The sequence below is a fragment of the Eptesicus fuscus genome, chromosome 6 (genome assembly GCF_027574615.1).
Source record: "Eptesicus fuscus isolate TK198812 chromosome 6, DD_ASM_mEF_20220401, whole genome shotgun sequence".
NCBI lineage: Eukaryota > Metazoa > Chordata > Mammalia > Chiroptera > Vespertilionidae > Eptesicus > Eptesicus fuscus.
This window is the reverse complement of record NC_072478.1, coordinates 3,648,662-3,789,755: the sequence shown is the minus strand read 5'-3', so window position 1 is coordinate 3,789,755 and position 141,094 is coordinate 3,648,662. Positions and strand designations below refer to the sequence as shown.

General features: G+C 53.8%; 1 protein-coding gene and 1 pseudogene across 1 annotated transcript; one reads left to right on the top strand and one right to left on the bottom strand.

Moving 5' to 3' along the window:
* Nucleotides 1–20,625: 20,625 nt before the first annotated feature.
* On the top strand, nt 20,626–140,303 carry PRDM5 (PR/SET domain 5). The gene is made up of 16 exons (XM_054716765.1): nt 20,626–20,813; nt 39,190–39,273; nt 59,299–59,421; nt 75,989–76,163; nt 78,080–78,254; nt 79,619–79,711; nt 79,912–80,033; nt 83,073–83,152; nt 85,712–85,796; nt 86,969–87,126; nt 94,821–94,914; nt 99,444–99,604; nt 99,887–99,980; nt 109,094–109,179; nt 139,206–139,310; nt 139,976–140,303. Exons 1-16 carry the CDS (start codon nt 20,721–20,723, stop codon nt 140,138–140,140), a joined length of 1,893 nt encoding a protein of 630 aa, XP_054572740.1. The 5' UTR covers nt 20,626–20,720; the 3' UTR covers nt 140,141–140,303.
* On the bottom strand, nt 93,164–93,264 carry LOC114227581 (U6 spliceosomal RNA; annotated as a pseudogene).
* Nucleotides 140,304–141,094: the final 791 nt, after the last annotated feature.

Genomic DNA, 141,094 nt, shown 5'->3' with positions numbered 1-141,094 from the left:
GACTCAGCCTCCATCTCTTTATATTGGTTATAGAGGTAAGGAGATCTTATAAGTTTCATTTAAACATTTTAGTCTTGAGACAGGTACAATAAAAGAAAACTCACTAGTTTATAAATAAAGAATAATTGAATCCAAATTGTGTTCCTGGCATATGGAGTAATTATGATTACCTGCTTAGAAGGTGAGAGCTTTTTAATAATATATGTGTGGACTTTTTTATTTTTCAAACAGCTCCCTTTTCCCTCTCTTCTGATGAGAATCATCTCCCTAAAGTCTGCATTTCCAAGAGCCATCTCTCAGGTCCTACAGAAGAAATGGTAGAAAATGTATCTCAAAGGCACAGAGAAAGAGTACATTTTTTCCATGAAGAATTTTGGGGCATAGTTTCCTATTATCAGAAGTCTAGGATAATTACTATGTACACTTTCCTTCTCTTTCTTAAGTTTATGACAGCTGCTTTCTTTTTTTTTTTTTTTTTTTTTTTTTTTTTAATATTTTTTATTGAGGTATTATATGTGTACATATCTTACCATTACCCACCCCACCCTACACCCACATATGCCCTCCCCCCCCAGAGTTTTGCATCCATTGTTTATGCTTATATGCATGCATACAAGTCCTTCGTTTGATTTCATAGCTGCTTTCAATGTCTTGATATTTTACAATGTATGAAGTTTGCATGCCACCAAGGGACTGACTTGTATACCCCCTACATTTGCTTCAGTTTGCTTCATCATATCATGGAGAAGATTTCCAAATAAGATGGCAATCAAAAGGTTCCTATGTCCTATATTTAGAGCTGTGTGTCTTTGGAATGTTTTAAGGAATCACTCTACAAAGGATTCAGAATGTTTTCTTTCCTTCTGGCTACGTGGCTCCACTGTAGCTCTGGAGAGAAGTCCCTTCCTCCCCACGCTTCTGTAAGGTTCTGAATATCAACATCTAATCAGGCCCACTTCTGACCATAGGGCTCCTTATTAAAAAAATCCTTTCAACTATCTATTACCAGGTTTCAGCCAGGACAAACAGTAAATATTCCTGGCAGTTCTGAACATTTAAAAAATTAAATGGTCTTTTTCCTTTTTCTTTTGAACCAAAGGTATACTTATCAAGTGACTTGAAGCCAAACCAACAATCCTTTTATTACAACCGTGGATGCAAGAGGCGTCCCCAAAGAAGGTGTAAGAATGCAGTCCTCTCGGAACCCATCGATCTATTCCCAAGGCTACAAAGAAGAGACAGACAATTCCATGGAGAGCTGTAACAGCCGGTGAGATGCTGCCTCAAATAGGGTGCAATTCATATTTCTGTCCAGCTATATTTTCAGGCCCCCAACCTGAATGTTGAGTTACCTGCAAAAACCGACAACCTGCGTGCCCTGGGCAGGCGGAAAACCAAGCCAAGTGCCCAGGACATAATCTAGACCAGTGGTCTTCAAACTCATTAGTCAACAGAGCCAAATATCAACAGTACGATTGAAATTTCTTTTGAGAGCCAAATTTTTTAAACTTAAACTTCTTCTAACGCCACTTCTTCAAAATAGACTCGCCCAGGCCGTGGTATTTTGTGGAAGAGCCACACTCAAGGGGCCAAAGAGCCACATGTGGCTCGCGAGCCGCAGTTTGCCGACCACAGATCTAGACAAACAGGAGGCAAAGGCTGTCCTGGAAGGGAAAGGATCAATAACCAATGGGCCCCCCAAATCCAAACTCACAAGAGTCACAATTCAATGAACGGATTCTTACATTTCCCAGCTCACCTGAACTTGGAAACGTCAAAGTGTAACCTTACCTTCCTGCCCCAGCTGGGCACCAGCCAGTGAGCCAGGAGAGCTGGCTTTGGGAAGAGCTCTTACCTCCACTGGCTGCTGCTGGTGTCCCAGGGTCTCGAGGTTTAATTAATTAAACAAGGAACCATTAGACTGAGCTGGCTCTGATGCTGGCAGCTCGTAAGAAGACCCAAGTCTAAGCCTGTAAATGCCTCCAGGTTATGAAACCAAAACGCCAAGGACAAGTAATCACAAAAGCCAAGTAGCTCTAACGGAAGCCCTCGCTGATGCCCTTACTCTGCTGCTGCAGCTTCCATCCAAGTCCCCTTGGCTCCTATCAGGGCGCGCTCCTAACCACGCGCGGTGTGCTGCTGCCCAAGGGGAATCCGTTTTTGCTCAAACTATTTTAAGAAAAGTTTAATATGCCCCACGTTATCTTCTAGCACCACCTGCAGGCTCCAGAGCAAGAAAAGATCACTTCCTTGTCCCCAAAACTAGAGGGAAGGAAAAATAATGTCCTCTCTCCCCTCTGAGTTCTTGACTGGTGGAGGGAATGGGCCTCTGTGATCCATCTCCAGCATGGTCAGCTTCTGATGGAATTTGCTGAATTTCCCCAGGGCGAACAGAATGTGGGGAGGAGGGAAGAGGATGTAGGAGCAAGGAGCTGTGCACAGGGGCCAGCATCATGGTGGAAACACCCGAGGTGCCTGCCTGAACTAGACGGGGGAGGTGGAGGCAACTAAAAAGGTGTCAGTCCAATTTTTTAAATGGACCAATGGGAGACAGCAAGACCTAGGCGACGTATGAGGACCCGGGTGACCCCATGGTGCTCAGCCAATGAGGAACCAGAGGAGGGACTGGATAAATAGGCTGTGTTCATTACCCCAGGTGTGCCTGTTCCATGGGGTGGGTGCCCTCTCTCAAGAGCGTATTAAAAGTCTCGTTTTCGCCATGTTTCTGTCTCCGAGTTCGTTATTTGAATTCGGGCAGGTGATCATTTTCTCACAATTTGGGGGTGCGTCCGGGACTTTTGTGTATGTGGAGAGGGAGGGGCGGGTTTAATGGGAGATGCATCCCACCTGATTTGGGGTGGTCTCTTTGCCTGAGCCCCATCTCTTCGCAGATGCCATAGAATAGGCCCGAGACTGTTTTTCTTTGGAAGATGACAAAAATGACACAAGAGGAGTGCACGTGCTGCAACCAGGCAAGCCTCATGCATGGGCCACGGTGGAAACTGGACTATCAGCACTAACTTGGGGGTTGCGTATCCTCAGAGGTCAGGTGTATGTGGCTGGGATGTGTCTGGGACAAAAAGTGAGTGTGAAGTTCTGATTTGTGGTTCCGTTCTCCTGCGAGGAAAATGTCCAGAGAGGGATGAAGCAGATCTTGGGGAGAGGGAGAAATCTCCAGTATGGGGGGTTGAGCACATAGTCACAAGGGACTTTCTGAGGATGGGAAACAAAAATCCTAGGCCTGGGGAATACATTCCCCTGAACGTCCATTGGGGGGAACGTTGAGGTTCTGGGTGGGGACAGCCCCCAAGCCAGGGACAGGAGACACTGCTCTGCTTTGGTGTTTTTTTATGCCGGGCATTCGGTGGTGTCTGCGGGACAGACAAGGAGCATGGCGCGAAGCTTTCATCTGTGGGTTGTGCGCGCCTGTAAATATTGTCTGTAAGCGTGTTCCTGTTGATGTTTTGTGTCACTTTGTTGTTTGGTCTACTTTGTTTAAAGATGGTGCGCATCCCACTTTGGGGGGCCAGCTATTTGTGGCGAGGCTGAACACATGGCAGGGATTGCCGGAGCTTCCCAGCAGCTGCCGAGAATTCGTACTCTTGGGGACGCTTCCTGCTCTCCCTCTCAGGGTGTCAGCCGCCAGAAACTCTTAGCCAGTGAGAGCTCTTGTCTGTGTGTCTGCAATGTAGCTTTGATTACTCCTGTACTTTGCTTGCCTCCTATCTATTGGGGAATTAGTTTGCTCTTCGCTGCTTTATGGACATGGAGAATCCTCTGTCTCTGCTGTTTGGGCATGGCACCACTCAGAACCAAAGGCCATTTGCTGTGCTGGGTTAGTGTGAGATAAGATCCATTGTTTGGGGGGCAAGGTTAATGGGTTCATGCTGCCTGTCACTACTTGAGCCAGTTAAGCAGAAACAGGTTGAACCAATATGAACATTTATTCCAATACTGCTAGCATTATGGGAGAGCAACAGTCATCCACAGAAATCTGCTCTGCAGCCTCCCCTCAATCAGGCTGGCAGGGGAGTGGTTAGGGGGTGATCAGGCTGGCAGGCAGAAGCAGTTAGGGGCAATCAGGAAGGCAGGCAGGTGAGCAGTTGGGAGTCAGCAGTCCTGGATTGTGAGGGGGATGTCCGACTGCCCGTTTAGGCCAGATCCCGGATCTGGCCTAAATGGGCAGTCGGACATCACTCGAAGGTTCCCAGATTGGAGAGGGTGCAGACTGGGCTGAGGGACACTGCCCCCCCCCGTGCACAAATTTCATGCACCGGGCCTCTAGTTTATATATATAAAAGGCTAATATGCAAAGTGTCCCTGCGGGAGTTCGACCGGGAGACTGAGTTCTATTGCTTGCTATGATGTGCACTGACCACCAGGGGGTGGCACGAAACGAAGAAAGGCCCCAGCCAGCAGCCAGAAGACCCCAATCGGCCCTGATCGCCAGCCAGACCTAAGGACCCTACCTGTGCATGAATTTCATGCACCGGGCCTCTAGTTTTGAAATAACAGTATATTGAAATATTAATCTGAGTTTGCCTTGTGTGGAGAATCTAGGGGATGAATTTGAATCTGTTAATAAATAAGTCTTGTATTTTATCTTAAACTAGAGGCCCGGTGCACAGGGAGGGGTGTCCCTCAGCCCAGCCTGCACCCTCTCCAATCTGGGACCCCTCAGGGGATGTCCGACTGCCCGTTTAGACCCGATCCAGTGGGATCGGGTCTAAACGGGCAGTCGGACATCCCCCTTACAATCCAGGACTGCTGGCTCCCAACTGCTCACCTGCCTGCCTTCCTGATTGCCCCTAACTGCTTCTGCCTGCCAGCCTGATCACCCCCTAACCACTCCTCTGCCAGCCTGATTGATGCCTAACTGCTCCCCTGCCAGCTTGTTTGCCCCCAACTTCCCTCCTCTGCTGGCCTGGTCACCCCTAACTGCCCTCCCTTGCAGGCCTGGTCCCTCCCAACTGCCCTCCCCTGCTGGCCATCTTGTGGTGGCCGTCTTGTGTCCACATGAAGGCAGGATCTTTGACCACATGGGGGCAGCCATCTTGTGTGTTGGAGTGATGGTCAATCTGCATATTACTCTTTTATTAGATAGGATAGAGGCCTGGTGCATGGGTGAGGGTCAGCTGGTTTGCCCTGAAGGGTGTCCCAGATCAGGGTGGGGGTTCCCTTGGGGCATGGGGCAGCCTGGGAGAGAGGCCTGTGGTGGTTTGCAGGCCAGCCATGCCCCCCGGTGACCCAAGCGGAGGCCCTGGTATCTGGGGTTTATTTATCTTCTACAATTGAAACTTTGTAGCCTGGAGTGGAGCCAAGCCTTCTGCTCGCTCTGTGGCGGCAGCCACTTCTGTTGGGATTTATTTATCTTCTATAATTGAAACTTTGTAGCCTTAAGCAGAGGCCAAAGCAGGCCAGGGCTGCAGAAGCTTGGCTTCCAGCATTGCCAGGGGCAACCCTAGCCTCCTGCTCTCTCCAGCTCCGTGGCTGCTGCCATTTCTGTTGGGATTTATTTATCTTCTATAATTGAAACTTTGTAGCCTTAAGCCGAGGCCTGGGCTGGCCAGGGTGTGTGAAAAGCTTGGCTTCCTCCATTGCCTGGGAATCCCAAGCCTCCCTCCTGCTTTCTCTGTGGCTGCAGCCATCTTGGTTGTGTTAATTTGCATACCCACTCCTGATTGGCTTGTGGGCATGGCTTGTGGATGTAGTGGAGTGATGGTTAATTTGCATAATACTCTTTTATTAGATAGGATATCTTTTAAAAATGTAAATATATTGCTAATCTGAGAAATGTTACTTACATATCACCTAAAATCTAAGGTTTCTAAAGATTAAGAATTCTAACTAATTGGAAAGAAATCATGGTTTTGGTGTAATAGAAGTCATGAGGCATAGAAAGGTTTGTGAAAGTTATAGAATGTTTGTAAATAATGTTAAAAGGAAGTTATAGGGCAGGAGTCAGGAAACTAAGATGGGTAAACAGCAATTTGGAGCCATCTAGTAAATCCTATCTTCCTTAAATTTTAAGAATAATTTGCATTTTCTCAGAAGGAAGTGGCTTATGGAAGCCTACTCAGGGAGAAGTACTGGCAGGGAAAATCAGGAGAAGGTCTTAAAGCAATTTATTTTTCTCCCCACTTTATCCCTCCAGAATTTGGCAATTCTTAATGTGTGAATCATGGCAATACATTTCTTTGCATAAATTCAATAAGACCAGTTTTCAATGGTGGTTTTATTAACTGAAGACTTCAATTGGAATGTCATGTTTAACAGAGTCATCTCTGACTCTGGAGACTTGAAACCAATAAGAGTGCCTTGGAGAAAACCTGGTATCTTGCTTGATCATGTGATAGCCCTGAAAATGGATGGCTCTGGAGCATTGGGCCCATACTGGGCCATTACTGGCAGTTGGTTAATCAGAGTGGGAGGGGAGCAGCGGGGGTACCTCTGTGTCCCCTCTCAACCCCACCTCCCACCCCCGCACATGACACTGTGATGAGTAGGAGGGCTGCTGCAGTGGGCCTTGAAGCCTAGGGCGCAGCCTCAGTGGAGTTGTGGCAGGTACAAATCTTGGTCAGGAATTCACCTAACCCAGCAGATATTGCTGGCAGGCCTGAAGGCAGCTGGATGGCTTGGCTTCTCTGCCCTAAGGGGCACATTGAGATTCAATCATGAAATTCCAGCAAAGGCAGTCCATTGCTATTCTTATTGTATTTATGCAAATGATCAGGCCAAATTGAAACTAGACTTAATGCAATAGATAAATTGGTCTTAATTTAGCTCTTTAATAAAAATAAGAGTGATTTTATAGAGAGAAATTATATTTCAATAGGGTATTATTAGAATTGAAATGTGTGTTTTTTTTCCTTCCACTGGACCATTTGCCATAATTCTTTGCTGTTCTAACTTTTGAAATTTTATAACATAATTTGTCTACACCAGGTTACAAGTCCTACTCATACTCAGGGAATACCACCTCTAGACATCTCCTTCCATGTCCAGGCATCGTCCCTCTGACAGAGAACCTCCCGGCTCCTCAGCATGGAAGTAGCTTCAGAAGTGACATTACAGGCCTTTTCCCTGAAAGAATTCAGAGTCAAGATCCTTGAGGGGATGAGGTAGGCAGTTAGACATTCATGAGCAGAGCAAAGACAATGGGACAACTGGAGGAGAAATGGAAGAGAGCCTGAGACATGCTTCCCACCACTCCAAAGTCTCTGAAGCTGGCAATGGAGGAACCTGTGTAGACTCTCTCTCCCTCTCCCTTCCTCTAAGAAAGCCAACAGGTTTAGAACAGCTAATGGAGATAGGATCAATTTGTATAAAAAGAAGAGGGGGAATTTGTAAGGAATGGACCTCTGTGGTCAGTTTCTGATGGAATTTGCTGAATTTCCCCAGGGCAAACAGATGTAGGGAGGAGGGAAGAGGATAGAGGAACAAAGAACTGTGCAGGGGGGAGGGGTGGGGGAAACCCCCCAGGTGCCTGCCTCAGTCAGACACGGGGAGGTAAAGACAGCTAGAAAGGTGTCAGCCCAATTGTTTAAATGGACCAATGGGAGACAGCAAGACCTAGGCGATGTATGAGGACACAGGTGACCCCATGGTACTCAGCCAATGAGGAACCGGGGGAGGGACTAAATAATTAGGCTGTGTTTGCTACCCCAGGTGCCCCTGTTCAATGGGTGGGCACCCTCTCTTGAGAGTGTATTAAAAGTCTCCTTTTGACCATACTTCTGTCTCCGAGTCCATTATTTGAATCCGGGCAGGTGAGTATTTCTCACAACTGAGACATTAACAAGAGAAAAACAAACAGAAGTTTATTAATGTGTCTGCCTCATGCACACAGGGGAGATGCCCAGGAAGACTGAATAACTCCCCCCATGGCCCAAGCCTCCACCTTAAACACTCTCTTCAGTTGAATACCAAAGGGAGAAGGGGGGCAGCCAGTTATGGGAGGTGACCCGGAACAGCATGGTAAAGAGTAGGTTTGTTATGCAGATTCGAGTTTCTGCCTTCTCCCTAAGAAGTGTCTTGGGATTAAGAGTCCCCCTTCTCTTCCTGGCACCAAGAGGGAGGCCCCTTACAAAAGAAGATCTCCTTTGTAAATGTAAATTTCCCTACAGAGGGTCACTTCTGCTACATTTTCAGAGCTTCTCCTGTGTTGTGGTTTCTCAGAAGAATCAGCTCAGAATCATCCTTTATGCTCAAAAGGCATATTTTGGGGTGGTATATTCTGCTACCCTTCACTGGTCAAAAGTCAGAGGCGGCTGTGAACTATTGAGAGACATTGTTGTTATAAAACATTAGAGAAATGGCACCAGAAAGGTAGAAATCATGCTTTAGTGGTAAATCCATGCTGTGTGCAAGCAGGTGGCCATTGGAGCATTGCACAGCTCCATGGGGAGCCGCTCACTACAGTGACCGGGACAGGACTGGGGTCCCTGGAGCTGAGCCGGGCATGACTTGCTTCGCTCTGAACTGTGCCACTATCTTTAAAGTGGGTTCTACATAAATAAGGATATAAAATCAAGACAGAGCATCTGCCTTCAAAGACCTTAAAATATAATTAGATAGAGACGAGAACTACCCCCCCTCCCCCCCCACACACACACCCCTAGCCATGTAAGCTAGTGGTTAACTGCTAACTGAACAGAAAACAGAATCGGGGAAGCAGGAGAAGTTGCTTCCAATTGTGGTGATCAGAGATGGTCTTGCGGAAAAGATGACCCATGGGTTGGACTGTGAAGGATGGTCAAAGTTAAATAAGGATAAATATGGAGAGGACATTTCAAGCATTGGGGGAACACGTATGTACAACATTGAGCCAGGTGTGATAAAGTGTGAGGGAAGAGAGAGTAAGTGGATTTGATTGAATGGGGGATTGATTCTAAGAGAATGGTGGAAGGTAAGGTTGAAGGGTAGGATTGAACCAGATCGGGACAGCTTTTGACTTTAGGATAAGGATTTTGGAATATCCACCTGGTCTGTGGATTTGTTCAAGTTCTTGGAGAAAGGGTGTGTCAGATAATATTTAAGGATCATATCTACCTGTATTGCCTGCAATGAATTCAAGTAGAGAGAAAGTAGAGTAAGGACAGTATATACATACTACACAAAATTCTTGCATGGGTGGGGTCCGTGGGCCTGGCCAGTGATCAGGGGCCGATCAGGTTCCCCGCCTCCCTGCCTCTCTACCTCCCCGCCTCTCCGCCTCCCCCCACCTCCTTCCCTTGCCACTCACATCTGCCACCACCCACCCCTGGTTCCCAGTCCCAGCCTGGGGGCCCAGCCCCAATTGGGGGATCGGGACCTGCCGGCTGGGGGGAGGGACCAGGAGGTTGGCAGTGGGTAGGCGACAGGCCAATTGGGGCCTGCCAGCTGGGGGGAAGGATGGGGGGAGGGACCCACGAGGTTGGCCACCAGCCCAGGAGGGAGCCAGCCCTTGGCCCCTCTGGGAGAGGGGCTGCGTCTGCTGCCACCCACCCCCAGTTCTCCATCCCAGCCTGGGGGCCTGGCCATGATCATGCAATTGGGGTATTCTGTGTTGAGCGTCTGCCCCCTGGTGGTCAGTGCGTCATAGCGACCAGTCGTTCTGGTTGTTCAGGTCATTCCATCATAATGGTCACTTAGGCTTCCTATATAATAAAAAGCTAATATGCAAATTGTCCCCTTAATAGTTTGACCGACTGGGAGTTCAACCACTTGCTATGATGTGTGCTGACCACCAGGGGGTGGTGCAAAAGGAAGGAAGGCCCTGGCCAGCAGCCAGAAGGCCCTGATTGGCCCTGATCGCGGGCCAGGCCTAGGGACCCTACCCATGCATTAATTTTGTGCACTGGGCCTCTAGTTTATATATATATATATATATATATATATATATATATATATATATATACACACATATACACACACATACATACAGACTAGAGGCCCGGTGCACGAAATTCGTTCATGGGGGGGGGGGTGTCCCTCAGCGCAGCCTGTACCCTCTCCAATCTGGGACTCCTCAGGGGATGTCCGACTGCCCGTTGGCCTAAATGGGCAGTCGGACATCCCCCTCAAAATCCAGGACTGCTGGCTCCCAACTGCTCGCCTGCCTGCCTTTCTGATTGCCCCTAACCGCTTCTGCCTGCCAGGCTGATCACCCCCTAACCACTCCCCTGCAAGCCTGATTGATTTCTAACTGCTCCCCTGCCAGCCTGTTTGCCCTTAACTGCCCTCCCCTGCAGGCCTGGTTCCCCCCCCCAACTGCTCTCCCCTGCAGGCCTGGGTTCCCCCAACTGCGCTTCCCTGCAGGCCTGGTCACCCCCAACTTCCCTCCTCTGCCAGCCTGGTCACCCCTAACTGCCCTCCCCTGCAGGCTTGATTGCCCCCAACTGCCCTCCCTTGCAGGCCTGGTCCCTCCCAACTGCCCTCTCCTGCTGGCCATCTTGTGGTGGCCATCTTGTGTCCACATGGGGGCAGGATCTTTGACCACATGGGGGCAGCCATCTTGTGTGTTGGAGTGATGGGCAATCTGCATATTACTCTTTTATTAGATAGGATAGAGGCCTGGTGCATGGGTGGGGGCCAGCTGGTTTGCCCTGAAGGGTGTCCTGGATCAGGGTGGGGGTCCCCTTGGGGTGTGGGGCAGCCTGGGTGAGGGGCCTGTGGTGGTTTGCAGGCCGGCCACACACCCCCACGACCCAAAAAGAGGCCCTGGTATCTGGGGTTTATTTATCTTCTACAATTGAAACTTTGTAGCCTAGAATGGAGCCAAGCCTCCTGCTTGCTCCATGGTGGCAGTCATTTCTGTTGGGATTTATTTATCTTCTATAATTGAAACTTTGTAACCTTAAGCAGAGGCCAAGGCAGGCCAGGGCTGTGGAAAGCTTGGCTTCCTCCATCGCCGAGGGCAACCCTAGCCTCCTGCTCGCTCCAGCTCTGTGGCTGCCACCATTTTTGTTGGGATTTATTTATCTTCTGTAATTGAAACTTTGTAGCAATGAGTGGAGGCCTGGGCTGGCCAGGGTGTGAGGAAAGCTTGGCTTCCTCCATTGCCTGGGAAACCCAAGCCTCCCTCCTGCTCTCTCTGTGGCTGCATCCATCTTGGTTGGGGTTAATTTGCATACTTGTTCCTGATTGGCTTATGGGCGTGGCTTGTTGGTATAGTGGAGGTACGGTAATTTGCATATTACTCTTTTATTAGATAAGATTGTAATAGTCCGTGGGGCTTTGAGGGTCTAAACTCTGGGTAGTGCCAGTGATATGGGATGGAGCAAGACCAGAATGAAAGAAATCTCAATCTAAGCCACCTGGGAGGAAGGGAGGCGAGTGTTGGCAGAAGTGCTTCTAGAGTTGGAAAACCAAAGTGATTGAGCAGAGTGGGGTTGTGTGACTAAAGGTCTAAAACAAACTTTGGGCTCATGAATTCAGGGGAAAAAAATAATTAAAGTCAGTTTTTATTTTACTTGTTTCATTTAGTTATTTACTATTTGTCTCTGTCTATTCTTCTTAGAACCAGTCGTAGAACTCATCTGATTGCAACTAAATATATTAGGCAGATCAAAATGCTTCAGATTCCACATATGGCCGGGTGTTGGAGGGAGCATTACGGGGCTAGGAAACATTTGTCCTTTGAAAAAAGCGATGTTGGTATGAATAAATATTTTTGAATGAATAAAGCACTCTTTATTAGATGTGTTCTTTAAAAACAAGTTAAAGCTCTTCAAAGGCAGTTAAATTAGCGACTTCTTTTTAATTGAATTTTGCTATGTTATGGGGTTTTAATGTCTTCCTTTTGAAAGTTCTACAGCTGCTATATAGTCAAAAGTGTAAGAAATATTTTACTTACCCTGCAGTAATTTTAAATTTCATGGGCTAAATTTTCTCCCTCAGATGTACTTTGCATAACTCCCACTGAAGGGAGTGGAAATGTGGTTAAACTATCTGAGGGCAAAAATTGGAATTGCATTTGCAAAGAGATTGACTTTTCCTGATTGATGTTTATTGAGAAATTGGACATTTAAATTGGCTGGGATCATCTGTAATAAAGTATTTGAACATGATGCCATTTAGACATACTGGGAAAAGAAGAAAAATAATGTTGTACTGCAAGTTGCTACTTTTCAGATTTTGACTTTCATTTCCCATGAAAAAATGTAAAACCGGAGAATTAAACACCTCCACATCTCCCCCCACTGAGCTGGAAAGTTAAAAGCATTGCACTTGCATGAGTAAAATATTTTTTATGGTATATAATAACACGGAGCGGCAGGAGACTGGCAGGAAAAGGGGACGGAGACAGAGGTGAATGTGTGTGAAATATGGGGCCCGGGAATCCAAAATAAATGAACCAAATAGTTTTAAGATTAACTCAGATTTTTTCGTTTCTACATTCTCATTGTGTGAAAACTATTACGAAGATTTCAAGCACTTCTCTTTCTTCGGCGTTGACTCTGACTATCTTTTCTAAATATTAGCGCAATGGAGTGTGTGTACCCAGGCCAGACGCAGCCCTGGCAGACGGAGCTCTGCAAGGGGGACGCTTGGCGGGCGCTGTCCCCTCCGGGCACCAGGCGTTTGATGACCAAGCCCAGGTGGAGGCCATCCAGTTCTGCGGCTGACATTGAATTGATTTTGGAGGAATTTTTTGTACCTAATGAAGGATTTGTTCACGGCGATGGTGCCCATCCCCTCATGAGAAAATCTTCAGTTTACCCCTCATACCAATTGGCCATGTGTCCGATGGCTAGTTATCCTCTCCGTGTTGGGTCCCCGTGCTTGTCCCTGTCTCCTGTGCTGACCTTCTGTGTTGGGAACACGTGCATCTCCCGTGTCGGTCAGGTCTCCTGTGTCCTCACAGCTGGCCTCCCCGCACCTTGCCGCCCAGCCTCGCCTTCCCTGTGCCCTTGGCTGACACTGTTCGCGCGGGTGTTCGAGCTGACGCGTAGCAGAGGCTCCGGGCCTTCCCGGGAGCCCCCAAGCCGTCTATGTGTCTGCGAGGCCGCTGTGCGGTCACTGATGTGCCTGCTGTGTCTGTGTCCCCTGCCTATCAGTGAACAATGGCTCCAGGGACAGAGGCCGGGAGAGCTTCCTCCATCAGGAAGGCCTTTCCCCACAGACCCACTCTGCCTCCAAGCTAATTCCCCGCGCTTGACACATTGCGAGTTCTCTGCGTACTGTTGCAGGAATAGATGATATATTTTAAAAATATATATATTTTCTTCATTTCAGAGAGGAAGGGGAGAGAGAGAGAGAGATAGAAATGATGAGAATCATTGATCAGCTGCATCCTGCACGCCCCACACTGGGGATCGAGCCTGCAACCTGAGCATGTGCCCTGACTGGGAATAGAACCGTGATCTCCCGGTTCATAGGTTGACGTTCAACCTCTGAGTCACGCTGGCCGGGCAGGTATATGAGGCCTTAAAGATTGAGGGCCTGAAAGGCTTATTTTCTAAGTGGACACCACATACTTCTTTGAGTTAAAAATTGAAGAACTCCCTACAAAGTGTTAAATTAGTTGCTAGTATCGTCATGGACTGCCCTGGGACAAAACAGTTCAGTGCCACTTCAGGGCTGTCGGTGTGTTCCCTCCTGTGGGAGACACAGGTGACGGGGAGGCCGCAACCCAGCGCCTCAGCTCTCAGGGCGCTGTCAGGACCCGCTGTCTCTGGGGCAGCCTCCCCGTCTCACATCAGCACTGGGCAGATGTTCAAAGGCACGCTTGGCGGGGAGGACGGCGGGGGGCCTCGGGCCACAGCGCGAGTTCACAGACACGCTTCTGACGGCAGAACCAGACGGCCGGGAGGGCACGGAAGTGTGGCTGTGAAGCAGTCCGGCCCCTGGTCAGAGCAACAACACCTGCGTTTCCTGGAAGCTGTCTGTGCCTGGCTCTGCCACGTGGGCATTGCGATCCCCTATATACAGACACGAGCGTCACCCTTTCTAAGCTCTCACGCCAATACCTCTCAGGTCTGTGGTTCCAACGCCAGGTTCCTGGCCTCCCAGATCCTGGCTGTCTCATGGCTCCTTCCCCGCACCGCCCCTCCCCCCCCCCCCCCCCCCGCCCCCAGCAGCAGCCAGGGAGCACCGACCGATGGCTCCCCCGGCAGGAACGGGGAGTGGCTGTTCTGGCAGTGGTGCCTGGAGGAAGAGGTTTCCAGAAGTTTTTTGCGGGTAGCCTGTATAATTTAGCACAGACTCTGGCATGGTCTGTGTGCTTTTTATAAAAGTCTTTTGCTTCCTTCTGGTCTAAGGTTCTTTTTTTTTAATTTTCTTTTTTTATCCTCACCCAAGGATATTTTTTCTATTGATTTTTAGAGAGAGTGGAAGGGAGGGAGAGACAGAGAGAAACACCGATGTGAGAGACACATCGATTGGTTGCCTCCTGTATGCCCTCGACCAGGGCCAGAAGCCTGTGACCGAGATACGAGCTCTTGACCGGAATCGAACCTGGGACCCTTCAGTCCGCAGGCCGACGCTCTATCCACTGAGCCACACCGGCCAGGGCTGGTCTAAGGTTCTTTATGGTAAACTTCTGCAGAAAGTTCAGAATTGATGACGCAGGGAACCAGCATGATGCCGACGTTTTCCTCACAGCTGCCCAGTGGGCTTCACGAAGAGAGACTCACAGGAACCGACCTCCTGGAAGGGGGCAGCGAGCCAAGGCCGGCTGGCGGGACTGCGATCCGCGGAGGGACCCCCTGGCCCACGCCAGGACAGAGGCTGCTGTTTCTGCCATATTTGATCAGTTAATTTTTTTTGGTGTCTTTATCCAGAGAATCCACCCATCACACAGCCCACGTCTCCCACTTCGGCTTTCCGTGCGTGAGCTGACTAGTCTCCTGTAACGAAGGACCGAAGTTACCTGCAGGGCGCACAGTTCAGTCCCTGTCAGCGTAATTCACTACTTCTTATTGGGGTCACGTATGTGATTTAAATGCTACGGTTCACAGGGTAGGTGTGGATATAAACACTTAAGGTCTACAGGCCTATTTCAGTGACAGGAAATTTTGCTGGTGTGTTAGAAATAAATGGCTCGCATACACTGCTACCTAATTACAAAGACTTTACAACAGAGTAAACTGATGTTCACGCACAGAATGTTCTTGGACTCACCTAAGTGGCCAAGTAAAAAAGAATATTCTTCATTCATATGTAAAAATATGTTAATATAGTACTTGCTTACAATGGGAAAAACTGAGACAAATTCTAAAATTAATGATCGTCCCACGATGTTACTTTGCTGATTGCACACTCAGCAGAATAGGACGGAGTTAGAAGCTTCTCTGTCTGAGGAGGAAATACTATGTGAAACTCCGAACTGCCAGACGTAAGAAGAGAGCAACGGCTGATAGAGAGGAAGCCTTAGGGAGACCCCAGTTCAATGGGGAATGACGTCATTGGTTGTGCACGTGCCCTTTTTATTGGGAGATCATAACGACATCAACACTCCATGTCATATTTATTTGAAATAACATCTTCTATGGAGAAAATTGGTCTTTGTTTCTGTGCTAAATAATTTGTAAGACTGCTATAATCCTACCTAATAAAACAGTAATATGCTAATTGACCGTACCTTCGCTATGCCCACAGCCAATCAGGGCGCTATGCAAATTAACCCAGGAAAGATGGCGGCCCCCAGGCGCTGCCCCGCCCCCCATCGCGATGGGAACTGGGGCCTGCGGGAGGTGCGGGGCCTCCGCCTCCCGCCGCTCCCATCGCTGCTGGCCCGGGGCGGAAAACTGGTGCAGGCAGCCAGGTGAATGAAGGTCTATTGCACAAATCTTCGTGCAATGGGCTTCTAGTAATAATAATAATAATAATAATAATTTTTACTCTCTACATAGCTTCAGAGTTTATAGAAAATGATCACTAAACTAAGATTCTTCCTTACTCATTTGAAAGGGTGTGTTATGAAGGTGACTTTTTAAAACAAATACTAGTTGAGCTCTGTAGTCACCATTTTATTTTAATAAGGGAAAAGAGAAACTAGTAAAATAAATTGTGAGGTTTGGCAAACATCAGACCATCGTATTGCTTTTTTGATTAATTACTGATTCTTTTTAATATTATTTCTGTAGATTAAAGTGTGTGGATGAGCTGCACTGTGGTTATACATAGGCCAAGCCACAGAGTATCGGCCAGATTCAGAGAAACCTCTGCAAAGACAGGGGCCTATCTACAACCCCTCTCTGCAGAGGAGCTAGAGGTGGTAGAGGAGACAGCCTTGAAGGATCACATGACTCAGTCCTTTCTTAGACACTGCTGATTGGACCAAACTGGAGCATGTGACCATGACCTTGGCCAATCATATTGTCTTTTCCGTTTTAGGGAGGAGTTGTAGGAAAGTTGGTTGATGAAAGAAATGGGGGCAGGCACGGGGGGCGGGTAGGGTGGGGGGGAGGAGAGAGAGAGAGAGAGAACGAACTGGAGAATTCCGTCTGCCTGGAGCCTCTGCTAAGCCTGGAGGGTGGCTATTGAAGCATAGTAACCTCCATCTTGGGTAAAAACTGCTGTTTAAAATTTAACCCTGCTATTCTGGCTTCTGTAAACGCTTGCTTGCTTAAATAATAGGGAAAATAAGACTACTCCCATTCCAGAGAGGCCATAAACTATGCCCCAGACAGAGTTGTCAGTGCTGGCACCAGGCCAGGCCTTGAGATATGGTCTCACGGCCCTGTCCCAGCACACAGGACTTTCTCAGAAGGTCCGGAAGTCTCGTTCCAAATTTGGAAAACAAAGAGCTGAAAAACATATAAATAAGGGAGACTTCCACCATATTGGGCCCCAGAATTTGAGAAGCAATATTTCCTCTGGGCCCACTAGTGCTAGCGAAATGAAAAGGACTCCAAATAAAGTTGGCTTATTGATTACGGCGTCTTCTGATTTACAATGTAACACTATGTGTCCGTTGGATCTAGAATCAGGGACACTACAATCAGCCAGTCCTCAGTCTGAGGCACCCCACCACATCATGGATGTATGAAACCGCCTAAGACCAATCGCTTCTCTGGGGTTGTTTCCTCGTGTATAAAATGGGGCTGGGAAAATTTCCTTTGCGGGGCTGTTATGGGAGGGTCATTAAGGCTTTAAGATAATGGATCCAAAGAACCCTGACCAGTTTCTGAAATATACGAGGCTCAGTACATGGAAACTATTATCCTTGTTGGTTTCCTCCCTCACTTCCCTCCAGTTACCTGCACCCTCACCCTGACCCTCCACACTCTCTCCAGGATCAGTGTTGGCATTTGAGGTGGGATGGCCCCCGATTTATTCTTCGGCTTCTCTTTTTATAACATTACTCACTCTGGTCCCAACAACTTCTACGTTTCCTCTAGTGAAAGGAAGCTATGCTTCTCGCCTGGTTCTGCGTCCGAGCCACTGGTGTCATCTCCTAAACCAAGAGGTCAGGAGGCACTGTGCGGGCTGGAGCAGGTGTGGGGCCCCGGCGCTCGCTCGGGCATCTTCGCTCGCTGCTCAGGCTGCTGTGGAATCCGCAAGGCGGAGACCCAGCAACCAACTTGGGGTTCTCCTTTCAAGGATTTTTCTTCTTCCTGTGAGTCACACCAAATAAATCTTTATTCTCTTCTGCTCAGGGAAGTTGGTTTTATATTCTTTCACTACAAAACCCTTCTCACTCTCAGGACTCTAAAGACAGTAAGTTTCTTTCTCCCAGGCTTTTATTCTCCCAGGGCATTGGAAAGAGTCATTGATAACCGAGACACAATCAAAACAATGGGGCAGTCTGTGGGGTGAAGTAATTAATTAATATAGAATTTTAAGTCTTTCCTGCAAAGACAAGGCACAGGCTTGAATTCATCAGTAGAGCCTGCGTTAGGCGGACCCATAAAAACATTTCTGCCACAAGCAAACCTAAAAGGCAGGAGAAATGTGCTTGGGGTCATTTCTCGTGAGCCTGGGTAGTGCAGTAGTTTCTAGAATAAATAAATCAGGAGCATGGTAGAAATTTAATATCAATATTTTGATTTCCTTATTTTTTTAAGCCTGGATTTAAACGCTTGCTATAAAGCAGACTTTTAATTTCCCATTTTTCAAAGACAATATTGAAAGGTCACTTTTGAGCTTTTAAAGTTCTAAGAGATGACTCATGGCACCACCACTGTCTCCCAGGCTTCAAAATCAAATTTCCGGCCACGGTTGTGCCTTTTGGTTTGGCAAACACGTACCCTTTCTGTGTGTTGTAATAGAGATTATTTTTATTGCTGGTTTCCACGTTTGAGGTAGGAGATCTTCAGAACATTCCGCCAAATACAGAAAAAGAACATCGCATGCTTTAATGAAATACACTGTTTGCTTCGTAACAAAATGCCTGATGCAGATTCATGAAGGATCTGGAAGGGTTCTCAGCTTCGCACTCTCAGATTTACCTTTACCAAGGTATTCTTTATCTTTTTACCGTGTCCTTATTAGTAAAGATGACTGCATTCAGCGTTCTCGAGCTGGTAGCTTTGTTCCCAGAAACAGCCCATAACCAACAGGGAGCCAGGCCAAGGCCAGGGCCACCAGTGACTGAGGCCTGTCAGACTAGACCTTGCTCTCTCCTGATCCAAAGCTGCGGCCACGTCTGTGCCAAGGACATGGCTGAGCACTGGGCTGAGGAGCCAGTGTGGTGTCAGGGCCGGAGCTGAAAGACGGCCCCTGACAGAGGACGCTTCCCGGGGAAATGCCAGGGCTGCCCTTCGGTCTGGTTCCAGCTGGCCCAGCGGACCTGGCCTGGCCTGGGTTTAGCGCTGGGGTAAAGGGTCCGGGGATGAGCTACTTAGTCCAGAATCTTTGAGGCATGACAGTGAATTCTACGTTTAGCATCAACTAGTCTGAAAATCTCAGCTTAGTCTCAGAATTCACTTTTAATGACTAAATATTTAGTGAAACTCATGTGTTTCAGGGCCATCTAACTTCAAATTTACCCCAAACAAACACTGTGCTTACGCACGCACTCATTTCCTCGGGCAGAAAGGTAAATGTCTTCAATGGTGGGTCAAAAAGTCAAAACTCAGAAGGAGGACGAAGGCGTTGCTCCTCTCACCCCTGGCAAAGCTTCCCTGAACACCCCACCCCCCACCCCACGGGTCATTTGTTCTATTCTTTAAAATCTCCAAATATTGCCACTATTGGTTTTCTTCATAATGCTTCAAAAAAACCTACTTTTCCTAAACTGTAATAAAATTCTTCTACTTAGGAAATTAGGGACTATTTGTGTTCCATGGCTTTCCTTAGTCCTGAAGAAAGGAATAATTTCCAGGGTGTGTGCTGTGAACACATGAGGACACGCCCACAATGGATGGAGTCACTTAGGCCAAGCCCTGCAACCAAGCTGAGACCTTAGGGCCGGGTCTCCTAGAACTGGATTTACACCAGGGAATCGCGACTCCTCTGACCAGCGCTAGTGACGTCATCTGCCTGCGGGAGCTCTGCGCTTCCCTAGAGGAAAGCGACCTTGCAGTGGCCAAGCTGCCTTGTTGCCTGACCGTCCTGGTCCCAGCTCCCTTCTGCCTAGGCAAGCCTTTCATTTTGTAAAGATCCGCTGAGGTCCTACCTGTCAAAGGGGTGCTGCCCGATCCATGGATTGTTAAATAAAGTCCGTGAGATCTGGAAGATGTATTCAGTTGAATTTTGTTTTTTAAGAGTGTGGTCATTAATTTTGCCTAAGTTATTATTTTATTGGTTTATAAGGAACACCACTGTTTATGGGAACATCAATGGTTTCCAAGAAAAGACCCCGGATAGAAAATTATCAAGAACATCAGGAGAAAAGACTAGAAAGCTCCTGGCTTGCCCTACGACACCTACTAACTTGACTAAAAACACCGAAACCAGACTTGTGGCTGAGTGCACTGCTGTGACTGAGGGTCTCATTGTTTGGGCCTCCGGGCTGCAGCCCCCACCGCCAGGGAGGTCGGGAAGAAAAGCCATGAGATCAGGTGATTTGGAAGCAAGAGCCTCAGGAACAGTGTATCCTGGGAAGTGGAAGAACTAACCAGGGACTGGAACCATCTAAAAAAGTAGTTTCTACTCCATTTAAATATTACTTAAATAGTTCGTGATCAAGTGTGAATGAACTTGAAATGGATTGATTGCAGGGGGTGCACACTCTTGTCCTCTGCACATTAAACAACATACTCATTGGACCCCACGACTTCAACCCCTCAGACAAGCAGGAGCAAACAAAGCTGCATCCCTGGGCTGCGGGAGGACCGTGTGTCCCGGACCCAGGAGCCTGGAACTGGTGGAGCTGGTTTGGGGGATGCCTGGCTGTGGCTGTGGCTGTGGCTGTGGCTGTGGCTGTGGCTGTGGCTGTGGCAGCCCCACTTGGTTCTGCATCCAGGAGTAAAACCCCGCCTGGCATTTGGTGTTTCCGGAGGGGCAGACCCCGGGCTGGACTGGGCGGCGGCGCTGGGCGGCCGGCGGGGGTGGAGGCCCCGGTCAGCCCTGCAGTGGGCAGCGCGCCCGGGCGCGGGTCCGAGCCGCCGCCTCGGGGCCAATCAGCGCGCGGCGCCCCTGCCCTGGCCCGCGCCCCCGCCCCCGCCCCGCCGGGCAGCAGAGCCGCGGAGGCTGGGGCCGCGCCAGCCGGCGAGGAGGGGCCGAGCCGCGGGGGATCCTGGAATCGGCGGGGAGGTGGGGATTCTGGGAGGAAGGCTCCATTTCCTCCTTCCCGCCGCGCCCCTCGCCGGCACCCCAAGTTCCCATGCGCCGCCCCCCGCGGAGGGAGGATGCTGGGCATGTACGTGCCGGACAGGTTCTCCCTGAAGTCGTCCCGCGTGCAGGACGGGATGGGGCTCTACACGGCCCGCAGGGTCGCCAAGGTGGGTGCCCGGCCCGCGCCCCGCCTCCCCGCGCCCTCCGCGGGCCGAGCGCGCCGGCTTCTCGCCCGGGGTCGCCGGGGCCGGGGTCCCGGGACGGAGGCCAGGTTCCGCGGGGCGGCCCGGCCCGCCGGCCTGGGCTGCAGCGCCACGTCAGTGCCGGCCGCGCCCGCTGCCCGGTCGGGGGGCGGCACTGCCCGGCCCGCGGCAGGATGTCTGGCCTCCCCCGCAGGAAGTGTCCGGTGCAGCCTCCTCTCCGGCTCCGCGTCTCCGCGCTGGCTTCGCCCGCGGGCGGGGGTCCCCACGCGCGCACGCGGCCCGCCCCCCTCCTCGCTTCCGTTCGGAGGAACCCGCCCCGCGCGCAGCCCACGCGGCTCGGTCTCGCTCAGACCCCAGGAGCGAGGGGCCGGAGGTGCCCACTGCAGGAGCTGTTTTCTCCGCCTCCGGGTGTCCCTCGGGCTAGGTCTCTCCTTGCGGAGCAGAGGCAAGTGCGCAGGGAGCACATTGCGCTGTGCCCAGGGGACCAGCCTGGGGGCGCCGATGCTGAAAGCGAAGGCCTAGGAGAGAGGACTGGAAAATTCCAAACCTTTGCATTTGCCACAGTTGGGTCCTAGCGGTTTCTCGGGATCTGTAAAGTCTGGGACCACAGAGGCAGCAGGGGTGAGGTGCCCGGGGTAATGCGGGCCGCCGGGTACGGAGCAGGCACTTTGTGCAGGTACCTGGTACCCACCCACGGGAGAAACTTCCCCCGCGCCACTCCGTGAGAGCAGCCTTCATCCCGGAGTGAGAAGTGCAGGAGCAGCACTGCAGGGCCTGCCTCCTGCCTCCTGCCGGCTACTCAGGCTTCCAACCCATGGCTGCCGAGTCCAGAGCTCTGGGTCCTTCCAGATGGTTCCCTGCCAGCTTCCTAGCACCCCCACTCCACCCTCGACCCCCAATCCCTCCCCCTTAACAGACATGTTTAAAAATGGTGGTGTGGGCAGGAGCAGGCTTGTGCGGGTAAGGGATGCTATCAAGGAGGTCACAGGACTCGGCAGACACCAGGAGGCTTTCTCAGGGCATAGATCTCCCCTCCCTCACCGAGGAGCAGGTGAAGGAGGGTGACCCGCCCCCAGAAGGCGCCCCTGACGTGCCCTGTGCTGCCTCCAGGGCATGGTTGGATCGGAGGAGCCGTGTTCACTCCCTCAGATGGGAGTTTGAGGACTGCTCAGAGGCGCCCCGGGAGCAGAGCCTAACCTGGGTGGGAGGGCTGCTGCATGGATGCTTTTGCCCAATGGATGAATGTGAAATCAGCATTCTCTCAAAGCAGAGGTTGAAATTCTGCCTTAATTCTTTCTCACAAGACATAAAAATTCCCATATGGATTTTTGTTGAAGATCTCAGGCCCAAATGTGAATATTCATACATTATTTTGTTTAATGTTACTAAAAGTGATATACTAAAAAGTTGCACAAATATTAGAATTATTACATAATTCCTTTTTTTTGGCCTTATATTATTTAGGTTTTTAGAAATAGCTGGCCCTGGCCGCTTTGGCTCAGTGGATAGAGCATCAGGCCTGTGGACTGAAGGGTCCCGGGTCAAGGGCGTGTACCTCCCTTGCAAGCTTCATTCCCAGGGCGTGTGGGAGGCAACCCAACACATCACTGTTTCTCTCTGTCTTTCTCTCTGTGCCGCCCGCTCCCTTCTACTCTCTGAAAATCAATGGAAAATATCCTGGGAGAGGATTAACAACAACAAAAGAAATAGCTGGTAAAAAAAAAAAAAAGAAAGAAAGAAATAGCTGGTCAATGTATTTTATTTTGATATGTTTAATAATTCCAACTTATTTTTCCACGTAGTTGATTATTTGGATGTTTTTATTGTTTGGGGTGATAGCATGGAAAGCTTCCAAAATCATCAGGTCACCGCATTTGACTCTTGCAGTACTAACGACACACTTCTGTTTTCCTGGTTCCTGTAACTTCAACATGTGAAACAGATCCCCATCCAGTCACACCTAGAATGCTTACCTGTATTTCAGGTGAATGTGCAGGTGTTTTCAGTAAATCCAAACGACATCCTGGGAGTGGCATAGATTCATAACGATCATGAGATACTGAACCATGAGGCTGCTGAGCATAGACAGGGTCATGATGCCAGGGGTGACGGAGGAGCGGCCCCCGCCCCCTTGCCTTCCGCAGGCTGAGGAGGGCATTGAAGCTGGCATCAGATTTGAGGTGAGCAGTAAGGCCCACGCTGAGTGCCCACGCATCTTCTCCCTGTTTGCATGTAGGTTCTGGATTCCCCGGTGTTTCCCAAGTACAGGCCTAACTCTGGCTATAAAACCAGGGGTCTGAGAAGAGAGTATCCCAGCAGTTAAATTAAGGGCCTTAATTTAAAGTTTTCCTATTCTCTAACCAGGTTTTGGAATAGCTCACTTTGATATGTATGTTTCGTAGAATACCTCTGTTGTAGGAAATGATCGCAGTCAAGCCATCTGCTGATTTCACACTCAGAGAATCTAACCCAGTCCTGTTCTGAGATTCTGAGGTTCGGGGATCTTGCTGGAGACTTGGGATTCCCTTACCAAGGGGACCCCGGAATCCTGCTCTACACCCACCTTTCTGTGCAGCGTGTCCTAGAATGGGGTTCCTGCAGAGAATCCAAATGCAAGGCTCCCCCCCAGTCCGAGGTGTTTCCTTGGTGATGATCTATTTTGCAGGCCTGCCGCCTCTCCTTGGGGTGTAGGAGGGATGAAATTTACACAGTGAGGAGGAGGGCTCTCTTTCCTTTTGTTGCCTTACTGGGAATTGCATGAGGAGGGTCTTCTGTAGCCATTTCCCTGTAAGCCATGGTTGTTCTTGGAGAAGCAAACAGTGGGTGAGAGGCTGTTGGGAAGCCCTTGGTTGGAGCCAGGCGGAGTCTGCACACTGCAGTTTGCTGGGGCTAACAGTGACAGAATGGCGCTTTCCACGCCCTGTGCCCCGGTGCCGAGTGTCATCTCAGGAGCACAGTTGAGGGCTTCGATGAGGATAAGGTATTCTAGGTCACAAAGTGTTATTACGCAGATGAAAACGAATGTTAGTTATGCAAAGCTAATGCATTAAGTGTACATGCAATCAAGTTAAGCAACACACCCCACCTTACATTTTTTTAATATCATGACCATTTTTCCCCTTGCTGGCTTATGCAGTAGTCCCCCCTTATCTTTGGGGGACACGGCCCAAGACCCCGAGTGGAACCGGGGATAGTACGGAGCCCTATATACACTATGTCTTTTCCTACACATCCACACCTGTGATAAAGTGCAGTGGTAAATTAGGCACAGGGAGAGATGAACAAGGACTACTAATAAAATCGAGCAATTCTAACAATGTACTTAATAAACTTATGCGAATGTGCTGGCCGCCCCCCCCCCCCCCCCCCCCCCCCCCCCCCCCCCGTGATGCCCACTGGGAGAGGAAGGCCTGGGCCCTGTGACCCTGCGTCAGGCTCTTTGACCGCCATGTCTGTAACGAGCACTCACGGCTTCTCTGTGGTCTCCGAATCCCAGATCACTGCTCTTAGGATGGGGGAGTCACTGCTCAGTAAAGTCGGGGTGACTTGGACACAAGCACTGATACCTCACAGTCCACCAGAGAGCCACGATGGCTGCTGAGTGACCTCCGGGAGGGTGGTGGGGCGTCTACAGGCGGAGGCGCTGGACGAAGGGATGAACCTGTCTCACCCACGGAGCAGGACTCGTGAGATCTCATCACACCCCTCAGAAGGGCCCCCGATTTAGAACGAGGGAATTGTTTATTTCTGGAATTTTCCATCGCATTATTTGGGACAGAGGTTGGCCTCAGGTAACCCAAACCGAGGAGGGTGAACCCGAGGGAAGGGAGCCATGTGTCGTTAGTCAGTGCGCAGTGCTGTTGACATTATGCTTGAACCCAGAAAGTGGAAAACCGTAGGTTCCTTCGAGCTCCCGGAGCTGTGACTCTGTGGAAAGGTTGAAGGTGGGGAATCCGCCACTGCGGGCCTCGCTGCCCTCCCTGCCCTCCCTGCCCTCCCTCCCCTCCCTTCCCTCCCTCCCCTCCCTGCCCTCCCTGCCCTCCCTCCCCTCCCTGCCCTCGCTGCCCTCGCTGCCCTCCCTGCCCTCCCTCCCCTCCCTGCCCTCCCTGCCCTCCCTGCCCTCCCTCCCCTCCCTGCCCTCCCTGCCCTCCCTGCCCTCCCTGCCCTCCCTGCCCTCCCTGCCCTCCCTGCCCTCCCTGACCTCCCTGCCCTCCCTGCCCTCCCTTCCCTCCCTCCCCTCCTGCCCTCTCTGCCCTCCCTGCCCTCTCTGCCCTCCCTGCCCTCCCTCCCCTCCCTGCCCTCCCTCCCCTCCCTCCCCTCCCTGCCCTCCCTGCCCTCCCTCCCCTCCCTGCCCTCCCTGCCCTCCCTCCCCTCCCTGCCCTCCCTCCCCTCCCTGCCCTCCCTGCCCTCCCTGCCCTCGCTGCCCTCCCTGCCCTCCCTGCCCTCCCTCCCCTCTCTGTCCTCCCTGCCCTCCCTGCCCTCCCTGCCCTCCCTGCCCTCCCTGCCCTCGCTGCCCTCCCTGCCCTCCCTCCCCTCCCTGCCCTCCCTGCCCTCCCTGCCCTCGCTGCCCTCCCTCCCCTCCCTGCCCTCCCTGCCCTCCCTGCCCTCCCTCCCCTCCCTGTCCTCCCTGACCTCCCTGCCCTCCCTGCCCTCCCTTCCCTCCCTGCCCTCCCTGCCCTCCCTCCCCTCCCTGCCCTCCCTGTCCTCCCTGCCCTCCCTGCCCTCCCTCCCCTCCCTGCCCTCCCTGCCCTCCCTGTCCTCCCTGCCCTCCCTGCCCTCCCTCCCCTCCCTGCCCTCCCTGCCCTCCCTCCCTCCCCTCCCTGCCCTCGCTGCCCTCCCTCCCCTCCCTGCCCTCCCTGCCCTCCCTGCCCTCCCTGCCCTCGCTGCCCTCCCTCCCCTCCCTGCCCTCCCTACCCTCCCTGCCCTCCCTGCCCTCCCTCCCCTCCCTGCCCTCCCTGCCCTCCCTGCCCTCCCTGCCCTCCCTCCCCTCCCTGCCCTCCCTGCCCTCCCTGCCCTCCCTCCCCTCCCTGCCCTCCCTGCCCTCCCTGCCCTCCCTGTCCTCCCTGCCCTCCCTGCCCTCCCTCCCCTCCCTGCCCTCCCTGCCCTCCCTCCCCTCCCTCCCCTCCCTGCCCTCCCTGCCCTCTCTGCCCTCCCTGCCCTCCCTGCCCTCCCTCCCCTCCCTGCCCTCCCTGCCCTCTCTGCCCTCTCTGCCCTCCCTGCCCTCCCTCCCCTCCCTCCCCTCCCTGCCCTCCCTGCCCTCTCTGCCCTCCCTGCCCTCCCTGCCCTCCCTCCCCTCCCTGCCCTCCCTGCCCTCTCTGCCCTCTCTGCCCTCCCTGCCCTCCCTCCCTCCCTCCCCTCCTGCCCTCTCTGCCCTCCCTGCCCTCTCTGCCCTCCCTCCCCTCCCTGCCCTCCCTGCCCTCCCTGCCCTCCCTGCCCTCCCTGCCCTCGGGGCCATTGCCGGCCGCTGGTTGTCCTCCCTCTGACTGTCAGCCACGCGGGCCCTGTGCCAGGCTCTGGGACGCAGGTGAGCAGAGACCAGGTCTGTCCACAGGAGCTTGTTGTCCTGTGTGTGGGGAGATAAACAAGTAAGCAAGTAGCAGAGGGAAGCTCACAGAGGATGGATGTGTCCGTGTGGGTGACTTTGCCGGGCACCGTGAGGCTTTGCTGCGCAGGGAGATGCGATGGAAGCAGTTCCCATACAGTCCGACTAGTACGGCGACGGAACCGGGTTGTGAGGGTGTGTGAGGTGAGAAGGCCATAGGACGTCACCAGAAAATGCTGGGGGCTCCTGGAGGCTCTCTGGGGGAGCGGAATTTCATGGGGTCACATTATTATTATTAACACTGCCTTCATTCTTATTATTCTTTATTTTTACATTTATTATTTAAAAAATGATTTTAGAGAGAGAGGAAGGGAGAAGGGAGAGTGATAGAGAGAAACATCAATTAGAGAGAAGCATTGATTGGCCGCCTTCTGCACGCCCCCTACTGGGGATAGAGCCTGCAACCCAGGCCTGTGCCCTGACAGGCAATCAAACCTGTGACCTCTGGGTTCATGAGTTGATGCTCAACCACTGAGCCACACTGTCCAGGCAGTACTTGCCGTGTTGAGCACTTGAACTTGACTCTTCCATTAACACTGTGAAGTAGGTACTATTATTATATCCCTTCTCAGTTGAGGAAATGGAGGCAGAGAGCTTGGCAGGGTGACACATTCAGTGTGGCCTCGGCGGCACGGTAAGGGTGGCCTGTGATGCTGATTTCAGGGAGTCGCCTGGCTTCTGTGCTCTCAGTCAGTTTGGATGGAGTTGCACGGTTTGCAGGTACAATTGTTGGGAATCGTGGGCAGCCTGAGGCTGTCACGCAGTCGCGTGTTTGGGAGTATGGGCTCTCTGCCTGCCATGCCCTTGCACAGATGACCTCATTTTATTGCCCGGCAGCCCCTGAGGCTGGTTACTGCCCTCAGTGTGCAGGTTACACACTTGCTCCATCACTAGTTCTTGTCAAAGAATTTGCAACGGTCCCGGGTTCACCTTTACTTTTGTTTCTGCTTTCCAGTTCGTTCTTCGTTCTTCACCCCTTTCCGGGGCTTCAGATGCCCAGTTACTTCCCTGGGTGTTTAGAAGCCCTTTAGGCCGTCCTCCCAGGTTGCTGGTGGCTTACTCTGCTGGAGGCCGGAGAGGGCATTGCTGAGGCCCGGGGCCTTAGCCGCTGAGTGCACAGCAGGTGCAGGGCCTGCCGGCTGGGGTCCCTCGGCTCCGCTCCCTTCCCTCGCACCCCCTGCTTTTCTGCCTCGGGGGCTGCTGTGCCCATGAACCCCCCGCTGTCTCCCGCCACCCTGGGCCCTTCTCAGGGGCAGATGCAGGTTCCGCGTTCAAACTTGAGACAGCCCCTGGTGTCTCAAGGGCAAAACATATTGACAGCACCGCGTGTTGTTTTCCTGTTATCGCCGTAACAGATTCTTACACGCTTAGGGGCTTAACACAACCCGGTTTATCGTGTTATGGTTCCCGAGAACATACATGTAAAACGGGTGGGCAGGCTGATTCCTTCTCCATGTTCTGAAGAGAGCCCGCCCCCCCCCCCCCCCCCCCCCCCTTACCATTGTCAGTTTCCTGGAGGCTGCCCCCTCCTTTGCTGGGTCCCACATCCTCCAGCCTCTAGTATGGCTTCTGACCCCCCTGCCTCCTCTGTGAGGATCCCTGTGATTGGGTTGGGCCACACAGACAGACTGGGTAGTCTCCCGTCTCAGGACCCTAACTAGTCACATTCCACGGGAGGTAACACTCTCCCAGGCTCTCAGGATTAGGATGTGGACATTCCGGGGCTGTTAGGCATCCTGCCACAGCTCCCAAGCACAGCGCTTCCTTGCCTAGGTTACGGGGAACATTTTACCATGACTAGCTGGGGTGAGTCCCCACGTGCCGGTCCCGATCAAATGTACCCACCACAGGCCTGCCGAATGCAGGAGTATCCCGCCTTATCTTCAGAATGGTCCTGGCTGAGGGGGGCCGCGTTGGGGTTCACGCAGTGAAGCCTGGGTGCGCGGGCCTCTTGTAAAGAGGGAGACAGGTCTGGACTGAGGAGAAGGAGGAGGAGATGCTGATGGTGTTCTCAGCCATGGTGAGCAGAATACCTTCCGGAGCAAACTCAAGTGCACGATCTCATGTTACAGATGAAGACACAGGAGCCAGAGCAGCCCTGCGCGGTCTGGCTGAGGACAGCTGCCCCTCCGCACCCACAGTCCCCCAATACCTGCGCCCTGTCCTTCAAACCAAGGCCACGCCTCCCACAATGCATCCTGTCTTTCAAACAAAGGCCACGCCTCCCACAATACCTGTGCTCTGTCTTTCAAACTTCATATTTTGTTTGTTTGTGATAAATAACAGTTACAGTTAATTCTATCAACAAATTCTTTTTTTTTATATATATATATTTTTTATTGATTTTTTACAGAGAGGAAGAGAGAGGGATAGAGAGCTAGAAACATCGATGAGAGAGAAACATCGATCAGCTGCCTCCTGCACACCCCCTACTGGGGATGGGCCCGCAACCAAGGTACATGCCCTTGACCGGAATCGAACCCGGGACCCTTGAGTCCGTAGGCCGATGCTCTATCCACTGAGCCAAACCGGTTTCGGCTCAACAAATTCTTATGGAGCCACTGGACTTGCTAGGCACTGGGCTGGTTGCCAGTGACTGGGCTCCCCCAATACCTGCGCCCTGTCTTTCAAACCAAGGCCACGCCTCCCGCAATACTGCGCCCTGTCTTTCAAACTTGATAAGGCCTTTGTGGTAGGGACCTGTGGTGGGGTAACATCTCAAGTAACATACCTGACATAAAGGTTTACATTTGCGTCTTGGAAGAGACAATAAGCTAAAAAGGCAAGTTGGATAGGGTTTGAAACATGGGAAGGAGGAAACCTAAAGGAAAAGTGAGTGGAAGCACAGAGGGAAAAGCCACCATATGCATACATGTTGACACAGGAAGAGGAGGTGAGCTGTGAAGGTGACTGCAGAGACGGTGGATTGCAGGCGCCCTTCCCCGCCCCCGCCCCCCCGAAGTGTTTGTTGTACTAACTGGGGCTGATGGCCAGTGTGGACACAGCGGGAGCGCGGTCACCGCCCACGCCCGCACACGTGTGTCTCTTCTGTGCTCACAGGTGGCGGCTCCATCCAGCTTTGCATGTCCTGGGTTATTACAGCTTGAAAAAAAGTGTAACCCACTTATACGAATGTTCCCTGAGAAACTTCATATTTTACTTGTGATAACAGCTACAGTTAACTCAACAAATTCTTATGGAGCCACTGGACTTGCTAGGCACTGGGCTGGTTGCTAGTGACGAGGGTGAGTGACAGATGACATCACTGTTACTCAGCTTGTGTCTGAGCCCTGCAGCCAGCCTGCAAGGGGCTGGCCCTTATCCTGGTTTTATAGATGAGGGAGCGGATCTTGAGGAAGGTTATGTCAGTAATAAGTGAGTTAGTCAGAATTGGAACTCAGATCATCCCCTATATCCTCCTCACTAAAACAAAACCCAACACTCTTCTCTACGCTGATAAAGTGCTGTTTCTGTGCTCATATACCAAATACCTGCTCCAACACTTAAAACATGACTTTCCCCAAATGAGACAAGAGTAAACCCATCACATCGTCTGGCATTTCTCACTTCACAGTATCTGGTGGCAATCCCTCAAGTAATCTTTTTTGTCCTGCAGTCACATTCTGAATATATGGCTGTGGCTGTGGCTGTGCCACACTTTGCATTTGCTCAGGCCTTGTACACCTTTGCCCCCAGGATCTGCACCGACCGCTGGGAACACGCCAGTGAACAGATAGAAATGGGCGGCGGGGAGCCTGCGTTCCGGGGAGGCAGACAGAGGCAGCCTCAGGTGGATTCGTGCTGCATCAGGATGTGATCGGTGCCACGGGGGAAAGGCACAGCGGAGCTGGGTGTGGGTGACTTGGCAGAGGGTGTGGGTGTCTAGGGTGGGTGTCCTATAAACGGGGTCCAGCCAGTGCTCCCCAAGGAGGTGAGACCTGAGCAGTGACTCCACGGACGGAGCAGCCAGACCTGTTTCTAGGGGCGGCGCCCTCTAGGCAGCAGCCAGAGCGAGGGCCCTGGGACGGGGTTTGCCTGTTGTGTCCAGACAAGGAGGCCGGTGAGGCCGTGATGGGTGAGCCCGGGGCCGCGTCCGGGGCAGGAGGCCAGAGGGTCAGTGAGGGGAGGTGTGTGAGCCCAGGAGCCACATCTCAGCCCTGCCAGGCCCTGGGACAGACACTGGCTTTGCTGGGAGTGACATGGGGGCGGCTGCAGGCTCTGAGCGAGGAGTGACTGACAGGCTCTGGGTTTATCAAGGGTCACTCGTCTGCTGTTGGGAATACTGGGGCCGGGCAAGCGTGTCGCCGGGGAGACTGGCCAGGGTTCCTGCAGCCGTCCACGTGAGAGGCGGTGGCTGAGACGGTGGCTGAGACGGCGGCCATGCTGGAGACGGCGGAGACGGAATATGCTGCTGGGATATGGGTGAAGGAAAGGGAAGGTCATGGGCATCCAAGGACTTTAGCTGGAGAAATGGGAAGGGATGGAGTTTCCAGTGCATTACTCGGGCCCCGGGAGAGAGAGCCTCGCACCAGTTCTGGGCCGGAACCGAGGCTTCCCCTCCCCCAGCTGCCCGTCTGTGACAGGCGCGGTTGTCTCAGGAGAAGCAGGTGGTTTGGGTTGGGTTAGGGAAACGGAGCTGCATGCGGGTCCCCATATTCGCAGAATCTCTCCTTCCTCACGTCTCCTGCGCCGCCCATGTCATACTCATTTCATACGTGTTGCATTTCTTGAACAATTCTGCTGCGTCCTGGGCACGCTGCTGCTGTGCTCTGACTCCCGCCGGATCCGCGCAGAGTGATGGAGACCACTGCAGGGCCTCCGCCTTGCGGATCTTCTCCCCATAACGAGAAGGCGGCAGGGCCTTTGCTGTCGCTCAGTGGCTCAGAATGCCGGGGTGGGAGACTGCGACTCTCCTGGCCCCGGGCGCTGCTGCAGCCCAGCTCCAGGCCTCTGCCAGGTGCAGGGAACGCAGGGCCCGGCTTCCCCTCTGGCCCAGCTCTCGCTGAAGGGCTTCCGTGGTTTCGCTTGCAGGTTGTTAGCTCTCCTCCTTGGAAACGGGAAGCTAGTAGGGGTAGTTTTTCTACCTGAATGCATCGGTGCCCTGCACCCGCTCAGCGTCCGGCACCAAGGACAATGGGTGGGTGCAGGGCGGCAGTCACAGCAGGGGAGGGAGATGGCTATTTCAGAATTGCGCTTTTCAGAACCGCACTGAGGGGAAGGCTGATGGTGTTGCCAGGGAGAGGTGGGCCCAGGACCTTAACGTTGGAATACACTTACGTCCCAAGGGGCGACTCGGCTCCTCTGAGAGCATCATCTCACACACAGGTGGTTCAGCTGCAGGCGGTCCACCGATGCGTTTCAGCTGCACGGACGTGTTTCTTATCTGCCGAGCCATTTCAGAGCAAATCACAGGCTTGGTGACAGTTTACTCCTCAGTATTTCAGCACCAGGGCATTCTTCTGAATAGCCCTAATAGCCCAACAAAAAAAATAGCAATTTCTTCGTGTTCTCTAACTCCAGCCCCTACGCAGATGACTCCAATTACGTCCAGACTGTTTACACCAGGACCCCTCACGGACCTCCCAGCCCACGTGGCTATGTCTGTCACTCTCTTCACAGCCTCCCCGTCGCCCCTCTGTGCTCGGTCGCAGGGACTTAGCCAGGAGACCGGCTTGCTCACTGTCTGGTTCTCGCCCCGGGCTTCCTTTACACGCTCTCCATCTCCGCATTTCTCCTCACTGGGGGCCAGACGGACGTCTCACCTTGCTGCTTGTTCACACACTGACGTCGTGTATCGAATGCCTCTCCCAGCCGGAGGTCGCTTTCTTTCCTTTTCTTTCGTCCTTTTTTGTTAATCCTCACCCGATGGTATTTCCCCAGTGATTTTTAGAGCGAGTGGCAGAGAGAGGGAAAGGCAGAGAGAAACCACTGGTTGCCTCCTACATGAGCCCTGACCAGGGCCAGGGCCGGGGAGGAGCCTGCAACCGAGGTACGTGTCCTTGACCGAATAGAACCCGAGACCCTTCAGTCCGCAGGTCGATGCTCTATCCACTGAGCCAAATTGACGAGAGCCAGAGGTGGCTTCCTTCATTGCAATAAGTGGTGCAGCGTTAGCAGTGGGACGGGAGAGACGGAGGAAGCAAACGCCCCCCTCTCACGTGTTTTATCCACGCGTGTTATTCACGTGCTCATTCTAGGCAGCGTGGTCCCCGGGTGCGGGGTGAGAGACAGGTACGGGATGAGGGCTGCGCATGCTTGCTCGCCCTTCGCCCCTGGAGGAGCCTGGAGAGTCAGCCAGCACCCAGCACGGGCGTGGCAGACCGGGGGCGAGGAGGGCAGGAAGGGCTGGCGTCCAACTCCCCTGCAGCAGGGGTGCGTCCTCTCGTCCTCTCGCACGGCTAGTACCGCAGCGCCGCGTCACGTGACTTTCCTATTATAAAGGCACTTCGTGCTTAGCCAGTCGTCTGTGAGCTGACACTACGGGTGGATATCTGTTCCACGGTCCACCTTTGCCCAGTGGTTGTAGCATCCATTGAAAATCCTCCCTCGGTTGTATGATTAGGAATTTCAAAATGGTGATTTCACTCCAGTGCCCCCCGCACCCCGTCCTGTAAGCTGGCGTCCTCCATAGCGAAGAGCTCCCCTTTGTCATTGCTGCCGGCTGGTCCCCTGCCCTGGGGTTATTACGGAGAAACTAGGACAAACGCCTCGTTCTTTCATCATGTTCGTAAGTTGCTATCCTTAATGATGTCAAAGGAGGTTCTTTTAAAAACAAAATTTTCTTCTTTCTCTGACAATCATTATGGACGTAGGAGCTTGCTAATGTGTTTCAACCCATTACCCTCTTGGTCTCTGATTCCCAAACTGCTGTCCATTTGGCCTGCGGGAGCTCGTTCTAGTGGGATTTAAGAGCTAGAAGAGATCTTAGGTCCCCAAGTGTGACAGCTGAGGAAACGGAAGCTCAGAAGTGTGTGATGTGTCACAGCTGGTTAATGCAGACGGGTTGGGGTTCGGGCCTCCTGAAGCCTCGGCTGGTGGGGCCCCACCAGGCTAAGAGAGTAAATCTGCAGTAAGGCTTGCTTTCAACTTCTTACTAATTGTATTAAGCTAATTAACAGAAGATGGCCCACATGTTTGCAATCATACGTTTCTTGTTTATTAAAAGTTATTGTCCAGCCCGGTGGGTGGCGAATGGAATGGATTCCTGATTTGCTTTGTTCAGCCACCGCAGAGCAGCACCGTGGAGCTGGGCACTGGGCGGGGCACCGGGCGGGGCCAAGGGCCACTTTGACTGGGTCAGTTTGGTGTCTGTAGGTGGGATTTGTCCTGCAGTCACATTGTGCTGGACCTGCACACAGTTCTGAAAAGCTGAAATTCATTTCCAAGATAGAGAAGTAGGGATTTCCCGTGCGCACGCGAGTCGTCAGCTTCCCTGAACTGTTTGGGCTCTCGGCAGCATTGGGCCCCACGGGGACGTGGCCACATTGGACCAGATGGAAACACTGTGCCAGCGGGCGTGCCCTGCCCGCGCCTCCTGGCCACTCGCGACCTGGCCTTGCTATTTGTTGTTGGATGTCTGATGTCGCTTCCTGCCCAACCTTGTAAGCATTTGAGACCGTGGCCCTTGAGATGGTTAGAAGCGGAGAATTCTGGGAGGGCTCTTCCCGTGACATCACAGGCCGAAGGCTGTGTCAGTAACGCAGGCCCACGGGAAGGGGTAGGGCCGGCGTCCTCCTGCGGCTCCTGGGACTCTTCCCCCGCTTAGTCACGGAAGGTGAACTGACCATGACCAGCCAGCTGGGAAAGTTTGAAATTTTCAGAAAACTAGTTTGAGACATTGGTTTCCTGCCTGTCATTAATTATGGACCTTACATTAGGTGTTTAATGTGCTAAGGCATATATATACATATGTATACATAAATATATGTATACACACACACACACCTTGGTAGAACAGACTAATTTGGGTGAGGGAGTGTCTGTTAAAGCTGAAAATCCATTCTATAATAAAGTAGGTTTTCCGAATATGTGTGTAAAAAAATTGACAAATTTGTTATTTACCCGTTTATACGTATGTAGGCATGTTAGTGTAATTAAAATTAAGTGTGTATGAAAAGTTTAATTTCATAGAAAATTTGACAATTTCATGTTTCAACTAAAAGAAAAATAATTACATATAATATACGTATAGTATGTGGCCCAAATCTTCCTCTCACAGGTGTGCCGCCCACATTGGTGTGAAGCCCCGGGATGGAGGGGCTTCCTCTGAGGTAGACTTTCCATGGGAAGAGGCGAGTGACTACGCAGGTGTGCACCGACATCGTGATGACACAGAGCCGCCCGTGCAGCGGGAGCCACAGTGAACAGGGTCGGGCTGGTTAGGGGGAGCGTCAGCGTGAGAGTGGGTGCAGTGAGGATAAATCCCCCCCTGAAGCCAGCCATCGTTGTCCTTTTTATCTGCCGGGTTTCTCACCGCCAGAGCTGCGGAGGGTTACCAGTTGGCTCGTCACAGGTTGTAACCTTGCAGCCACAGATACTCCAGTGCCTTTGATCAGATTATCCTCATGCCCTCACACGTGTGCTTCGAAGGCCATCGCATCACATCCAGAGAGCTCAGGTTCCCATACATTTGCTTCCTCCATGTATGTTTTTATGTCGGTGTCTTTTCAAACTGTGGTGGCGGCCTACTGGTGAGTTGTGAAGTTAAGTTATTGGGTCAAAACTAGTATTTTAACACAAGTGATTAAAATAGAGGAGACAGTATGAGCGTGCTTTGTGACAAGCAAGGGTAGTGTTGTGTCACGAAATTCCCATTTTACTTTTACATGTGTGTGTTTCCGTGTGTATATGCGCATTTGCCTGGCTGACATGCAAAGTGTATTTCTTATTCTGGTGTGAGGAAAACCGTGGAGAGCTGCATCTCTGGTGTTCGGGTTAAGGCAGAGTGACTGCTCGCTACGAACAGCGAGGCCCTCACGTCAGAGTTCTGCTTCCTGTTCGCAATATCCAAAGCTGTCAGTCCTTCCAGGCCTGTGTCAGCAGAGCAGAGCCCTGCCCGGCTCTGGTGCTCTGACTGGCTGTGAGCCCAGGTATTCTTCTAAATCCTCCCATTCGACAAAGCCAAGCCCAGGGCAGGTTCCTTCTCGAACCGGTTCCTTACAGCAAACTCCACGCAGGCAGGCAGTCGGACACCAGCTGGTGAGGACATAGCTTTCTCACATAGCAGCATCTCTGTACCCATAGCTGTTTGCCCCCTAAACAGACCGCCTTACACTGTAGCGGTACCTGAGCTCTCCGGCTCAGCAGCTTCTCCCGTCTCCCTGCCCAGCACGCTGGCGGGGCAACCTGGCAGCTGCACCTGAGCTCTCTGGGAGCTCTTAGCCTCCCATCATAGCAGTCCCAGCTCTCCTGTCCCCTGCACACATGGGAGCTACATGCTCTGTGCCTGCCGCCTCTCCCCCTCTGAGCGTTTGCTAGCTCTGCTCAGCTGCTCTCTCTAGCAGACTTCTTCACACACCTGGCCAGTGTCCTGAATATTATTTCAGAGGTCAAGCAGGCTGGCTGCCAACAGTGCCATCAAGCGTTTGGGCTGCAGAAGGGCACAGTGTACCGTGTGTCCTTGCGCCCGCTCATGGGGTCTAGGCCTGATTGGGATTCCCATTCTCAGAGGCTGGTAAGGGTCCCGGGCTCAAGGCGGCCTTGACCATCTGGTGCACTCCAAACAGTGTCCCCACTGCATGTATCTGGGTTTCCTTCCTCCTCAGTCTTTTGTGGAACTGATGGATTCCTTGTTTTTCCTCCAAATTCGCACTCACTGTCCTGGGTAGACTGAGGTGACCAGATTTTAACATTGGTAAAGCGGGACACCATTGACCGGGGGGGGGGGGGAGGGGTTCTTGATTAAAAATTTGGTCTATATTGTAATCGCTTTTGGTTTTTTAATAAAAGGAAATTCACTTCTTAGATCATCGTTGAATTTGCATCCTCTTTTCTTACTCATGTTAAAAATCTAAAAAAAATAATTTAAAATTATAAATTATTATATACATATTGCTTAAAAACACAGTAAGTAGGTACATAATTACATGAACATATTTTATTGTTAGTTATAAATTAATAATTGATTGTTATAAAGTAACTATATTTTAAAAATTATTTTAATTTTAATCCTATATTTCTTTCTAAATAATAACAATACTAACTTGTATTATTTTTCCTCTGAATTTGCTGAAACGTAAGTCGTAAGTGTCATTTTCAAGGCCGGCGCTAGACTTTTTGCCGCCACTATAAAATATAAATAATACGAGTACTGTCTGCTAAATTCAAGAAAATTTATGTATTTATGAAATAAATAAATAAATTACTTACCTAAATTATCTGAATAGCTGATTTGTGATGACATCACTTGTTTAACTAGCTTACTAGCACGCAGTACGATGTGTATCGTCTGAGAGACAGTTACAAAATGTTTTCGTCGTTGCCAATCCCCAAAAAATGCCATTGTTCATTAAGTCCAATCAGTGGTGGTCGAATTCTAACAACTGATCAACAATGCTAACTTTGATAAGCAGTTCTCAATAATCAGTTCTCAACAATTATTTGTTATTATTAAAGTTTAACATTATAAAATTAACAAAAATAATATAAAACTCATATCCTGGCTAAATAGCCACATGGCCGCCGAAAACCGTATATTCCCTTCCCGTTCTCCCGCCGTTCCCTAGCTTGTCGTGCATTCTTTCCAAAAATCGGGACTTTTTTAAAACGCCGCGGGACGCAGGACAAATTGTTAAAAATCGGGACTGTCCCGCCAAAAGCGGGACGTCTGGTCACCTTAGGGTAGACCGGTCGCCTTGGAGAGTGTGTACACCTATGGCCACCCGCCGTGCTGGTAAAGGCTGAGCACGTGACCAAGGGGAGGGAACAGTTGCACCACGTGGGTGAATACCAAATCCTCACACTTACTACCAACACACTCCTGTATTTCAGTCTGTCGTCCTGAGTGGCTTCATCCTCAGTGGCGCCATTCAGGGCCACAGTCACTGCTGAGTGACCGCCGGGAGCAGGTGCCGGGCGGTGGTGAGGAAACTCCTCCCCTGGGCCTGCGGCGTCTGCCCGCGTCTGAGAGGCCTGGGGCGGGCCCAGCGCCTGAGCCCTCCACTGGGCCAGGCCACGGGCTCTGACCTCTGCTAGGTGACGGACCATCGCAAGCGATGGAAGCCCTGGCGTCCGGTTTCCTTCCTTGTTGCCTGGGGCATTCTCACAGCGGCCTGGCTGGCTTGCGGCACCTGCTGTTCAGTGAACGCTCGCTTCCCTCCCGTCCTTGCATTTCTCGTACAGCTTTTCCTACCGCCACTCCGGCCTGGTGAGGCCCGGGCAGGCGGGAATGATTCCCTTTTACAGAAGCGTCTTTGGGCCGTGCCTGCCCGAGGGGTGAGGCTGCGTGTCCAGCGTCCGCGTGGGGCGGCCCGTGACGCACGGAGGCTCCCAGCCTCTCTGATGCTGCTCCTCGCACCCTGGACCAGGCCCGCGTGCTGCTCTCAAGAGCAGTTACCCTGGTTGGCTGTCGGGGCCCCTTGAAGCTGCAGCAGTTTTCTCCCCGCAGGGCTGGCTTTGCTGCTGCTCAGGAAGCAATTGGTCGTCCTGGGAACATTGCTTTGGTGGTTATTCCCCCCGACTCTGCCCCTCACAAGTCCCCTGGAGAGATTGGTGGCTGCTTCCTCCTCCAGCTCCGCGGGGAGGGAAGGTCCTGCCCAAGACCAGGCGCAGGCGGGCGGGAGGGCATGGCTGTTTCTGCCCGCACACATCTCTACCGAACATCTGGCAGCAGATTCCCCTGCCCCCGCCCCCGTCGCCAGTCCCTGCTTCTTCCCTTTGCGAGAAAAGGGCCACTACCTATTGGCCTGCCTCACAGGTCCCCCACGGCCCTCTGCATCCACTCCTGCTGCCCAGGCTCTCACCTGGCGCTGGCCACAGTGCAGCCCGGTCCCCCTCCCAGAGCCTGCGATTAAGGAGCCCAGGACCCTGATGCTGAGATCCTCACGCAGAGGGGCTGCAGGCAGGACCCTCACCCAGGGGGGCTGCGGGCGGGACCCTCACCCAGGGGGGCTGCGGGCGGGACCCTCACCCAGGGGGGCTGCGGGCGGGACCCTCACCCAGGGGGGCTGTGGGCGGGACCCTCACCCAGGGGGGCTGCGGGCGGGACCCTCACCCAGGGGGGCTGCGGGCGGGACCCTCAGCGGGCACCAGGGTCTCTGGTTTCGCTGTGCCCTTGGCTGTTGGAATGTTGGCAGGAGGATTTAAACTTTATTTGTGAAGTCTTCCTCCGAGCATGGGAAGCCTGCTTCTTCCTTCGTCATTGTTGGGCTGGCTGTGTGATTTTTATGGGAACCAGGTGATTTCGGCCTGGTGGGCTTGTCTCTCACGCCAGGCGGAACCCAGGGCTCCTCATTCCGTGACCACTTGCCAGAGGCAGGGCCTCAGTCTCCTGGGAATTTGAATGTTAGCAGTTTAACCCTTTGAGCTTGGCTCCTGTATCTTGGATTCAGGATCTGAGGCTAGAAACAGATTAAGTTGGATTTTTAATGTTTTGTGTTGTATAAATCGGTTAATATTTTAAATGTATCTCAATCCTGGGGCATGAAGATGCAGAGAAAAGCATCTCTTCCCGAAGAGGAATGATAGCTTACTGGAAGTCACTGGCTGTGACCTAATGCCTGTCCTGTGTCCCCCCTGCAGGGCGAGAAGTTCGGGCCGTTCGCCGGGGAGAAGAGGAGGCCCGAGGAGCTGGACGAGCACATGGACTACAGGCTCATGTGGGAGGTGAGCGCGGGACGCCGCTTCAGGCCTTTAAAGCATGTGTCTCTGTACACTCCGAGCGCGTTTACCAGGCGGGTTAATGGGTGTTGACTCCAGGTGGCTCACAGCAATGCAATGTTGCCATTTTAAGGAAGCCGAGTAACTTGAAAGTTTAGCATTTGAAGAAGAGCACGGTTGACATGCCTTCCTAGATGATTCTAGAACTCTGAAGTTTATGTAGTTCTACCCCAGGAAAGGAATTTCCCAGCATAAGGGTGTTTGGGTGTCAAAATAAGCATGTGCTAGGAGCGGATTTGGATTTTAGATTCGCTTTCTGTTGTGGAATTACATTCCTTTACCTTTACCTCCTGGCTACAGACCTAGTGGCTTAGAGACCAACTCTGAGCTCCATGTTGGAATGAAAATCCCACCTTAAAACGTACCGTCCTTTAACCACATGATACTTGCATCTGTCTCAACACGAGGACATCAGGAAAGAGCAACAGGATGAAACGGCGCTCTCACCAGGTCCCGCTCTGTCCACCTCTTCAGAGGTGTGGTCCCGCGAGGGCCCGGCAGGCACGCTGTGGGCATGTTAGAAGCTTTGCATCTGTTGATTTTTCTAGATCTCCCCCCTTGAGGGTTGCTGAGGGAAGCTGTGTTTGACACCTGGGGCCGTGGAGTTAGCAGGGCAGCCGGTCATTACCGCCTACCAGGCAGCAGCATAGTATGAAATGCAGAATTTCCAAGCATCAGGTCTTTACTTATGTTTGTCAGCGGAAAAGATTTTGTGTCTCTGGCTAAATAACATATTTTCAAAAATATAGCTACCAAAATACATGATTACAAGCTTTGCAGGTGTTTTTATAAGAACTGTTAACCTCCTTGCATTATAGTAAATTATTATCTACACTAGTAAAAGAGAAATATGCGAATTGACCATCACTTCGTGACACCCATCAGCCAATCAGGAGTGAGTATGAAAATTAACCCGACAAAGATGGTGGCAGCCTCGCCCCCCAGCCGCTCTGGGCCTCTGGGCAGAATGCAGGCGTGGAGCAGCTGGGTGGGGCGGGATGCCTGCTGTGAGGGGAAGGGCGGGGTGGGCGGAGGGAGCTACAGGAGTGACGCTCTGGCCAGAGCAAAGACTGAAGGCTCTGGCCAGAACAAAGACTCCGGCTGGAGCGAAGACGGAAGGCGGCGGCCAGAGCAAAGGCCTGGGTCCCGGGTGCCAGAGGAAAACCGGTGCCGGCAGCCAGGGGAAGGAAGGCCTATTGCACGAATCTTCGTGCAACAGGCCTCTAGTTTTAAAATAAATGGATATACCAGACGCACTGGGACCTCTCATGTAGTTGGGCTTTCAAAACAATAAATATGGATTTTGGGGGGAAATTTCTTCTCAACCCCCCATCTCCACTTCACTTACACACGGGGTGTCTTCTAATTAAGAACTCCCCTTTCCCTGCTTCGAACCAAGGAAGACCAGGTGGGAGCCGGGGAAAGCCTGAAGTATCTGCCTCATTAACAGATGGGCAGGAACCCTTCGTTCATGGCCCCAGAAAAGCCTGGAGACAGTGACGGGGATCCCAGGCCTGATGTGGACTTTATACTCTGCTTCCTAAATCTCCGTCTTTGTACCGCGTGTGGCAAGAGTTGGGCCTGTGAGGTAGAATCTGAACGTATTTGTCCATCAGCTGCACGGACACTGGTGGCCAGACTCGCCTGGAGGGCACCAGCGAGCCTGGGAGGGGCAGGGCCCAGCCCTCGGAGAGGCTCACGGGAGAGGTGGCAGGGAGGCGGGCACAGGGCAGTGACTGGCAGGGTCTCAACACCCAGCGGAAGAGAAGGAGCCGGGAAGGGGTGGGACCCAAAGGACATCCCTCTAATTCCTCGCTCCCGAAGGAGAAAGTGAGGACACAGAGAGCGGCGGGAGTTCTTGACCGCGAACACAGACCTGGAGAATCTGCGTTGCTTTGCTCATCCTGAAAACTAAGGCTGCTGCTCGGGATTCTCTCCAAAGCAAACCAGGCCTGGGAAGGGAGGCGTGGATGCAGACAGGGCATTAGCAGTTGTGCTTTGGGTGGATTCCAGAATGCACGTGAAAAGCCCAAGGGCCTGGAACGACCAAGGCGGCTTAGAAGCAGACGAGAGGACCGAGGGCTTATCCTGTCAGATATCAGGGCTCATTGTAAACGGATTCTAGCTTAACCCTGCGATAGCACGGTGTTGGGGTGTGAGCAGGGAGAGGCAGGCAGCACTGCCTTCAGCAAAGGTGTCCTTAGCACTGCGGTGGGGAAAGGCGGGTTGACAGTGACAGTGTTGGGTGAGGATGACACCCCATGGATGAAAAGCATCCTGGCCCCTGACTCACAGCATGTATGACAAATCCATGTAAGGTCATGAGGGAAGCATGTCAGGTAAAAACAATACACTGTTAGAAGAAAGTCAGGACTCTTCATGATCTAGAGTAGGTGGAGGCTCTTAAGTCGTAAGCAGTAGCCGTGTGAAGGGGAAAAGGTAACTTGGAGGCTAATCAGATGAAGAGCTGTTGGTGAGAGGGCATAATGAAGAGAAGGAAAAAGCAGGGAAAGGGACGGGGGGAGAAGATCCCCCTAAGGCATTTGTCTGCAAAAGTATTTGTGTCCAAAATATATTAAGAAACTACAAACTGATTTCAAGATAAAAAAATGGGCAAAACACTTGAACAGGCATATCACACAAGAAGATACCCAAATGGCCAGTGCACCCGAGAGATGGCCAAGTTCAGTGCCGCCTGGGAAACCCCAACCAGCAGCAGGAGGAGTCACTGAGCGCATTTCATCTGGAGCCGGAGGTGGTCGTGCGTGCCTGGAGGAGAGCCCTGTGTCGCGGTGCGTGGTGCTTGGCGCGGAGAGAGGCCGAGGAGGCGGGCGTCGGCAGGGCGCCGGGCAGGGAGGGCTGTTCTGTGGTCCAGGAGTGATTGGCTGGTGGCTGACTCGGCCTTCGCAGGGGGATGGTGAGAAGTGGCTGGCTTCCAGTTGGAAGTTGGTGGAGGTAACTCACACCCATGGGGCTTGCTGATACGTTGTGTTTTGAAAGAGAAAAGTCTAGAATGACTGAAATGTTTGGCCTGAGCCACCTGGGTGGCAGGTGGTGACATACCTGAGGTAGGGCATTTTCGGGAGAGAGGGAAGGGGTAGGATGATGGGGTGGATCCTGGGAACTTGTGAAGAGAGGGCATGATGCTAACTTCACTGCCAGGTGTCTACAGCATAAACTTAATTGGACAAAAGTACAGTTTGCGTCATAGTCATTAGTTAAAAACTCCATATTCAAGAAACATAATCGTTACATGTATGTTATTGTCAACACGGGCGTGCTTAGAGAATGTAAAATGCAAAGGTTGCAAAAGGAAACGGCTTATGGATCCCCGAGCTCCTCCCCCGGGGTTCCCTGCTTTGCCCTCGTTTCTTTGCCCTGCAGACGGTGACGGCCTGAAGCTGGTTTTCCGAGGGGCCGGTGGGTTGGATATTGAATCGGACGTTTTGTTTAGATGTTTTCTCTCTCTTTGCAGTGGTTCTGTGATCGCAGCTGGTCTGCTGCTTGGGAACTTGATTCAGCACCAGGTTTCCAATGTGTTTTAGTTTTGGGGGAAAATGTTTTCAATTGTTTAAAATCTTTTATTTTCCTTGATTGTTTATGGAAGTCTTTTTAGGTGTTTGGAACAAAGAATTGTCTTCACCAAATGTTTTCCTTTTGCAGACGATAGCGTTTTGTTTTAGGTTCCAAATGGAACCACTTAGACGTCCGTGGGCAGATGCCACCCAGGAAGCCCGGTGGAATGCTGGGAACCCCAAACCAGCGCCGTGGCCCGTTCCTCCCGACCCGGGCCCGCTCCTCGGGGGCGAGGCAGAGCAGTGGGTGGGGCGTGTCCTCGGGGGGTTCGGCGTGGGTTTTGTGCTGCCTTTTTGCTTTGCACAGGGAGGCTCCGCCCTAAGGACGCCAGCCCGCTTCTGGCCCTTCCCCCAAACCCGGCCTCCGACTAGGAGAGTCCTGGGCATCCAGGCCACAAAGTTGGTTAAAAAAGCAAGAAACAGCGATGTCTGCATTGTTGGAAAACTCGCCGTAATTGTGGTTCTGATCACAACCGACAGCGCGATCGGGGTTTTATCAGTAGATGCATTTGGCTGGAACACAACTGCATCTCATTTCAAAAAGCGAGGAACGTGTCAAATGGAGGACTCACCCGCGAGGCAGGCTCAGGCTGGGTGACTAATAGTGTGAGGGTGTTCCCCGCGTTCCTTCCACCCCTTCGCTTTGCTGGGGGGGTGGCGGCGTCTTCCTCCAGCCTGTGGGGGGCGGCGGGCGGGGTGCAGGCGAGGTCGTGTTCATAGGGGTGAGGACAAGGCGTCCTCTCGCACATCTCCCCGGGGGTGGAGACACAGGTAGGGTCCCGGTTGTTCGTGTGGGAAGTAATAGAGTAACGAACAGAAGGAAGACGAGCAGAGACCGTCTCGCACGCTCACCCTGCACGCCCGCTCTGCCCCCCTGCGCCTCAGCTCGTCCCCCAGAACTGGCAGCGGAGGCTGCTCTCACCGCCGGGCACGGCCGGGAGCTGGGGGTCAGCTCTGAGGGGAGCGTGGCCGTGGGAACACGTTTGTTCTCGAGGAAGGAGGAGGGGCGTCTGCTCCCCGCAGTGTCCCCCTGAGGATGACACCCACGTTCCGTGTTCCGTCAGCAACCCCTGTGCCTGGGATGCTCGCCGTCCTGATGCTGCGTGAGGTGCGGGTTCACCGGAGAGACACCCCGCCTGCAGGGAAGGCGGAGCTCGGGGTCTGGGGGGCCGGCATTGGTGTCTGTGTTTCCATGTCCCCGGTGTTCCCATCGGGAGCGTGGAGAGCACCCGGGGCCCAAGTCTGTTTGCTGGTGGAACCTCCTAGAAGGGCAGCGCTGGGCGAGGGTCTTCCCAGGGCGGGGCAGGCGCTGCAGGGGGGTCAGCGGAGGGAGGGAGGGGGCGCAGGTGCAGGGGACGCGGGCCTCAGCCGCGCCGTTGTTTCAGACCCTCATCTTTCATTACACATCACGCGTGACGACGTGTGATGGGAACAATGGGAGCAGCAGGCGTGGGGCTGCAGGCCCACATGCTCTGAATGGCCGGTCCCTGTGCGTCGCCCTGCGTCCTGAAGGCGGCAGGAAGGACACGCTTTATGTTTATCGTATTTCAGCATAAGCGAGATGGACGTTGCTTATCTGGCTGGGGTCACGGAGAGCCTTCGCTTGCTCTCTGAGTTTACACGTGAGCGGCGCCTGTGTGAGCTTTTATAGCGCCTTCCTGAGCTGCCGGCCCCGCCCCGTGCGGAGCGGCTACGTGCATAAGCGGCAGTGCTCAGCCTGCTCCTGGAACGTGAGGTCATCGCCACTCGTTTCAGTCTTTTAATCCCTCAAGATAGAAACCCTGTCCCTACCAGCACTTGCTTTTGAATACTTTATGTAAATATTACACTTCCATAAAATAGCTCATGCAGAATTACTTTGTAAAGAGCCGTGTTTCTCTGAGTAATTGTGAACACCGCATTCCCGTCGTTTCCTGTGAGCCCTAGCTTTGGCTCTGTCTTCTCTGGGGTGGGCCCCTGCTCCCCTGACCTGGCCCGGGACCTCGCCAGCCCTCCCCGCTGCTCAGCCGGGCGCCCAGGCCTGCAACTCACCATCTTTCCCATCTTTGTTCCATCTGCTGTCTGTGTTTGCGTGGTTTAGGCCTTGGCTTCCAGGGTGGCCCGAGCCGGGCCCTGGGTGGGCTGGCAGGAGAAGACTGACCACATGCCTTAGGTCAGCACATTTGGCCAGCAGAACACGCCAGATAGTCCTGCCAGTTCATCAGGGGCCAGGCCCTTCCTGGTCGGTGTTTTCACCAAAGACTCGGTCCCTCTGGACACCACCGCCCGTCGCTGCCCAGGAGACAAGGGAGCTCGTCCACAGCCCTGCCGTGGGGCCTCCACAGGCCACTCAGCACAGGAGCCTCCGCCTCCCTCCTCCCTCCTCCCTCCTCCCTCCTCCTTCTCCCCACTTTCTTCCTCCCTCCTCCCTCCTCCCTCTCCCCTCCCCCCTCCCCTTTCCCCCCTCCTTCCTCTCTCTTCCCTCCTCCCTCCTCTCTCCTCTCTCTCCCTCCTCCCTCCTCTCCCCTCCCCTCTCCCCTTTCCCCCCTCCTTCTTCTCTCTTCCCTCCTCCCTCCTTCCTCTCTCTCCCTCCTCCCTCCTCTCTCCTCCCTCCTCTCTCCTCTCTCCTCCCTCCTCCCTCCTCTCTCCACCCTCCTCCCTCCTCCCTCCTCTCTCCTCTCTCCTCCCTCCTTCCTCCTCCCTCTCCCCTCCCCCTCCCCTTTCCCCCCTCCTTCCTCTCTCCTCTCTCCTCTCTCCTCCCTCCTCCCTCCTCCCTCCTCCCTCCTCCCTCCTCCCTCCTCCCTCCTCCCTCCTCTCTCCTCTCTTCTCCCTCCTCCCTCCTCTCTCCTCTGTCCTCCCTCATCCCTCCTCCCTCCTCCCTCCTCCCTCCTCTCTCCTCCCTCCTCCCTCCCCCCTCCTCCCTCCTCTGTCCTCCCTCCTCCCTCCTCCCTCTCTCCTCCCCCCTCCCCTTTCCCCCCTCCTTCCTCTCTCCTCCCTCCTCCCTCCTCCCTCCTCTCTCTCCCTCCTCCCTCCTCTCTCCTCCCTCCTCCCTCCTCCCTCCTCTCTCCTCTCTCCTCTCTCCTCCCTCCTCCCTCCTCCCTCCTCCCTCTCCCCTCCCCCCTTCCCTTTCCCCCCTCCTTCTTCTCTCTTCCCTCCTCCCTCCTTCCTCTCTCCTCCCTCCTCTCTCCTCTCTCCTCCCTCCTCCCTCCTCTCTCCTCTCTCCTCCCTCCTCCCTCCTCCCTCCTCTCTTCTCCCTCCTCCCAGAGTCCCTGCGTGGTGGCTGTCTTCTCAGGCCCTTGGAGGGACGTTCCCTCCTGTCAGGGCCAGAGGCTCCGTGCTTCTGAGACAGTCGCCTGCAGGCAGGGACCGGTGTCCTCGGGGCACCTTGGTCTGGGCCAGGGAAGGCCCTCCGCCTCGGTTGTTTCCGCATTGGCTAGGCCAGTGGTCGGCAAACTCATTAGTCAACAGAGCGGCAAACCGCGCTCGAGAGCCGCAGTTTGCCAACCACTGGGCTAGGCTTTTCAGAACAGCGAAGTGAAGCGGCTGTAACGAGCCATCTTGTCTTGCTCCTGGTTTTGACGTTAGTGCTGTGTGCCTCACCCTCCAGTGCATTGGCTCTGATTGAACGTGCTACGGTTTTCATATGAAACGAATATCTCTTATTCCTAGTGACCTGAGGCTTCTTATTGGGATGTGAAGCGCAGCCAGTCACGTGGAGCTAATGCAGATGCCGTTTCATTGGCTGCGACCTGCTCTCGTGATGCGGAGGCAGAAACCCCATTGTTAATGATACACATCCAACCTCGATTTCATCGACTAAGTGCAGACAGAAAGGAGAGAGAGCATTTCACCTCCCCGCCTCCTGCTCCACTTCCCCGGCTCCGCTGAGCGGGGCTCAAGTCACTGTCATCGACCTCGCAGACGAGTCTGCTTCAGTCACAGAACTGCTGGCTGTTGGGATTGTTAGTTCCTGGTTTTGATTACGTGGTCAATTGATTGGGCAAGTCTTCATTAATGAAAGCGACTTATGTCTGGATAAACCTCTTATAAAGTGTACTAGGGGCCCAGTGCACGAATTCATGCACCTTGAAAGGAACTGTGGGCTGCCAGGCTGCGGTGGGCACAGGGGTGGGTCTTGGCCCATCCTGCACGCCCTCGCCTGGCTCCTCCCACCACAGCCGCCAGTCCCCTGTCTGCAGGCAGCCCGGCTCCCGCTGCTGCTGCTCCCATGCACTGATGGCGCTGGCCCCGCTCGCACCTGCTGATGGCGTGGAGCAGTTGGGGCCGGTGCCAGCAGCGGGTGCGAGTGGCAGCTGCTGCCCCATCGCCCCTCAGGAGCAGGAGGAGGTGGAGAATCGCTGAGGGGAGATCGGGGCTGGCAGCTGCAGCTCGCACCCGCTGATGGTGCCGAGCGATTGGGGCTCGCCCAGGGGGCCGGCAGCAGGTGCAAGCACCTGGCGGGACCGTGGTGCATGGAAGCAAGGAATTTTCAGTAACCACCAGAGGCTCGCCCTGATGACAGTGACCGGCGCCCGCCTTGGTCTGGTCCCCTGCTCACCTGCTCCACCATCCCGCCACGGCCTATGCCTGCCATGTTCCACGCTCTGCCGCCTTCTGCTGAAACCTGCCATGTTCTGCGTGCGCCCTCTGGTGGTCAGCGCACATCATAGCGACCGGTTGTTGGGTTGTTCCGCCGTTCGGTCTATTTGCATATTAGGGTTTTATATACATAGATAACATCTTAGAAGGTGTTAGCCCGGGATGCCCGAGGAGCTAATCAAGCACCCATTGCATGAGATCATGTGTTCAGTCCATGGAAACGTATATACTTGGGTGCTGGGAACCAAAGCCGTTCTTGCAGAAACTGTTGTTTTTGAGACGTCATGGGGACGAGAGCATCTGAAGGGCGGTTTTGGAAACTACCAGGTTCTTCAGCTACAAAATTGTTCAGTGAAATACAGCCCCAATGAGTGCGGTTTGGGGAGAGACGGCCACCAGGAGCCCATGGGCTGTGACAGGGTTTGAGTTAGATCCATGGCAGGCTTCAGCCTAGAGGGTCCCGGACACATGGACACTGTTGCTCTGAGTGACCACTGGACAGTGCTGTCCCCTGGACTCCTGCAGTGGATGGTGACGGTGTAGCTGGAAGGGTGGACGAGGGTGCCCGCCGCCCGCCCCCGCCCCCCGCCCCCCACCGAGGGCGGCTGGGCTTTCTCGGAGTCGGCTCTGTCTTTTCTTTTCCCGCTCACTGATTTCCTCAGACTCAGGACATCGAGTACACGCTCAGTCAAACCCAAGGGATGTGTGCGTGGGGACAGGCCATGTTTTTTCCCTTTTTTCTTGTGGCCCCCCTTTCTCGCCCAGACCCACCCTGTTCCTGCCCGGCCCACGTGGCCCTTCTCACTGCTCCCACACCGGAGGCAGGTGTGGCACTGTGGTCACCACGCACTGGGCCTCTGTCCCCGCCCCTGGGCTGGGAGCTCCTCCATAGTGACTGAATGTTGACCTTTGACTTCTCGGTACAAAAGAAACATGTTCGTTGAATTGAGTGAGAAGGGATGAGCCTTTATCTGTGTGCCCAGTGCTTGACGCACTGTAGTAGCGTAGGACTTGGGAATGCAAGAGGAGTGGAATTTAGGGTTCTGTTTCAGATTCTGTCATAGCATTGCAGACGGTTCTAGAGACCTGAATGTGGTGGGTGTGCAGCTGAGTCTCAGGGGGGAGGCTAGCAGGCCCCCTCCCTCCTCCCTCCTGCTTCTTCCCTCTTTCTTCCTTCCCTCTCTCCCTCTCCTCATCCTCCTCCTCCTCTCTGCCTCCTCCTCCTCCTCTCTGCCTCTCCTCCTCCTCCTCCTCCTCTTCCTCCTCTCTCTCTCCTCCTCCTCCTCCTCTCCATCCTCCTCCTCCTCCTCCTCCGCCTCTCCTCCTCCTCCGCCTCCTCCTCCTCCTCTTTTCCTCCTCCTCCTCCTCTATGCCTCTCCTCCTCCTCTTCTCTGCCTCTCCTTCTCCTCCTCCTCTATTCCTCCTCCTCCTCTCTGCCTCTCCTCCTCCTCCTCCTCCTCCTCTATTCCTCCTCCTCCTCTCTGTCTCTCCTCCTCCTCCTCTCTGCCTCCTCCTCCTCCTCCTCCTCTCTGCCTCCTCCTCCTCCTCCTCTATTCCTCCTCCTCTCCTCCTCCTCTTCTCCTCCTCTTCCTCTCTGCCTCTTCCCCTTCCTCCTCTCTGCCTCTCCTCCTCCTCCTCCTCCTCTCTGCCTCTCCTCCTCCTCTATTCCTCCTCCTCCTCCTCCTCCTCCTCTCTGCCTCTCCTCCTCCTCCTCCTCCTCTCTGCCTCTTCTCCTCCTCCTCCTCCTCTATTCCTCCTCCTCCTCTCTGCCTCTCCTCCTCCTCCTCTATTCCTCCTCCTCCTTCTCATCTTCCTCCTCCTCCTCATCTTCCTCCTCCTCTCCTCCTCCTCTCCTTCATCCTCCCCCTCCTCCTCCTCTCCCTCCTCCCGCCCTCTCTGAATGGGTGCCATCTGTTTGCACAGTGCTCTCCTGCAGAGCCTGGCAGGCTTCTCTGCTGTAGCGCGGGCATCGGTTCCCTGGACCCGAGTTCCCTGGGCCTCAGGTGCACGGGCCCTGCCGGAAGCCCAGCTCTCCTGGGTGTTGGCATGAGGTGTATTTTGCAAACACGGCAGATGCGGTTCCAACAGACCTCGTGCAGCCTCCACATTGGCCCTTTTATTTACTTGTCTTTCCAGTTTCTTACTTAGGTGTGTGTGCCAGTCTCCCGATGGAGTCGCGAATAGTGCAGCAGCCCCGGCGCGTTTGCTTAGGCGTCGGTTACATCCTCGCTTGCCTAGCCCTTTGCTGTTAGGCCGGGAATTAAACGTGGGGGCCCAGGCAGGCTGAGCCCTCCGAGCTGCTTGCCTTGTTTATAGCTGAGCATAAGCCGCTGCTGGTTTCTTAGTGTTTGGTCTGTTCCGGTAACAAATTCTCGCGCTATTTTAATGGCGTGTAAAAGGCGGGTTTGCTGAGTTGTCTGAAGTTAGGTGTGGTGTTTTATGTAAGTGAGAAACCACTGGCATGCATGTAACTGCTGCGCACTCACTGGCTCCTCTCCAAGCCCTCTGCAGGTTTGCAGGAATCCCACCTGAGGGGCCGTCTCTGATTTGCATATGAATGTGTAGATTGCAGGTGACCCCAGGAGGAATGTGCTCTTATGTACAGAGAGGCTGTAGGTCTTAGTGTTCCCTGGTTCCCTTTTATGTAAAGAAGGTGAATGTCCATGGCTCCAATAACCCCCTTTAAGGACCAGGCCTGTCAGCTCACTGCTGTGCGGTACGAATGCAGGGCAAGCACTTCGTTCGTGGGAGAATGTTTAGGATGGTCACATAACTTATGTTTCGATGTGCATATCTGTTACTTTTTAACTTTTGATGAATGAATCACTTTATTTTATTTTATTATTTTTTAAGATTTTTAAGTTGATTTCCAGAGAGAGTGGAAAGGAGAGGGAAGAGAGAGAGAAACATCGATGTGGGAGCAAAACATTGATTGGCTGCTTCTGCACACCCCCTACCTGCGATCCAGCCCGCCACCTGGGCACGTGCCCTGACTGGGAATTGAACCAGCGACCCTTCAGTGCACGGACGTCGCCCAACCAACTGAATGAGCCACACTGGCCAGGGCATGAGTCATGTTTTTAAAAATCTTTCCTTCTAACAGGCCCCAGAGATCAGTGGAAACACATGCATATTCCTGTTTCCTCATTTACGATGTAATTCTGTATTTTTCCATCTTAGACGTCTCAAAACCCAGAGGAGGCCTGTGCTGACACACCGCCCGGGTCCTGCACCCGTCTGCAGTTTGCACATTAATGGGCGGATCGCAGTGACCGGAGGAGGAACGTGCTCTTGTGTACGGAGAGCCTGGGTCTGAGGCTCTGTGCCCCGCTTTGATCTGTGGGGTGTCCTCTGCCAGGACACGCTGTCTGCTTAGGCGCGTGCTGAGCCACACTCACGGGGCGCCGCGGCCCGTGCCGCCTGCAGGCCGAGCCCCGGGAGGGTGTCCGCTGGGCCGGGCAGCGTGTTTGAATTCCGTGGCCCGGCGTTCCCTGGGGACCGCAGCCAGCGCGCCTGTCCTCATTCTAGTAAGTGTACCTCATTCCTGCGGAGCAAACGGGCTCTGAGGGGTTGTCTCACGGCTCATCCCTTCCTCGGGGTCCTAGACACGCACCTGGAAACCTGAAATAAAAAAGCATCTTTGAAACCAAGTTTCTTTTCTGAAAATAACTTATTCAGCCGCAGAGCCTGGCCTGGACTAAGGCGAGGCTGCTCGTGGCGTTTGTTTCCTTCATCCATCGAGTGACAGAAATCCGAACGTTTCTTACGGGTGGTGCTCCGACCTTGTGGACTGGTCATAAAGAATTAGGGTTAATTAGAGTGATGTGAGCTCACTCCACGCGCTGTGTCACCTCCCGGAGCCGATGGTGCTGTTGCACAGGAGCATCGCAGGTTCCTGTTCGGGTAACAGCCCCGAACCAGCGGCCTCTCCCTGGGAGAGACCCATCACAGGAAACAGAACGGCAGCGGCACTGAGGAAGGCGGCGGGTTTCAGAGTCGGGGAGGGTCGCCTTGCTAATGACAGTAAACACCAGTCATGTTCATGAGTCAGACATGATAGCTCACAGGGGCACAAGTGGTTCTTCCTCCAGGGGTTCACTGCCGGCAGCGTGCCTGCGTTGTGTCCGCTCACCCAGTGCGGCGTTGGAAGGGGAGGCGTGGGCAGGGAGCTGGGCGTCAGAGCCTCGGGCCACAGCTGCCCACGAGGGAGGCGCCTGTGGACAGAGAAGGTGTGTCTGGCACTTTGTAATTTCAGCTGGCGTATCTTAAGAGGTAGTTTGTTGCAAAATTAAAAACAACTCCCGTAGGGAAAGCCACTTTAAAAACTCAAACCCGCGCCGCATGCTGCCTTGTGAAGTCACTTTCCCCACCTCGCTCTCCCGCGTGTTCTCCATCTGCACGTTTATGGCTTCTTGTGCCTTTATGAGGTGGAAATGCAGTAGAAAAGTATTTATGTCAATCGTTTCCTTATGTCAGTTTGATATCTCTACATACACTAGTGAAAGTATACTCAGGCAGCCCTATAATAAATGTAAAAAATGTAACTTAAGACTTGGAGAAAATAGATGAAATGGGAAATGTAGAAACACACAGACACACATATGCACATATATATTTAATTTTATAAGAGGAACTGGTTATAAAGAATTAGAGTTAAAAAGAATATCTTCCTTTCCTATTTCTTCCCTTCCCTTCCTTCATTTAACATTAAGAATCAATTCCTTACATATGTCTACATTATATTTAAAGGCATTTGCATTTTTAAGAATTTATTTTATTATTTAAAAAATATTTTTTTATTTCAGAAAGGGAGGGGAAGAGAGAGATAGAAACATCAATGATGAGAGGGAATTCTTTTTTTTTAAAATATATTTTATTGATTTTTTACAGAGAGTAAGGGAGAGGGATAGAGAGTTAGAAACATCAATGAGAGAGAAACACCTATCAGCTGCCTCTTGCACACCCCCTAATGGGGATGTGCCAGCAACCAAGATACATGCCCTTGACCGGAATCGAACCTGGGACCCTTCAGTCCGCAGGCTGACACTCTATCCACTGAGCCAAACCGGTTTCAGCGGAATTCTTGATTGGCTGCCTCCTGCACACCCCCCACTGAGAATTGAGCCCGCAACTCAGGCATGTGCCCTGACCGGGAATCGAACTGTGACCTCCTGGTTCATAGGTCGATGCTCACCCACTGAGCCACGCCAGCGGGGTGTAAGGCTTTTGCATTTTTAATACGACAACATGATGCAGGTTGTAAGCTGTCATTTATCATCTCGCCCTCCCTGGGTCCTGCAGCTTTGGGGCCTGGAATGTGTCGTCACCCCAATGGGCTCCGAGGCAGATGCCTGCACAGCCTTCCCCGTGACCCTCAGCAGGTCAAGCCCCCGGCTTCTGACCTGTGGACGATGAGATGAGAGCAGCGTTGTTTTGAGCGCTAATTGTGGGCAGCCATCCAGTACTGGTGCTGGTGTGCTGCCGGGCGTGACTGTGGTCACCTCTGACAAATTACCCCGAACTCGGTGACTTAGAACAACACCCTTGCTCTTTACCTTGCAGCTCTGGAGCTGGGGCACCGGGTGGGTCTTAAAGGCCGGTTAAGGGTCTTAAAGGCCGAATCCTGGTGCTGGCGGGGCTGGGTTCTTATCAGGAGGCTTGAGGATGGGTTTGCTCCCAAGCTCCTCCAGGTGGTCGGCTGAATTCAGCTCCTGGCGGTTGTAGGACTGAGGTCCCTCTTCTGTTGCTGGCTGTTGGCCAGAGACTGCCTCAGTCCCTGGACCCCTCAGGGGCCACTCTGAGGCCCTCAGTGGCCCTCCATCTCAGCAGAAGAGTCCCTCTCATGTCACTCTGCCTCGTGCTTCCCAGCTCTGTGACTTTGCTCACTGGCCAGAGAAAACACTTTTTTAAAAAATGTATTTTTATTGATTTCAGGGAGGAAGGGAAGGGGAGAGAGATAGAAACATCAATGATGAGAGAGAATCATAGATCTGCTGCCTCCTGCACAACCCCCACTGGGGATCGAACCCACAACCCAGGCATGTGCCCTGACCGGGAATTGAACTGTGACCTCCTGGTTCTTAGGTTGATGCTTAATCACTGAGTCATGCCAACTGGGCGAGAAAACCCTGTTTTTAAACAGCTCCTGCCATTAGGTCAGGCTCCCCCGGGGTACTGTCTCCCTTTTCAATCCAACAAGATCGTGGGAGCGATACTCGTCACACTCACCGGTTCCACCCACACGCAGGCAGGAGGGCGCTCCCTAGGGGTGAGCGCCACGGGGAGTCGCTCTCAGCATCCTGCTCCCAGGTGGCGCCCGGGTGTAGGGAGGTTGAGGGAGGACAGTGTGGGTCTGGAACCACCTTGTCCTGGTTTGAACCCTGGCTCCAGTGCTTATGAGCTGGCAAACCTTAGATAAGCGGTTTTTCTATTTGTGCCTCAGTTTCCTCCTCTGTTACATGTGGCTCCGATGTAGCACCCACCTCGTGGGCTTTTTTAGAGGAGCGAGTTCTATGCTGCGTGCAAACAGCTTGGCTGCGCAGGGCTGAGCTTAACAAACATGATGATCACTATTTGCTCTTTAAAGCAGGGCCTCTTTCCTTGATGCTTCCGTGTTCATAGGAGGAATTTAACGGGATCCAAGCGTCTGTTCAGTAGAAGTAACGTCATTCGGATGGAAAGGGAGCCCTCGTCCTCGGGGCATCTGACTCCTGGCAGCTCCTCTCCGTGGGAGTGCAGTCAACCCCCACCCCCTGCTGTGGGCACGTCCCCCCTCTGGGCACGTCCCCTGACCTGTGGGGAGGCTCCTGGAAGGCGGAGCTGAGGGCGGTGGCTCCTGACAGGCAGGGCAGCGGGCAGGCGCTGGGCAGGCGCTGGGGTGAGAAGGGGGAATGACCAGGAGGCCTCGGGGCTGTGGAAGGATGGGTGTGGAGACAGATTTTAAGTCAACACCAAAATGCTCGTTATGAAAATGCTGTTGGTGCTCAGATCCTGTCTCACTGGCAGACACACCTGAATCCAAGAGCTCCTCTTGACATCGGCACCAGAACGTGGAGGAAGCTCTGATGGAGGAGAGGGGGGTCGGGCTGGGACGTCCTGGGTGCCCTGGTCAGGGAGGCAGAGCAGCTGAGCTCCGATGGAGGAGAGGGGGGATCGGGCCAGGACGTCCTGGATGCCCTGGTCAGGGAGGCAGGGCAGCGGAGCCAGAGCAGGTCTGGCTCACGTGAGAGTTGAATCCGTGGGCAGAGGTGCTTCGGGAGCTCCGTCCCCGGGAGCTCCTAGAGCAGGGGTGGGGAACGTCCGGCCCGCGGGCCTTATGAGGCCTGGGAAGCCATTGGGTCTGGCCCTGCCAAGGCATTGGGGGTGAGTTAATTAAATGTGTGACCAGATACAGCAGGCTGATTGTTAAGTTGGTCATTTTGTCTGGCCTGAGAATAATGTTCTCAATGTCCAAATGGCCCTCGGCAGAGAAAAGGTTCCCCGCCCCGTGAAACGGATGCAGGGGAGCCGTACCTGCCATCCCGGGCCCGTCCCAGAGCAGTGGCCCTGCAGGCGGGACAGGCGGCCTGTGTCGGCCTCGGGATCCGCGGGGCATGGCGACCCTGCCCATAGAGGACGGGAAGGAGGGGAGGGATTCAGTAAGCAGGCGGACGTGGGTGTGGAGCCGGCTGCACAGCGACCAGGGTGGTGGTGCTGTGAGAAGACTCCAGGATCTTCCCACAGGAGAGCAAACCAAGACGCAGTTTCAGACTTCATGGTACCAGGATGGAGGTTGGCTGACTCAGCGATAATGGGGGTCAGTGTCCGGCTGACTCAGCGATAATGGGGTCAGTGTCCGGCTGACTCAGCGATAATGGGGTCAGTGTCCGGCTGACTCAGCGATAATGGGCTCAGTATCCGCCCAGCCTCTTCTTACGCAGGCACCGTGGCCTCAGCTGAGGGATGTCAGAGTCGGCACTAAAGGCCTGAGGTGGAGTCAGAGCCTCCCCCCTGACAGCCCAGGGAGCCCCAGGTCTCTGGAGGGACCACATTCCTGATGGATCCTCCGAGAGCCCTGATTCCTTGTCTGATGGGCCCCCACCCGGGAAGATCTGTCCATCATCTCCAAGGCCCAGCCCGCCCTGCAGCGGTGATTGGTCGGGCCGGGAAGCCCAGCGCTCTCAGGAGCCCGCCTCTGTGCTGTGTGTCCTGGGACTGGATGGTTCCCCTGCCAGGCCTCGGGGCCAGAGCGGTTACTGGTGCCAGACCTGCCTTGTCTGGGGCAGGGAGCGTTCCTGTCCCCGAGCCTGCCTTCCGGCAGCGCGAGCCTTTTGGCAGGACCCTTGGGCATGAGCTGCAGTCGGAGACACGGTTGGCGTGGGCGTGCGGCCCCTTCGGAGCGGGTGCTGCTCGGGTGAGCCCTGGTGGGAAAGTGCTAACCCGTGCACGATAGCACTGCTGATTCTGCGATGGCTCTGCCTCGTCTATTGACAAACGTGTACGTCATTTACTCAGCCATGGGTCTAAATTCATCTTGTGTGTTGGGGGTCCCCAAACCACCCCAGATTTGGAGGTTCATTGTCAGGACTCAGGGACTCAGCATAGAGTGTCCTGAGATTTATTACAGCGACGCTAAGGACATCCGGGCCCTGGCAGAGGCTGGGGGCCGTGGAGAGATCGCCCAGTGCTCCCTCCTCCCAAGAGGGGCACACAGCACCGTCCTCCAGTAACCAAAGCGCAGACAACCACACGTGATGCTTCCGTCCCAGGAGCCCCCAGGAAGCTCGGGACCAAAGGGTTTTCCTGGGGGCCTACCATGTACCCACACGCCAGACCCCGGGCGGGAGGCCGTGTTCCCTATAAACCACGTTGTGGACTCAGTCTAGACACGGTGGACCGGCCTTGCCCACGACTGCTGACCGGGGACCCGCTGGGAACCCAGCTCTCCCACCGGGCCGTGTGCGCACACCTGTGCGCTGTCCTCTCACACTTCCCTGCACTTCCTCCCCGCCGGGACCGGCACTGCGCCACTGCACACGTGAATGAAGGTCACAGGGACAGGCATGCCTGCCTTAGAATAATCACCCAGTGCTTTGTGCCGTGTTTTTTATTGTGTTTTATGTTTCCTCTTTCTGAAGATGCTGAGTAAAGGGACTGCATTCTAGAATCCCGTTCGCAGCTTTTCATGGCACATTTTTAAGTAACCAATGAAGTACAGTGAGCGTTCCACAAATGCGAATGGAGAGCCGATGCCATTCTTTAAACTCTTCGTACGGAACTGTGGTTGCTAGGTGACGACGAGGAGGGACAGGACGAGGAGGGACAGGACGAGGAGGGACAGGACGAGGAGGGACAGGATGCGTCCCAGGGCCCGGGGGATGTGTGGCTGTCCGCTGTGCGTCATTACACCGAGAACTCGTTTCTGTACTGAGTTGTGTACATTTTGAAGGGAATACAGTTAATTTAAGTGGGTCGGGCAGATTCAGTGTTAAAAGCAACAGAAAAAGCGTGTACTTAGGAAAGATGACGCAGCGTGGGATAGGGGGTGGCGAGCAGGACAGAGGACCGTGGCTGTGTCTTCACTTTGTCTCCGCGTGCACCGCACAGGGATCTTCCCTGCTCAGTGTTTCTGTAACCTCTGCCCTGAAGTTTTCAGACACAAAGCATCTTTTTTTTTTTAATGTTTTTATTGATTTTAGGGAGAGGGAGAGAGAGAGAAACATCAATGATGAGAGAGAATTATTGATCTGCCACCTCCTGCACACCCCCTACTGGGGATCGAGCCCGCAACCTGGGCATGTGTCCTGACTGGGACTCAAACCACAACCTCCTGGTTCATGGGTCGATGCTCAAGCACTGAGCCACGCCGGCCGGGCCAAAGCATCTTTACAAACACCATCAAAACTGTGACGGCAGGATGAGAAGGTGGCTGCTTTGCAGGCCGCAGCCATCAGCAGGACAGTAGCCAACGTTTCATTCCCATGAAAATTCAAATAAAAGAAGACGGTGCTTGGCAGGTGAATTTGAACAGCTGCAAAGGTTGGTCAGAGGCTGGGACAGATCCCGAGAGGAGCTTTGTCTGCTTTGTTTGTGAGACTTTCAAAAGGCCCCATGTGTTGCCTCAGGGTTCGGTATCGGATGAAAATAGGTGAATGGCGACTTGAGCCACAGCTGTCTCTGGAGGGCGTGGATTGGTTTCTCTGGAGGGAGAAAGGCTGGTTAGATGCTCTCTGGGCGTCTCTGTTAGACATATCCAGGAGCAGAAAGCTGCGGGCGGCAGGAAGCTGCAAGTCCTGTGAGCAGATAACCGAACGGCTGGCATGGCCCCCGGAGACAGCCTGTGTCCCTGCAGGGTCTGACCTTGGCCCGTCTGTCTGATCTCGGCACCCACCACTTGCTCCGCGCCCCTCCGTTCCAGCGGGGCCTCGTTGCTGTTCCCGGGACAGGGCCTTTCCACCTGCCTCGCCCCTCTGCTCCCTGCCTGGCTCCTGCCCCCGCCCTCCCCGGGAGCGCCTCCCTTCAGAGCTGCCCCGGTCCCCTGCTCGGACAGAGCCCTCAGCCTCACTCCGCTCCTGCTCTGTTGATGGTTGAGCGCGTTCCTCCCTGGGGCTGTGGTCTGTGCTGGTCCTCAGCTGGGGGCCCGTGCTTCCTCGGCCTTGTTCGCCGAGAGTCCCGGCCGTAAGCAAGTTCCCGGCACGTGGTAGACACTCACATAGTTGTCGGATGATGAACGATTGTCCACATGTGTCACGGGAGGCTGGTTTTGCTTCACCTGACACGGTAGGATTGGAGACTCCGGAATTGTTTTTCCGGCCCAAGTCTGCAAAGACGAACTTAAGCTCTGCTCCCTGGCGCCGGGTCTGGAGAGCTCGTCACCCACTCCGTGTCCTCCTCCCTGGATGCGGCTCGCATGTCCACACGAAACGCGTGGGGGGCGGGTTGGCAGGTGTTTTATGAAGCAGAGCAAGTGCCCAGAACCTGCAAGGCCAGGTTTTGGAGAAGCTAGATTTGAACAACCTGGATTCCAGAATGTTCAGTGGCATGCCTGCTCCTTTGGCTGGTACCCTGCCCGCCAATGGAAAGCTGAGTGGGTCTGATGGGGAGGGCGTATGGCACGAAACCAAAACCAGCCCACTGTCCTCAGCAAGCCACGAGCAAGGCAGGAAGGACAGGGTGACTCGGCTCGTTCCCCCGCTGGTTAATGTGGGAAATGATGGAGAGAAACGGAAAGGGCTGTTCTAGCTCCCCATCCGCCAACTGGGGAGCCAAGCAGTACCCCCTCTTCTGTGGAGCAAAGATGGTGGGCTGCAGTTACGGTTCTCCCTCAACAACTGCAGTTGTGACATCCCTACTGAGATAAACCTACCAGCCCAGCTGGTGTGGCTCAGTGATTGGGCGTCACTATGAACCAGGAGGTCACGGTTCGATTCCCGGTCAGGGCACATGCCCGGGTTGCAGGCTCCATCCCCAGTGGGGGGCGTGTAGGAGGCAGCCGATCCATGAGTCTCTCTCATCATTGATGTTTCTATCTCTCTCCCTCTCCCGTCCTCCCTGACATCAATAAAATGTATTTTAACAAAAGATAAACCGAGGAATAGATCATCTCCACCGGACGAGAGCTGCCGGCTCGGTGTTCCTGAGAGTTCCCGGAAGCCTGCCCGACGGAGCAGAGGGCCGGTTGGCTTGTGTGTTTACGGGGAAGCAGGGGTGCTCACCGGCGTCTGTTCAACACCTGCCAGTAGGAAAGGTGTACACTTAGGATAAAGCGCCGCGTTCCGACCCCGATGTTGGTGCGAACAGCTGACGCTGACCTCCGGTGACCTCGGCCTTTGTGTTCCAGGTCCGCGGGAGCCAGGGGGAGGTCCTGTACATTCTGGACGCCACCAACCCGCGCCACTCCAACTGGCTGCGCTTCGTGCACGAGGCCCCGTCGCAGGAGCAGAAGAACTTGGCTGCCATCCAGGTGAGCGTGTGGCCTCTCGCTGGTGCGGAGCTCAGTGCGGGGCTCAGCTCCTTTACACCTGGGCTGCGTGCGCTCAGCTGTTCCCCGTGTCCTGCTTAAACACAGCCAGAAACTCTAAAAGCAGAGCCGTCGCAGCTCGCCAGCGTGTGCAGGGGCGGGCACGCCGTGGCCACCTGGCCTCAGACCCCGGCGTTCTGGGAACCCGGAGGGGATGAGTTACATGCTCTGATATTGTCTTGGCGGCTCCTGCGGTCAAGCGCTGCTGATTCATCCGTGGATGTTCGCTGATCGGTTTTTAATTTGATGGCGCGTTTGGCTCCTCGCACGATCGTCTGTTGTTGTTTGGGAAAGGGTTTCTGGAGGAAGCGTGCTTGGGGCACCCACAGTTTTGAACTTCTTAGGATAGTGTGTGAGTCAGGGCACTCCAGAGAAACAGCCAGGAGGGTGTATAGCTGTCTGTCTGTGTCTCTCTGTCCGCCTAACTTCCTACCTACCTACCTAGAGACAGAGAGAGGCACAGAGATTTGTTATAGGGACCTGGCTTGTGGGGGAGAGAGGCTGGCAAGACCCCCATCTGCAGAGCCCATGTCCCACTTGAGCTCGGAGGCCACAGGCCGCTCCGAAACCAGGGGCGTCGATGTCCCGTCAGAGGCTGCCGGGCCAGAGGGCAGGCGTCCCAGGTGGAAGGTCATCAGGCGGGAGAATTCCCCTCACTCGGCGAGGAGCACCCCTTAGTTCCACTCAGGCCGTTAACGGATTGGACGAGGCCCCCCACGCTGTGGACGGCAGTCTGCACGATTCACCGTTATTCACCTCCATCTGCTTACATGTCAGGCTCATGCAAAACACCCCGGAGAATGTGTGGGCAGCTACCTGGCACCCCGTGGCCCAGTCAAGGTGACACGTAAAATGGCCATCCCAGGAGGGAACCTGGCTTTTGAATTCTGTATTCCTGTCTTCTAACTTAGTGCTGCTTATAACGTTCGGCTCCGATGCAAACTGTGAGTTGGACTTAGGTGATAAAGAGAATAAGGAGATATTCTGCTGAGAAACTGACTGATCACATGTGAAAACCCAGCCCCTGGACTTGAAACTGCAGAAGAGAGAAGGGAAGAGAGTAAGGGAGCCAACATTCCGTTGAGTATTTACCGTATGTGATGTTCTAGAAGCTTCACACACATCATGTCATTTATTCATAAAATTTCTGAGACTTTAATATTTGCTGAGCATCATGCTGATGTCAGTCAGTTCTGAGTATAAAGCCAACAGTGGCAAGAGGCAGAAAGCACAGAATTAGGTTGTAAATTTACCAAAGTCACAGTCCTGGAGAAATTTCATTTCCTGATGTCATTGGCTGTCCACGGTTTCTCAGTACAAATGAGTGTCGGATAACCAGTGTGACGACTGTCTCATTTTGTATGGAAAAATGAGAGATGACTCTTCCTGGAGGGCTGGCTTGGGTGGAAAATGGGATCTTTGGGCAGCCAGATATATTCAAGCCACTTTTAAAATTATTTATGACACACATTAATCCAATCGATCCAGCCACCGATGGAGATGGATCTTTTTTTAATGTGGAGACATTCATTTTTTTCAAGGCTCTTATCTGTTTTTGTAGTTTCCTGAGGCAAACTCATCTCACAAGGTCTCAGTTCTGTCATAATTTTAATTTATAGACTCAGCCTGGGTTTCTTTGTAAATGGTACTAATTTCAGGACTGCCTACAGAGCTATGACATTTACTTTGCTACCCTGTTGTCTTATAAGTTCTTTAATATTGGGTTTTAGATAATATTACTCTTTGCAAATTAGATTCTTTTCTTCTTATGCTTAAGCAATGCTTTTACGCTTTCCTGGAGTTCCTTTGGTTGAGGAATTGTTTCCTCTTTCCTGTTTTTGTTATTTGTTTGTTTGCTTTTTGTTGTTTTTTCTTTAGCATCGGTAGCTCTCTCCATTGCCCCCGTCTTTCAGGGCGTCACGTGCTGAGCTGTGAGCTCTGTGTGAGAACCCCGCAGGCCATCCTTGCTCCCCTCCGGCATTTTCCTTAGAGCGAGCGATCCCTTTATCGAATGGGATGCTCTGTCAGTATGTGTTTGTCTCCATCTTTTATTTCCCACGTTGCCCCTCTATGCTCTTGTTATCCTACAGGTCTCTCTCTTAAAAAATTTTATTATTATTTTTAAATCCTCACCCGAGGATATACTCATTGATTTTAGAAAGGGAGGAAGGGAGAGAGAGAAACATTGATGTGAGAGAGAAACATCTATCAGTTGCCTCCAGTACGTGCCCCAACTGGAGAATCAAAACCCCAACCTAGGTATGTGCCCTGAGTGGGAATGAACCCACAACCTTTTGATGTACGGGATGATGCTCCAACCAACTGAGCCACTGAGACCAACTGAGATCGGGCCATGGCAGGTCTCTCTTTGTGAGTAACCACGGTTTTCAAGACCGACACAGTGCCCAGGTTTGTTCAGTGCACCCCAGTAGTACTTTTCTTCCTCTATATCAGTGGTGTTTCTTTTCTTGGAGGAAACAGGATCTACAGAAGCCGACTCTCCCACCATCAGTGCTTCAGGAGGTGACTGCTCAACCTAATGAGGGTGAGGTGGGCGGGGTCAGAATGGGACTCAAACCAGCCAGAGGCTCTGGGAAGCTTCACGCTTGAACCCAGTTAGAATCTGCATCTGTGCGTCTGTGTTCACTCCCCCAGGGTAGTGTTTTTCCTACCTGAACAGTAGCTAGAGCAGCAGATTGCTCAGGGCTCAAATTCGCATCCGCCCTGGGGGCAGAGAGCGGACCGTTGGGTCCCGTGGCTGACAGTGGCCAGCCTCCCGATTGGTGGGGGCAGCCTCCTGGGGATTGCATTCCAGAAACACGGACTTGGTAAGAGGAGATCGTCCTGTGTCCTGCGTAATATTATGAATCCCCAACATTCCAAATTGCATCTGAAATTTGGGGCACTCAGGAAATTTTTTATTTGAGCTGTACGTCCCCGGAGTGGCGTAAATGAGAACCATTTGCGGCTATGTGGCTTTCTTGGTGGAAAACGTCAATACTTGGTCCAAATTTTTTTTGGACAAGGGATTACGAATGCGAGGTCTGTTTTCACGGAGGATCGGAATTTTTTTGTGGAGACTCTATTATATTTCTAGTTTTGTAATTTATTAGATTTTGGAAAAATTGCTTTGGAAATAGTGGTTTAAAATATCTGAATTATTGAAGGAGGATCGTGTAGGCAAACAGTTCTTTCCACAGGCACACATTTCCGAGTAATTTGGGGAACTGTTTGTTCAGACTTCTGAAAACCATGTCCAAGTAAACCACGAAATTCTGAATATGAAAGATGTGGCTTAAAATGAACCAAAAGAATCCTAAGTTCTATGAGAAACGGACGATTCTTAGCTGTTAATGTTGTAGCACCGAGGGAAAAAATGTATATATAATATCTGAAAAATTATTTGACCTCAGTGTTTTTGCAAGCTTTCAAAACGTTTGTGATAGACAACTCTTTGTTGAAGTACAGAATGAGGTCACTTAACGTTGGAACTTTGAATTTCTTGGACATTTCAGAGAAAGTGTTACATCTCATGCTCTTTGGGATGTGGTTTCCTTCATCCTCCGGGACTTAGTGCAAAATGTTACCGACGTAAATGAAAGGTGCTGGGTGTTCTCGAGAGAGCAGCCTCTGGACCCAGCTGGGGCCTGCTCTCCTCCCGAGGGTCAGGCCGCAGGGATGGTCTGAGGGGGGCCAGAGGGCACCGGGCCTTGAGCTGGGCTTGTGGTATCGACATGGCTCTGCCCCAATTCTGAAGTCGGTTTGGGTCCCCGTTACCAGGAGACCGACTTGATTACTTAGCAGTTGCCCTCCGAGCCCTGCCCGTGTGAGACAGAGACTCAGGCAGCGTTCCCAGCGCCTTCAATATGGCAGAGCTGGGAGAGACTCAGTCTCCGAACAGCAGCAGTGTGGACGCTCTGAGCACCGATAGGACCGTCTCCTTTGCCATCAGCCCCGGGTGCTGGCGTGTCGCTAGTGCTGACGCAGAGTCCAGGGGGCAGTGGTATCAACACGCGGCCAAGCAACCAGCCAACAGAAAGGAATACCAGAACAGCCCACATTATAGTTCCTCCAATTGTTGTGTTTTTTCATTTGTCTCTGATCAGATTCATACAAGTAAATTTCCACAGTATTTTCCAGACTGTCTGTTATAAAATAGTAAGGGGCAAGGGCCTAGTGATTTTCTTCAATCACACCCTGAAACATCAGTTAAGAGCTTGCCCATCTGTGTTTTAAGGGGTTACCTTCCAGCAAGGGACGGGTTTGTCTTTCGGAGGGTGAGCGTTTGAACTAGAGTGAGATGACACACCCCAGCCCTGCTGTGGTCACATGACCCTGTGGGGAGTAGGGGAACTTGGTTACGTCTCAATTTATTATTTTCATTCAGCTTATCCGTAGTTTGTTGGCAGGGCAAATGCAGTCTCGGTGGTTTATAGCAAACACAGATTTATTTCTCGTTTACATGAGTGTGGGCTGCCAGAGGCCACCCCCTGCCCACAGCTCTGGTCCACGTGGTATCAGCCCTCCGATCTGGATGTCCGTTTCCCAGGCCGAGGGGGAGAGCAGTGGCCTGGCCACGGGAAGACTCCTAAAGCCCTCGCCTGGACATGCTTCGCTTCACTCATAATCACATTTTATGGGTCAGTGCGGGTCACCTGGTGAAACCTGATCTGCCCCCCCCCCCCTCCAGCATCGCTCTGAGCCACCTGGCAGCTGGACCCCTGCTCCTGGGGAGGGTGAGCATCGAATGCCCTGAGCCCTTACAGGCGGTGCACGTTAAAGCCGTTGGCTTCACCGTTAGATTAACATGAATAGGTCTGCATCTGTCATGCTGTGGAAATGGCTTCCTCCTGATGGTTACCAGCTTCCTCTCCCGAGCGCTCTGCAAGTGACGCTCATGCAGGTTGAGACAGAGGGAGCGTTAGGTAAAGGAGAGCTGAGTGAGAGGTTGTTAGTAGGAAATCCTTCCTTGCTATTTTTGTACCTTTTCTTTTCTCCGTCATCAGTTGTCTCTTCCTTGTGTTGATTATTGACTAGAAGTCTGAACTCCACCTCCGCCACACACACTGGCCCAGATTGTTGAACTCCTGAGCCCGGCAGGGTTGGGGATCGGTCTCCCGTGGGGAGGACTGCCCGTCGGGCCTTTCAGCTGGAGGGCTGGGTTTTCTCTGCCGCTGCCGTCCCAGCACCGCGCGTCCCGCTTTCCCCAGCGGCGCTCACGGTCTCCGTCCACGTGCACATGTGGACAGCAGCCTGCCCACGACGAACAGCCCACGCTGAGTCAGACAGACGCCGCGGAACCCCGCGCCGCGGCCTCTCCGGGGTGAAGTGCGCCTGCACACCTGGAGTCGTCCCTTGCACACAGGAGGCGGTCGCTGTGCGGGTTTGGGACCGCAGAACCGGCCTCCAGCGCGAGGGCTCATGGGATCTATGCTCCTGAGGCAGCGGGCTGGCGGTCAGACAGCGGTGGCGAGTGAGTGATGCCGTGTGGACGGGAGGGGAGAGTGAGAAGCAGGGTCAGCGTTCTGAGAGAGGGATCGAGCCGGAGAGAGCTGGGCTGGAAGGACCTGAGCTCGTTGGTTCCCAACTGCGTCCCAGTGCGGAAGTAGTTACACTGCCCAGTGAGGAGGGGCCCTGCCCAGTGAGGAGGGGGCCCTGCCCAGTGAGGAGGGGGCCCTGCCCAGTGAGGAGGGGGTCCTGCCCAGTGAGGGAGGGGCCCTGCCCAGTGAGGAGGGGGCCCTGCCCAGTGAGGGAGGGGCCTGCCCAGTGAGGAAGGGGGCCCTGCCCAGTGAGGAGGGGGCCCTGCCCAGTGAGGAGGGGGCCCTGCCCAGTGAGGAGGGGCCTGCCCAGTGAGGAAGGGGCCCTGCCCAGTGAGGAAGGTGCCCTGCCCAGTGAGGGAGGGGCCTGCCCAGTGAGGAAGGGGCCTGCCCAGTGAGGAAGGGGGCCCTGCCCAGTGAGGGAGGGGCCTGCCCAGTGAGGGAGGTGCTCTGCCCAGTGAGGAGGGGGCCCTGCCCAGTGAGGAGGGGCCCTGCCCAGTGAGGAGGGGGCCCTGCCCAGTGAGGGAGGGGCACTGCCCAGTGAGGAGGGGGCCCTGCCCAGTGAGGAGGGGCCCTGCCCAGTGAGGGAGGGGCACTGCCCAGTGAGGAGGGGGCACTGCCCAGTGAGGAGGGGGCCCTGCCCAGTGAGGGAGGGGGCCCTGCCCAGTGAGGAGGGGGCCCTGCCCAGTGAGGAGGGGCCCTGCCCAGTGAGGGAGGGGGCCCTGCCCAGTGAGGAGGGGGCCCTGCCCAGTGAGGAGGGGGCACTGCCCAGTGAGGAGGGGGCCCTGCCCAGTGAGGAGGGGGCCCTGCCCAGTGAGGAGGGGGCCCTGCCCAGTGAGGAGGGGGCCCTGCCCAGTGAGGAGGGGGCCCTGCCCAGTGAGGAGGGGGCCCTGCCCAGTGAGGAGGGGCCCTGCCCAGTGAGGAGGGGCCCTGCCCAGTGAGGAGGGGCCCTGCCCAGTGAGGAGGGGGTCCTGCCCAGTGAGGAGGGGGCCCTGCCCAGTGAGGAGGGCCCTGCCCAGTGAGGAGGGGCCCTGCCCAGTGAGGGAGGGGCCCTGCCCAGTGAGGAGGGGCCCTGCCCAGTGAGGGAGGGGCCCTGCCCAGTGAGGAGGGGGCCCTGCCCAGTGAGGAGGGGGCCCTGCCCAGTGAGGGAGGGGCACTGCCCAGTGAGGAGGGGGCCCTGCCCAGTGAGGAGGGGGCCCTGCCCAGTGAGGAGGGGGCCCTGCCCAGTGAGGAGGGGGCCCTGCCCAGTGAGGAGGGGCCCTGCCCAGTGAGGGAGGGGCCCTGCCCAGTGAGGAAGGGGCCCTGCCCAGTGAGGAGGGGGCCCTGCCCAGTGAGGAGGGGGCCCTGCCCAGTGAGGAGGGGGCCCTGCCCAGTGAGGAGGGGCCTGCCCAGTGAGGAGGGGCCCTGCCCAGTGAGGAGGGGCCCTGCCCAGTGAGGAGGGGGTCCTGCCCAGTGAGGAGGGGGCCCTGCCCAGTGAGGAGGGGCCTGCCCAGTGAGGAGGGGCCTGCCCAGTGAGGAAGGGGGCCCTGCCCAGTGAGGAGGGGGCCCTGCCCAGTGAGGAAGGTGCCCTGCCCAGTGAGGGAGGGGCACTGCCCAGTGAGGAAGGGGCCCTGCCCAGTGAGGAGGGGGCCCTGCCCAGTGAGGGAGGTGCTCTGCCCAGTGAGGGAGGTGCTCTGCCCAGTGAGGAGGGGGCCCTGCCCAGTGAGGAGGGGCCCTGCCCAGTGAGGAGGGGGCCCTGCCCAGTGAGGAGGGGGCCCTGCCCAGTGAGGAGGGGGCCCTGCCCAGTGAGGAGGGGGCCCTGCCCAGTGAGGAGGGGTCCTGCCCAGTGAGGAGCGGGATCCTGCCCAGTGAGGAGGGGGCCCTGCCCAGTGAGGAGGGGGCCCTGCCCAGTGAGGAGGGGGCCCTGCCCAGTGAGGAGGGGGCCCTGCCCAGTGAGGGAGGGGCCCTGCCCAGTGAGGAAGGGGCCCTGCCCAGTGAGGGAGGGGCCTGCCCAGTGAGGAAGGGGCCTGCCCAGTGAGGAAGGGGGCCCTGCCCAGTGAGGGAGGGGCCCTGCCCAGTGAGGAGGGGCCTGCCCAGTGAGGAGGGGGCCCTGCCCAGTGAGGAGGGAACCTGCCCAGTGAGGAGGGGGCCCTGCCCAGTGAGGAGGGGGCACTGCCCAGTGAGGAGGGGGCCCTGCCCAGTGAGGGAGGGGCCTGCCCAGTGAGGGAGGGGCACTGCCCAGTGAGGAGGGGGCCCTGCCCAGTGAGGAGGGGGCCCTGCCCAGTGAGGGAGGGGCCCTGCCCAGTGAGGGAGGGGCCCTGCCCAGTGAGGAGGGGCCCTGCCCAGTGAGGGAGGGGCCCTGCCCAGTGAGGGAGGGGCCCTGCCCAGTGAGGGAGGGGCACTGCCCAGTGAGGGAGGGGCACTGCCCAGTGAGGAGGGGGCACTGCCCAGTGAGGAGGGGGCCCTGCCCAGTGAGGAAGGGGGCCCTGCCCAGTGAGGAGGGGGCCCTGCCCAGTGAGGGAGGGGCACTGCCCTGTGAGGAGGGGGCACTGCCCAGTGAGGGAGGGGGCCCTGCCCAGTGAGGAGGGGGCCTGCCCAGTGAGGGAGGGGGGTCCTGCCCAGTGAGGAGGGGGCCTGCCCAGTGAGGGAGGGGGGTCCTGCCCAGTGAGGGAGGGGGCACTGCCCAGTGAGGAGGGGGCCCTGCCCAGTGAGGAGGGGCCTGCCCAGTGAGGAGGGGCCTGCCCAGTGAGGAGGGGCCCTGCCCAGTGAGGAGGGGCCCTGCCCAGTGAGGAGGGGGCCCTGCCCAGTGAGGAGGGGGCCCTGCCCAGTGAGGAGGGGGCACTGCCCAGTGAGGGAGGGGCCCTGCCCAGTGAGGGAGGGGCCCTGCCCAGTGAGGAGGGGGCCTGCCCAGTGAGGGAGGGGGGTCCTGCCCAGTGAGGAGGGGGCCTGCCCAGTGAGGGAGGGGGGTCCTGCCCAGTGAGGAGGGGGCCTGCCCAGTGAGGAGGGGGCCCTGCCCAGTGAGGAAGCACTGGCATTAATTAATTAAACCCTATCAAGTGATGGTGTCCTTGTTCTATGTGGTTCTCTTTCAAAGTCCCCCCCACACACACCCCTAACAAGCGGCGCCCTCACCTTGGATGGACATCCTAGTGAAGCGTCTGTGTGGCTCCCTGCACCCTCCCTCCCAGCAGGGCGCCGGGGGGAGAGCAGCGTCAGCGCTGTGTCCTTCCCTCGGAGCCGGCCCGGCGCTCCTGTGGCTCCTGGCGCTGGCCGGGGGAGCGCACCCAGTCCGTGCCGTCTCCCAGGTGGACAGAGCCTCAGAGAGACAGGAGACCCCGGGTGAGGAGCCAGGAGCGAGGCCGCGCCAGGAGAGTGTGGTCCCCAGGGGACCCCTGGTCTGGTCTGCCACGTGCCAGCAGCTGCCCGAGCGCGTTAGCGGCGATGGGGACCGTCAGGGAGTACAGTTTCCTCTTGGGCGTGAGATGGAGGCCACACAGTGATAGGTCTGAGCCAGCGTCGGACCAAGAAAGGGAAATCCGTTTGTGAGTCGCTGACAAGTACACGGAAAGGGTAAAAGCCACATGGAGACCAGTACCCCACAGCTCTTACATGCGCCGGGTGGCGGTGGGCTCGTCTGGATCGTATGTTACCCAGCAAACGGTCACCGTCCCGCGTGGACGAGGTCTCCATGCTGTCGTGGCCTCAGGTCTAGGCTGCTCTGTGGGGCGACCTTCACCATTTCCTTTCCATCGCAGCCTCAGCGTTGCCGGGTGTGAAGTCCGGGCAAGGAGAGGAGTTCTGATGCAGCTGCCCTGCTGCCCAGCTCCCCTCTGCCTGCTGCCGGCCGGGCGGGCCTGTCTGTTCTGTGTCGTGAGGCAGGTGCTGCTGACCCCGTTTTACACACGAGGAACCTGGGACCAAGGGGAGGTGGGATGCCTGGCCTGGGGAGACGGAGCGCCCCTGTGCACTGCGGTCCCCTGCGGAGCCCCTCGGCCTCCAGGGCAGCGGGTGGCTGTCCGTGTCCCTGACGTGTGCACCTGGGCCTCGCATGGCTGCTGACGACCCGATAAAACGAGGACACGAACAGCCTTAGAAAACTGCAGGGCGCTGTGCCGGGGTGAGATGCTGTGGTGGCTGCTGAGTGATCTTAGCCACCGGTCAGAACCAGCAGTGCGGCCCGGGCACCCATCAGTCTGGGGGGGATACTTCCCGCTTCACCCACGAGGAGCCCCAGGCCCAGCGAGGAGGGCATGCCCACGGAGCCGCTGCCCGCTCTGGCCTACGCCCGCCTCTGGCCGCCCGCCCTGCCCTGCAGCCCGAGCGCTCGCTCCCCGGGGGCGCTGGGTCCCGTCACCCTGGACTGGCTCCTGAGATGGACCCTCCCAGCCGGCCCGCTCAGACCTGGTGAGGTGGGATGAGGTAGTGATGTTGACTTTTATTTGAGGCGATTTACATAAAGTTAGCCACTCAAAAGTCATGCCAGTTGAATACTGCTGTGTTTTTTCAGCAACTCTTCCGTACTTCCTGCGTTCAGAAGTGATTGCTGTGGGGCGGACAGATGTGGGTGGAGCCCCGGCCTCAAGGGGGTGCTCTCTGGTGGCCGAGGTGAATGTCATAACACGTGATGCTCCCAACAAGATGAGTCCAATAGGCTCTCAGCCACTACCATGCTCTCCAGCTTCATTCAGATAGACAGAGCAGAGTTCTGTTACGCTTTTCTCTTTTTAAAAACTTTTATTGATTTTTAAAAATTAAATTAATTGGGTGACATTGGTTAATGAGGTTCTGTAGGGTTCATTGCATCATGAGCCCACCACCCAAAGTCAGCTCCTCTTCGGTCACCATGCATTTGACCCCCTTTGCCCTTTACTGCCCCTCCCCTTCCCGCTGGGAACCGCCAGAATTCGTCAGCTGGACAAAGGAGGGGCTTTGCAATTATTTTATGATCTAAAGTGATTTTTTTGGGGGGCGGGATTATGAATGAGTCTTAGTTTGCAGATTGCTTGAAGAATAGTAATTAGCTTACAAAGTGGCTGCATGGACTGATATTCTTGAGCTCCTGTGAGAAGGACCACATGAAAGTATCTATCATAAAAGGCCCTAACGCCGTCACAACCAAAGGAGCAGGCGCTCTTGTGGCGGGCGGGGTGGGGTGCGAGCTACTAGCTGGGGAGAGCTAGGAGCGACGGAGGGTGGGGCGCGAGCTACGAGCGGCGATGGCCAGCAGAGGCAAGCAGAAGCCAGCTACTCGTGTACGGCTTCGTGCGCGCTGGGCCTCTAGTATTTATGTAGGGAGGAGACAGAGGTTCAAACACCTGTGGTTGGTGTCTTATGTTGAATCCTTCAGAAGAATTACCATTAAACAGAGTGACATCTGAACGCTTGGGGGAAACTTCACCTTGGACCTGTCCTTGACCCACCCCTTCGCTCACCCCCCCATACAGTCTGTCAGGAAGTGGGGGCACTTCCTCCTCAGTCACGAGTCTGGTTACATCTCAGCGCCCCCTCTGTTCCCTGCAGCAGCCCTTCCAGGTGGCCGCTCTCTGACCCGGATTAGGACACTAGGCTCCCAACTGTAAGCGCTAAAGGGGAATCTTACTAGCGTGTTTCCTAACGGGCGCTGTTCTTGTGTAGACGCGGCCATTCCAGTTCCGCGTACGCGGCTCATCTTCCTGACCTATCTGAGCAGCGGTCACAGGGATGGCTTCTGCTGTGGGGACGATGGTCATGCCTGTGCCCTGCCCTGAGGAAGTCACCTTTTGGGACGTGAGCAATGCCACTGATCACATGAATGACATGACAAAAGCACGGAAATAAACCATAGCTCCAGCTGAAGTTGAGGCATAGCGAGCTCCTCTGAAGCACCCACGTGGATTTAGGGCATTAGGAGGGTGTCACGGAGCAGGATCGACCCAGTCTGGGAGGAGCCGAGGGCTTGCAGCGGCAGCGGTGCTTTGTGACCACGCCGAGACCGCATGCGCCCGGGGCTGTTGAGGGGAGGTGAGCCGGGTGGACGGCACAGGAGGCAGGTTCACCTGAAGGCCATTGGGACGCCAGGACCAAGTGGGTTCAGGTTACAGAGTCCACTTGCTAAGCTATGGAGCCCGCTCTGGGGACAGGACGGCTCTGTGTGCTGAGAGCCTGAGCTGGGGCTGCAGAGGGGCGTGGGCCCGCCGGCACTATGGGCAGAGGCCGTGAGTGGGGCTGAGTGGCTCTTCGGAGCATGGGGCCCAGGGCTCCCTGACTTTAGCCCATGTCCTGGAAACCCCTCATTGCAGGCGAAACGGGTGCCTGTCCCTTTAAGGACAGACCAGACAAGCAGGTGGTGCCGAGGACCAGACCAGGAGCAGGTGAGCTGGCAGAGGGCAGGCAGCCGGACCCACAGGGCACAGGGCCTCGCAGAGTGGGAGGCAGGCAGGGAGCTGGCTCAGGGTTCGGCTGAGCGCAGTGTGGCCAAATGAAATTTGGGGAAAAGCCGAATTGTCAGAGCAACTTTGTTTATGTGACAGTTTTGAAAACAAGTATTGTAACCACTGGTTTTCCGGAGTTATTGCACACTAAGCGCTCCCCTTCATGCAGGCTTACCGCGTGCCGGGCACCTTGCTGGGTTTTCCCAATGCCCTCACCTTTCCTCTTCGTGACCCGCCTACAGCAGCTCTCTTATGTCCCCCGCCTCATAGGGGAGGTAACGGGGGTCTGAGAGAGGAAGCGGCTTGTGGGGTCAGGTGGCTGATTCATGGTAGGGAGAGACTGGCAGCAAGCAGCAGGGTCCATACTATTGTTCTCTTTTACTGCCAAGTACTACTACATGCCAGTTCCAGAACGATGATAACATATGGACTACCCGTTCCAGAAAGATTATACCATATGGACCACCAGAGGAATATGCAACATTCTCCAAAGCCCCTTTGCTTAGAGACGAGCTGTATTAACACCGTTGTTGATAGCTTTTTCTTTTAGAGATACACGTGTGTGCATATGCACACACACACATACACAATACATATATATATATATATAAACATATATAGTATACAGTTTTTCCATAAATATTACATCTAATAAATCTAAAACCAATTATTAGACATCTTTCTAACTTACATCGTTGGACATTTAAGCTGTTTTAATTAAAAAAAAAATGATCTCTGAACACATAATAATCTGGCCACTCAGTGTATATCCTATATAATAAAAGACTAATATGCAAATTGTTCCCTCAACCAGGAGTTCTACCAGCAGGCAGGCCAGCCAACCGCCCATATCCCCTCCCCCTGGCCAGGCTGGCCGGACCCCACCCATGCACGAATTCATGCATCAGGCCTCTAATATATATATATATATATATATATATATATATATATATATACACACTGATATGCTGAGTGGCCAGATTATTATGCGTTCAGAGATCATAATAATCTGGCCACTCAGTGTATATATATATACTAGAGGCCCAGTGCATGAAATTCATGCACGGGGGGGGGGGATGTCCCTCACCCCAGCCTGCACCCTCTCCAATCTGGGACTCCTTGAGGGATGTCTGACTGCCAGTTTAGGCCCGATCACAGTGGACATCCCTCTCACAATCCAGGACTGCTGGTTCTCAACTGTATGCCTGCCTTCCTTCCTGATTGCCCCTAACCGCTTCTGCCTGCCAGCCTGATCACCCCCTAACCACTCCCCTGCCAGCCTGATTGATGCCTAACTGCTCCCCTGCTAGCCTGTTTGCCCCTAACTGCCCTCCCCTGCAGGCTTGGTCACCCCTAATTGCCCTCCCCTGCAGGCCTGGGTCCCTCCCAACTGTCCTTCCCTACAGGCCTGGTAGCCCCCAACTTCCCTCCTCTGCAGGCTTGATCACCCCCAACTGCCCTCCCTTGTAGGCTTGGTCACCCCCAACTGCCCTCCTCTGCAGGCTTGATTGCCCCCAACTGCTCTCCCTTGTAGGCCTGGTCCCTCCCAACTGCCCTCCCCTGCTGGCCATCTCATGGTGGCCATCTTGTGTCCACATGGGGGCAGCCATCTTTGACCACATGGGGGCAGCCATCTTGTGTGTTGGAGTTATGGTCAATCTGCATATTACTCTTTTATTAGATAGGATTGATTTCAGAGAGAAAGGGAGAGGGAGAGAGAGAGAGAAACGTCAATGATGAGAGAATCATTGATCCGCTGCCTCCTTCACGTCCCCCAGTAGGGATCAGGCCTGCAACCTGTTATGTACCCTTGACTGAGAATTGAACCGAGACCTCCTGGTTCATAGGTCGACACTCAACCACTGAGCCAAGCCCTCCGGGCAAGCTCTTGTAACTTTTTGATACAACAAGCAGCACAGAGTAGACGTAATTAGCTGAAAATGATGTACAAATAAAACCAAGTGAAAGAAGCCTGAAAAACACAAGGAATTCGGAGTGATGGGCAGGGATGCAGGAGATGATGAGGCTGTAAAACATCCTCTGGGTGTCTCCCTGTCCCCAACACGGCGGCCACCACAGGCTGAGAAGCAGTTGCTTTGGAACAGGCTGTGACGTCGAACAGCTTCTTTCAGCGAAAGCGTTTTCAGCGGAAGCACCCCGAGCCGGTGACAGGAACCCAGCAGTACCGCGAGGTGGCCAGCCTGTGAGGCGTCATGCAGGGAGGGACTGTGTGCAGGGCAGTGCCAGCAAACCCAGGTAGCTGAGATCCAGTGAACTTGGGGATCTGAACATTAAAACGTGAGCTTCAGGGAGTAAGCGGCCAGGCTGATGCCGGCAGGGAGGTGCTGCTAAGGCTGAGGCTGGGCCAAGGGGCCGGCGGTGGCTGGGAGGAGGCAGCAGGTGCGGAAATCACCGGCATCGGGAGGCCAGGCCTCTGGCAGGTTCCCGCCGGGAGGCCCTGAACAAGGAGGAGAAAGTCATGAGTGGTTGTTGAGGGATTAAACCCGTTCGCTGTAGGCAAGGAAGCAATTGAGGAGGACACTTCCTCAAGCTGCTGGGGTAGCCAATGGCGAGGCAGAGGCTCGTGGCCCGGCAGCAGTAGGAAAAGCTGTCTGGACAGCTCCCTAAAGGACATGGATTGGAGTCACAGCCGGAGGGACACGGCTGCTCCGACCACGCTGTGGCTCCGGGTAAGACCTGCAGGCGGTTCCTGGAGCTGCAGCGCTGCCAGGATCTGATGAAAGTGACGTTACCTGCTGCGTTCAGATTTGCTGTCACAGAGCCCCGGACAGGCATGCTGTGTCTTGTGACTGTAGTTTCAGTCAGTGTCTCATCTTTAAAATTAAAAATTGCTATCTTTTCCTGGCGCTGCGAAGGCCGGCCCCACATTAATGACTAATATGTTCGCCGGACATTTAACTAATGAACTTTCTTGGGTGTTGATGAGATAAGCGCTGAGATTCATGACTGTTCTGGAGGCTTCATTGGGTGCGTTCTCGCGTGCTTTGGGTAACTCATAGCAAGTGGCTTACGCATCCCGGAACGGACCTCTGGGGCGTGCATTTAAAAAGCGGCCGCTCTGCTGCGTGTCTGCGTTGGCGTGTCGGTTCCTGTTGCACGCGGAGTGACGGCTGTGTGGGGTAGTTCAGTGTTCACCATTAGACCGCACCTTTCAGGTTCCTGGAGGCACGGGATTCAAAACCTCCCGGGAACCTCCAGTTCGGCGGGCGCCGCCTTTCAGGGGCTGTGGCCAGGGGTCAGGTTTGCTCCCGGCTTTGAACTTTGAACCCAGTCTCCCGTGTGCAGTATCTGATGAACATGATCATCCTTTCTCCTTTCCACAGCATTTTCCAATATATTTTGTTTTTAAAATTACAAAGTAATCTGTTTGTGGAGGAAAAATCTAAAAGAGCGTTGAATATAGACTCCCCTTCTCCCAACCAAAAACGAGAACTGTGAACAGGTGGATGCATATTTTTCCAATCTTGCTTGTGTATACATACACTCATGCATGCGTGTGTACACAGACTTTAACCACCCCCCCCCCCCCGTCTCACCATGAGCGCTGTGACCCCCAGAGGAGAGGCTCGCTCTCTGCTGGGCTCAGTGGGATTCCACTCCTGTGGGGGTGTTTTGTCTTTGTCCTCCCCCGCCCCCCCCCCTCCCGGCCCTCGCTCAAGCTTCAGGAAGCCCAGGCTGGCTTTGCTTCTCTCCACCCTCAGCAGCGATGCCAGGAGCCCACCCGGACAGGTCCCAGGGCTGTGGAAGCCAGCCGCCCGGTGCTCCTCCGGGCCCACAGCTGCCGGGTACCCCCCCCCCCAGCCCGCCGCAGCCGCCCAGGCAGCAGGCTTCGTGCTCCACTGACGGCCAGCGCGTACGTGCCCGGGTTCCCTGGCCTCCCCCCTCCGTCGGTTAGGGGCTGAGACTTTCTTGCGGTGGTTAGCCATCCTTTCAGCCCCATTGATTTCTGTCTTCTGGGATTTTCTGAAAAGCTTTGGTGTGGGTGGGACTTGTTTCCCCTCCCTCTGCCCTGAGGTGGGTTTGGGTGCCACGGGGACTCAGACGATGCTCCGAACGCCCAGGTGCCACGTCTTTTTTCTATTTCTGGCCCAGCGCTTTGGCAATGGTTTCAGGGCTGGGTTTGTGCTGAAACCTGAAAGTTCATTTTTCTTCCAGTTTTGCATTGAATGTTATTCAAAATGACTTCATCGACATGTCATCGCTCCCTGCCTGGGTGCAGGAGCGACACTGTCACTTAGCAAGGTCCTTCCTGGTGCTTCACGGCCTCAGGGCGGCCTGACAGGCCAATCGATGAGCGCCATTCACTTTTAGAAGGTTAAATAATTACCCTCATTTTATTCGATGTCTATAAACGTCACTGTCTATAACAGATGTTTGTATTTTAGGTGAAGGTGACTGAATATTGTCAGTTTCCCTTTTCAGTGTCCAGATTAACTGGACATATAACATCAGTAATAGTCACGTTTAAGCATGCACGGCCCCCAATGCCTCTACAATGATTTCTTAATTCCTGGTGGAAGGTCCCCAGTTTCTATTGCGTTGTCTGTGTTGGGCATACAACAGGAAGGAGAAAACATTTTCTACTTGGCGGTTGAAGACATAGAGTCAGACACAGAGCTGCTGATCGGCTACCTGGACAGCGACATGGAGGCGGACGAGGAGGAGCCGCAGACCCCGCCGATGGCCCAGGACGGGGGAGGCCACCTCGCTCAAGGGGAGTCCACACCTGGCAGGACAGGTACGGCCTCTCCTCGGGACCCAGCGAACGGAGGTGGAGGAGAAACAGAACTGGGGTGAATGATGGCTGCAAAATAGAGTTAGCTTTGCCAGCACTGCGCTCAGCGGTGCCCATCTGTGTGCCCAGCTTTCTGCCAGCGGGAGGAGCATGCTGGGCGTGGTGGCAGGTGTGCCCTGCATCACGGCCAAGGTCACAGGACGCTCTGCTCTCCTGGGTGCACGGGGGAGCAGGAGGGAGGACTTCAGCTCTAGCCCTGCAGCTGCCTTGTGACCTGGCGAGTCCCTGTGTCTCTGAGACTTTATCCCCCTTGTCCCCGGGACATGCTGTAATTGTGCCCATTACTTAAATACACCTCCTAGTTCTGTATTTCTGCCCCTGTTGTTCTTTAGTTAACAAAATAGCAATTTCCATTACTTTTGTGAAAAGAATCAAAATTAATAGATTTTTAAAACATAGGGATTAAGTACTTATGTTGTTGCTATTTTTATTTAGAATAAAACTCCAAACCAAAACCAAAACAACCAACCAACCAAGAAATAACAGAAGCTGCCCTGGCCGGTGTGGCTCAGTGTTTGGTGCACTGGCCCATGCACCAAAGGGTAGAGGGTTCGATTCCTGGTCATGGGCACTTACCTGGGTGGCAGTTCGATCCTAGGCCACTCAGGACACGTGTGGGAGGCAACCAGTCATTGTGTTTCTCTCACATCCAAGTTTCCCTCTCTCTCTTTCTTTCTCCCTCCCTCTCTCCATTCCTCCCTCCCTCCCTCCATCCCTTTCACTCTCTCTAAAAATCAATGGGAAAAATATCCTTGGGTGAGATTAAAAAATAATAATCCTATATAATAAAAGCCCAATATGCAAATCGACCGAACGGCAGAACAACTGGTGGAACGACCGGTTGCTATGACGTGTACTGACCACCAGGGAGCAGATGCTCAATGCGGGAGCTGCCCCCAGCCCACAGGCCCCAAGCCAGCCAAGGCAGGTGCCAGCGGGGAACCCCTCGATCACTCCCCTGGTTACCCCATAGATCAGCCCTGATTGCCGGCCAGGCCTAGGGACCCCACCCATGCACGAATTTTGTGCACCGGGCCACTAGTAAAAGATAAAATGAAAAAAAGGAAACTGCCCAGATGGCTAACAACGAAGAGCTTTGTTAAACAAATTATGGAACCTTCACTTAAAACAATTAAATTTTTTTTTTTTACTTTTCCATGTTAAATGGAAGAAAAGAACAACATATAACATTGCATATAAAGTGTAATCATACATGTAGCTATTTCTAGGCTGAGTGTGAAATACGAAAGCACAAAACCCGTCAGAAATGGATGGAGTGCTTGTCTCTTCCTGCCTGGCTGGTTGGTGAATTTTATTTTCTTCAGATTTTCTGCATTTTCTACATATGAGCTCAGTTGATAATCAGAAATGATATGTAAGTTAAATACACACTCGGGCAGAGCTGTGGTGGTGGGCAGGATAGCCAGCGGCAATGGGGTCTCCCTCGCCCGCCATCAGGGCCTGTCACATAGACGTGACATTCCCCTTGAGGATGCAGCATCCTTTTCCTTGGCTGGACGGTCTCTCCGTGCAGCTAAACGTGACCTCAAGGTTACCCGTTTTGGGGGAACCTGCCCCCCTCTGTAACGTAACACTAGCTCCTTGCTGTGGACAGGTAACATTGCAGGGAAAATGAAACATGATTTTGTAATAACTTGGTGCAACACAAGTGACAGTATTTAAAAAACCATGTCTTTCTCTCTAGTCACACTTCCTAATATTTTTCATGGGCAGCACTGTTCCTGTTCATAGAGATGGTGTGAGTGTTCAGATCTGAGACCAGGAAGCACAACTGATGTGGTTTTAAAATGCGGGGCGACCTGAGCAGCTCTTCTCCTTTTCGCCCCGTGACCCCGCAGGCTGCCGTGGCTGTGGCGAGGACCACGCGTGTCCCCAGTGCGAGTCCAGCTTCCCCAGCGAGGAGGTCCTGGCCGAGCACCTGCATGCGCTGCACCGGACGCCCGACGGGGAGAAGGAGTTCAAGTGCAAGGCCTGCGGGAAGAAGTTCCCCGTGCCGCAGGCCCTGCAGAGACAGTGCGTACGCGCAGCGCCGCTCTGCCCCCGTGACCCTGGCTCCCTGTGTTCTAACCTGCGAGCGTGTGTGTGCGTGTGTGTGCGTGTGTGTGAGGCAGACACGGGCGTAGGGAGGTCAGAGCCTTCCAGGGTCGTTGTCACTCACTCACCCTGTAGTGTGTTGACTTTTGAAACATGCTGGCTGTGAGTTTAACAAGTAAGCATTGTGCCGAAACCGGTTTGGCTCAGTGGATAGAGCGTCGGCCTGCGGACTGAAGGGTCCCGGGTTCGATTCCGGTCAAGGGCATGTACATTAGTTGCGGGCACATCCCCGGTGGGGGGTGTGCAGGAGGCAGCTGGTCGATGTTTCTCTCTCATCGATGTTTCTAGCTCTCTGTCCCTCTCCTTTCCTCTCTGTAAAAAATCAATAAAATATATTAAAAAAAAAAAAAAAAAATAACAAGTAAGCATTGCTTATGCAAACCAGTCTTTGTCCGTTTGCTAACTTGCCAGTCACTCCCCAGCTCATTGGTTTACTCATCGGAACTTAGACGCGCAAATCGTAGCTGGTGCGTGGAGGTGACAGGTCACGCTTCAGTGGTCTGTGGATGTTCCCGCGGAAGCCGGGGCCAGGCGAGTGTGAGACCTGCCGAGTTCAGAGCGCAACGAAGGCAGGGACCGTGCGGAGCCCTGCTCGTGGCCGCACCACCTTGAGGAATCACTTCCGTGAATGTGTGAGGGCATGACGCCGAGATGGCGTAAATGGTCCCACCCATCGCTCCGCACCGTCTGTCTCTTGGTTTATAGTTAACAGCATGCGACATTGTTCTTTCACTTTAGCATTTACGGGATCAGGGATTACCAACTGGGAGAACGTAGACGCACGTGTTTGGGAACGTTTAATTTGAACAGAATGTCATTTGCATATGAGCAAGAACTCTTCAGCGTAGGCTTAGGGTTTTATTCGTTCGTTCACTGAAGAAATCCTGAAAGCGGCCCCGTTCCTCAGTCACTGCCCGATGTCATACACATCCACTTCGGCTCGTGAAACTGGAGATGAAGATTTCTGCCCAAAACATAAAACTTAAATTTATGCTAAATTTTTATAATAACAAGAGATTAAGCATTTGGAAATGCTATTATAGGCTCTTAAAAAACACACACACGGGCTGCGCACTTTCAACAGAGGTTAAAACTGCGTTCCAGTCAGCTTTTATTGACTTTGGTATGATGTATTCCACACCTGAGCTGGCTCTTACAGTGAAATTCGGGACTCCTCCCGATCTTAAAGGGCCACAGGCGAGTGGAAGAGAGAGCACTCAGCTGACGGTTCAGAGCAGAGGCATGCGCATCATCTTTGTTCCTTGTCTTCCTCTTCCCCTCAGTGCTCTTCAGTGCCCGGCCAAAGGCAGCCCGAAGGACTCCTCCCGAAGCTTCCAGTGCTCCGTCTGCAATTCGCCCTTCAGCTCGGCGCCCAGGTGAGTGGGGTGAGCAGAGGGCTGCTAGGTCCCTGGGTCCCTGCGGGTCCCTGTGGAGTGCACGCTTCAGGCCTCTCGGTGATTCAGGTTCCGGGCCACAGGCCTGACTCGCTGTCCCTATCTGCCCAGTAACGCCTTCGCTGACCCCGAGCGGGGACACGCGCTCCAAGCCCCCTCCTGCCCCCCTCCCTGCCCCGCAGCTGCGAGCAGCACCAGGAGGCGTGCAGGAGCAAAGCCAGGTTCGTGTGCAAGGCCGGCAGCTGTGGGAAGAGGCTGAAGAGCAGGGATGCCCTGAGGAGACACCAGGAAAATGTCCACGCGGGTGAGGAGTCCTGCAGGGGCTTTGACAGGCGTCCCCTCCCGGCCGAGCCGGCCGTCTGTCCACAGCTGTCTGTCTGTCTGTCTGTCTGCAGCCCTCTGTCTGTCGCTGTGGAGCTGACAGCTGGCCTTCCCTCCACGCGTGTGCAGACAGGCATTCCCTTTCCCCCGACACTGTTTTCTTTTCCAAGTCGATTTTGGCAGAATTGGTCGCTTTCCTGCCGGAGTCCATCTGCCTTCATATCCTTACAGGAAAGTCCCGCTTCTTAACGCTTCTCTTCTCCTGTATCGGAGATTACCGGCCACCTTGTGCCATGGGGATGGATTGACTGTTTGGATCAGGACAGCAGAGGCCATTGGATTCTTCCTGATGGCTGGGTAAACAGTGACGCAGACCTGAAAGGCGACCCTCACTGGGGTTCCATCCGCCTGGTGACCGTGTTTTGGTTCCGGGACCGAAGCCACAGCACTGAGCCGAGCAGACCGCGCGTCCTCAGAGCTCGCTTTACTCCCTGGGAGGCGTGTCCTTAGAGGAGGGGCGGTGCCCGGAGCCCCCACTGTACCCACACTTCCTCCAGTGCACCCTGCTGCCTCGGCTTCTGGGGAGTGGGTGGGCACGTCTTTCTGATACGAGGAAACTGGATTTCTTGTCCCCTACCCTCGAATTCAGGAGAGAAGGGTGGTCGGGGTCAGCCTCAATGTCCCTGTTTGTGCCTTGTCTCTAATGCTGACACGCTGGGTCCTGGCGGCTGGTGTGAGCGAGTGAGCTGGCACTCCACCTGGTCTGGGCTGCCCCTCAGGTGGGAGCCCCCTCAGGTGGGAGCCCCCTCAGGTGGGAGCCCCCTCAGGTGGGAGCCCCCTCAGGTGGGAGCCCCCTCAGGTGGGAGCCCCCTCAGGTGGGAGCCCCCTCAGGTGGGAGCCCCCTCAGGTGGGAGCCCGCTCAGGTGGGAGCCCTGGTGGAGGAAGGGCTGGCCTGGAAGCATATCTTCGGGGATGCCCATGCATCTGTGGCCCTGTAAGATTGTTAATAGTCCCTGATTTAACTGTAAGAGCCAGCTCAGCAGAAGTGTCTTTGGTGTAGAAGATATAATACTAAAGACAGTAAAATCTGACTGGAATGCAGTTTTCACCGCTATTAAAGTGCACAGCCCTTGTGTGTTTTCAAGAGCCTATAATAGAATTTCCAATGCTTAATCTCATTATTACAAAATTTAACCTGTTTGAGTGTTAAGTTTTGAGCAGAAGCTTTCCTCCAGGCTGTGCCGTCCCTTTCCGCGCGGCCGTGGGGTCTGAGGAAGGCGGTTTCCTGCACTCCGCGCTCCTGGCCGTGCGTGGGCCTGTCTCATCTCCGTGCCGAGCTGTTGAGTGTGACGTGCTGTTCTTCATTTTCTCCCTCTTTGTCTGTGATGTGTTACAGCAAATCTTTCTTGTCGTTTGTGAAGCGAGCTCTGCGGGGCTAAGTGAAAAGCCAGATGCCGAAACCGCCTCTGGGACCCTGCGTTCCCGCCGTCACCGGGCGGGCGGCCTCAGCCTGGGCTCCCCCAGCCCCGGCTCTGAGGCGGCCCGTCATTGGCCTTGGTGTTATAATACTGCTCGTCTGGAAGCTCCTGGTGGTTTTGTAGGAAACCGGTTACGAAGCACAGTTTCTGGCTTTGCTCTGAGGAGCGTCATGGAAAACGTGGGGCTTACTGTGTGCAGCCAGAGGTCCCTGTGCCCACCCGCCGCTGGGACTGTCACACCGTCTCTCTCGTTCCGAGCCTCTCTTGCTTCTCTCTTTCCTCCGTGGCCGGCACAGACTTTTGGGGAAAGAATATTCCATTTTGAGAGCAGTGTTCACACAGGGCTGTGGGATCCTTTGCTGGGAAGGCCAGTATTCCAGGAGAGAGATGGTCTCCCAACTGTTAGACTGATGGCGACAGATGGTCCTTTTAGGGATATGAGAAGAGAGAAGCTGAGTTTTTTTTGTTTTTGTTGTTGTTTTTTAGTATATCTTTATTGATTTCAGAGAGGAAGGGAGACGGGGAGAGAGAGAGAAACATCAATGATGAGAGAGAATCATTGATTGGCTGCCCCAGCATGCCTCCTACTGGGGATCGAGCCCACAACCCAGGCATGTGGCCTCCTGGTTCGCTCAACCACTGAGCCAAGCCAGCCGGCAGGAAGCTGAGTTTAAATAAGCATCACCTTTTCCCACAGAAGCTGTGACATGTGGTGCATAGGGGTCCGGCCACTCCTAGAAGCATCCTTAGCCCCATTGTGTCAAACCTCGCAGTAACTAAGCTCAGTTGTATCCATTTCTCACACCCCCCAGCCTTTGTAAGCAATGTGTTCCTGAATTTTTGTTGTTGTTGTTGTTAATCCTCACCCCAGGATATTTTCCCATTGATTTTTAGAGAGAGTGGAAGAGAGAGGGAAAGACAGAGAAACATCCATGTGAGAGAAACACATCGATTGGTTGCCTCTTGCATATGCCCTGACCAGGGTCTGGGCCAGGGAGGAGCCTGCAACCAAGGTACTTTTGCCCTTGACCGAATTGAACCTGGGACCCTTCAGTCCATAGGCTGACGCTCTATCCACTGAGCCAAACCAGCTAGGGCGGGCCCTGAATATTTTTGAAAATGGAATCTGAAAGTCAAATATCAGATTTGCCTGAATACAGGAAAACGGAAGTAGTGTACAGGCTAGTTTGGGCTTGGTAGAAGCTGTTGTCCTTGAACCTAGGGATGCTGGGAGGGTGGAGAGAACTTTCAGGGTCACCCAGGAGGAAGTGGAGAGAAGGTGCTGACCCCCTTAGCCCTTAGCCCCCTTCCCACCTTTCCCCTTCGCCTGGATCCTGTAGATGCTAACTGAGATTTCGTATTTATGAGCGATACCATTTATCTACATTCTCAGGTGAATAGTCATAAACTGTCCCCCTGTTTCTTCGGGGAGGAGCTAGGACTCCAGTTCTAGGAGGAAGATGAGAAGATGTGAAGAGGAAACAGTGAGAACCTCTACTTCCGATGCCCCTCATTTAGTTCTTGGTGTTCTGTTTCTGTTTCAGGAGATCCTAAGAAAAAGCTCATTTGTTCCGTGTGCAATAAAAAGTGTTCCTCAGCATCCAGCCTACAGGAGCACAGGAAGGTCAGTGGGATAAAGATGAATGCCCTTCGGAGCGTACGATTTTTTTTGTCATGTATGGTGTCTGCCATGTACATCTAAGTTGATTTTTTATATTGCCATTCATTTCAGTGCAAACATTTTAAAATGAAAGACGGAGATGTAGAAGAGTAACCTTTTCCAAAGAATATCCTGAGTTATTGTTCAGAATCAGTGGAACTATTTCCTGAATATTTCCTTCACCTGCGAGCTTGATCCTTGCTGTTTGTTCGGATCTTGGTAGATCTGGATCCTAGCTGCTGCTGGTGGAGGACAGCACCCACGTTGTCTCTACAGGACATTAATGTCACTGATGAGCTCCAGGTGGCATTTCCTCCACTGCAGCTTCGCGCCTCTGACTTAGCCTTTTTGAAGCCATAGGCAGCTTTGACCCACTCCACATGGTTGGGGACATCTAATGTCTCATAGAGGTTGGTTGCAGTATTTCATATTGCCAGTAGGTGGTGCTTTAAGAGGATGCCCAATTACATTTTCATTTAGTGTAATAACCTACATTACTATATACTATCCTACGTTCCAATAAGATATACTGTGATCCTCTTTTTAAAATATATTTTTATTGATTTCACAGACGAAGGGAGAGGGAGAGAGCGATAGAAACATCAATGACGAGAAAGAATCATTGATCAGCTGCCTCCTGCAGGCCCCACACTGGGGATGGAGCCCCCAACCTGGGCATGTGACATGACCAGGAATCGAACTGTGACCTCCTGGTTTTTAGGTCAACACTCAACCACTGAGCCATGCCAGTCAGGCTGTGATCCTTCTTGAAAATTATTTAGTTTGGGATTGAAATTAGTGTTATTACCCTCCATTTCACTGGACATTTATGTACATTACTTAATGTTAAGCATAAATAAATAACATTACTTATCATTTTCACTTTAAATATGGTTGTTTTATTAAACCTTTTTAGGAGTTTTGAAAATAGCTTTGGCCTGAATTTTCCACTATAAATAAGATATTTAATGCAAAATTGCTTCCGTGCACAGTAAATGCTTTCTATTTTATAATTTGGGTAATATCAGTTCAATTCAACCTTTAAAAGTGTTTCATGATTCAGAAGCCATGAGAGTTACAAGTATACAAATATGATTATTCTGCAGTATTTTTAAGTTTCCATTTTATAAATGCATTAATCATTTTTATGCTGCATATTCTAGTAAAAGTTTAGCATTAAAAATGAAAATAAATACGATTTCATTTATGTGTGGCTGAGAAGGCATCTCATCTTTTTTAGAGCATTTTGTCATTGTAAAGGGCATTGAAACATTGCTTAGGAATATGAGCCTGCACTTACTATCTTTAATGGACAGTACATGCCGTAGCCTTGCTCTGGGTGGGCCTCGGGTGGTGGAAGAGACTGCCCTTCAGATGTGCCAGGCAGGGTCTCTGGGCACCACGTGGTCCTTGCTGTGCAGCCCGCCCGGCTTTCTGGGGGACCTGGAGCTCTGACCCCACCCATCTCCTGATCAGATTAGATGCCCTGCACCCAGGGAGGCAAGTCAGCCTAGTGGGACAGCATCTTCTGCTTCTACTTGTTTCTCTCCCTTTTCCCTGCTTTTCACAACTGCCTTTGCCGACTCACCAAGAGTCAGCTCTGACCAAAGCGGAAGGTGGCTGTCAGCCTCCGACCCGCCGTTCATTGCGCCAAGATTGCAGACCTGGGTTCTGTGTCCCCACTTGCTCCCTCTTTTTAGGGCCACTTAGATTAAGGGAGCCATTTACTGGGAGACAGCAGCCTTCCCCTCATTGCTCACTACACACTGCCATCCGTGCCCGGTCAGGACTTCCCGTGACCTTCCTCTCTGTCAGGCCCAGCGGCTCTGCTATTATAACACACTCCTGTGATGCTTTACAGAAAGGCTAGCTTTAATTTGCACTAGCTAGGTCAGCAGTATTACACAGTTAAATAGTGTGCAATCTTATTTTCTTTTAATGACGTGTTTACTAATTAACTTAGGCTTATTGCAATTTTAATACATATAGGATAGAATGAACAGATTAGGGCTGAATTATAATATACAGAGGTCCGGTGCACGAAATTCGTGCACAGGGAGGGGGGGGACCCCTCAGCCCAGCCTGCACCCTTTCCAATCCAGGACCCCTCGGGGGACATCCCTCTCACAATCTGGGACCACTGGCTCCTAACTGCTCACCTGCCTGCCTGCCGATCACCCCTAACTGCCCCCCCTTCCAGCCTGGTGGCCCCCAACTGTCCCCCCACTGGCCTGGTCACCCCTTACTGCCCCCCCTGCCAGCCTGGTTGCCCCACGCAGCCCACTGCTCGGTCGTTTGGTCGCCTCTCATTAACCCCCCTGCCGGCCTGGTTGCCCCATGCAGCCTGTTTGGTCATCCATTTGGTTGTGATGGTCGCTTATGCTTTTATATAGATAGATAGTTTGGTTATTGCCATAGCATGTTTATACTTTTTAACTTCTGCATGTTTATACTTTTATTTAAGCTCTATAAAATGTATATGGCTTTGACAGTTGATTTAACCACCAATTTAACCTTTTGCAGATCCATGAGATATTTGATTGTCAAGAATGTATGAAGAAATTCATTTCGGCGAATCAGCTAAAACGTCATATGATCACCCACTCAGGTAAAATACATACTTTTAACTCTCTGTTGAAATCACTACAGATGTTTGCCTTGTCGCTCTCGGGAGTGCCGAGAGGTCGGCAGGAGACCCGGCTGTTGGTTGTGGCGCAGCCATTCACTAGCCGTGCGGTTTTGAACAAGTTACTTAACCTCGCTGGACCTCAGCCTGTTTATGGAGCCAGGGTGGCTGGTCTAAATGATTCTGAAGATCTTCCAAGCCCCCCTTTAGTTTGCTCCTCAGTCCTGCTTGAGCCTCAGACTCTGTATTCTTCATCTGTGACATGGGACACTGGCTCGGACGCTTCACAGCTGCCGGGAAGGTCAATGAGCTGGTTTCTGTGCGGCTCCAGGGACCGAGGCAAGGGTTGCAGCCCCTGTATCTCGAGATGCTTTCCCGTCTCACTGAGGTCCCGGTAAACGTTAGTGAGGCGTTTCTACATCCATTTTGAGAAGGTTCGTTTTTAAAGTCATAGTTTTAGGGTGAGCATGTTTGCATCATACATAGGTCTGTAACGAGATTTTTTAAAAACCAGCTCTGAGGATGATTTGTGCTTTGTGAAGTCTCTTTCTGGAGTTTAGGAAGTCTGTAACGTGAGGCCATATCAGTGTCGCTGAACGTCCACTTTGTTCGGAGATAGAGACAGGCATTTTGTCAAATGAACCTGAGAGGTCGGGAACGGTGCCCCTCAGAAGGGCTTTGTGAGAAATGAACAGCATCTCTAGCTCGTTGTCGGCATGAGTGTGAGCACAGGGTTCCACAGCCGCCTCGGGGCCTGGTGTCTCCCTGGCCGGGCTCCCCGCCAAGCAGGAGGCAGGCCTGTCCCTCATGTCCTTTACGTCCGTCACGGTCAGGCCACGCCCAGCGCCCGAGTGTGGCCCTGATGGAAGCTCACACCTACGAGCAGGTCTTTCACCTGGAAGTGGGATTCCTTCGTTGGACCTTAGTTATCTTGGTATCTAAGCTGCTCCGCACAATCAGTTTACAAAGCGGGTCTCTAAGAACCCGCTCCGCTCCCTGGCGAGCAGGCCGGTCGCCGGTGGGCGCGGTGGAGGCCCTTCAGGTCCTTCGACCACGTTTCAGCTGCCGTTTCCGTGCGGAGTCCTGGAGGGGGGTGTTCTCCTTCGCTCCTTCACTTGACGTAGACCTGAGGTGTCTGCACCCCTTTCCCGCAGAGAAGCGCCCCTATCGCTGTGAGATTTGCAGTAAATCCTTCAAGAGGCTGGACCAGGTGGGCGCCCACAAGGTGATCCACAGCGAGGACAAGCCCTACAAGTGCAAGCGCTGCGGGAAGGGCTTCGCCCACAGGAACGTGTACAAGAACCACAAGAAGGTAACGCCGCTGCGGCCCGTTTCCTCCGCGCTGCCTGATTCCGGTCGTTTCTCGTTCGAAGCCGTTTCTGTGTGTCGGGGGCCAGCTGTCCCTGGAACAGCTGGAGGAGACCGTGCTGTGACTGAGCCCTCACTCGGGCCCTGGCCCGGGGACCCCGTTTCTGCACACGCAGAGGGTCCTCTGTTCTCGGTTCTGAGCGGCACCAGTCACGCAGGCTTCTCCTCCCCCTTCCCCCTCTGAGGGCGGACACGCTGCTCACGCTCCCTTCGCCATTCCCTCCCCGGCGGTGCGGGCGCAGTCTACGCGCCCTGTCTGCTCCAGGCTCTCCGCACGCCCGGGCCCCTCCCAGGGTCTCTCCTCTGTGTCGGCCCCAACTGTGACCTCTGCCACCAACTCTCTCCTGACGAATCCCGAGGGATTTGCTTTTTGATCCCAAGCTTCAGACCCGCACTTAGGGCCGCTTGATTGACCCATAACTGGGCGTCTTTCTGATCCGCCCCTCTGGGCTCTCGTATTATTAGCAGATCCCAGTGCTGGTAAGTCAGAGCACCCCCTCCCCTGACCCCGCCCCTGCCCCCCCCACCCCCCGCCATCACTGCGACCCCAGCAGCTTCCTGTCCTCACTCTCTGCCCACCACACCTGGAACACCAGACATGGTCCTCATTGGTGTGACCTCTAACCCCCCTTCCTCCTCCCAGCAGGACTCGCTTCAAGCTATCATCCCTCAGTTTTCTCCGTTGATTTTTGTTTGCGTTTCCTACACTTTCTTCAAGTTCTTGTTTCGGAATGTTCAGTTTTATCCTACCCACTTTGTGTATGTAATAGGTAATGTTTGAATTGGATTCAGAAAATTTGTCCAAAGAGACTCAACATCTTAGAAATGTATGTTAAAATGTATTGGTGGTATAATAAATATTGGCTTATTGATTTTGGTTGATGGAAGCATGCTGTTAAGTAACATGTATATATCTTTTAAAATAGTTGTTACTTCTTTTCCACTTGCAATATGCCATTAGGTTTATACAGTTGACCCCCCATAGTTGAAAATCTTGTATAACTTTTGACTCCCCCCAAAACTTCAATGCTGAGAGCCTGCTGTTGACAGGAAGCCTTACAGATAACATAAACAGCCGGTTAACACAGCTTTTGTATGTTATATGCATTGTATACTGTATTATTTCCATAAACTGAGACAATGAAACGCATAGAAATGAAAAGAAAAAGTTAAGAAAACCATAAGGAAACAAAAGTATATTTACAGTATTTACTGAAAAAACCCCCACAAACCCCGCCTGTAAGTGGACCCACACCGTCCAAACCTGTGTGGTTCAAGGGCCCGCTGTGGTTATTCCGGCATTGGTTGGGACTTTCCAAAGACATCTCTATTGACATCATTTAAAAAGTGAGGATTCCGGTTTCCGTTTTAGTCTACCAAGAAAAAGAAAGAGGCCGGCTCACCAGAGTGAGCAGGTTTGATTGATGGCGTCTCGGGTGGCCACTGCCTGGTTTCTCGAGCTGTGTGCTGAGCGCGGGCCTCAGATGTCGGCGGGCGCCCACCTTCTGCCTCTGGAATCCCGTGACGGGAACACGCCTCTGGCCCGCTTCCCGCTCAGCCGCTGGAACGCTCGTGTTCTCTCTTTGATGAAACTGATCTGCCCGCATTTATGAGTTTTTCGCAGTTTGGCTGACGTTATGTGCCGTGTGGGATTTGGCCCGTGCTCTCGGCACCATCTCTCATACTTGGGGCCGTACATCATGTGGAAGTAATAATGACGGCTTAGGAAGGACAGCAGCGCTGCCTGCGGTGTCCACAGCGGGACCCCCCTCGGGCCTTCGCTGCAGACCGACGCGCGCTCGCTGTGTCTGGTCCTAAGCGTTATGTGAAAAAAGCGAATCAGCCTTTTCTTCTCTGGTGACTCATGAGTGAGCAGTTAGTTAAGAAACGGAAAAATAGGGATGTGTAAGGCAAGCAGGAAAAAACCATTGCGAGTCAGACCGGTTGGCATTGTTTAGCAGGACCGAAGGTGGTTATTTTAAAGCGATAGACTCTTCTGGTTGGTTTTTGATTATGTAACCTACGCATTTTTTTTTTTAATATATTTTATTGATTTTTTACAGAGAGGAAGGGAGAGGGATAGAGAGCTAGAAACATCGATGAGAGAGAATCATCGACCAGCTGCCTCCTGCACACCCCCTACCAGGGATGTGCCCGCAGCCAATGTACATGCCCTTGACTGGAATGGAACCTGGGACCTTTCAGTCCGCAGGCCGACACTCTATCCATTGAGCCAAACCGGTTTCGGCCTGCATTTTTAATATACTTACTCACTGTGGGGTCAGTTATTGTAACCTTTAGATTTGCTTGAGAAGGGAATCTGCTCTTTCCTTGTGGTTAGGACAGTAGGTAGTGACATTCTGAAGGAGTGATTTTTGTCTCTGAACGGAACAGCTTGCTGCATCCTCTTGCTGGTCATATGGGTCAACATTAGTCTCCCTTCTCCCTGGTCCTTTCGGTAATGGCTGGACCGGATTCGTGGTTGTCGTGGATGGAGCTAAAGTAAAGACTGTTTGTCCACATCCAAGTACGCTTAGATTCTGTAAATCACAATTGGACAGACGGTTCAGAACCACAGACACAGAAACCGCTCAGGTAGTCCTCACCCCCCACGTTATTCACCCTCAAACTTACTGCAAAGCAGAACTGGGGAGGGAGAACCTCCTCCTCCGGGCAGGACGCCTGGCTGGCAGGGCCCGCTTAGATCCCGGGGCCGGCAGTCCTCGTGTGATGGTGGAGGCGTGCACAGAGGACTTGTCCTGATGACGTCACGCACAAGCTGCTGGGGACAGAGCTGTGTCTAGTCTAATGAAGACCCTTTTCCTAACCTTCTGGGGTCAACTTTACTGGCCTACCGGGACCTGTAGTCACACCGCCCTCGGAATAATTCCACTGGGCCTCCTGCGATAACTCATCCAGCCATTTGCAAGCTCTGGTCCATGGCCACTTGGTGGGTCTTGGAATCAGTTCAAGGGGCCACGGGTAGCCATTAAAAATAGCACAGAAAATGTAAGAACGAGGGTCACTTAATGGAATAATGTGTGTCTGTGTCTGTGTCCATGTGTGTACGTGTTGGATTTTTGTTACAGAAAGTGTGTCTTTGGTCAAACAGTTTGAAAGACGCTGCAGATCAGACTTGGCTCAGGTGAAATGTTTTAGCTCTTAAAGAAAAGGACAAGTCTCTCTCTAAAGAGGTTACGGATTAGGTTCTAAAAGCATAAGATACGTTTTACATAGTAACAAAAGAAATCCTTGGCAATCTCTCAGGAAGGGGCCACGTTGGAGACTACATGTCAGTCCTGATCGCTGCATCGCGGCCACCTGACTCCACCTTTGCATGGGCTTCTCCTCTTCCATGTGCTGCAGGGGGAGCAGCGAGCGTTCCTTCGGGGCCGGCTGTACCCGCACTCACACCACCTCCCTTCGCAGGCTGGAAGGTGAGGGGCTGCAGTGCGCTACCTGGACGGCGGGGGAAAGACACGGTTGCTGCTTCCCTCTGTTCAAAGAGCTTCATTGTGGAAGAGAGAATACACTTGTTAGGGTCAGGCAGCTAACCCATGACAGTCACTGTAGAGGCAGACTTTTTTAAAAATATATAATTTTATTGATTTCAGAGAGGAAGGGAGAGGGAGATAGAAACATCAATGATGAGAGAGAATCATGGATCAGCTGCCTCATGGAGATCTTGGAGATCGAGCCCACAACCCGGGCATGTGTCCTGACCGGCAATCAACCGTGACCTCTTGGTTCATAGGTTGATGCTCAACCATTGAGCCACGCCGGCGGGTGTAGAGGCAGACTTCTAAGTTAATGCCAGTGTAGTGAGCTGGAAGGTCCTCGTTGGAAGCAGTGCTGTTAGAAGCATCTTGGTTAGAAGTCTGAGGGAGCATCTCTGAGCAACGTGGTGGGGGCATGGGCCCTGAGTGGGAACCTAATCGCGGCCTCCCAGGAAGACTCTGACAGTCCCTGCTAGCAAGTTCCCGCTGCCCGCCTCGGCACCCTCACGGCCGCGGGATTTAGAGTTGGCTGCCTGGGTTATGGCTTTGTGCTAATGGACTTGTGTCTTGTAAGCAGTGCAAGGGCTGGGCCTGGCCACACAGGGCTGTAATTCTGTAGGGACATCGCTGACACTGCATAATCCTAATTCCCTGTGGAACGAGCTGCCTTGTTCCTGTGCTGGGCTTAAAGAGACAGATTGCTTCGCTATCTCTCCAGTTGCATTCATTTTTGTGAGAAGGAGGCCGAGTAAGGAAGCCAGTTATAAAGCCAACAGTAAAAACTTAATTCACAGGCCTTGTTAACAGCCAGGTGACGCACATTTTGTGCGGCTTTCGGTTTATTCTGTGACCCGATGGGGTGGTAACGTGCTTACGATATGCAGACATGAGTCTTTAATAACCAAGCTCTCCCTTTTAAAAAGAGACTGGTCCTAACACACATATTCCTGGGATATTTTCTCCACGTTTATTTTCTCCCTGAGTATTTCCTCTGCGTTTTATGGAAGTCCTCTTGCTTTGCTGCCTGACCCCGAGAAGAGGACCATCTCAGCAGATGCTGGTTCTGTGGAGCCGTGGCTGTGACTGCGGGTCAGGTTATCCTCGCACCTGCCAATGGCCCCGATGAAAACTGTATTCTGTGCTCATGAAGTTAATATTAGGTCTGTGGGGCTAGACATGTGCTAATTTGGAAATCCTATATAATAAAAGGCTAATATGCAAATTGTCCCTACGGGCGGGAGTTCAACTGGGAGTTACACATGTGCTGACCACCAGGGGGCGGTGCGGAACGTGGTGGGCTTCAGCAATGGGCAGCTGGGGGAAGGGAGGCCCCGGCCGGCAGCCGGAAGCCGCTAGGGACTCTACCCTTACATGAATTTCATGCACTGGGCCTCTAGTTACTATATAAAAATTATGCTGCACTTTGGTGACATTTTATTAGGTGTGATGAATAGTGTGACACTTTTCTCATGTGTTTCCACATCTGCACCGGCATCAGACGTGGTGCGTCCAGGGCCTATTTCATCGCCCAGTGTGGGGACCTGTACGCTGTTATAGCGGCAGATGGTGGTGTCATCAGTGACTTGACATTTGAACGGGATGAGCTATAGCTCAAGGATGATGCGATTGAGGTCAGTGAAAAGTTCGTCTCCCCTTAGAGATGAAAAATGGAAGGCTAAGTCACTTTACAGAAGCTAAGTTTCACCCGGTACTTGTAAAATCATCTCGGGGCCCTCGCCGGTTTGGCTCGGTGGATAGAGCATCAGCTTGCGGACCGAAAGGCCCCTGGTTCGATTCCAGTCAAGGGCACCTACCGTGGTTGTGGGTTCCCCAACCCTGGTCGGGGCTGGTGCAGGAGGCAACCAGTCATATGTCCCTCACATCGATGTTTCTCTCTGTCTTTCCCTCTCTCTTCCACTCTCCCTAAAAGTCAATGGAAAAATATCCTCGGGTGAGGATTAACAACAAAAAAAGAAGAAGAAAGGAAATTCATGTTGGGTACAGAAGTCGTCTGACGCTGCGTGGCAGCATTGTCCCTCCACCGTCCTCAGCTCAGGGGTCTCCAGGGTCCTCCGAGCGAGGGCACTTTGCGGCTTATCCGCTGAGACGTCCACACTGCGCCATTGCGCCCCGTGTGGCGGTGTCGGGGCCTGTGACAAAGGTGTCTATTCACCTGGCTCTGCGCGAACAGAGCTGCTGCCTGAATATGCTGACTTCCAGCCGGTATTTCTCTTTGGTGGCTTCGGTTTGCTTAATCCAGTTGCAAAGCACGTTGCTGTCCCAGGTTCTCTCATACTCAGCCTCCTCAGTCATAGCCACAGTGTTTGCCCTGGATTTGGAAAAAGAGGAAGCATGACTTAGGCCGGAGGTCATATATTCGGAAGCCTGGAGCAGCCCTGGGTTTCAGACCTTCTTGCTTCATATTAATATCTGGGTTCTGACATGCTTAGAAAGCCTTCCCCCACTCAAAACTTATGTTACATATTTAATATGGAAGGCTTCACGAGTTTGCATGTCATCCTTGCACAGGGGCCAAGCTAATCTTCTCTCTCTTTTTAAAAAAATATATTTTTATTGATTTCAGAGAGAGGAAGGGAGAGATAGAAACAGCAGTGATGAGAGGGAATCACTGTTAGGCTGCCTCGTGCACGCCTCACACTGGGATCAAGCCCACACCCCGGGCCTGTGTCCGCAGGTCGGCGCTCAACCACGGAGCCATGCCAGCTGGGCTAATTTTCTCTGTATCGTTCCAGTGTTAGTGTATGTGCTGCTGAAGTGAGCACCAAAATTATATTAAAATTCACTGCATTTTCTTCTAGTATGCTTAAGGCGGGGGACGTGGGTGGCACCAGGCCAAGGCCCCCGCCCTGCCGGTAGCCTCCCACACAGAGGGCAACCCGAGATGGGGGTGGGGCCGGTGAGCTGGCCGGAACAGCTGACCTCTCAGTCCCTTCTCCCCACTGTCAGGCACCAATCACCCGATGGGGAATGAGGAACCGGGGGTGGGTGGCATCGGGGGACGGGGCCGGCTGCTGGCAGCCAGGGAAGATGGCCCTGAACGCAGGCCAGGCCTAGGGACCTTACCTGTGCACGAATTTCATGTGCCGGGCCTCTAGTAGGGTTATAATGTCCTTCAGACTAAGGAAATGTGTAAGTCACTATGTTGTGAATGGTGACTTTCCTTTAAAGTATTCCCTTCATCTTTATAGCACATGCATCATAAAAATCCATCAATTACGTGATTTATTTATTGTAATAAGAGCACAGTGAGACTTGTGAGTGTTGGTGATGCCTTGCCACCCATGGTGGGACAGGGTTTTAGCCACTGGTTTGTGCCAAATGGACGCATGCTGGTGTAGGATGGAAGGCAGGGGCTTTGTTTTTGAGTTTTAGATCTAGCAGGTGGTTTGCAGGTGTTTATAGTATATTTTGCTTGCCGTGTTTAATGATGCTTATTGCATCTGTGCAATTTGACATTTAGCAAATTACTGAGGCTATTGGATCCTTAGTCTTCTCATCTGTACATGGGGACAGTAAGAGCGTTATTCGTTGAATTGCTGCTAGAATTAAGTGAACTAATTCATGGGAAGTGGTTCGCATCTGATTCAAAACGAACATTTAATGCATCTACCGAGCGTTAATTGTAACGAGTGGCTGTCCTGGTTTAATGGGGGAAGCATCACCCGGGACTGAACGTTCCCTGGAGGTGGTCATTGACGTGGGGGGGGCGGGGGGTGGAAACGGTCGCCCGGTCCCTTTCTGATGAGGCGCCGGTCCCGCAGTTAAAGCCCTGGGTGATCAAGGCGCTTCAGTCGCGAGAAATGACTCCTTTGTCGGACGAGAGCCCGAGAAACCCCTGCTGCACGCTGAGGAGTGTTTTGTGGTCCTGGGCACCGTTTCCTGGACCACGTATGAACACGTATGAAACATCTAATCAATCGGTGTGGGAATGTGAAAGGACACTTGTTTGTCCGTGCACACAGCGTGTTGGTGTGAGTGGTTTGGGGTGGACGGAGGTCACCAGGAGAGGCAGGTATTGGCTGCATTCCCGTCTCTCCTCTTTCTCACCTGGACCCCGAGCTCCATTTCCTGCGAGGATGTGCGGGCTCTGCGTCCTCCTGACTCAGTTTCTCCTCTGCAGACCCACTCCGAGGAGAGGCCGTTCCAGTGCGAGGAATGCAAGGCCCTATTCCGGACCCCGTTTTCCCTGCACAGGCACCTGCTCATACACAACAGTAAGTCCCTCAGGCGGGCAGGGCCCCGGGTTGACCTTGCACTTGTCTTACCCCCTCCCCCCCACCCCGGCCGGGCGGGCACAGGAGCTGTCTGCTGTGCACACAGAACAGTAACCTGCCTCTCGTCTCCCCTCGTCCTTGTTGATTTTCCCACAGTAAGATCAACCGTTTTATGAGACATTGTATTTTATATCACTCGCACCATTATCTAGTTTGTATGGAAAACATATCCATGTCCTATAAGGTAGCCTTGAAATTTGTTCTAAAACAGACATTTCGGTCCCTCTTAAATGTAACGATTTACATTCCTGGCTGCCGAGATGTTTTATAGTTTGATGGGAGTAGCGGTGGCAGGGTTCACATATACGAGAATCTCAGCGAGGTGTGGCCCCTCCCAGTGAAACATACACGGAAGGACTAAGGAACAGGGCAGGCTGAGGGGGGAGGGGTGATTTCAGGAGCTCACAGGCCTTTGCAGTTGGGGAAGGTCAGAGTTCACATCGAACGTGTCCTCTGAGTTGAACTGAGAGGATCAGGGCGCAGAGAAGGCAGCACTGACTCGGCTGCGGTGCGGGGAGCAGCCCGCTCTGCGTCCGCTCTTCCCTGCTCAGCACGCTGCTCCCACGTCTCCCTAACTGGGCAGCGGTGCTGTTCTCCTTTGTTTATTACACACACCCACCCGTGGAGGTCCGTCTAGCGTCACACGAGAGCTGTGTGAGAGTACCACGGCACACACAGCCACGTCGCTGCGGGCATCACTGTCCCGGAGAGGAGAAAGTGTTAGCGCAGCTGAGGGGTGAAGCGGGTGCGCTGCCCGGGGGTTAGGTAACCAGAGGCTCCGGGCACCGCTGCACCCCAAATGGAAGGAAAAGGTGTAAGGAGTCACAGTTACTTTCCTTGCTTTTAATTGAAGTTGTTTACTCAGTAGAACATCCCCCACAGATGAAATTTCTTCTGCAGATTACACTCTAATATTTCCGAGGGAAGCAAAGTCATTGCTCATTCTTGGCAGCTGATGGCACAGATAAGATAGTATCTTGGAAGAAATTTTCTCTGGTCCATAGCAGTATCGAAAACATCAGAATGATAAAGATATCAAAGCTTTTATGAAAACTGAGCGTGACGATGATAATGAAATGCCTCTTTTCCCATAGAACGTGTGGGCTGTGCCCGCAGCCCTTCGGCCCCTTGCTGCGCTGGAGAAGTTCTTAGCAGACTCTCCGTTCTCCTTCTAAAGTGCAGCTGTGCGTTTCAGAAACAAGGCCTGTCACGGGACAGCAGGCGCTGCCATCCCGTCTCCCTGTCGTTGGGTTGGGAAGGGTCCCTGTTCTGAGGTGAGTGGTTTTAGAACAAGGGTTTACACCAGGGAGCCTCGTTCATACCCTGAAGACTTGCAACCGTGGCCTCATACTCAGGCAATTTTTCTTTGGATAGATGAAGTTTTATTTATTTTATTATTTTTAAAAAATATATTTTTTTATTGATTTCAGAGAGGAAGGGAGAGAGAGAGAGAAACATCAATGATGAGAGAGAATCATTGGTCGGCTGCCTCCTGCACGCCCCACACATGGGGGATTGAGGCCACAGCCCAGGCATGTGCCCTGACTGGAATTGAACTGTGACCTCCTGGTTCATAGGTCGTCCCTCAACCACTGAGCCACACCGGCCGGGCTGAAGTTTTATTTCTAACAGCAGCAAGGAATTCTCAGGAGAAGGAATCGAATACTTTTGACTTCCTCCTATTGGTTCTGATCAATTTGAGGCAGAGGATTGAGGTGACCGAGGCTGGGCTGTGCCTGTGTGTTCAATATAATGTTGATCGGCACGTTGATCAGGGGGTTTATGAAGCTGCATCAAGACATGTGGTTAGAAAGATCGGCTCTGGAATTGAGCGAGGAAATGAGTGGTTTAAGGAGGATGGAAACTGGAAGTGGTGCAAACAGAGGGAAAACACTAGACCGTGTCCTCCAACAGGAAACGTGAAACCGGTCTGACTTCACCGCGTGGAGGCGGTGATGAGACACTGACGTCCGCTCAAGATGGAGGAAAACGTGCCATCATTGTTTTGGAAATTACTGCCATTTTCTAATATTCTGAAAGCAAAAGGCAGGCTACTAGTCAGCTTCTTGGTTTAAAAAAGGGGGGCGGGGGGTGGGAGGGATTGGATTGGATAAATTTAAGGCAAAGAAATCTGGTAAAATCAAATAAAATCTCACACCAGGATTTTAAAATTCTGATACACTTTAAAGCCAAGAAATCTGGGGTTAAAATGCGAGGAGGAAGGTGCAGCGTGGTGAGGTTTCTCACATTTTGATTCTCTTGACAGTTTAATGAAAATGCTTGGGTAGGAGCAATCTTGGAGGATTTGGTTTTTAATTTCTTTCAGTGCCTGACTAAGATCTGGTATAATTAACATTTGTAACCTCATGTCAACTCATCCTTCGTTTTGCTCTCACTGGTTCTCTATTTTACACAAAAAATGTTCAGATATATCTAAAGAGATGCTTAGAGACGAACTAGGTCCCACAGCATCACCCACAACATAGGTGCGCACAGCACCTGCAGACAGAGCCCTCAGAACCCTCCCGTCCCGCGGCGCCTGCGCGGCCCCCAGGTGACGGTCTCAGACACCAGATTTCCGCAGGCCTCGGAGCGGCTCTGCAGCCGCACGCTGACGGAAAACACAGAGGGAGGTGGCTGCCTTTCCCCTCCCTCTTCCCCTCCTCTGTCCTTCAGTGAGCTGGGAAGGAGCGCGAGGGCCTCAGGTCTGAGTGGACGCTGGCTGTGACGGCGGCGCCGGGAGGCCGCGGCTGAGGCGTCGCTCACGGAGACTGGAAAGTTGCCTGTCGTTGCCCCCGTGACTGTGTGACTCTGTGCTGATGGCATTGCTCTCTAACGAGGGAAGTGCATTCCAGGGCTAGTCCGTCTCGTGCCTATGGCCCTGGGCTACGTGCATTTATGGCTTCCCGAGGGACACGCTGTCTTCTGACGGCACGTTCTCGGCTTAGAGTGTTGGAAATGGGCACCGAGAGCCCGGCATGCGTGCCAGGCAGAGCTGAGAGGTGGCGTTCGTGAACTTTAGAAAGTGCCCAGAGCTCCCTGAGTGGCTTCCCCTGCAGCCGAGGCTGCGAATGAAGGAAGGCACCCGGGGCGCTAGGGTATAAGCCGGGAGTTGCCACTCTAGGCTCCCCTGTCCCCCAACCTGTCTGAGAGCCTGAGCAGAACTCCTCCCCCAGCAGCTTCACACCCACCAAGGACCACTGTGGGGGCTCCTGTCCCCATACCTGAGACCAAGTCCCAGAGACCCTGCTGAGGCAGCCGGGGATCGAGGCCCCCGTCCCGGGATGGGAAGGCGGCTCTCGCCACTCTGCCTCCCTCAGGCCCTCACCCCCCAGCTGGCTGCCAGTGACCAGGCCTGCCTGTACCCCTCCCCTCCCCCGGAAGGCCGTGTGGATAGTTGTGGGATTGAGGGGAGACATGAGGTGTCTCCAACCCATCTCCTCTCCCTGACAGAGGCCTTTTGTCACCACAAGACTCCACTTAGCCCACACCCTGCCCTGGGAACTGATTTTAAACCTTTGCACTCGCTTGCTTTTTTCTCGATTCCTTTATTCTACTCGGGATTTAATTTTTTAAATACCCAGATTTTACAAAGCGCAGCAATAGAATAAAAAACTGGAGTTTCTCTTCATACAAACTTATTTATTTGGATTTTTTTATATTTCAAATTATTGATACATTCAAAGAGTAATTTTAATCTCTATAATTTTTCATGGTGTGATATTTTTTGAGACATTCACCCACATGAAGACCTGGTTTACATTCACATGTTTTGCAAATATAAATCGTCTCTCTTCTTCCTCCTTTGATTTTTCTGTTAGAACAAACAACACAATCTTTGTGTTTTTTGTTAGGGTGAGGTGTGATTATATGGAGCTTTCCATCTAAACGTTGCTCTAAGTTAGTGGATAATAATCCACCCCTGGAAGTTAGTGTACTGGTCTAACCTTTTCACGTGACTGATGTGTCTTAGAAACAAATAGCCTTTGAAGATGCCATTGGTGAAGCTTAGGTGGTGGCATCAGTTGAGACGGCATTTACATTTTACTTGTCCTTTCATGCTCATGAAAACAAGAAAAGATACTGGAAAAATAGACAAAAATCTCCCTTCCCCCCGCGGTGAAACTATGTGTCGAGTGTGGCTCGACATACGAGCTGCTGCCGATGCTAACCGTGTCGAGTCACACTCGACATCCGAGTGCAAAAGGTTAAAACTAGTTGATGGGACCTCAGGAAATGGATTCAGTGCCCACATTTGAGCCTGAGAGCCCGAGAAGGTAAAGGGCTTCCCTGGCCACACAGATTCTGCAGGTACAGAACCCAGCTTGCTGTGACCAGTTCCCCTTTGTGGTTGGGAGACGTGGTCAGAGCCGTAAAGCCCCCTGTGGGGGTCAAGACCAGCAGGTGTGTGAGGGCCGCTGGCAGGACCCGCTGTGGCATCTCATTCTCTCGTGTGACCTCCTTCCAAGGTGAGAGGACCTTCAAGTGCCATCACTGCGACGCGACCTTCAAGAGGAAGGACACCCTGAACGTGCACGTGCAGGTGGTGCACGAGCGGCACAAGAAGTACCGCTGCGAGCTGTGCAACAAGGCCTTCGTCACGCCCTCCGTGCTGCGCAGCCACAAGAAGGTCAGCCCGCGGGGCTCCGCGTCCCGGCCTCGCGTGCGCCCGCCTGGCAGGTGGGGCTGCCGCGGGCCTGCACAGTCACCCCCAGGGTTATTGTCAAATTCCCACGGATGCCGGATCTGAGGGGGTTGGAGCCAGGGGGAAGGCGCACGACAATGGTTTAAAGTCTCGTTGTGACAGTAAATCACTCTAATGAAACGTAGTCCAGGCGGAAAGGGTTTGCTCTGGGTCATCGTTACCCGTTTCCCTGGATTTACCTCAGCTCTTTGGCCCCACCCCACGCAGACACACACGGGAGAGAAGGAGAAGACCTGCCCGTACTGCGGCCAGAAGTTCGCCAGCAGCGGGACGCTCCGCGTGCACATCCGCAGCCACACAGGTGAGCGGGCAGCCGCACAGGTGATCGGGCCGCCACACAGGTGAGCGGGCAGCCGCACAGGTGAACGCGCAGCCGCACAGGTGAGCGGGCAGCCGCACAGGTGAGCGCGCAGCCCCACAGGTGAGCGGGCAGCCGCACAGGTGAGCGGGCAGCCGCACAGGTGAACGCGCAGCCGCACAGGTGAGCGGGCAGCCGCACAGGTGAGCACGCAGCCGCACAGGTGAGCGGGCAGCCACAGGTGAGCGGGCAGCCGCACAGGTGAGCGGGCAGCCGCACAGGTGAGCGCGCAGCCGCACAGGTGAGCGGGCAGCCACACAGGTGATCGGGCCGCCACACAGGTGAGCGGGCAGCCGCACAGGTGAGCGCGCAGCCGCACAGGTGAGCGGGCAGCCACACAGGTGAGCGGGCAGCCGCACAGGTGAGCGCGCAGCCGCACAGGTGAGCGGGCAGCCACACAGGTGATCGGGCCGCCACACAGGTGAGCGGGCAGCCTCACAGGTGAGCGCGCAGCCGCACAGGTGAGCGGGCAGCCGCACAGGTGAGCGCGCAGCCGCACAGGTGAGCGCGCAGCCGCACAGGTGAGCGCGCAGCCGCCCAGGTGAGCGGGCAGCCACACAGGTGAGCGGGCAGCCGCCCAGGTGAGCTCGCAGCCGCCCAGGTGAGCGGGCAGCCGCCCAGGTGAGCGCGCAGCCGCCCAGGTGAGCGCGCAGCCGCCCAGGTGAGCGCGCAGCCGCCCAGGTGAGCGCGCAGCCGCACAGGTGAGCGGGCAGCCCCACAGGTGAGCGGGCAGCCCCACAGGTGAGCGGGCAGCCGTGGCCCCACGGGCGAGGTGGCAGTGCTTCCGGGACCAGGGCATCCTAATACCGCAAAACACCTCCAGATGGAGAATCCATCACTCCTGTTTCTCTCCTTAAACTTCCATAAAATCCGATGTCTTAGTCTAGAAAAATTTGAACAAGTTGCCTTCCTCAAATGAAGTTGAATATCTAGCATGGAAATAATCCGCTCTCCTATTGGTGTGATGTGACTGGTTTACTGTACACGCTGTTCTAGGGGACAAAAGAGGGAGCAGATCACTCTCCGTGGAGGCCGGGGGCCTCCTCTTAACCTCCCTCCTGTCACCTCAGGAAGTGGCGTTCCTCAAAGGCCCTGACCTGTGGAACCGCACACCACCTCCCTGACGCTTCCCCTCTGTCACATTAAAGTCCATCGGTGCGACGGCACTTGGGTCTTTCCCCGCGTGTGGCTCTGACACGACGCACAGACCGCTGGGGAGATGCGGGCTCACTGAGCCAGCAGGTCTTTCCGCGTTCCCGTCATCACTGACCTCATCCGGCGAGTCTGCTGTCAAGCACGTGGCAGCAGATCCAGGTTTCCTCCGTTCCGAGTTGCCTTGATTCCTCTAATTCCTATAGTTGCTTCCTTCCTCTCTCCCTCCTTCTTCCTTCCTTTCTCCCTTCCTTTCTCTTTAAATGACAGGCTCATGGCTTCTGTATTAAAAAACAAATGTTCACCAAATACGACATCTGAATGGCCATAGTCGTGGTCGCGTTGTGTCGAGGACAAACTGCTCCACCGGAAAAGCCGCCGATTCAGCCCGTTGAGGCCGCGCCTTCTCGCTGAGCCTCCCGCGTGGGTCCCTGTGCGTCCCGGGTTCCAGGGGTGCCCACTTCCCACTTTATCCAGAGAGTAGTAGAGGCACGTCCGTTCCGTGTGACGAGGTTGACCCCGTGGCACTGGCATAGCCAGGAGCAGCAGGTAGCGAGCAGCTGGGTAGCGGCTCTGGCCCCTGCTGGGGGTCTCATGCAGCAGCGACCAGGAGGCCCCCAACTGTCCATCACACGAACAGCGCTCCCAGGTACCACGTGGTACTGTGTTCCTCTGTTCACCTCGGCACTCAGGCTGCAAAGGCCGGCCGGGCGGGGCAGGTTCTACTCAGGTTGGTGGAGGGAGGAAGCTCCTTGGGCAAGACCCTGGGAGCCTTTCTCAGCCCGGCGGCAGGTTCCCAAGGCCACACTCATTTCCTGTCCCTGAACCTGAGGCTCAGACAGCAAATGGCCCAGCCAGTCCAGGGAATACGGTAATGACCTACCTCGTCAAGGAAATAGAATCCAAGTGTGGTCTCTTCCTTTTTGCTACACAGCTGTTATAATTAACACAAGAAGCATGGCTGGTGTGGCTCAATGGTTGAGTGTCGACCTATGAACCAGGAGGTTATGGTTTGATTCCTGGTTGGGCCACATGCCTGGGTTGTGGGCTCGATCCCCAGTAGGGGACATGCAGGAGGCAGCCCATCAATGATTCTCATCATTGATGTTTCTATCTCTTTCTCCCTCTTCCTTCCTCTCTGAAATCAGTAAATATTTATAAAAAAAATAACACACGAATTATAAAATGCTATAAGTTCTCCAATATAAAAGATGAGGAATGAAATTCTAAAGGTCTTAACATTATTTCAGTAATTTGAAAGTTTTATGCTTTAGAGCCAAATGAAAGGTGTTCTAAAATGTTTATTTCCACATTCCCATGATCATTTACTCCTGAGCCACCTTTATAGGCAATAACATACAGAGAACACGATGGTTAAATGTAGTTTCACCACATGGCACTTTTTTACAAAAAAAGGGTTTTATTTTTTAGAGAAGTTTAGGTTCACAGTAAAATACAGAGATTTGCTCATCTACTAGGACCTCCTCCCCCGACACAGCGCCCCACCATCCACATCCCCAACCCGAGGGGCGTGTCTGCTACAGTCCATGAACCTGTGCTGACACAGTATAACCCCCAGAGTCCGCCGTCTACCTTAAAGCGCCCTCTTGCTGTTGGACATCCTGTGGGTTTGGGCAAACAATAATGACACGTGCCCGTGATTGGAGGATTATACCGAGTAGTTTCACTGCCCTGAAGCCCTCTGTGCTCTGCCCATTCATTCCCCAACTCTCTCCCCGCACCCCCGCACCCCCGCCGGCAGCCACCGAGCCCCCACAGTCCCCCGAACGTCACCCAGTTGGATGGGTTGCTTTATTACTCCGAGGAAGTGGTTCCCCACTGAGGCCCTCTCAGCGAGGTGATGCACGTTGAACACTCGGCCGTGTGCCGAGGTGTTTCTGCAGGTCACGGTCTTTTCTCTGTCTCCTCGTTATGTGGAAGGGTCGGTCTCATTTTGTTTTCATAGTATTCAAGCCGTCCATCGGGATTTTGAGAAGCGGATTCTCTTCTGTAACCTCAGCCCAGTTTTATGGAAGGGAGCTGTGGCTGCAGCCTCGGGCTCCTCCTTCCGTTTGCTGGTGTCGTGCGTCACTTCCTGTCTCGTGTGTGGGTGTGGTGTGTGCCTACTTCATGGTCACTTTCTCAGAACCGCTCTTTCTTTATTGGCTCAGACCGGCGGTCATTCTCCAAGACAGTGATGGCTTAGCTATTGAGTTACTACCTGTCTGTTCCCTCTGGGAGGAATCTTAGTGTTTCTTCCTCTGTTTAAAGGAAACCTTTTAAAAAAATGCCTCTGGTTCTTCACATTTTGATTGACTTTATCCTTTACTGCCTCAGCTAACCAACCAGTTGTATCAGCTGTACCCTTGTCCCGCCTGTCTTCTCTGTCCCTCCGCCCCATTCCCATTCCCATCACTCGGTACTGCTGGGGCGAAATCTGACAAAACTTAGGTTTTTCCATTAACTTTTAAATTGTAATTTTTTATAATCTTTGTATCTACCTTCTAAAGTCTACTCATTCTTCATAATTAGGTGATTTGAATAAGTACATGCACAGCAAGTGTGCACAAGGCGTTTGCTTTTATACATCATTAAACTATAGTATTCTTTCTTAAAAAATACTTTTATTGATTTTTAGAGAGAGAGGAAGGAAGAGGGAGAGAGAGAAAAAACATTGATGCAAGAGCGCAACGTCGATTGGCGCCTCTGCACACCCCCCACCGGGGATCGAGCCCGCAACCCGGGCATGTGTCCTCACTGGGAGTTGAACTGGCGACCCTTTGGTGTGCATAATGATGACCAACCAACTGAGGCACACCGGCCAGGGAAAAATATAATAAATTATTGACTTTTAGAATAGAAAGGAATTTCAGAAAGTTTCTAGTTCAAGCCTCTTAGTTGAATTCATGCCCATCAATTCATGCCATCTGACTCCAGTGATTTGCTCATTACAGAACTCGTGTGTGGTTCATCCAGAACTGAATGAAGGCAGATGATGATTCAGTTTTCCAGTGTCATGTGGCTGGTATTTTATCCCTTGTTCTCTATCAGTACCTCCTAACCTCCCGTTGCTCCTGACTTACCGTGGTTACATGCCTCCCACAATATGTACCATCTTGGTCATCAGCCAGTTGAGGGTACTCATCTGCACTTGGACGCTTAGGGTGTGTGGCGTGTTACTTATGGTCTAACTGAGCACTCAACTCCACCCTGGAGACACTTTCCCACCATAAAACCAATGGTCCATGAGACCTTGTCACTCGATGCTGGTTCATATGAGAGCATGCGTCTGTGCCCAGCAGGCAGCTGTCCTCCACCACCCGCCTCCCAGGCTGGAGTGCCGGCGATGGCACTCCGAGGACAGCAGGAACAGCAGCTCTGCCTCCGGACGGGCCACAGCTTCTCAGGTCAGCTGGAACGGGGGTAATTCCGCAAGGAATCTGTGGGCTGTGACAGGGATTCCGTCAGTCGTTCATAAATTATGAGAGGAATTCTAGGAACTGCTTTTGGGGTTCTAAAGCTCCGGGCCAGAGGTTAATTACCTGCCTGCAGCTCCCCGGTCTGCGTGTTAATAGACGCCAGCTGTAGGCCTTCTGCTCCAGGCAGGCTGCACGCTGCTGCTCACACTGAGTCATAAATCACTGTCCCAGCAAACACTTAATATTTCAGTAAATACGTGTGATCCACTTAGAAATAAAGGTTCAGTATAATTTGATTCTACTTGGATTTCAGCCACTACTTGTCTGTCTTCTCTAATGTTTTTACTAAAGGAATTCATTCATTTTTAGAATATTTGTTCACAGGCTTAAGAAAACTAGCAATAAATAATCCTATATAATAAAAGGCTAATACGCAAATTGTCCTCAGGGCATGAACTGTGACCTCCTGGTTCACGGAGCCATGCTATTTTGTACATTTTTTTTAATCTTCCAAGTTGCTCAGGGCCATTACTGCTCAATCTGTTGCATTCAGTGTGTTTACTGGCATGATATAAAATTTGATCTTCTGAGCCATCTGACCCAGTGGTCAAGTTCATTTCTTAAATCCATGGCCTAATTTAAGAGTATCAAGATATCTCATTTAAAAATACCAGGATTTGCAAGGTTTTTTCTTAATGAATTTTATGTTATCTAAACAATGATCTTTAGGAAGGATTGGTGTCCAGATGTTGGACAGTGAGGTGGTTTTGTAGCTGTCGATGGATAATCAGTATTCTGGGGCTTTAGGGTCCTTGTATCGTGAGCATACTTGCTAACCTTCACTCCCTCCACAAACTTCAGATGCTGTTTTAATATTAGTATGTTGCTCTTTGGTGAGAACAGAGTTCTTCTCATGTCTTTAATTAACATTTCATTGCATAAAATAATGGTAGCATTAATAAATTATTATTCTAGTAGCATGCATTAAACTAGAATTGAGTTTCTCCCTATTGCCTTTAGCCATATTTGCATGGTTGTTGTCGTAATGCATTTTCTTTTTAAAAAAAAAAAATATTTTATTGATTTTTTTACAGAGAGGAAGGGAGAGAGATAGAGAGTTAGAAACATCGATCAGCTGCCTCCTGCACACCCCTTGTAGGGGATGAGCCTGCAACCAAGGTACATGCCCTTGACCGGAATCGAACCTGGGACTTCTCAGTCCACAGGCCGGACGCTCTATCCACTGAGCCAAACCAGTTAGGGCCATAATGCATTTTCTTTGTTAAAGACTCACGGTGACTTGCTTGGGGACCGGGCTAGACTCTGGTAAGGGGTTCCATGTGGCATCCGGATGTCCCCTGTGGAGGGCACAGCCCCATTTCCTGGAGCCCTTTCCTGAACATTTCCCACCTTTCCTCTCCCTTTCACACCTAGAATATTGTAAGCTCCTCCCACCTCAGGCGTGCCAGCAGTGAGAATTTGGCACTAGCCCGGTACGATAAAATAATTCAAAGATGGAGACTTACACAAAATGTGCTCCAATCATCTTAAACTGGCACCAGAACGGCATTCCTTCAGTCCTTGTGCCTTTCCTGACGACCTCAGCTAGGTCCTTCTCCCACCCACCCCTCAGAGGCTTTCTCACACTGTCTCCATCAGTATCTGAAAGTATTGTATGTGTTTTCTTTAACTTTTCCACGCCTTTTTCATTGCACTAGTAAAATTGAAAAGACAGTGATTTTGCAAATGTACTCGTGACCCCATTCCCAAGGGCCCGGACAAAGAAAGATACCTATTTAACGAATGAGTGAGGTCACTTCATGGAGCCTCCACTTTGTGGCATCTTTAAAAATCAGCCTAAATTCAACCCCGTACGGCTGGCATCGTGTTTCTCTTTGTTCCTGGATGTGTTTGAAGAAAACACAAGAGGATGTTAATGTTATTGGGTGTCAGAGCATAATGTAAAGAAAGAGGCAGTACAAAGAACTCGCCTATTTTTCTTAGCCAAGTGAAACTATTTTGCTGTCATACACACGTCAGTGTCATGTGTGCGGCTGTGCCCATTCACTCTGACTGCTGGTAGCTGCCCCTGGGTGTGCTGTGTGTGCGGTGTTTGCCGGGGCCGCGTTCCGCTCAGTGTGGAAGGTGATTACCTGTCTCCTGTGACAGCGGCCCTGCTTGAGACATAACACACATCCCCTCTCCCCTCCCCACCGTGAACTTTGAGGACTCAGTGCCTCTCTCTGGACAGAAAGATCTGGTTCATGTCAACTTTCATGTCAAGAAGCAGAGTTTCCGTCAATCACTTTAGAAAGTCCTACCTAAGTTCCCAGAATAGCAGCCATATTATTAACCCTTCGCACTCGCTTGCTTTCTTCTCGATTCCTTTATTCTAATGCTAACCGTGTCGAGTCACACTCGACATCCGAGTGCAAAAGGTTAATCAGTGGGGTGGCGAAGACAGGGGTTACATTCTGATTCCAGCACGCAACAGCTCTGTCCGCTGAGGCGGTTGCTCCTCCTCCCTGTGCCTCACGTGCTCCATTTGGAAACCAGGGATGCGGGTCCCCAGATCCCAAGGTTGCTGCCAGGACGCAAGTTGCTGCGAGGCGCTGAGCGGCGTGCTCAGCAGCGCAGAGGGCGCGGGACCCCACAGGTGTCGGCTGTTGTTATTGTTTCTGCTTCGATGAGCTTTCAGCTCCATTTCCTCAGCGAATGTTTAGATGAACTAACTCCCGCGTTAGTCAGCGTTTGGACACTGTGGTTCGCCGAAAGAGTGAAGTCGTGCCTGCGTCTGCCAGCGACACTGCAGGGAGGTGTTTGCACTGGCATCCCAGTGCACGCAGCCTCTGTGGCTGGCGGCGTCCGCACCGGAAAGGAAGGCTGCTCTTCTCGAACGTCAGTTCCTTCACCAGGAGGGCTTTCCGCGTGGGGTGCTCGTCCTCATGCCCGGGCCCAGCTCACAGGAGCCCCGGGCGCCCCTCCTCCCGCTGAGGCCAGGAAGTGCACTGTGCTGGGGCCTCCACGAGACGTCACCGCTTCAAACCCAGGTTCAGTGGAGCAGAGGCGGCCCAGGGGCCACGGAGGCTATGGGGCCCCGGAACCCGCGGGAGCCAGCTGGCTCCAGAGGCAGCACTGGCTGGAGGGGTCAGGCGGGGCCTGGTGGGAAGGCAGCTCACTGGTGCCAGTGACCCCGGACGGAAGGGGAGTCCTGGTCAGCACAGGAGGGAGGCACTGCTGGTCGGAGGCCCGTCTGAGTGGAAGGAAAGACGGACGGGTCCTGCACCTGCTAAAGGAGACTCCATCACGGCGCGGGCTTTGGTGCGGCCGGGGACAGACCCATGTAGGTGCCTGATTAAGTGAAAGAATAAGGAACAGGTGGCTTTCCTACCAGTCGGCTTTGACTGGAGGGCAGCTGCACGTTACATTTTGTCACATTTTTGTCATTTCGCAGTAGAACTTCAAAAAAACGTGACAAGTATCTGTATGCTTCCCTGTTTTACAAAAAGGCTTGGCAGGTCCTAAATAACCTTCTAGGTGAGAGGTGCTTGGTTGCATCAGAGTGTGGATCCATCATTGCCTAGTTTAGCAGCCAGTGGTTCTGTTCTGTGAAGTTCTTTTGAAATTCATCCCCCTAACTGAGATAGGATATGAAGTCTTTCCTTTAAAGCAAAGAAAGTATCAGTGGAATAATTAAAGACCCTGGCAATGGGCAGCACGGTGCTCATTGATTAACGTTCCTCCTTCATAAACTGACTCAGAGCCTGGCTGGAGTGGTTGAGCAGCGTCCCAGGCCCTGTACGGAAGGCAACTGAGATGTTTCTCTCTCACATCGATGTTTCTCTCTCTCTCCCTTCTTCTCTCTAAGAATATCCTCAGGTGAGGATTAGAAAAATGATTCATATAACCTTTTTCACAAATTCTTTTTTTTTTTAACAGGATTTGGGGAACTTTTGTAAGTGTGCATCTTTTATTTTATTTTTTAATATATTTTATTGATTTTTTACAGAGAGGAAGAGAGAGGGATAGAGAGTTAGAAACATCGATGAAAGAGAAACATCAATCAGCTGCCTCTTGCACACCCCCTACTGGGGATGTGCCCGCAACCAAGGTACATGCCCTTGACCGGAATCGAACCTGGGACCCTTGAGTCTGCAGGCCGACACTCTATCCACTGAGCCAAACCGGTTTCGGCCTTTTTCACAAATTCTTAAAATCAGGAGATTTCAGGTGGGCTCACACGGTAAAAGGGCCATGCGTCAGGCCTGCTGCTGGGACTGTCGCTTGTTTCTGAGGCCAGCAAGTCCACTGGGCTGGGTCCCTGTCCACCGGAGGGAAGGCCAGCCCACTGCCCGCTGCTGTGGTGCGGGGCCCAGTGGGCACGGAGCGCGGAGGGGACCGATCTGAGTGCGGGAGGAGGAGGATGGTGGCACCGCTTGCTCTGCACCTTGCGTGCTCTGACACGGAGCCTTCTCTCTTCCGTAGGCGAGCGCCCCTACCAGTGCCCGTACTGTGAGAAGGGCTTCAGCAAGAACGACGGGCTGAAGATGCACATCCGCACGCACACCAGGGTAAGACGCGGCCGGCCCGCCCGGTGAGCAGGGGGGCCACGCTTACTTACAGAGCGTGGAGCTTAACTTGAGAAAATCAAGGTCATGGGTCTGAAATCACGTGTTTACATTTATGATGGACATTTGTATTCTTTTTAAGACAAAACAATGAAAGGGACAAAAAGAAATACCCCCAAAGAGTCCTCCTTCTTGGAACCGTGCCTCAGCGTTTAGGAGCCATAGGAGTTACCAGTGACACACTTCCGAGTAAACAGGTTGTCGCATTATTAAAAGATGGAGATGGGGCCTGGCTACGTGTTTGCCAGGGGCGCGCTGGCATAGAGTGTCAGCAGGTGGCCATGGTGCAGATGATCAAGCATATTGGCAAGAGAGACATTGAGACAGTGTAAGCTGTTGGGGGAGATGGAAGGCAAGGACGGCTTGTGGCTGGCCAGGGTCTCCTCCCCAGGTGCCCTCTCTCCTCTGCCTGCACACCTCTGCCGGTGCTGTCACCTGCCCCCGACGGCTTTTCCGGACAACCGGGGGCTGTTTGCTAGGGCTCATTGTGGTGGGGCTCCATCCGTGGTTCCCTGCAGCCTCTTTCTCGTGGTTCCTTAAAGTTTGGCCTTTGAAGTGCTCGTGGTCTGTGTAGAAACGAACACTTTTTCAAGTTTTAGGAGGCGTGCCGAGGCCTCTGAGAGCGATTCGAATTCAGGCCTCTCTGGCTTTACTTCTTACCTTCTTACCAAAGCGAAAACACATCGTCATCACACCCTCTCCAGCGTGAGGACACGCCCGCCTCCACTGCGGCGCCGTGGCCGTGAATGCCCTCGGAGGCCGTAAGGACCGCCCTCCTGGTTTTGTGACGGGTGAGGGGCGGCTCCTCTGCGGTTAAAACAGACCCCTCGCTCCCGTTCACAGGGCCGTGCTTGTCTTATAGGATATGAGCTACTGGACCACTTCCCCCGGATAAGTGACTCCTTAAACAATACCATGACTTAAACGCACGTGTGCAAAATACGCATTTCACGTGGGCCTTGTTACAGAGGTGAGGTAGTTTTAGTGTCGTTCACTCATTTTTCATGTGTACAGTTGTCACAGGCGTGCCAACCATGTGTTTCAAAGATGCCAACCTGCAGGCAAAGGGGCCTGGTGCCTCTTATCACACCGGCAGGTGCCCAGCGCCTGGGCGTGTGGGTGCTGTCCCTGCCTCCCGGGGACGGAGGCAGACAGGGCTGGACCGCAGAGGGGCTGCGCACGTCACTGCCGGAAAAATACCTCCGGTTTCCCCCAGAAAGTGGGGTATTTCAAATTCAACTAATTTGTCTTTTTACTTTTTAATAACAAATTATTTTAAAAGTTTCAGTTAAAGCTCATTAATGAGAATAATGAGAATAGTTAAAATAAATACGAAGACCGCTAACTTACATGCCAGGTGCTGTTCTGGGCCTTCACAGGCATTAACTCCTGTGAGCCTCACGGGAGCTCACTAATGCATCTCACACTCACTGCAGCCCCCGGGGAAACTGAGGCCCAGGCCAGCGAGGGCAGAGCTGGGATCAGGACCAAGGCCAGGCTGCAGAGACCAGCCCCTTACCTTCCACCATTTGCCTTTGACTCAATGAAATATTCTGGGTGCCACCGACTCTCATCTACTCTCCTGCATATTTTCTTTCTTTTTTTTCACTCCTGTGTATTTTCAAACTAAACAAACTGCAGCAATAACCCCAAATTTCTAAGTCGTGTGCTCATTTGCACACTTGAGCCTGGACTCACGGACCCGAAGCAGCCTGGGTATCCAGGTGCAGATGGTGCCTGTCCAGTAGGGCACACCGAGAAATTGAACCTGACCTTGACGCTGGGAGCACCCAGGCTGGGCCAGGAGCACGGACTGAAGACAGAGTCCCCGTGAGTGTGGGTAGGAGCAGCGAGGTGCAGAGTTAGTAACACAAGCCTGGCGGGTTTGCCTGAAACTCTTCTTTATTTTTCTTTCTCACGTGTTAGTGCGTTGGCTGTATTTGATCGCAGACAGCTCTAGTTTTGAATCCTGTTTCCAGAGCGGTGGATACATGCAGACATCCTTTGAGTTTTAGTGCGACCTTTTGAAATCTGATTAAGATTATTGGCTAATGCAATCAAATTAATATCAGAACCAAAGGAGACTTTAAAAAAGTTCTAGAGGAACAGTGTCTACAAGTTCACATTTTCCCAATATTATTTGTGTTTTAAAAGACACAATTCAGAAAAGGTCCCGTTACATTGGGACCTCCAGACATGTTTTGGGTCCTGTTTCAAAAGCTACTTTTAATTCCATTACAACAATGACAACAGCTAATTCACTCAGCAAGTCTCATCTTTAAGTCGTTTGGTGGGTCCACACCCCCCCCCCCCGCCCAGTTCTGCATCCTGGGGTTCCTGCCCGGACAGGGCGCCTTGGGGAAGGGGCGCAGAGCCCTCGCACCCTGGGTCCTGTTTATGGGGGCAGCCCCGGCCCCGAGCCGGGAGATCATCCTGCTAAAAGACTGCCTGGCTGAACAGTCATTGGGTCTTCCACAGAGAGCCCAGGGCTGGCAGTGCATTCACCTCCTTCCTTCTGTTTATTTCCTTCCGTTTTGGCTTTTAGCGCGTTGACTGTGCTGAGTTCCCTTTGTGTCTCTCCGCCGTTGTGTGGGGTTTGTAAGGAGTTAAGGAGCAGTTTCACTTGCTTCCTTCCCACCCTCTGGTGGCACCTGCCTCTTTCTCCTGCTCTGACAGGCGGGACGGCCATTGCGATGTCCAGGTCACCTGCTTGCCTGTGATCTCAGCCCACACCACGTCTCCTGATGTTAGGTTCACAGCAGTGATGGGTTTGCATTCGGTATCTAAGAGATTATCCTATCTAATAAAAGAGTGATATGCAAATTGACCATCACTCCAACACACAAGATGGCTGCCCCCATGTGGTCAAAGATGGCTGCCCCCATGTGGACACAAGATGGCTGCCACAAGATGGCCAGCAGGGGAGGGCAGTTGGGAGGGATCAGGCCAGCAGGGGAGGGCAGTTGGGCGGGACCATACCTGCAGGGGAGGGCAGTTAGGGGTGACCAGGCCTAAAGGGGAGGGCAGTTAGGGGCAATCAGGCTGGCAGGGGAGCAGTTAGGCATCAATCAGGCTGGCAGGGAGTGGTTAGGGGGTGATCAGGCTGGCAGGCAGAAGCAGTTAGGGGCAATCAGGAAGGCAGGCAGGCAAGCAGTTGGGAGCCAGCAGTCCTGGATTGTGAGAGGGATATCCAACTGCCCGTTTAGGCCCAATCCTACTGGGATCGGGCCTAAACGGGCAGTCAGACATCCCTCAAGGGGTCCCAGATTGGAGAGGGTGCAGGCTGGGCTGAGGGACACCCCCCCCCCGTGCACGAATTTCGTGCACTGGGCCTCTAGTTAGATAATAATAATCTTTCTGCCCAGCTTTCTCCTCCTCAGGACAGAAGGGGGGTGTGGGGGGAGAAATGGGGAGGGGGAGGTGACATGCTCCAGGGCGTCCACATCCTAAGGGCAGTGACTTACTTGCAGCTGCCTGGGGTTTTCCAACTCACTTCTTCCACTTAATGGTTGTAGGTTGTTTTCTGCAGAAATTCTTACCCCATGTCCAGGTGGCACCTCCCTCCCATCAGGGAGGCCTCCTATGCAGGCCCGAGTGGTCCTAGCCCCTGTGGTCCAGGCCCCGTGCAGTCCAGGTCCCCTGTGGTCCAGGCCATGAGGGCAGTTTCTCTAAAGGGCTGGGTCTCCCGGTGCAGGCTGGTCGAGTGGCCAGAACAGGGCCTTGGTCGAGAGCCCTGATCTCTCTCCAGGCTCCTCCCATCCCACGCGTGTCCCATCCTTTCTGCCTGGGGGATGGAGCACATGGCTCTGAGGAAACTGAGCCTCTCTTGGGACAGGTTTCGCACTGTGGACGCCGTGGCTTGAATTGAAACCAGGACTTTAAAACAGCCTCGAGGAGAAATAAGGACGTTCCAGCCGTTAGGCTTCGAAATGCTCCTGGCACACGGCCAGACTCTGCCCTCTGCATCTCCTCCCACTGCATCTCCTCCCCCTGCATCTCCTCCCCCTCTGCATCTCCTGCCCCTGCATCTCCTCCCCCTCTGCATCTCCTCTCCCTCTGCATCTCCTCCCCCTCTGAATCTCCTCCCCCTGCATCTCCTCCCCCTGCATCTCCTCCCCCTGCATCTCCTCCCCCTCTGCATCTCCTGCCCCTGCATCTCCTCCCCCTCTGAATCTCCTCCCCCTGCATCTCCTCCCCCTGAATCTCCTCTCCCTATGCAACTCCCCCCCGCATCTCCTCCCCCTGCATCTCCTCCCTCTGCATATCCTCCCCCTTCATCTCTTCTCCCTCTGCATCTCCTCCCCCTCTGCATCTCCTCCCCCTGCATCTCCTCCTTCTCTGCATCTCCTCCCCCTCTGCATCTCCTCCCCCTGCATCTCCTCCCCCTCTGCATCTCTTCCCCCTGCATCTCCTCTCCCTCTGCATCTCCTCCCCTTGCATCTTCTCCCCCTGCATCTCCTCCTTTTCTGCATCTCCTCCCCCTCTGAATCTCCCCCCCTACATCTCCTCCCCCTCTGCATCTCCTCCCCCTTTGCATCTCCTCCCCCTGCATTTCCTCCCCCTCTGCATCTCCTTCCCCTCTGCATCTCTGCTCCTCTGCATCTCCTCCCCCTGCATCTCCTCCCCCTGCATCTCTGCTCCTCTTCATCTCCTCTCCCTCTGCATCTCCTCTCCCTCTGCATCTCCTCCCCCTGCATCTCCTCTCCCTCTGCATCTCCTCTCCCTGAATCTCCTCTCCCTCTGCATCTCCTCCCCCTGCATCTCTGCTCCTCTTCATCTCCTCTCCCTCTGCATCTCTGCTGTCTGCCAATTTGGCTTCACCTCCCGCACCTCACCCTAGGTAATATGGGCTGGTCCGTGTTGGCTGAGCCCTCCCCAGTGACATCTGATGTCCCTCTTGAGTGCAGGGCTCCAGGACCCCAGCTCCCCTGGAAATGACGGCCTTAGCTTCATTGTGGTGGCCCCTGAGCCGGAGTCCCCTGCTGTGAGTTAGGGTGCGTGCTCCCAAATAGCCATTCTGTAGGCAATCCCTTCACAAGAAGCTGCGGTTTGTAACCGTTCATCACCGGAGGCTTCACGTCTTGTTTAATCACTTTTAATTTTTACCATGAAAAGCACCTGGACCCGTTAGGAAGTTATTTCAGAACCTGTTTGAGCACCCCTTTCACCCCAATAAGCTGTGCAGGTTGGGAGTCCGAGTTCCCCACTGCCTCTCCGGCTCGTGTGCGGAACAGCCAGGGTAGCCTGTGCAGATACTAAAATGCAAGCAGTTGGCGGTGGTGAAAGGAGCGCAGGTCTTCATGTTATTCTGCCTTTCATTCCTTTCCCTTATGAAGCTTCCTGTCCGACCCTCAGGTTCCGAGTGTTGGAGGGTGACGGACGTGTACACTTGGCACCTTGTCCTCACACCGTGTGCCCGCCTCTGCCCTCGCTCCCCCACTGCAGTGCTGTCTGAGTTCCCGGCCTTGGCACTGCTGGGTTTGTCCGCAAGCTGCCGGGTAAACTGATGGAACAGCTTGAAGTCTGTGCAAAAGACACCTGCCCAGAGCATCCTGCAGGTGAAGGAGGGTGCCAGGAGGCCTGGTGCTGAGGCAAAGGAAGCATTGCTGGTGCAGATGCTGGAGCAGGGGGGCGGGTGCTGTGGGGCGTGTTATAGGTTTCTGCAGCCCCTTGGGAATGGACAGGGTCTGGGGACAGTCATGGTGGAGTCCCTGTGAACGCACGCACGCACGCATGGGAGGCCCCTGTAAAAGACTTGGAGGAGGCCAGCGCAGAAGCCAGTGTGTGGAGCCTGGGAAAGGAGGAGGGCGCTCTCAGACACCGTGAGTGCTGGCCACAGGAGAGGTGCCTGCCCCTCAGGTCAGGGCGCCCAGGACCTGGGTGTAGGGTGTGCGTGCGGCCTGAGCCAGTGGAGAGAGACGTGGAGACGGGCTGCGCTAAGGCCCTGGGGAGTCCGGAAGCCGTCTTGTTTGGTGTGACAAGTACTGTGATCCAGGAGGAACACACCCGCTCCTTTGGGAAATTTGCCCTGAAGTGACACTCAAGGGGGAGGGAATCCCCAACACTTACCCACACAGGTACCCCATCCCCAGCACTTACCCACACAGGTACCCCAATCCCCAGCACTTACCCACACAGGTACCCCATCCCCAGCACTTACGTGCGGCCTGAGCCAGTGACCTGCACAGGAGCCCCGCCAGGCGGCCTGGGGCTGGGTAGGAGAGACACCTTAGAGCATTGAGGCGGTGTAGATATCACAGAGAGGTCCCGGATGAATGTGGGGTCCTGGGAGGGCACTGTGGGGCGTGAAGATGTCCTGTAGGCTTAGGGGACAGTGAGGTCTGGGGACACCTGTGTGGGTGAGTGCTGGGGACTGGGGGTACCTGTGTGGGTAAGTGCTGGGGATTGGGGGTACCTGTGTGGGTAAGTGCTGGGGATTTGGGGACACCTGTGTGGGTGAGTGCTGGGGATGGGGACACCTGTGTGGGTGAGTGCTGGGGATTGGGGACACCTGTGTGGGTGAGTGCTGGGGATTGGGGACACCTGTGTGGGTGAGTGCTGGGGTTTGGGGACACCTGTGTGGGTGAGTGCTGGGGATGGGGACACCTGTGTGGGTGAGTGCTGGGGATGGGGGTACCTGTGTGGGTAAGTGCTGGGGATTGGGGACACCTGTGTGGGTGAGTGCTGGGGATGGGGTACCTGTGTGGGTAAGTGCTGGGATTGGGGGTACCTGTGTGGGTAAGTGCTGGGGATGGGGGTACCTGTGTGGGTAAGTGCTGGGGATGGGGGTACCTGTGTGGGTGAGTGCTGGGGATGGGGGTACCTGTGTGGGTAAGTGCTGGGGATGGGGGTACCTGTGTGGGTGAGTGCTGGGGATGGGGGACACCTGTGTGGGTGAGTGCTGGGATTGGGGACACCTGTGTGGGTAAGTGCTGGGGATGGGGGGTACCTGTGTGGGTGAGTGCTGGGGATTGGGGACACCTGTGTGGGTGAGTGCTGGGGATTGGGGACACCTGTGTGGGTGAGTGCTGGGATTGGGGGTACCTGTGTGGGTGAGTGCTGGGGATGGGGGTACCTGTGTGGGTAAGTGCTGGGATTGGGGGTACCTGTGTGGGTAAGTGCTGGGGGTACCTGTGTGGGTGAGTGCTGGGGATGGGGGTACCTGTGTGGGTAAGTGCTGGGGATGGGGGTACCTGTGTGGGTAAGTGCTGGGGATGGGGGTACCTGTGTGGGTGAGTGCTGGGATTGGGGACACCTGTGTGGGTGAGTGTTGGAGATTGGGGACACCTGTGTGGGTAAGTGCTGGGATTGGGGACACCTGTGTGGGTGAGTGCTGGGATTGGGGGTACCTGTGTGGGTGAGTGCTGGGGATGGGGGTACCTGTGTGGGTAAGTGCTGGGGATGGGGGTACCTGTGTGGGTAAGTGCTGGGGATGGGGGTACCTGTGTGGGTAAGTGTTGGGGATGGGGGTACCTGTGTGGGTGAGTGCTGGGATTGGGGGTACCTGTGTGGGTAAGTGCTGGGGATGGGGGTACCTGTGTGGGTGAGTGCTGGGGATTGGGGACACCTGTGTGGGTGAGTGTTGGAGATTGGGGACACCTGTGTGGGTGAGTGCTGGGGTTTGGGGACACCTGTGTGGGTAAGTGCTGGGGCTTGGGGACACCTGTGTGGGTAAGTGCTGGGGCTTGGGGTCACCTGTGTGGGTAAGTGCTGGGGATGGGGGACACCTGTGTGGGTAAGTGCTGGGGATTGGGGACACCTGTGTGGGTGAGTGCTGGGGATTGGGGACACCTGTGTGGGTGAGTGCTGGGGATTGGGGGTACCTGTGTGGGTGAGTGCTGGGGATTGGGGACACCTGTGTGGGTGAGTGCTGGGGATGGGGGTACCTGTGTGGGTGAGTGCTGGGGATGGGGGTACCTGTGTGGGTGAGTGCTGGGGATGGGGGTACCTGTGTGGGTGAGTGCTGGGGATGGGGGTACCTGTGTGGGTGAGTGCTGGGGGCCTGCCCAGCTGCTCCTGCGTTTATAACTAGGTAAGAGGAAGAGATACAAACACATTTGATAACTTTAAAAAGCTTATTATGATTTCAGAGGAAACTTTTAAGTTGTTTTACTTTTAGTTTTTCTAAACTTCATTGGCTTTTGTTCTGTGTGGGCCAGAGGCCTGGCTGGTTGCCACTGTTGAAACTGTCTTTAATTTGGCTTTATTGTTTCTAGAGCCCACACATTGCTTGGGGGTTTTATGTGCCTGAAATGAATCATTTAAGACAAATGGCTTTTAAGGCCCCATTGTGTTCACTTGGCTCAGGAAAGGCACCTGAAGGTGAACATTCTTACTGTGCTTTTGTGACAGGGAAGCGTGTCTCCTGAGAAAGAACTTCCTTTGTGGGGCGACAGGCCCCTTCTCCCCTTCTCTGTTCCTACTCGGGACACTCCCTGTGATGGCCATCAGCCACCGGGCAGGGCCCCTCCCCACTCTGGGCCTCTGTCCCATGAGCCAGCCGCTCTCTGAAGTCACCAGCAAGCAAGTCCCTGCCAGCAGCGCCTCTGGGGACACCGGGCGGTGCTCCTGACAGGGACCCTGGTCCCGAAAGCACGGAGTTCTCCTGGCTCCCTGGGCTTCGGGAGTGAGCGGTGAAAACTTAAAGTTGGATTTCAGAGTCTTGACAAACGTATCGGGTAGGCAGATGACCCCGTAGTGACAAATGTATCGGGTAGGCAGATGACCCCGTACTGACAAACGTATCGGGTAGGCAGATGACCCCGTAGTGACAAATGTATCGGGTAGGCAGATGACCCCGTAGGAAGGCAGACAAAAAATCTTCTGTGGAGTTAAATTGTTTCACTATATTTAGGTTTACGAGGGTCGAGTTACACTGCCATGCGGGGTCCAGCTGGACCCAGGCATGAAATGTGGTTTTTCAGCCACGTTTTCTAATGATACTTTAATTTTCATTCAATATTTCTAGGCCTAATTTGATTCTTTTGGGGGGGGGGGGGGGGAGAGGGGAAAGAAAGCTGGTCCTGTCGATCTAAAACATAATGTGCAGGGCAACAAAATAAAATTTAAAAAAAGAAAAGAAAAACAAAAAGACAAATGAAAGAATAGAAATTAAAAATAAAACAAAACCAAACCTTTCCCCGCCTCCCCTAGAAAAACAACAACAACAAATAGAGCAACGCGCGTTCATGGAATGAGGGGCGAGGCCGCCCCGGGGTGGCTGCGTGGTCTCTCTATGAGAACCTGCGCTCTTGTCTGCATCTCCCGGGACAGCCCCCGCGTGGTGAGGACCCCAGGCCGCAGACAGGGGCCGCAGACAGGGGCCACAGGCAGGGGCCGCAGGCAGGGGCCGCAGATGGCCCTGCAGCAGCAGCCAGCACAGACCCGGCCGAGTCTCAGGATTCCAGCTGCAGCCACAGCCACAGCTACAGCCGCAGCGAGGCCCCGAGCGGGACCATGGCGGAGCCGGTCGGCCCCCAGAGCCGGGGAAATCCCTGTTTTGGGCCTTATGCTTGGGGGTGGCTGCATTGGACGGGAGCCACTGTTTCCTCATCAGAGGACGAGTCCACGTGCTCAACACTGCACGTTGCCGGGTGAGCGACCCCCTCCTGCCCTCGTGCGGCTCAGTGGCACAGACACGCCTGGAAGTGCCTCCTGGTGTCTGTGCCCGTGACCCTGGGTCCGTGGATCAGCGTGGCCCTGTAACCGAGGCGTTGGGGGCGTTGAGCTCGTTATCACCGGGCTGATGAGTAATGTAATGTTTGGGCAGGCTCTCACCGTGGGGCTTGTTTCTGGACTATTTGGTGAACTGCTTCATGGGCTGTTACGCTGAGCAGCAGGAGTAAAACCAGATCCCCGTGTGGTCGGTTGCAGAGACTGACGACTGTGGCCTTGCTGATGACCTCAGGTAACGTCTCAAAAATTAAACACAACAGAACGCGTCTCCGGGAACCGCAGCTTCTGTTTCCCGTTGCGTGACAGGGACTGCAGGCGGGGGCTGGGTGGGCGGGAGCCCTGACTGGAGAGACTGTCTCTGACTGGGCGGCATGTTTCTCATTGTGATTCTTCTTCTTCTTCTTCTTCTTCTTCTTCTTCTTCTTCTTCTTCTTCTTCTTCTTCTTCTGAGAGAGAGAGAGAGAGAGAGAGACATCAGTGATGAGAGAGAATCACTGATCGGCTGCCTCCTGCACATCCCCTACTGGGGATCGAGCCTGCAACCCGGGTATGTGCCCTTGACTGGAATTGAACCCTGGGACCCTTCAGTCCGCAGGCCGATGCTATCACTGAGCCAAGCCAGCCAGGGCTCTGACTGTAATTCTTGGCGATTCCGAAGAGCACACTGAGGCTCACTTGGCCAGCATGTCTTACTGAGTCAGCTGCTGTGACTTGCGGTGTTTGCAGGGAAGGTAAGGAAGTGCAGGCCCTTCAGGCTTCGGGGGAGGAGCTGATCCGACAGAGCACAGCCAGGCCCGAGGGCAGTGTCCCAAGGGTGCCCTGTACCCACAGCAGGGCTCCTGGCTCGCCTGGGAGAGGGTGCGGCGAGGAAACGGCCAGGGGAAGCAGGCGGGAGGCTGGTCTGCGGGAGGAGGGAGCCACCGGGGAGGCCCACATGGATGGAGCTGGAGGGCCGAGCAGCAGGAGGGCACAGAGGAGTCGGGGGGTGGGGGTGGGGGGGGGAGGCTGGCGGACACCCGGCCTCAGCCAGGCTGCATGGCACACTGCTGCTCACCCGCGTCAGCATCCCCTCAGTGTGGGGGAACTAGTCTGGTTTCGGGCCTCTCTTCATCCCCGCCCCCCCTCCCGCCGCCTCTTCCGGTCAGGCATCGCCTACCCCTCTGTGTCCGGTGTACTCCTGACGCAGTCATGCGCTGCTGTTAGGTTAGCTCCGTTTTTCACTCCTGTGTCATTGTTTTCCTCTCCTTTCCCTTTCCTTCAAGCTTGGCTCACGTGTTTATTCATTCGGCAACGGAATAGTCTTCCACTTACCCTGGTCCTCACTGGCGGTTGTCCTTCTCTTCTGTGAAATGCGCTCTGAAGGGATCGGGTTGAATGGGAAGGACACGCCCCCTCCGAGCCCCTCTCACCCCGCAGTGGCGCCTTCTCAGAGGGACAGGGACACGCCGTTGCGACTTCGGCCTTGTTCAGAGGGGACAGTGTGTGATGGGACCGTAGGGCCACGGGAGCAGCAGCCACCTGCCCGAGGGGACGAGTCGTTCCCTGAACAGGCTGAACCGGGTCAGGGTGTGAGGATGAGTTTTCTAGAAGGAATCGAATTTGGGGCGGGCACACCGAGTTGGCTGGGTGCTGTGCACTGGAGCCAGGCTGTGTGCTGAGGGGATGGGAGCCCAGGGCGGCCCGGCAGGTTCCCAGGATGGGCAGCTTCCGAGCTGACGGGGGCCGAGGGCGAGTCTGTGGGTGGTGAGAGGCAGCCCAGCCTTGACTGTTGCCCTGGGAGGGGATGAAGGAGAGACTAGCAATGGCCTCAGGGCTCCCTGCTTATTGGAAACACAGAGCTGAACGTGAAGCAAATATTCAGCCCCGCCTGTTCCCTACGTTTATTTCACTTCGCAGACGCCGCCTGCCGGGTGGCACGGAGAAAGCTCTAGCTCAGTGGATGAGTCTGAAGTCATGACTGTGACTGCTGTGAGGGCCACGCTTAAGGCAACATCTCTTCAGAGGCTGTGACCCGTGTGAGTGCCGGTTGAGCTCCGGGCCCCGTGGTGTCAGCCCGGTCTCTGTCCATCACGCAGGTGTTTCTGTGGGATCCTGGTGTCCAGGACCCCCGCGACCCCCGCCGTGACCCTGGGGCGGCCACGGGGAGCAGGACAGAGCCGTTTGCAGAGTTAGGTAACAGGAAGCGCCAGGAATATCGGCTCGCAGGCTCGCTGCTTCGCCACAGGGTTTATCTTTAGACGCTAATAACACACTTCAGGGCTTCAGGACAGCGCGTGCCGCCTGCAATGCATAAAGAGAAACTGTCTTTGTTTCTAAGATAGGCAATATGCAATTAATTATTTAGAGTGGGGCCGCTATTCTTAGGAAAGTGATACATTTTCTGTACTGTTTTCCCTCTGAAGCAGAATTTTATATTCATCTTGTCCTCCTTCCAGGGGGTTTAATGACTCAAGTATCACAGAGACTTAAAACAAAGACCATCTATTTATATGAATGGACTTCAAGGACCGTGCTAAATTGAGGGTTCACACATAATTCCATTTCTCCATACAATCACCGGTTATATTTTCATAGAGTGTGCCCTTTTCAACTCGAATTATATGATTCACATGCGTATTTTGGTAATAGATAGGAGGAAGCAGGGTCGGATAATACATAAAGCACCCTTACTGAATTCCCATTATGGGCCAGGCATTATGATAAGCACACCCTCTGACACAGGCATAATGTCTCATGTTACCATGAGGGAGGGGGGCTTGGAGAGAGTAGGTGGCTTGTCCAGGGTTTTGGGACTAGTCACAGGCAGCGCGGACAGGGGAAATCAGATCTCTTCATTGCTCAAGGCTGGATTCTTATTTTTTTTTAAATTCATCACCAGAGGAGAGAGGAGGAAGGGAGAGAGAGAAACATTGATGTGAGAGCGAAACGTCAATTGGTTGCCTTCCGTGCATATCCTGACCGGGCATCAAACCTGCAATCTTTCGGTGCCCAGTGATGCTCAACCAGCTGAGCCACGCCTGCCGGGCGAGGATGCATTCTTTATTCCTCTGTGTTCAGCTGTCAAGATGTTGTACAGGGTTATGCTGCATGTGGTGGGAACCAATCTTTTACAGAAAATCTAAAAACAGTGGTCTTGATTTCTCCTTCAGACAAGGGTCTCCTGCGTCCCAGGACCCCTTCCTGACCCTCCCCCCGCCCCCACAAGGAGCCCAGGACTCAGGCTGCAGAGTGCCCTGCAGGAGACGGCTCCCAGGGGCTGTCAGGAGGAGGCCCCTCCTAGGACATCCTTCAGCAGTCCCCGCGTGCCCACAGGCGTTTCCCCGTCGGTGCCCTCTTTAAGCTATTTTCAGTCAAAGATTGTTCATATTTTGCCTGCCACCAGGGAGGGCTACCTCTTGCCCCTTGTAATCGGTTTTAGTAAGTGAAATCTCATGGAGGGAGGTTTACGCCTCACATTTTGCCTGACTCTCTCCTATGGAAGCTTCTCTGACTCCTGGGAGATGAGAACCTCAGAGCTCTGCAGGTGGCTGTGTCAGGTGTAGTCTTTTCCTGAGGAGATATCCAGGCAAGAGTGCCTCTCAGGAGGTCACCCCAAGTCCGTACCAGGGGCAGGGGTCCTGCCGAGGGACTGGGCTTTGACGGAGCCGTTGGCCACAGTCACACTGCCTTCCCCTGGGGACTAGAGGAAGGGACTAGTTCTTAAACAAGTTCATCTTTCCCTAACCGGTTTGGCTCAGTGGATAGAGCGTCGGCCTGCAGACTGAAGGGTCTCAGGTTCAATTCCGGACAAGGGCATGTACCTTGGTTGTGGGCACATCCCCAGTAGGAGGTGTGCAGGAGGCAGCTGATCGATGTTACTAACTCTCTATCCCTCTCCCTTCCTCTTTGTAGAAAAAAATAAATAAAATATATTAAAATAATAAGTTGATCTTAGTAATTCTAGGGACTTTATTCTTAAAAATTTCCTTAAATTCATGATGAAGCAAAGGGCCTTTAGGATAGAGGACATTTATTTTCGTGTCAGTTATAATCATGGCGGTCCCCTTTTTCTCCAGACAAGAGAAAACCTTCGATTTATTTTTCTCGCTAAAAGAGGCCATTGGTGGTTCTAAGGACATGCATGTCATTTACACGTTGACTGGCCCAGCCCATGCTTACACTGAAGTGAAACCTGCTTATCCAGGAAACACGAGCCTCCTCCTTCCCAGGCCCATGCTCTGTGTCCACGTGTGTCATCAGTGAGGAAGTGGCCGCGTCGCTCTGGACCCCCGCTTCCAGCGGCCCTGCCCCTGCGGCTGCGGCTGCCGCCCGGCTCCTGTAACATCCCTCTCTTCACCGCCAGCTCTCAGCGCCACGCTCAGTTCTCAGCTGTGAATGACCTTTGTTTGTTTATATTTTTGGTCACAGATCTGGGTATTTTCCAGTCAAATCCTATTTCTTGTGTGTATTTTCGAATTAGTTTATCTTATTATGGGAAATGTGTGCCTTTTCCTGTGACTTTCGTATTTCTAGAAGGTATTTAAGTATGAAGATTACAAGGTGAACACCATGTGTCTAATGGTAGAGGAGTTTGGACACGGTGGATGCTGTTTGGGGGGGAAGTGAGAGGTGAGAGAACCAGGCACAAGTTCTGTGGTGTCACCCCCTAGCAAAGAAAGCCGGCTTTCACCCACAGAGAGAACAGTTGGTCTTTTTATTTTAATGCGTATTTGGATACTAAGAGTTCTCTGAAACCATCATTGTATGGAATCAAATCAGAAAGAATCCTATATAATAAAGAGCTAATATGCTAATTAGACTGGATGGCGGGATGACCTTCAGAACCACCTTCTGGAACGACCAGTGGGCAGGTCTGTGTGGCTGCGAGGCAGCTGGGGCTGCAAGGGCCGAGCCCCTTGCATGAATTTCGTGCATCAGGTCGCTAGTGTGTGTGTGTGTGTGTGTGTGTGTGTGTGTGTGTGTGTGTGTGTGTGTGTGTGTATTAGAGGCCTGATGCATGAAGATTCGTTCAAGAATGGGCCTTCCCTCCCCTGGCTGCCTGCACTGCCTTTGCTCCAGCCGGAGCTGCTTTTCCACCTTCCCACGCTGCCCAGAGGCTCTGAGCGACTGGGGTGGTGTAGAACGCCTGTGTAGTCGCCAAGGCCATGATGCAAGCATCCTGCCCCGCCCCCAGCTGCTTGGCGCCTGTGTATGCAAATTAACCTGCTATCTTTGTTGGGTTAATTTGCATACTCACTCCTGATTGGCTGGTGGTCGTCACGAAGGTATGGACAATTTGCATCTTATTCTTTTATTAGTGTAGATATAAACACACATATGTATAGATGTGTGTGTGTGTGTGTGTATATATATATATATATGTATATATATATATATATATTCATAAATAATACAGTGGAACCTCGCTTCTCAAACATAATTCATTCTGGAAGGCTGTTTGAAAACCAAATCATTTTTTCCCATTAGAAGGCATGTAAATTGAATTAATTCATTCCAGACCCCCAAATGATTCCCTGTTTTAACCTTTCTTATACATAGTACATGTCTATTGTATTGTTTAATCTATAAGTAAACACTTTAAAAACAAAAATGACATGAAATGTCAATGAAAATTTAACAAAAAGGAAAGGAAATATACAGTAAAAATGAAAATTTAACAATAACAATAAGCAGCAACAAAAGCAAAAAAACACGCAAGTATTCACAACACAGTATCCTGAGACTGTCACAGTGGGGACCTGACTCAGACTCGCTCTTTCTCTCCTTTGCAGACTGAGAGATGCGTGGCTCGTCATACAGGTATCAGCATGGAAGGGCTGTCAGGCTGAGAAGCGAGGTCCCACTCTGTATATAATATACATAGATAGGAAATAGATGTCTAAAGTATAAAAGTTTATAATCTCCTAAATATATAATTTTTATACTTATATAAATATAACACACAGAAATTAAAATGTGTAAATATATGACATTCACATATACTTACATGCATTTTTAAATGTGTTTCCTGTATCATATGCTCGAGGTTATAAATAGAAGCAATGGAACCAGGATGCAGAGCCACTTCTCAGTGGTCTCTGTCCCTAAGCATCACCGACTTACGCCTGAAAGACCCCAGTCAGGCGATGGTTTCGTTTCCTTTGTGAAGTTTATGGCCACTGTGCTGTGCTGATGGCTCGTGGCCCTGATGCGGTTGTACCCGGTCCACCGGCCAGACGGCTCTCGGAAGGCTGGGGTTCTGGAGACGTGAAGCAGGCGGAGTGGGCAAGGGCCTTGGGACCTGTAATCAGAGCCGAGCCTGGCCCCTCGGGGTCAGAGGTCGAGTGAGGGCAATGAGTGACATAAAACACTGGTCCAGGGACCGGTCCTCCTCACGATGGGGAGTGTGGCCCGAGCCCCGCCGTGGTGCACGCGGAGGGCAGAGCACATCCGGCTGCAGCAAAGCGGACATTTGAGGACCTGGTAAGCGTCGGGACGACCTCGAGGCTCCCGGAGTGCGGCTGCCGGACCTCAAGCCTGTGGCCCAGGCCTCAAACATCCCGAGTATCCATGCCAGACACAGGCTGGGAACCCCACCCGCCCCAACTCGGCCCCTCAGAGGGCAGTTCAGAGACTCTCCCTGGGCCTGTCTCAATATGCATTCACTTAATGAATCTGAATGAATTCCACTGAACTCACACCTTCGTCAGTCTCACATACATCATACGTGTGTGTACAGCCCGTATCACATATATTCTCTCTTTTGCATGTGGCTTGCTGATCGGCTGCTCCTTCTATTTAGTGGACGGACGGACCTGGCTCACTGGGCCAGTGTGAGTTAAATGAGCATTTTGCTGGAGTGTGACCTGCCGCCTGCTTTGGATCTATTAAGTATATTGGCTTTGCAGAGGCAGCAGAAGTCAAGGCACTGAAATGAACATGTGTTTTTAGCCATGTAAGCAGTGTACCACGTTGTTGCCAAAAAGTGACGTTCCAGCGACAACATGCGGGACAGTTTATCGCCCAGTAACTTATGGCTGATGGCTGGATTTTGCTCTTTTTGAATATTAAATCTTGTTTCTGTTTCCCAGTTGGCAGGACATGAGTGAGTTCTCCAACATCTGTCCTGGTGCGGGTGGTAGCTAGGGCCGTGGCCACCCAGGCACCTGTCTGTCCTTCCCAGGGATCCTGGGCTCAGACCCAGAGGCTGCCCCTCCCACGGGTGTGACCTGAGATGCCTGTAGTCTCTCGCCCTGACTGGTCCTGCACGTCACGTGACAGGAAGGGACACTTGCACTCGTGGCGCTGAGCCGAGGTCCGGTGTGCAGGTGAGAATCACGTCGGCTGACTCCCACCACGCATGCTGCTGATGTGGTTGGACTTGGAGGCTGGCTGGCTGGCTACTGGCACTGTCCCCGGGACCAGACGAGAGACGCGTTTCTAAGAGATTGCGCCTGCAGGCAGTGCCTCTTGACATGTTAGCACCGGTCTCCACCCGGGAACAAACGCAGAGCATAGAGCAGTCCATCAGGAGCATCTCAGGATGCAAGGGAACGGCTCACACCGCGACTCGCATCCCACGCGGGCCTCTGTCTTGGAATTGACCCCAACCAAGGAAATTGCATGCATTCAAAGTCTTCTTTCGCCTCCGCTTTTCGGAGAGGGCTGCATAGTTGCTGAGTGATATGGGAGTTCCTAGGTCAGAATCTTGTCCCTTTAAACACAACGAGGAACAGAAGCTTGGCCCTCCCCTAAAACCCTGCTCTTCCCCCCACCTTCGGGGTCCCCATCTCGGTCCTCGATCCTCGAAACTGCGGCTGCCCCTGGGAAGCCAGTGTTCTCTTCGGGGTGTCCGCGCTGATCCTGGTGGCTGAGCTCACCCCGCCCCGGGACTGGACCCACTAGTGACACTAGGACGGAGAGCAGGAGGCAGGACCGGGGAGCTGGCAGGCCTGTGACGCAGGTGACGGCTGACGAGTGCAGAGGGCGCACCTGGTCCCCCAGGTGGTGTCTGAGGGGAGTCACAGCTGTTACTCCAAAGTTCAGGTGCTGCTGTTCCTATAGAAACCGACCTGCCCACCTTCCTCTCCCCACACGGATGGGTTTCCCGGGGTGGGGACCCTTCAGGGCTGACCCAGGGCGGACCGGGTCAGCGGGTGCAGGGGGACACGGGGCACCAGACACCAGAGGCTCCTGGTACAGAGTCCCCGCCGTTTTCTTTTTAGACCGTGAACTCGGAGTTGGTACCCATCCCTGTTGGTCACGGTAGAACCTCTTACGTTGGGGGTAGGGATGGGATTTTGCAGGAGGTGGCACCAGCAGAGATTACAGTTTTCACAAAGAGCGTACCTGTTTGTGAGGGAAGATTGAGCTCTGATTTACCTGTGGGACAAAACTGTGCCAGAGGAGACGGTGGGGAGGGGGATGGAATGGAGGGGGGCGCCGGGGGCGGGAGGGAACGTGATAATTGTATGAAGAAAACTTGTGTTCTGTGGTTCTCTCTGGGGTTAAAAAATGTGGACAGTCGTCATTTGGAAAACAAAAATTGGCCACTTACTGCAGTAATCCTGCCTTGTCATCTTCTTCTATCTCTGACCTTCTAGGGCAGTGGTTGGCAAACTCAGTCAACAGAGCCTAATATCAACAGTACAACGATTGAAATTTCTTTTGAGAGCCAAAATGTTTAAACTTAAACTTCTTCTAACGCCACTTCTTCAAAATAGACTCACCCAGGCCGTGGTATTTTGTGGAAGAGCCACACTCAAGGGGCCAAAGAGCCACATATGGCTCGCGAGCCGCAGTTTGCCGACCACGGTTCTAGGGTGACTGATATTTTGTCAAAACACTTGACGCCCTGAGCACGTTCACGTGTAGCGAGATCTCTGCCGGGACTGCCCTGGGCCCTCACCTGGGCAAACGGGGCGGTTCCCCCACAGATTTGAGGTTTGAAAGGAGCGGTTTGAGCTCCCAGCTCCCTGCCAGCTGCGCAGCTCGCGGACTTGGAGACGTAATTTGTAGATGATCTGACCGCCTCCGGCCCTGCCCCCCCGCCCTCCCCCACCCCTCCCCATGATGGCTTTGTTTCACCTGCTGACATGAACTTGGCTGGAATGAGCGCTCTCGTGGCTGCGGGTGAATTGGTTGCACGTGTGAGCCACCTTTCTGCTGTGTTCTTGTTATTTTCAGAACTGTGCAATGGGATAAGTATGTTATTTCTAGAATCAGATGTCCCCTTCGGAGGCTCCGTGCTGACATGATTCCTCTGTCCCGCGGGCCTCGGCCTAGCCTGATGGTGTTACTCAGAGGGGCCTGCACTTGCCGCCAGCACATGTGTCACAGAGCACGCCTGTTACTCTGGGAAGTAGGCAGGTGGGACTAAAGCAGTGCGCTGTGGGCGGCGCGGGCTGCCTCTTCGACGCTGGCGTCTGTGAGCAGACCATGTCCTCGCTTCACATCATGCTCCGTTCCCGCGGCGTGCCCCCTACATTGGTTGCTGAGTAGCCACGGAAGCTCCGGTCGGTGGAGAGGTGCACGGGACTCCGATGCCCCTCCGCCTTGTCTCCGCTTTGCACACTTGGGGACCCTCCTGGCGGACCAGGGCCACGTCTTCAGCGTGCGTTTCCCACAGTCCCTGACACCATGCCTCGCTCAGGGCGCAGGCGACATTTGCTGTGGACGTCCCTCCCGTCGCGTCCTCTGATGGTGGGCATTCTCCCCACTGCTGCTGCGCACTTGCCAAGGGAGCGGGGACGTCTAAATTCCTTGGTTGGCAAGCCGAGCGCACTCGGTCACGTACAGCAAAGGGCCTTTCAGAGGAAGTAGTGAGCGCTTTCCTCCTCGGTTTGCCTTTGCTCGTGGATACTGTGTCTGAGACTAATGTTTTCAGGAACATTCCATGGGTAAATGAAGCTCCCTGATAAATGCCAAAAGAAAAAACAGAAACAAAACTAAAACAACTTAAACTGTTTTGAACTTGTGGGACTTACTTTGATCTCCATTAGCAGGATTTTAGGACAAAAACCAATGTTGTAAAGGGCATATGATAAGGGAAGAGGGTGCATAGCCACCTGTGACCTCACACGCTGACCTTTCATTTACATAGCAGTGCCATTCTGGCTGTTGATGTGGTTGCCTTGGGTACATATATGTATGTGTATGTGTGTGTGTGTGTGTGTGTGTGTCTTGTCCTTATATCCTCTATATTTTCTATTGTTTATTTTTCTTCTATTTTTCCCATATATTTTCATTATCATTTATATTTCAGTTTGTTTTGTAATTTTTTAAGATGCTAAGCCTAATTTCTGCTTTATAAAATTTCCCTGTTTATCCGATTAGCCTTCTTTTGTAAGATTTTTTAGAAAAAAATCTAAACAATTGGTTATTATGCAGGGGAAGAAATATCACCAGTTTCCCTTTAGATAATTTGCATAATGACAGCCTTCCACTTCACCACATTCCTTCTCTCCAGGACTACAAAGGACAGCCTTTCAAAGGCTTGCGCTCCATTGTTCTCCGAATTCCTATCAGCAAAAGTATTTCCATTCCTTTCCCAGCCTGGTGCAGAAGGCTGCAGTGTAGGACGCCCTGGAGTGTCCGGAGCGTCCTGAGGCTGCGCTGTGGGTCACGCTGTGAGTGGCCAGCCGCTGCCCAGAGGCTCTGTCCCCTTAGTGTTCCTGCCGCAGTGTGAGCTGGCCGCGCTCCGTCCCAGGCAGGGCGCTGGCTGGCCTGGTGCCTGCAACATACGGACAATGGGATGTTTTCGGGGCTAAGTAACCAAAGCCGCACTGACGGGCTTGACCAACGACCTATAAATCACATAACAAGCATTTCAAAGGCCAGCCGGCCGGTGGCTAGTCAGTCCCGTGGCTGGTCAGCACCATGGCTGGTCAGCACCATGGCTAGTCAGCGCCGTGGCTGGTCAGCACCATGGCTAGTCAGCGCCGTGGCTGGTCAGTCCTGTGGCTCGTCATCTCCGTGGCTGGTCAGTGCCATGGTTGTTGAGTCCTGTAGCTGGTCAGCACCATGGCTGGTTAGTGCTATGGCTGGTTAGTGCTGTGGCTGGTTAGTGCTGTGGCTGGTCAGTCCTGTGGATTGTCATCTCCGTGGCTGGTCATCTCCGTGGCTGGTCAGCACCGTGGCTGGTCAGTCCTGTGGCTTGTCATCTCCGTGGCTGGTCGGCACCATGGCTCGTCAGTGCCGTGGCTGGTGAGTCCTGTGGCTCGTCAGTGCCGTGGCTCCACAGATCTTCTGTGTCCAGGTCCTGCCACCTCTCCTCACATTCCAGCCTCAGGGCTCACTGTGTGCCTGCAGCGGCCCAGGCCTCACTTCCATGCAAGGCTGAGCAAGCACAGGAGGCCTTCCCAAGATGCACTGTGACTTTTCTAGGCTCAGAGACCTCGGCCATGCCACCTGCTCCCTCTGAGCCTGGGGCTGCGAAGGGAATGGTTCCCCATCCATATGCGTGTTCAAATCCCCTGGGGATCCTGCAAAAATCCAAAGCCCAGGCCACACCCAGAGCCATGGACTCAGACTCCATCAGGGGACGCGACGGGAGGGACGTCCACGGCAAATGTCGCCTGCGCCCTGAGCGAGGCATGGTGTCAGGGACTGAGGAGGTTTGGGGGGGGCAGTCACAGCCCCCCTGAGGGGGCCCCTGTGCGGGCAGGTTTGGGGCCAGGCTGGCCCTGACCAGGACTCTGTCTTGGCTGCAGGGAGTCCCTCTCCCACAGCCATTGACCAGGTGGAGGACGTGAGCACCCACACGTCAGGGGCCTGCCAGCAGGGACCCCGGAGAGGAGGGCGGGGTGGGTGGGAACCACCAGGTCACTGCGGACACTGGCCCTGGAGTAAGTGCATCTTGTTTAGAGTCTGCCCTCCCTCCCGATCCCGTAACCTTGGTCGTGTTTTTAAGTTCATATTTCTCCACCTGCAGAGGGACAGTAGCCGCACCCAGCGGCAGCCCTGCTAGACAAGCCAGTGACCCTCCGGTCGCTGCGTGGGGTCGGAGGAGAGCGTGTCTGGCATAAAGCGAGCAAAGAACCACCCAAACCAGCTCAGCCCGTTTTTCTGGCCCAAACTGGCTCATTTGGAACAGCTGGAACAGCCACAGAACAGCCAGATGGCCGTCCCCTCCTTCCCTCGGGACTCTAGCCCCGGGGCCTCCAGGTGTCCTGTCTCTCACGCCTGTGCAGCGCTTTCACCTGACAGTGCGTGCTACTCCCTGTGCTCATTGTTACCTCCCTAAGTGAGCTGTGCAGTTCGCTTTCCTAGGCCAGTGGTCGGCAAACTCATTAGTCCACAGAGCCAAATATCAACAGGACAACGATTGAAATTTCTTTTGAGAGCCAAATTGTTTAAACTTAAACTTCTTCTAACGCCACTTCTTCAAAATAGACTTGCCCAGGTCGTGGTATTTTGTGGAAGAGCCACACTCAAGGGGCCAAAGAGCCGCATGTGGCTCGTGAGCCGCAGTTTGCCGACCACGGGCCTAGAGAGTGTGTTTCCCGTTAGCCAGATGCAAGCCAATCACACAGTGTATCCTGGTGGCCCGTTAGCCAGGACGCAAACCGATCACACGGCATGCCGTGGAGGCCACTCGGCCTGTCCTCGCCTCCGCCGGCTTCCCGGGGGGGTGGGGGCGGGGGGGGGGGTAACTTTTGGCGCGTTGTTTGCTGGGCCATGTGTGTGCTCTGTCGTGTGTTGAATGGTTACACCGGCCACAAAAATAAGACGACAGGAAGCCATTGAAGCCATAAACAGCTGTGAGGGGCGTTCCCGGGCGGTCCTCCCTGGGGGACTCTGCCCTTTGACGGCGTGCTGCTGCTGCCACGTGCGTTTCCGGGAGCCGTTAGATGTGTGGCACCAGCCTGTGTGTGCAGCCATGTCCCTTAGCCGTGTCCTGGCCCCGTGGGCCCCACTCGAACCCCCGCTGAACCCACTAGCAACTCGGCGTAAAGGGGAAGGTTTATGGAACTGGGCGTCACCATTTGGTCACAGGCAGGCCTCACTCAGAGGACCAGCGGCTCCTGGGAACGTGGGAGGGTCTGGGACTGTCAGCATGGCCTCCCGTCTCCGTGCACCCAGGGTCAGGGCTGGGCTCTGGTCCGTGCTCAGGGTCACCACAGGTCACAGTCCGGGCTCTCCTGGTCTCCAAGGACCTGTCACTGAGGTCCTGAGTGAGGGGCACATGCTGGCCTGATTGAATAGGTGACCCGCCTGCTGGGGACACATCTGAGTGACCCCCAGGGCTGGCTGGGGCAGGGCGGGTGCAGTTCTGGGGCCCACAGCAGGGGGGTCACAGCGGGGCGGTCCCCACAGCGGGATGGTCCTCGCAGCCCCACGCCTTTTCAGAGTTGCATTTCTGAGATGGAACTGGTTCCTCATGGGGAATGTTTACACACTCCGTCTCCCTGACATCGAAACGGTTCCCGAAAAAAAATGCGATTCCTGGAGCTGAAGCAGAAGGTGGCGTTTGAGGTTCTAGAATAACATGAACGCGTTGGTTAACTTCCTTCTAGCTTGTCGGAAGGAAAATGTCAGACCCACGAAGCAGAGAGACGGGTAACGATCCCCCAGGCGGCCTCACCAGGGTCAACACGAATTCATCCTTTCCCCACTTGGACCCTCCCGCTGCCCCACCGCAACGCTTGACTTTTTCACGTAGCATCTTTTTTTCCTTTCTTTTTTTTTTCTTAAAATATATTTTATTGATTTTTTACAGAGAGGAAGAGAGAGGGATAGAGAGCTAGAAACATCGATGAGAGAGAAACATCGATCAGCTGCCTCCTGCACCCCCCGCACTGGGGATTTTCCCCCAACCAAGGTACATGCCCTTGACCGGAATTGAACCTGGGACCCTTGAGTCTGCAGGCTCCATCCACTGAGCCAAACCGGTTTCGGCTCACGTAGCATCTTGAAGGGGCATTTAACTCGAGGTTCAGATGTGACTCTGCTGGTAGCCATGCTTTCTAGAAGGTGTGTGAAGGATTTGTCCACCTGGTCACGTTGGGATCCTGGACACCGGCGTCACTTTTATTCAAGACGAGCGCTCTCCCACGTGTGGCTGGTGGGACATCCCAGCCATAAGCTTCGTTTCTGGTCCGAGCCAGTCCCTGCCCGAGAGGAGGTGTTTAGGGCTTTGTGTCACGGCTGCACAGGAGAGGGCATGGCCATTTTTTCGGTCTTTCACTGTATTCTGTTTTACAAAGTCAGCAACACGTTGGGCAACACGCGGTCTTTCACGACAGGTGGCCCGCGAAGCTCTCGGTACCAGCGGTCGCCAACCTCTCGGACCTCACGGACCACCATGGACCACCGGTTGGCGACCGCTGCTCTGTACGGCTCTGAGACCTGGCTCTTGGGACAGTTGCGATATCTGGGGAAATTTTGAGTCATCACAACTCGGGGGGAAGTGGGGTGACTTCTGTGGGTGCACAGAGCAGCTCCCCAAACAAAGCATGTGCTGGCCCTGAATCGGGGGGCGGGGGGTGCGCTGGGGCTGAGAACCTGCCTGGCCACAGTGGAGGCTCCCTGCTGTGCCTCGTCTAAGGCGGTTCCCCACAGCTTCGCCGGGCGGCTGGCGAGTCCAGGGCTGTGTGCTCGAGCTCTCCTTGCATCCGAGGCTCCGTGCTCCCCTTGGGAAGGTGGACATTCTGCAGATGGAGACCTGGGGATGAAATAAGCGACTTTGCCCCAATCCTTGAAAAATCTAATGCAGCCCTGCGTCACAAGCTGCCGAGGGAGACTCGGCCACTGCTGTGCCGCGGGGAAAATACGGAGCCAGGAATTTATGAAATTTCTGTTTATTCAGACATTTATGTTGAGGACATTCATACCAAATCTCTGCTTCATGAGGTTTTTTGAAGGTTTTCTTTTAAATTCGGAAAGCCATCGTTTTTGTGAACTCTAAGGGGGTATATAGTTCTAGCTGTATAATATTTTCAGCTAGAAAAAGTAATCCAATGAAATTAATTTGGGATTGCAGTTAACTGTTATATCCTAACACACCCTTGTGTGTGTGTGTGTGTGTGAGAGAGAGGAGAGAGAGAGAGAGAGAGAGAGAGAGATTTATTTCCACACCTGGCTCCTCCTCAGTGAGGGTCTTCTCTCACATTGTATTTGACGCCACGTGGCTCACATGGACGGTTAGGTCATTCACAGTGGAACCCTGGCCCTGGGAAGGCTCTGAGCGAGGCAGACACAGGCAGGCCAGTCCAAGATCTAACAGCCGGGGGGCCTAGGTTTCCTCACAAATTGAACCTTCTTTTGTTTTGTTTTTTAAATCCTCACCCAAGGGCATTTCCCACTGCTTTTAGATGGAGTGGAAGGGAGGGGGTGGGAGAGAGAGAAACATCGATGTGAGAAGGACACATCACCTGGCTGCCTCCCTTCTGCACCCAACCCGGATCGGACCCAACGCAGGTGCGTGCCCTGAGAGGGTATCAAACCTGGGGTGTGGGATGGCGCTCCAACCAAGTGAACCGCACGGCTAGGCTGGCCTTCTTTTAAGGAAACGGTGCTGGTAACGTCGGCAACTCCACAGGCTCTGCGTCCTCCCCGCGCTCCCGTACCGCTTCCTTTCACGGCTCCCTGCTTTCCCTTTCTCACTCCGCGGGGCTCCGCCATCACCCTCAGGGTTCCTTCAGCGTCAGTCTTCCTGACCCCACTGACTTGACCTCTGACTCCAAGGGGAAACTTGTTTATTAGGTTTTCTGTTTCTTTGACTGTGGCCTGACGTGAAAGCGACCCCAGGGGATGTCAGGATCCTGCCAGGAGTGGGGACAGGCTCCCGGCCCGGTGTCTGTGCCGTGGAGGCGCACCCCTTCCCCTCCGGGCGGGCCGTCCTCAGCTGGACCAAGAGGCAGCCTCCCTCTGGTGAGCCGTTTCAAAGACCCTCAGCGTGGTGCTCCCTCCAAGACGGAACAAAGCGTGCCTGGGTCCGCAGAACCCTCTCAATTGATGCTGCGATTCACGAATTCATGTATGTTGGCGCAGTGCTGTTCTTCCACATGCATGGGTGTTAGCAGCACAAAGATAGGGCTTCTTATCAGCTCCATCACCAGGCCGGGCACAGACCCTAAAGCCCGCCTTCCGAGGAGACCGGCCGCCTCTGTCCAGGCCACGCCGGCTGATTAGACGTGATTGATTCTGCCTTCACTCCATTACACGGCGAATCTGACAAATAGATTGCCTCCGCATGGTCACCGTCCCCCAGGTGTGATGACAAAGGACACGCTGTTTGTCAGTTACTGTGTAATCATTCAGAAACAGAATTGATCAAGAGCCTAGTCCCTCTGTGTCTGGTTCAGTCCAGCTAATGAGCCGGTCACACGTGTCATTTGTCCTGCGTGTACCACTCAGAAACAGTTGTACACAGTGTCCGTCATACATATCCATCAGACTTGGTGTCGGATTACAGGCTTTGTAATGGTGGGAAAGCTGTGGGGAGAGGACCCTGGGGCCCGGTCAGGCTCAGCATCAGGGTGGAGACGGCATAGAGGTGCGGTGTGTTAGGGGTGGTGAGGTGTTTTAGGGGAGGTGTGTTAGGGGAGGTGTGTTAGGGGAGGTGAGGTGTATTAGGGGAGGTGTGTTAGGGGAGGTGTGTTAGGGGAGGTGTGTTAGGGGAGGTATGTTAGGGAAGGTGTGTTAGGGGAGGTGTGTTAGGGGAGGTGTGTTAGGGGAGGTGTGTTAGGGGAGGTGAGGTGTATTAGGGGAGGTGTGTTAGGGGAGGTGTGTTAGGGGAGGAGTGTTAGGGGAGGTGTGTTAGGGGAGGTGTGTTAGGGGAGGTGTGTTAAGGGAGGAGTGTTAGGGGAGGTATGTTAGGGGAGGTGTGTTAGGGGAGGTGTGGTGTGTTAGGGGAGGAGTGTTAGGGGAGGTGTGTTAGGGGAGGTGTGTTAGGGGAGGTGTGTTAGGGGAGGTGTGTTAGGGGAGGTGTGTTAGGGGAGGAGTGTTAGGGGAGGTGTGTTAGGGGAGGAGTGTTTGGGGAGGTGTGTTAGGGGAGGTGTGTTAGGGGAGGTGTGTTAGGGGAGGTGTGTTAGGGGAGGTGTGGTGTGTTAGGGGAGGTGTGTTAGGGGAGGTGTGTTAGGGGAGGTGTGTTAGGGGAGGTGTGTTAGGGGAGGAGTGTTTGGGGAGGTGTGTTAGGGGAGGAGTGTTAGGGGAGGTGTGTTAGGGGAGGTGTGTTAGGGGAGGAGTGTTAGGGGAGGTGTGTTAGGGGAGGAGTGTTAGGGGAGGAGTGTTAGGGGAGGTGTGTTAGGGGAGGAGTGTTTGGGGAGGAGTGTTAGGGGAGGAGTGTTTGGGGAGGAGTGTTAGGGGAGGAGTGTTAGGGGAGGTGTGTTGGGGAGGTGTGTTAGGGGAGGAGTGTTAGGGGAGGTGTGTTAGGGGAGGGGTGTTAGGGGAGGTGTGTTAGGGGAGGAGTGTTTGGGGAGGAGTGTTAGGGGAGGAGTGTTTGGGGAGGAGTGTTAGGGGAGGTGTGTTAGGGGGTGTGTGTTTGGGGAGGAGTGTTAGGGGAGGTGTGTTAGGGGAGGAGTATTAGGGGAGGTGTGTTAGGGGAGGAGTGTTTGGGGAGGAGTGTTAGGGGAGGTGTGTGAGGGGAGGAGTGTTAGGGGAGGAGTGTTAGGGGAGGAGTGTTTGGGGAGGAGTGTTAGGGGAGGAGTGTTTGGGGAGGAGTGTTAGGCGAGGTGTGTTAGGGGAGGAGTGTTAGGGGAGGTGTGTTAGGGGAGGAGTGTTTGGGGAGGAATGTTAGGGGAGGTGTGTTAGGGGAGGTGTGTTAGGGGAGGTGTGTTAGGGGAGGTATGTTAGCGGAGGTGTGTTAGGGGAGGTGTGGTGTGTTAGGGGAGGAGTGTTAGGGGAGGTGTGTTAGGGGAGGAGTGTTTGGGGAGGAGTGTTAGGGGAGGTGTGTTGGGGGGGGTGTGTTTGGGGAGGAGTGTTAGGGGAGGTGTGTTAGGGGAGGAGTGTTTGGGGAGGTGTGTTAGGGGAGGAGTGTTTGGGGAGGAGTGTTAGGGGAGGAGTGTTAGGGGAGGAGTGTTTGGGGAGGAGTGTTAGGGGAGGAGTGTTTGGGGAGGAGTGTTAGGCGAGGTGTGTTGGGGGGGTGTGTTTGGGGAGGAGTGTTAGGGGAGGTGTGTTAGGGGAGGAGTGTTAGGGGAGGTGTGTTAGGGGAGGAGTGTTTGGGGAGGAGTGTTAGGGGAGGTGTGTTAGGGGAGGAGTGTTTGGGGAGGTGTGTTAGGGGAGGTATGTTAGCGGAGGTGTGTTAGGGGAGGTGTGGTGTGTTAGGGGAGGAGTGTTAGGGGAGGTGTGTTAGGGGAGGAGTGTTAGGGGAGGTGTGTTAGGGGAGGTGTGGTGTGTTAGGGGAGGAGTGTTAGGGGAGGTGTGTTAGGGGAGGTGTGTTAGGGGGGGTGTGTTTGGGGAGGAGTGTTAGGGGAGGTATGTTAGCGGAGGTGTGTTAGGGGAGGTGTGGTGTGTTAGGGGAGGAGTGTTTGGGGAGGAGTGTTAGGGGAGGAGTGTTTGGGGAGGAGTGTTAGGGGAGGAGTGTTTGGGGAGGAGTGTTAGGGGAGGTGTGTTGGGGTGGTGTGTTTGGGGAGGTGTGTTAGGGGAGGTGTGTTAGGGGAGGAGTGTTAGGGGAGGAGTGTTAGGGGAGGTGTGTTAGGGGAGGTGTGTTAGGGGGGGTGTGTTTGGGGAGGAGTGTTAGGGGAGGTATGTTAGCGGAGGTGTGTTAGGGGAGGTGTGTTAGGGGAGGTGTGGTGTGTTAGGGGAGGAGTGTTTGGGGAGGAGTGTTAGGGGAGGTGTGTTAGGGGGGGTGTGTTTGGGGAGGAGTGTTAGGGGAGGTGTGTTAGGGGGGGTGTTTGGGGAGGAGTGTTAGGGGAGGTGTGTTAGGGGAGGAGTGTTAGGGGAGGTGTGTTAGGGGAGGTATGTTAGCGGAGGTGTGTTAGGGGAGGTGTGGTGTGTTAGGGGAGGTGTGTTAGGGGAGGAGTGTTAGGGGAGGTGTGTTAGGGGAGGAGTGTTAAGGGAGGTGTGTTAGGGGAGGTGTGTTAGGGGAGGTGTGTTAGGGAAGGTGTGTTAGGAGAAGAGTGTTAGGGGAGGAGTGTTAGGGGAGGTGTGTTAGGGGAGGTGTGTTAGGGGAGGTGTGTTAGGGGAGGAGTGTTAGGGGAGGAGTGTTAGGGGAGGTGTGTTAGGGGGGGTGTGTTTGGGGAGGAGTGTTAGGGGAGGTGTGTTAGGGGGGTGTGTTTGGGGAGGAGTGTTAGGGGAGGTGTGTTAGGGGAGGAGTATTAGGGGAGGTGTGTTAGGGGAGGAGTGTTAGGGGAGGTGTGTTAGGGGGGGTGTGTTTGGGGAGGAGTGTTAGGGGAGGTGTGTTAGGGGAGGTGTGTTAGGGGAGGTGTGTTTGGGGAGGAGTGTTAGGGGAGGTGTGTTAAGGGAGGTGTGTTAGGGGAGGTGCGGTGTGGACGCCAGCACTGTTCTCTGCAGGCACCTGCTTTGTTCTCGGGACGGGGCCCCTTGGAGCCGGCGTGAGGCCCTGCCCGGAGCCCTGGGCCATCTTCCCCACACCTCAGGAAGTGGGTCGCATCCTGTGGCCAGGCAGTTACTGATTTGTGTGCGGGGAGAACACTTACGATCTAGGCTCGTAGCAGCTGCCGGGTGTTCCCTGCAGTGCGCGGCGGACTGAGCACAGCAGAGCGCTGGTCCCTGGGTGCTCCTCTCCGACAGCACCGTTCCTGTGCTTCAGGAGCTTCGAGCTGGGTTAAGCCACGTTGACCTTAAGCACCAAGGACGTTGTAGCCGACTCAGGTCACTCGGGATGCTCGGAGGCCCTGTTGCCCAGGGCACCTTAGGGTGACGGGCACCGCTCATCGGAGAGGGACCCGCGGGAGGCTCCAGTGGGTCAGTCAGTGTCAGCGTCCCCCCAGGGGCGGGCGCGCTCAGTCGCTGTGGCTCTCTGGCAGATCCTAGAAAAGTGACGGGTGCCCACTTCCTCGGTCCTGCCCAGAGGATGGCCCCGAGGCCACAGAAGCCAAGGCCGCTGGCTGAGCAGGGAGATGCTGCTGGCTGAGCGGGGAGATGCCTCTGGCTCAGCGGGAGATGCCGGCGGCTGAGCAGGGAGATGCCGGCGGCACTCAGGAGGCAGCTGTGCCAGGTGCGGCCTCCTGTGACGCGCAGGCGTCGATGTGGGGCCGGACGCCCGAGCCAGGCTTACAGGCTGCCCAGCAGATGTGAGGGTGCCGTTTCCCCAGAAGTGACAGCCACTCTTGGGGCCCCGGGAACTTGCTGCAGCACCTCCCCCACCCCCAGGGGCGCTGGCCCTGGGACTCATGGCTCTTCCCCTGCAGGAGAAGCCCTACAAGTGCTCGGACTGCAGCAAGGCCTTCAGCCAGAAGCGCGGCCTGGACGAGCACCGGAGGACGCACACCGGGGAGAAGCCCTTCCAGTGCGACGTGAGTCCGCCTCCTCCTTCCTGTCCCGGTCCTGCACGTGTGCATGCCTGAGTGCGTGTGCATGTCTGTATGAGTGTATACATCTGTGTGTGTGCACGAGTGTGCCTGAGCGCATGTGTCTGTGCCTGTGTGTCTGAGTGCATGTATATGCATGAGTGGGCATGTGTGTCAATGCACCTGTGTGTGCATGAGCATGCATGTGTGTCTGAGTGCATGTGTGTGAGTGTGTATATGTCTGAGTACATGTGTATGCATGAGTGGGCATGTGTGTCTGAGAACATGTGTATGCTTGAGTGTGCATGTGTATGCATGAGTGTGCCATTTATGCTTTTAGACCCCAAGGCATTTTGTTTAAGAGGTTTAATAGGAAATTGTTGATATGTCCATTCTGGCGAGAAAGGAATGGTTTTCGGTTGTTCCTTAGAGACGTTTGGATAGAGCAGCTGTGGGAAGGGAGGGAGGTCAGCGTGCAGAGCACACACATGAAGTGCAGAAACTCTTGGGAACTGGAATTATTTTGTTCCCCCTTTGCGGGACCTTAACTGCCATTCACTCCAGGAGCGGCGTGGCCTGCAGGCCATGTGGGCATAGAGTCCCTGTACAGGTGGCCTGCATGCCGGCAGGTGTTTTGGAACAGGGTCACGGTACCGTTGGGTCTCTCCTAGGTGTGTGACCTGGCTTTCAGCCTGAAGAAAATGCTGATCCGACACAAGATGACGCACAACCCCAACCGCCCGCTGGCGGAGTGCCAGTTCTGCCACAAGAAGTTCACGCGGAACGACTACCTCAAGGTGCACATGGACAACATCCACGGCGAGGCCGACAGCTGATGGGGCCTGCGGGGGGCCTGGGGGAGCCCAGCTCTCTCCCCGTTAGGTGGCAGAGGCAGCCAGCGGCGCGCACTGGCCTCACGGCCCTTTGTGCCGACTTTTAGAGTCTGTAGACACACGTCCTATTCTACCAAGAATGGTGCAAATGGGAAAAAAGACAACTTTGTAGCCTTACACAATACGACTTGTGCTCTGTTCCTGTAAGAGTGGAAGGAGGGTCTTGGCCCTCTCTCTGGTGAAGGTTATTAACATGCACACTGTTAGGCCTTTCTATTAAGCTGTTTTTGCGTGTGCGTGTGTGTGTGTGTGTGTGTGTGTGTGTGTGTGTGTGTGTGTGCGCGCGCGTGCTGGGCACATGCCGGTTATTGCTCCTGGTTATTGCTAACGTAGCCATAAGGAAAGTCAGATACTCAAGGCTCCTCACTGTGGACAAGGATGAGGGCAAGTTCCCACGTCTCCACATGATGACCCATGGCCCACGGAACTCGCTGTCACCAGGGTCTGTGAAATGGAGCAAATGTCGCTCCTCTGTGACACCTCCCTACCGCAGGTCAGTTTAAAATAAGGAGGTAGCTGAGAGCTAACACACCCACTGCAATGCTGCTCACTTTCAGCAGTTCTTAGAACACGTGACCGCTCTCGTCACTCAGACACAGGCGCTCATGGTCGGCAATACTGTGGTAAGATCTGCACAGAAGTGACCATAGCGGTGACATGTTCACCAGACGGGGGCCTCCTGAAATGAACAACACACGAGCAGGGAAGCAGGAGGGTGGGGCCCACAGCGGCCGCGGGCAGTGAGGGGACGGGCAGTGTTTGATGGGGACCCAGCCCTCCCCTCCCACTCCACAGCCAGGGGCTCTTCCAGATCTGAGTCCTGAGAGCAGAGACATTCTGTCTGGAAAAGGACATTTCTCAGAAGCTTGGCCGTAGCGATTCTTAAACACTGAGCTC

What these genes read in the sequence shown, in the direction of transcription:
- PRDM5 (XM_054716765.1), top strand. Translation starts at nt 20,721, where the DNA reads ATGCTGGGCATGTACGTGCCGGACAGGTTCTCCCTGAAGTCGTCCCGC. An exon ending in AGAACTTGGCTGCCATCCAG is followed by an intron (nt 59,422 to 75,988) that starts GTGAGCGTGTGG and finishes GGCATACAACAG; the next exon opens with GAAGGAGAAAACATTTTCTA. An exon ending in CCCTTCAGCTCGGCGCCCAG is followed by an intron (nt 79,712 to 79,911) that starts GTGAGTGGGGTG and finishes CCTGCCCCGCAG; the next exon opens with CTGCGAGCAGCACCAGGAGG.